Source organism: Erythrolamprus reginae, chromosome 7 (assembly GCF_031021105.1).
Source record: "Erythrolamprus reginae isolate rEryReg1 chromosome 7, rEryReg1.hap1, whole genome shotgun sequence".
Lineage (NCBI taxonomy): Eukaryota > Metazoa > Chordata > Lepidosauria > Squamata > Dipsadidae > Erythrolamprus > Erythrolamprus reginae.
The window spans coordinates 34,211,787-34,351,187 of NC_091956.1; the positions used below are offsets into that span (position 1 = coordinate 34,211,787).

Sequence of the window (139,401 nt, forward strand, 5' to 3'; positions counted from 1 at the left end):
ATGGCAAATAATGTACCAAGATGGCTCTAATAAATTGGGACTTTGAGGAATAATTTGACTCGGACTCAGATTTAATTTTGGATGCTATTTGGAAACTTCACACGCACACGCACACACACTATACATATACACACATGCTAAATACTAACACATTTTATTCATGACATTTATATATTTGTGTGTATTCATGACATTTATATATTTGTGTGTATATATATGTGTATATATGGTATGTATATATATTATGCATACACGCGCGCACACAAAATCATGTACATACATACTGCTATCTGAAATGACTCAAGCCAATGTACAATAGATTAAACGCATCTTTAAACAAAACAAACAACAATGTCAGCAAATACAACAATGTCAGCAATTGGAGGATACACAATATTTAAATACAAGTCATTCAAGCAGTTCATCAATTGCCTTGATCCAGGGCCGGCTGCAAAAGTCAAGCTTTTTATATTTTCCTGAAGGACAGCAGGGTCAGGGCTAAATGCATCTCAGGAGGAATGTTATTCTGTAGGGCAGGAGTGGTGATCCATAAGGTCCCTAAACATAAAGCCACACCAGTGTTCTGAGCACAAAAAAAGCCAGCTCCAGCACCATCAGTACATCTTGGGTCCTTGATGATCTAGGTTAAGCTCATGATGGCCATGAACCTTTGAGTCACTTTTGAGCCATTTCAGATTTCACATGGGGGATTGCCCAAGTCTAGTAAACTGCATTACTACAAGCTTTGCCACAGAAAGCAATTGCACACCTCAAGCAGGAGGGCTAGTACAGTAACAAAAAAATCCCAACTTGATTGCTAGAATGCAACTTCACAAAGTTTCACAATCAAAAATTAGGAAACAATTTGAATCTTCTGCATGACAGTAACAACTCCACTCTACCTTTCCCTTAACCTTATCATCATGATTTATTCATTTATACCTAGCACATTTAAATATCAAATTAATTTAAACTGATATATTATTCCCTACAATATATCTAAACTTCATTTATTAGTTTGACATATGATATATGGATAAATAATCAGTACTTCATAGAAATATAAATGCTGTTTACATGAGCATTGTTTCCATATGAACACATAATGAATCTGATTCACCCACATATAACTTTATTATTTTTAAGCAAAAATGAAGATAATTTGAAAGATTTCACTACTTATTCACATGTGAAATGTTTTACTTATAAACAGTAGAAAAGATTTTGTAGAACTGCATCATCTTTAATTTGCTTATTCCATCCAGATGCAACTTGAAACAAAATTATATTTTTTTCTGTTCTTGCCATAATAAGCTTGGAAAAATAAGAATACTGCAGTATATATGAAATGCTATGCTCTGAAGTTTTAGAAGCCTGTATCATGCAAACACAATAACTTTCTGTGCTCTGACACAAGTGAAATTCTCTCCTCAAGAAAACAAAACCAACCTCCCCCCCAGGACTTCTAGAAAGACTACATAAGAAAGGACCAATTTTTTCAAAATCCGAAAGTTTTCAAGTTAAAATTTTTTACAGATCAAAGCATACCGACAATCATATACTGTAATTTCCTTTAACATATATTTTTCCTTAGATGTTGTTAAAGCAACGTTTTAATGCAATTTGCTGCTTTCTGGTTTGTATAATGGCCCTTTTGTACATATTGAATGGATATGAGACATGCTTCCAAATCAGAGCAGGAATGAAAACATTTGCCTTAAGTATGATAAATTAGGGCATCTGTTTTTTTCTATGAAAGTCTTTCTATTCCTAATTTAAGCATTTGCAATATTTATGCACATAAATACATAAAACATCTGGTAATTTATTACCATATGCATAATAATATGATCATCTTAAGAGTAGAAAATGCTTTTTATTTCTATAAACCTTACATTAAACAACCTTAATTTCTCTTCCATATAGAAAATGCATATGTTGCCTCAAATAACACCAAATACATAGTAAAAGACTAACAATGTAGAAACTATCTAATAGAATTACTGCAATACATCGTAAAAGCAGATTGAAATAAACATTTATAAGTTCTCTGGGTTTGTGATTCTTGGTATCACAATTTCTCTTGTAGAAACAATATTGAGTACACAAGCATAAAGATAATGATGATTAGTCACTAAATATGGAGATGAAAAGGATGTGTGTGAAATATTTTATGATTAGCAAGCATTTGCATGGATTATTTATGTTCATAACAAGGGAAGGAAGTCAAAGTACTGTATATTGAAACACACATACAGCATAAATACTATAATATCAAATGTAAACTGAACAAAAGCAGGAAAAGCAGGAAACTTGATGTAGGCATTACTGCTTATTATGGAATTGGACATAAAATTGAACTCATATCTGATACTACCAGACTAGATAAATGGCAGGACAAGGTTCACTCTGTTCTTCTCCAGAATTTCACAGAATTTCTCAGTTAGCATCATGTGTTACTTCCTTGGAGGCATGCAAAAAAAGTTTAAAAAGTAAGGTACTGCAATCTAATAATAATATCTGGCATGTCAGAAATATACTTTAATTGGTGAACTACAGAAATTAAATAGTTTGTAATATTATCTCCTCCCTCAAAAAATTATTGATGTTTTTCTTCCACCTACTATATAATGTCTCAAAAGATAAAGTATTTTTTAGTGTTTTGGAGGGGTATAAAACGCACCGCCCAAAAAGTGGGTGGAAATACAGTGAATGTTGCCAAAGCCTCGCCCACCTGCCAGACCCCATCCTTTGACTTCTGCCTCCCAGCAATTTGCCTTCTTGTAGCAAACAGCAAACTGCCTAGTCAGCTTCAGCACAGCCTGATTTAGCATGAGCAGATGATTGGCAGTTGGATCTGCCTCCTGGAATACTGCCTATCAGCTGTTCCAGGTTGTGGGAATCACCCCCATTACCACCATCACTTGTTGCCTATCGCTGCCTCTGCATGCCTCCATGTCCCATTTTAGCCCCATTTTCAGACTCGACACATCCCGTTTTCAGCCCGCTCCAGGCAGTGGGAATCACCACCATTATCCCTGCTGCCTAGAACGGGCCAAAAATGGCATGCGCAGAGGCTGAAAATGGGGTACGCAGAGGCTGAAAATGTGATATGTGTGTAGGTTGAAAATGAGGCACACAGAGGAAGCAATAGGCAGCAGCAATGATAAGAGGAGACACTGGCAATGGGGAGTCCCCACAGCCCGGAACAGTTTATAGGTAGTATTCTGGGAGACAGATCCAAACACCAATCAGCTGCTCATGGTAAACCAGGTTGTGCTGAAGCTGATCAGGCTGTTTGCTACAAGGAGGAAAATTGCTGGAGGCAGATTTTTTTTCTTGTTTTCCTCCCCAAAAGTTAGTTACGTCTTACAGTTCGAAAAAATATATTAATACATGAGTTAATTCTTTCTCCTCAATAATACATCAAAGCATTATAGTCTATTTATTTTAATGAAGGGTAGGCTAATCTTGTTTATTCATCTCTTAGCTGGATATTTATTATTTACTACTTCCAAGAATGATGCTATTTTGCAGTCATTATATATGATAACAGTTTAATGTGGCAATGAAAATAGATTACTAAGGATTGAATCCTTAGCATCCTTGGCAGAAGTTGGAAGCCATTCATTGAATATATCTTTGTTTTCCTTTCTTTTCCTTTATATCTTTTTGCATTTCCATCCCTATTTTCTTCTTTCTCTTACTCTTTTTTCTTGATTGTTAGTTTATGTTAGTTTTTTAATATTTTTAAGCTTCACTTTAAAAAAGGGTGTCCTTTTTTATTTCCAACATATAGATTATTAAAAAAAGATGCCAGTTCAAATTTTCTATTTTATGTTCTGAATCTCACGTTGTTTATAGTATCTATGATTGGCTTTAAAAGGAAAAAAACCTCCAAGCCATGGAAACTTGAAGAACATCAGCAATTAAAATTAAGTAACTTTAAAAATCGAAGAAATTAAAATAAGCATAGAATCCATCCTTTCTGTCATTTGTTGCAATTATTAAGCAATAAAAAAGTATATAAAATATGTTCAGAAAAAAATGGTTTCTTTCCCCAAGGTGAAAGACATAAATTAACAGTTGCCTGCTTGGTAGTAAAGAGGTTTCAAAGGGAGATGGAGATATATGGAGAAGAAAAGAGAGAGATGTTACATCATCTTATAAACACGTGTATGGAATTTTAAACATATATATACTATAAAATATAAAATATGTATAGAATATATGGTACATACTGCATTAGAAAGAATCCAGCATTCTACAATTTCAGATTTCTTGTGTATCAGAATACAAAACACTTGAAATTTTCCAATCAAAAGATTTAACAGCAGTGGTTTTAGCTGAGCTGTGTAAATGAATCTACTATATCCTTAACTAATTAAATACATATTAAGATAAATACTATTTCTATAGGCAAAACTTTAAATGCTCTTAATAAAAAAATCTAGACAAGTAACATTTTAGATTATTTATAAATTCTATTACACCTTTATTTCACACACATTTTAATCTTTGAAAATAATGTAGTATTAACTGCTTTCTGCTCTGTGGCTGTGCCAAATATTGGGCCTCAATCTATGTGAAAATATATGATAAACTGTAAAAAGAGCTTTTGACTATTATGTGAAAAACAGTAAACTCTAATATCACTAGACTTTAAATAAATACAAATTCTAGTGCAGGAGGGGAAAATATTAATGTTTAATAATTTGGCATTTTCTCAAAGATTTCTTGAAATACAAGTACATAAAGTCTGGTAATATATAATAGATAGTAATTGGCTGTCACCATAACAAATATATTAACATAGCAATATTTCTAAATGGCTCATTTCTTCAAGAAGATATTCAGTTTTGCAATTAGAAAGCCTGATGTAAAATTCATATATAGTCCTTGCATCATTTTTTGGGGTTGTTTTCATTTGGATGAACATGTTTTGATTACTCATACAATATTTAGTCCTCACATCACTTTTGTTTTGTTTTTATTTTGATAAAATGTTTTGGTTAGTCATACCTCTGTGCCCTTCCTGGACAAGAACCAAACTTGCATTGGTTCTTTTTTACCCTTCATGGAAACAGGTCCTCTGTGTTCTAGATGGAACTGTGGATCTGAATTTTCTGGAGTCATCAGACATCTGAAATTAAACAGATTACAATTAAATAGGAGCATGAATGAAATATAAAATGTAGAACATTGAATTTTGGAAGATTTATTAACACTATTCAGGCTGGTTGTGATTCAATATAAAGAAATATGGAACAGTGCTGGATGTTTAATCCATAAGAAACAGCAATTCAGTCTCTTGGGCTGCTAAAATCTGGATGACCACAGAAGGGAGCAGAGAGTTGAAGAAAAGTTTTATTGTTGGCTGTCATCTGGATTAGTACAGCTTAGATCTGGTAACCTCAGCCATAGCCTTCTTTGGAGCAACCATTTGTCTGGTGGCTATAGGATTTCTAAATGAAAAGAACATGAGGGAACATAGATTTGACTCTGAAGGCACAGCCTTTCAGTTAATCGTTTCCTCCAAGAACATGACCACTCGCTATAAAATATTAAATCACATTCACATGTTCAGAAGCATAAACAGCAAAAGGGTGATTAAAAGTCACACACATAACCTTGATCAGCAGTTCCACTGCTTTTTCATAACTGCATCAAATGTACCAAATCAACAAGTTCAAATCATCAAGTTTTGCAGCAAAATATATCATGGACTGAATCAACAGAGCATAAATGCATAATCAAAATGAATACATACACCTAAACAAAGCAGACTGACAAATACAGCTTATTCTTGCATCTTTAGAAGTCTCTGTAAGCAAAAAGGCACAACAGAATGTCTAGAGTCCAATGATGAATGTAGGACATTCAAGTCAATTTTTTTTTAAAAAAATCAATCAAATCAAAACAAACTGCAAAGAACTTTTTTGGGGGGACACACAATAGCCAGCAATAACGTTGATGATGGCTTGAGATTTAAAGTATGCACTTGCACTTTGTTCTTTTGTCTGCTGATTGCAGACTATTTGAAGGACCTTTAAAGATAATAAACATATTGCAGCAGATATTCTGAATGTCCATGTCAGATCCAAACTGGGTCCTGCCATTCTGTTGAAAGGGGGAGGGGAGGAGGCTTGCTGACATTTTTCACATGCTTTTGCTGTAGCTGCTTGGGAATTAGGGAGGGGGATAGTCTTCAGAAATGGAGGAAACTCTCTCCCAGCCTGAAGGTAAACTGTTATCTGCCTAGTTAGTACCTTGGAGTTCCCATAACAACATTGTAGCATCACGTTGGTTGCCTGTGGACTGGTCACGAGGGGCTTGGACTTGGCAAAATAAAAGAATTGCTACTTTTCAGATTCCACCTAATGTAAGGACCTGCCACTTCAATTTCATGTTATTCTATCTCCTAAAACCTCTTGGCTGACGCTTGTTCCCAATCTTCCTCCTCTTGGGTTTGCTGGTAACAGCCCTGGCATGTGCCTCATGTGTTTGTGAGGCAAGCTATGTAGTTCATGAAGGCTTTCCAAACTGTGACGGCACGCGAGACAGATGCCAAGGCTGCTATTAGCAAGTCCCGGCAAATCCAAGAAGATGACTGAGTGTCAGCGCTAAACACCACAGTAGAGTTTCAGTACTCCAGCCACTGCCTCGATCACTGCAGGTGGGGCACATAGCGGAGCCGGCAGGGCTACTGCCCTGGTGGGAAGTGGCCAGGTGAGAACAAAGTGCAGAAAAATCCCACCCCTTGACATGAAATTTGATGGAGATCCCCAGCAGTTGGGATTCTTTCTGACCCACGTTCTAATATACATGCACAAATATGGGAAGGAGATCCCTACCGAAGATGCCAAAGTGAGAAGTGTCACCCTGGCATTGGAAGAGGCCACAGCCTGCTGGATGGTGATCTTTGACAATGCAAATGCATTGGAGTTGAGAAACTTCAATAATTTTATGATGATGATTTGTCGGTGATTCAAAGACCTCCTAGCTGACCGCAAAGAGCAGCAAAGTGCAAGACTGGTCACCAAAGCCAAGAATCCCTCCCTAGGCCTCCCAGAAATGCCTCACAGTCAATGAGGAAAATGGCATTGAATGGAATGAAGGTTGTCGAGTTCATCCCAACACCAAAGCAAGATTTAACTCTGACTCCACCAACCGATGACCAGGGGCTAACTGACACCAACACCAACAATGATTCCCTGGTAAGGTCACACCAGTGATTTTCTGCATAGAGATAATTTTCCAAGCCTCAGGGTTGAAGGCCACTTTATGGACCCAGCCAGCAATGTTCCCTCTAATTTTTTTCGGTATGGACAGAAAAGAATAGTGTTTAAGTGGCACATTTTCATGTCTGAGCACTCAATTTTTTTTCACAGATGTCACGCAAGACAACTTGTTGTGTAATTATTTGGGGCTTGGTGTGTATAAGGAATAAGGCTCCTTCCCACTATGTTATTCTGTTATTCTAGTTGCCTAATTATTGACATCACTAGCATAAAAAGATTCCAACTGAAATTAGCATGATCAATAATTTAAAGAACAAAAGACTACAAATAGGCAAACTTAGTTCAGCCAATGTGCAAGGCAAGAAACCATGTTAAACTTGTTTATATCTTATTTGTTAACCAAACTAATTTATGAGTGGAAATAATAGATTTAAAATATATATTTGCTCCCAACTAGTATATTATGTTCACAGAAGGCTTCATTTTAATGGAAAGCTACAATTGTTTGCATGTTTCTTTGGCTATAAATGCCAACTAGCAGTGGAATATACTAAATATCTTGTTTAATATTGGTCTGGTCACTATAGTATCATATATTTGCTGATTCCTCCAGTTCAAAGTTTGAAAATGTAAAATAGCATATCTTACTTAATGTTCAATTTTATAAGAGCTCTGTTTTAAGAGAACTGTCTGAGACAGCTTATCTACAATTTTGTTCAGGAAACTATCTTTACTGCCCAAAAGCAATATCAGTAAATCTGACTACGCCCAATATTTTTTGAGTTTATGGAGAAGGGCGGCATACAAATCTAATAAATAAATACATAAATAAATTTATTACAAAAGTCAGTATTTCAATATATTTTTTGTGATAGTTTCCATCATTTTCCAACCATAGTTGATAGGAAGAAAAAGTTTCCTACTGTTTTGAGCCTAGAAGTGAAATCTGTGGCATCTCACTATGATACTATGCAATATTCCAAGTGTAAGGCCACACTTGGAATACTGCATTCACTTTTGGTTGCCACGATGCAGAAAGGTTATTGAGATTCTAGAAAAAGTGCAGAGAACAGCGACAAAGATGATTAGGGATCTGGAGGCTAAAACATATGAAGAACTGTCGCAAGAACTGGGCATAGCTAGTTTAATGAAAAGAAGGACCAGGGGAGACATGATAGCAGTCTTCCAATATCTCAGGGGTTGCCATAAAGAAGAAGGTGTCAACCTATTCTCCAAAGCATCTGAGGGTGGAATAAGAAGCAATGGTTGGAAACTAAACAAGGAGAGAAGCAACTTAGAACTAAGGAGAAAATTCCTGACAGTTAGAACAATGAATCCGTGGAACAGCCTGCCACAAGAAGTTGTGAATGCTTCAACACTCCAACAGTATAAGGGCAACAATCCAACAGTATAAAGGCAGACTAGATGGACCATGAGGTCTTCTATGTTTCTAACACTGGAAGTTTATAAGCAGATGTTGGATTCCCATTTGTCTGTAGTAGTGTAGGGTTTCCTACCTAAGCAGGGGGTTGGACTAGAAGACCTCCAAGGTCCCTTCCAACTCTGTTGTTGTTGTTGTTGTTATTGTTGTTATGATGATGATGATGATGATGTAACTTTTCGTTCCAAAATGGTTTTTATTTCTTGCATCTTTCCATTTTTGGGCCTACTACTTCCTCCCCTTTCTAAATCTTTTCCTCAGTATCTTTGTTTTATCCCTTCTTTTATCATATCCAAAAACCTCTAAAAATATCTTTAGGAATGTAATCAAACCTGTTATCTTCATTTTCATTACATTACATTACAATTACAATCGTTATAATTTTCTTAATAATTGGGATTTCATATATTATTTCAAAATAATTACTTAAATCAAACTTCCATATGATAAATATTTAGAATTTCCATTTAAAATATATTTCATAAGTTAAAATCATTACTATCTCAATAGATCAATAAATAACAATTTGGGATTATTCAGTCATTAATTGTAAAATCTTTCTTCTACAAGATAATATTTATCTTGTATAAGGAGAAGCTACACTCTCAAAAGAAGTTAAATATATTCATATTAATTATGTAGAACAAATGATTAATGCCAAAATTCATACTATTATAATATTATCCTAACCTTTGTATTGTTTTAAACAAGTCAGCAGGACTCACATTAATAATCCTCTTGGGGGTGATGATAAGTATAGTTCGAAGAAAAAGTTTAATTACACAGGGTTAATTAAGTATGTTTCCATTGGAAGTAACATTTTATTACAAAATTACCTCTTCTGTTACTAGAAATGAATCAAATTTAAATGGGTAAGTTATTTTACTTGCAAAATATGTTGCTGGCTTGCTGGAAGGGACTTCTATGTCTGAGCAGGAGAGAAAGCCACAGTCACCTGAAGCAGCTCCCCCTGGAGAAAGATCGCGTTTTAATCCACTTTACCTTCCTTTCGAAAGTCCCTTCTATCCTCCCATCCCTTCTCTCAGTGCCTCCTTTCTGCATAGAGGAGGAGCCGTGATTGGTTCAGTCTGCTGCCGATCAGGTGGCTGAGGGGCGTTGCCACCTAGGCTCTAGCAAGAGCAGAAGTGGCCGTCCAAGTAAAAGCCTCTTGTTTCCAGAGCCTCGACGTTTCCTTCCTCCTCACCCTTCGCATCCCGACTGCACAGCTTTAGAAAATACTGTGTGGGAGTTTCCTGATGGGTGCACGGCCATGTGGCCGTGCATCTTAGATGGAACAGTGCCAGCCAGACTCAGACTGCACCAGGTGCCTAGTTAACCCAGCTCTGGTTGAAAAATTAGGAATCCGCTCGAGGCAGCTGAAAGTACCCACTACATTTTGCCAACTGGACAGATCCATAGCAGGGGGAACCCCAGTAACATTTGTCATCAATACCATAGAGATGTGGATGTGGCCCATATAGAGACTTTATAGCTTTATAGTGGAATTTATAATGGAATCAACTCTAGTTTGACTTAGCAAAAGAAATGAAATTCATATGTAAACTGGAAAAGGGAAACACTAAAACTCAGAATGAGTTGCCCTCCCTGAGAGCAAGTTGGAGTCCAGAAGGCAGCTTCTACATGGTGGGAAATTGGGGCAGAAACATGATAGAAGGACAGCCTTGCTATCCCCAAAGAATACCAGACTTAAGAGAGGTATTCTGCAAAAAGGGTTTGGACCAGTGGTAGGATTCAAATTTTTCTACTATTGGTTCTGTGGGTGTGGCTTGGTGGGGCAACAGTTTGCTATGAGTGACATAGAGTTGGCTGTGCCCACTCAGTTACATGACCTCCATCAAGCCCACACTCAGAACTGGCAGAAAAGGCCGTTCCTGTGGCCTGTCCCTTTATGGTCCTCCTCCCCTCTGCATCAAAGTATTTTAAAAGGACACTGCAGTCTGGCTGCAGCTCTGTTGCAATGACACCCCTTCAGTGCTGCAGGTCGTACTCCTAGTCGGCTCTGGCAATGGGGTGCAGTCGCACCGGCAGCCAAAGTAGTGTGCATGTGTAGACAGCAAGAAGGACAGGGTGGTGACGGAAGCGACAGAAATTCAGGTCTCTTTTTTGGCCTGTAATAAGCCTGCAGCCGCCACCTCTTTTTCAGCACAAGAAGCCTCTTTGCCAGCTGGAACTGAGCTGGCAGCGGTAGCTCCAGGGTTCTTGTGCTGAAAACTACAAGAAGCCTGGAGCTACTGTTGCCATCCAAAAAAGAAGTTTGGAGAAGTTCTGTCACTGCCGTCATCACCCTGTTCTTCACACCAGCTGCGCATGCACACCCCATTGCCTGCCAGTGCTGCTGATGGAAAGACCCAGCCAGGAGAATGGTCTGCTGCTTGGAACACAGCCAAAAACTACCGGAGGCTGGAGGCTCACTGGACGAGCCTCACTGGAAATGCCACTGAGGCACGGACGAAGGTGATTCGGGATGAGGGCAAGCAGGTGGCATGTGGGCAGAAACTCTGCGGCAAGGCCAGAGCCAGGAAATGGTGCATTCCCTGACCTCGCCAAGGCAAACGGCAAACAGGTAGAGGCTCCAGGGAAAGGCTGGAGTCAGTGAATGGTGTGTTCACTGACCCAGCCAAGGCAAGTGGATGGAGGCTCTGGGGCCTTGGGGAATGGCACATCCCTGGGCTCTAGGCAAAGGACGAATGGGTGGCATGCTTAGCTTTGGTGAGCAGAACGGGTGAGGTGTGGAGGTGAAACGATTAGCCAGACCACATAGTGAAGGAAACATATATAGGGTGACCAGGCAGGGTGGGATGAGAGGCAACCTGGCGACCAACTAGAGGTGGCATTTGCCACTTTGGCAAACCAGTCCAAATTTCTGCTGCCAGTTTACTTGAACTGGTCCAAACATCCGGTTTGGACAAACTCCCCCTTCTCTAGCTGATAAACTGTGCTATAAAATTACTTCCCAGGGCTAAACTACCTAAGCCAAAATGAGTGCTTCGCTGGCAACGGACGTCCAGCGGTGAGGTTTCCCACCGGTTTCCCAAAAACACCGAAGTCCTTGAAACCCCACCTCCGGACCTCTGTGTTTTTGTGATGCTGCAATTTCACTGAGGCTCCCCTCGTTGGGAAACCCCACCTCTGGACTTCCGTTGCCAGCGAAGCACCCATTTTTGCGCTGCTGGGATTCCCCTGCAGCATCACAAAAACATGGAAGTCCAGAGGTGGGGTTTCCCATGGAGGGGAGTCTCATGGGAATCCCAGCAGCGCAAAACTGGGCGCTTCGCTGACAACGGAAGTCCAGAGGCGGGGCATTCCAGCAGCGGCGGTGGGTTTGTAAGGTGAAAATAGTTTGTAAGAAGAGGCAAAAAAATCTTAAACCCGGGGTTTGTATCTCGAAAAGTTTGTATGACGAGGTGTTTGTAAGACGAGATATCACTGTATATTTATGATAGCTGTTGCATGTTCCAGGATCATGTGAACCACGCAGCTGGCTTCTGACAAACAAAGTTAACATGGAAAGGTTGATTCGCTTAATGACTATGTGATTCACTTAACAATTGTGGCCAAAAAGGTTGTAAAATAGGGTGCAACTCACAACAACTGTTTAACCAAGCAGCAGAAATTCTGGTCTCAATTATTGTCATAAGTTGTCATTATTTGTAACTTCCATACAATCTATCTATATTTTACCAAGAATTTATCTCAACTTAAAACTAAACTTTAATTAGTTAAATTGAAAGAAAATATACTTAGGGTAAATTTCATAAATTTTGTGGTTAAAATTTGTGGTTTGGAAATACAAAGATACAAGTAAATCTCACCTATAAGTATATTCGGAGACATTGATCTTTCCTTTTTCACCCGTTGTTTCTGTTCTACTTGTGAGATTTACAGTGTTCCCAAAAAGACAATAACGTGGCATCCTTTGTCCAATGACACCTGTGACCACTTCTCCTGTGTGAATGCCTATAGTTATCTATAAAAAATTAATAGAAAAGAAAATGTTATAAAGTTGATTTAATATTAGGTCAACAGTATTGTTAGTCAGTAATGGGAATGCACTACGAATATGAAATTAAATATTAGCTGTATATTTAACTGAATATATACACCAAAATATGTGACACAACACTACAAACCTAGAATGAATATAGTATAATCAGTCTACTTCAAGTTTTCACTTTTACAACTAAACTAGATTTAACATTAAATCATTCAACGTACTTCTGAAAACATCTACACTTTCTCTAAGAATGGCAAAATAAAATTATGTATTTAGAAATGTAACTAAATGCCTGGTAAGGAATTGCAAAGGAATGTTAGTCTATTGGTCCATCTGTTTCCAGATAAATTAGATTATATTATATAGGCAAGTTAAATACATAGGATTTCTTCTCTTTGTCCATAATTTTATACTAAGGAACCTTCAATTTTAAGAACTATTTTATCTATAGCTGTATAGTTGTGGTCCTTGACTTTCGCGGGTCTGACATTCACGGAAAGCCTATACCACGGGTTTTCAAAAAATAAAATTTTTGAGAATCCGTGATATACCCGTGGTATTTTTTTAAAAAAATTATTTAAAGAAGCCATCTTTAAATAAAAGCTCCACTTCCATCCCAGCCTCCCGATCCTTCCCCTTTAATTCTCGGAGTGTTGGTATGCTCCACTTGAAGCCGAGCCTTACTGCCACCCGCTGTCACTGCCAATGTTGTTGCTGATAATTTCGCCACCGCCAGACCATCTCAGCTGCTCGGCGGCCCACGCATTCTTGCTACTGCCGCCACTGTTGATTTTGCCACCGCTGAGGCCTTCAGCTGTGTGGCGGCCCACGCGACCCCAGCCGCTGCCTCCAGGCCATCTCAGCTGTTCAGCGGCCCACGCGTTCCTGGTACTGCTGCTGCTGCTGATTTTGCTACTGCCAAGGCCCTCAGCTATGTGGCGGCCCATACGACCCCAGCTGCCGCCACTGGGCCATCTCAGCTGCTCGGCGGCCCACACATTCCTGCTACTGCTACTGCTGTTGATTTCACTGCCGCCAAGACCCTCAGCTGTGTGGCGGCCCACGTGACCCCAGCTGCTGCTGCCACCACCGATTTTGCTGCCGCAGGGCCCCTCAACTCTTTGGCAGCTCACGGGACCCCTGCCACTGCTGCTGCTGCAGATCTTGCCGCCGCCAGGGCTCTCAGCTGTCTGGTGGCCCACATGTCTTCTGTTGGCTGCCGCTGCCCAGATTGCACCTCCTGCCACCGCCACGGCTGACATAAGACACCAGAAGAGGCCCAGCGGCAGCAAGATCTGTGGCAGCAGCAGGGGTCCCATGAACCGCCAAACAGCTGAAGGGCCCTGCGGTGGTGAGATTGGTGGTGGCGGTGGCTGGGGTCATGTAGGCCGTCACACAGCTAGGGGCTCCGGCAGCGGCAAAATTGATGGTGGCGGCAGTAGCAGGAATGCATGGGCCACCGAACAGCTTAGATGCGTGGCCTCCACTCCAGGCTCTTCTGTCACTACCGCGCCCTAGAGTGCAGTGAAGCCCCCAGCTTGCTGCCCCCGTTGCCCCTGCTGGTTCTGTGGGTAAGTAAACCAGGAATGGAGGAGGGGGGGGAGAAAGGAAGGAAGGAAGGGAGCGTCTCTACTTCATGGAAATTCGACTTTCGTGGGCGGTGTTGGAACATATCCCCCACGAAAGTCAAGGGACCACTGTACTATGTCTATATAGCAACAAGTTAAATAAGTAGCAGACAGATTTCTCATAATATGGGTCATCATCTTGCCTATTTTTATGAAGTTTAAAAACCTGAAAGTTGATTCTACATTATGTCAGGACTGAAATTCTACCACAATAAAATTCCTAAATCCCATAAGTTGCCAGTCACTGACCTGAACAGATTCTCCATCAACTTGAACTTGTCCAGCTATTTCCATCATATCCAGTGCTAAGTGGCAGATAGAACGTGCATGGTGAATGCACGGTTCTGGCAAGCCACTTACTGTCATATATTTGTCTCCAACTGTCTCAACCTAGCAAAATATAAATCTGAAAGTTATGATATTCCCTTTCTTTGCTTTCCTCAGTAAAATAATAACCTAATAATCTTTCTCATTTCTCACAAAAACCTAAGAAGCTAACATTTTCAGCACAAACACCTAGATCAATAATTATGGGAGATGTACTCTTAACAAATATAAATATGTTGCCAGGCTTGGGGCGATTAGAGCCTAACCTCCTGGCTGATGAATATTATGTATGATTGTTGTCTGAGTGGAAATGACTGGTTTTTTAATAATACTAGGTTTTATAGATTAGTACACTTAGTTTTAAATTAATTGGATCTAGACCATTATATTGTATTGTTCTTTTTATATGTTGTAAGCCCCCCCCCCCCGAGTATTCGGAGAGGGGCGGCATATAAATCCAATTAAACAAACAAACAAAAACAAATTAATAAATGAAATCAAGTTGTGTAAAATTGTATTAACTTCTCATCTCAATGTATTTTTGCTGCAAAATAACATAATTTCATTCTTAATATACCCGCTGGCTTTCATTTGCCAATATATATATATGTACACAAAAATATGTAACCCTTCCTGGTACAGAGCTGAAGTGATTAGATACTGTAGCCTAGAGGTTAATTCTCCGCCTTACAAGGCAAAGGTTGCAGGTTCAAGTCCTAGTTGAGGGTATGGCTAGCTGATCTATAAATCTATCCTAGTCTCCCTTAATTTTCAAATTCAGACAAAAGATGTGACAGACACACACACACACACACACACACTCACTCATACACACATATATATCCAGTGATGGACTGTCAATTTTTTTACTACCATGCTGTGGACATGACTTATTTTGTAGGTATGGCTTGATGGTCATGTGACTGGGTAGGAGTGGCTTGCCAGCCATGTGACCAGGTGGGAGTGGCTTAACAATCATGTGACAGGGTTGGCTTAAAGGTCGTTGTGACTGGGTGGGAGTGGTTTACCGACCAAGATGAGTTTTCAAATAGGTGCTTGAACTATTTTTCAGTTGATTAATTCTCAGTATTTGAATAGCCACAAAAAGCACAAATGATAGACAGCATTTATTTATTTATTTGTTTATTTGATTTTTATGCCGCCCTTCTCCTTAAACTCAGGGCGGCTTATAACATGTTAGCAATAGCACTTTTTAACAGAGCCAGCATATTGCCCCCCAATCCGGGTCCTCATTTTACCCACCTTAGAAGAATGGAAGGCTGAGTCAACCTTGAGCTGTGATTTGAACCGCTGACCTACAGATCTACAGTCAGCTTCAGTGGCCTGCAGTACAGCACTCTACCTGCTGCGCCACCCCGGCTCCTTCTCCTTATTATTTGTTGAGGAGCACAGTAACATTTTAAGATTATGTACTGAACCCACAAGGTTCAGTATGATAACAGATTAGGCTGTAGCTCAATTTTCTTTAATTGCTTAAAGTTCAGTTCTAGATAATGATTAAAATGATTGAAGTGTTTATGGGTAAAAACATACTATTTAATTATTTCCTAATTTTAAAGTAATTAGGGATCAACTAAGATACTAGAGAAGGAAGGACAATAAAAAAACTATTAAGTATTCAATAAATAGTGCATAAACTTACTACGCCCACTGCGCCCACCACTACCACCCCAGTAGGGGCAGCAGCCCATTACTGTATATATCCCAATAAGCCACAAAAAGAAGATTAAACCTATTGTTTATATTATTTTATAGCAGTAGTTAAAACAATTTTCCTGAATAGTATTTAGCCCACATTGACATATAATATTCAAAATTATCACTTTTGTATGGTTAAACATAATAAAATAGTATATCATTATTATGTTTATCTGTATACAAGACTCTAACAATCTGTTGAGCAAAACTGATTTCTTTTTATTTCACGATAAACCAATCAGGAATTTAACTTCAGATTGTAAATACTGTGCCTAGCATCAGTGTATAAGCCCATACTAGGAAAGTTGCCAAGAGATAGTTTAAGACTTCAATAAAATGTTTTGGAATCTGCAATCCACATACTAGCTTCTGTTGTTTGTAAATCATAAAGAAATGTGTTCAGCCATACATCTTACTCTATTTGTCATAAGTGGTCATTACAGTGTTACCCTCTTCACAGAACAGAAATGACATATCATATTTACCTTATAAACAAATGGGTTTTTTCGTGAATCAGTCAAAATGTCAAATCTTGTATAAACATCGTTTAAAAGATTAACAATTTTCATAGCTCCTTCTCCAGAGGCATGTTTACTGCAGAAGGCATTGAAACCAACAATGCCACTAAACAATATAGTCACATTATCATAACGTTTTGCTGGTATAGGACGCTTGTGTCTCAGTTCATTGGCCACAGATGGAGGAAGCACAGAATACAATAATCTATATAAGTTTGTGTAACAGTAGCAAAGGAAAAAATAGAAAAGAAATAAATTGATCATATTTCAATAAATTTATCATGTTCATGTCTAGTATTCACTAATTTAAAATCTTAGCATATTCTACAGCAGGAATAATTTTCATTATAATGTTTACTTCTAAACAAACCACACAAAAATATATATACAGTAAATTATTTTAGATATTTATTTATTTATATTATTTTATTATTATTAATTATTTATATAGGCATATACCATTTAAGCCCATTGTAGGCAAATTATATTCTATTCATATGCTTCTTCACAATAATTATATTATCAAGAGCTAACAATTTTTATAGTACTTCATTTGGATTTGTTACATGTTTCTGATTTTTTTTTAACTTATCTGAATTTAATGCAATAATTTCCAACCTTTCCAGCTCTGCAAACCAGCAGGGGCAAGAGGTGGAAGAGTGGTTGATTCTGCGTAATCAGTAGGCACATGCACTCATGAAGCTCCATTTGCACAAGCAGTGGGCACACAAACTGTCTGCCTGCAGAAAAGGACATTTGTGTGCTTGCTTGCATGGACTATGGACTGATAGTGAGTTGCAGACCGGGGTTTGGGAACCCTTGCTTTAATGCATATTGACTTTTGTAACAGAAAATACTGTTACAAGATAAAATTGGATGACAAACTCAGTAGTAGCTCATGATACATTAGGATTTCAGAAACAGATATCCTTGCGATACACTCTCATAAATAGAAATTAATTTGGCAATGGTGGTTGCATATTATGAGGAGTGAATTGCAACTCACTTAGATTGTGAAGGCTGAAGAATGCATTTAATACAAAGCTTCATAAACCTATCGTTTTTTTAAAAAAAATACCCTAAAATTAGTAATTTATATGATAAACTACATATGAACATTCCATTAGAAAGTTCAGACACTGTAGATTGTTTGGTTTAGTGGCATGACACTAAACTACCTTCACTGTATTCAAACATTTATATCTTCTTTATCCAGCCAGACTGATAAGAGAAATGGTGACCTAAATATAAAGGTCACATGTGTGCAAGAACTGTAAATAGGAAATATTCTTAGGCTTCAGCAAGAGACATGTTTATGTTTCTTTGTTCAACATTTTTATCTTACAGTAATGTCACTGACTTTAACTAGGCAATTAGAAACCAGAGTTGTTTATGAGCCTCCAAACAGAGGACAGCAGAGTGATTAAAACTTGATCATTTATACCATTTCATATTCAAAGTAAGAAATTAATTCTTACGTATCTGTCTTCTTCTTTTCATCTTCCAAAGCTCTTAAAGTGTGCTGGAGCCTATCCGTTAATATTTCCAGTTCTTGTGTCAGTTTGTATTCCTCTCGGAATTGCTCTCCCAAAAGGACCAAATCACGAGTAGCATCATGCAGGGGAATGTCACTTAAGTACAGTCCTCTTCTAGTTAAGTCATCCAAATTCATCACACTAATGCAATTAAAAGTGAAATGAGAAAACGATAGGGCAAGATTTTCCTGATACTTATGTAGAAGACATTAATTAATTTGTTTTTCAAGTATTCTTCAATTACCAAAAAGTAACAATATATCTATACAGTATTTCATCATTTAATATACTACACTACATTAATATTGCATTTTTCTATTCTTCTGTGTGGTATATTTCTATAAAAAAGAACTTAACCCTGCTGTTCTGTTCATAAAAAGTCACACTTGTACTGTTCGGGTTGTATATGACCTGGAGCAAAAAAGGTTTAATTTAGGTACTTAAATTTGGTCTTTTTGAAAACTTTGTTTGCTGGGATACTAATTTGAACTTTTCTGAACAAAATGAAAGTAAAATTTAGATGAAAAAATTAATGCTTATATTTTTATTTTGCTCGCAAAAGGCCACCCCTAGCGTTTTTGCAATTTTTTAAAAAAATTTATAGATAGTTTAGCCTGTAAACTGCATAAAATTTTGCTATATTTGGTGTTGGGTTATTAGTTTGAACATTTCTGAACATAATGAAATGAAAATTGAACTGAAACAAATAGATGCTTATTTGTTTATTTTGCTCAGAAAAGGTCCCCACCAGGCTGTGCTCATTTTTTTTAGTTTATATACAAATTATGCTGTGAATTCAAAAATACATACTAGTTTTTAGTAAAATAGATTTCTTTCATAAAATGAGTTGTCTGGCCATCATGTACTTGCTTTTCAAAAGGATATTCTATATATTTTTAGCCAAATCTATATAAAAACTGAAAATAATGGCACATAGCAACATTCATTTCATAATGAAATGAAAATTGAACTGAAACAAATAGATGCTTATTTGTTTATTTTGCTCAGAAAAGGTCCCCACCAGGCTGTGCTCATTTTTTTTAGTTTATATACAAATTATGCTGTGAATTCAAAAATACATACTAGTTTTTAGTAAAATAGATTTCTTTCATAAAATGAGTTGTCTGGCCATCATGTACTTGCTTTTCAAAAGGATATTCTATATATTTTTAGCCAAATCTATATAAAAACTGAAAATAATGGCACATAGCAAGGCCGAGGGCTGGTGCCCTTTTGTGAGCAAAATAAACCAATAAGCATCATTTTTTTCAGCTCATTTCTATTTTTCTTATGATCAGTAATGTTCAATTTAGTTTTTTAATAACAAAGGGGGAAACATTTTTTGAGATTTGGAGTCTAAAATCATATAAACTGAAAGAAATCATAGGGGGGGGGGTTTCTGAGCAAAATAAACAAATAAGCATCAATTTTTTCAGTTCAATTTTCATATCATTATGTTCAGAAATGTTCAAATTAGTAATTCATGCAAAAGGTTTTAATAATATTTTGATTTAGGAGCCTGAAATATATATAAATTGAAAAAATTGCACACAGCAGAGGGGGGGACTTTTATGAGCAAAATAAACAAATAAGCATCTATTTTTTCAGTTCAATTTTCATATCATTATGTTCAGAAAAATTCAAATTAGTATCCCAGTAAAAAAGGTTTCAAAAAAGATGGAACTGGCAGGATTTGGAGCCTAAAAAAGTAAAAATGATTGTACACAGCCAGTGGGGGGACTATTTCTGAGCAAAAAAACCCAATAAGCATAACATTTTTCAGTTCATTTCTATTTTTCTAATGATCAGGAATGTTCAAAATAGTGATCCAACACAAAAAGGTAAAAAAAAAGTTTGAACTGGCAGCCTGAGTTAGATAAAAATGAACAAAATTGCACAAAAACGCTAGGGGCAGCCTTTTGCGAGAAAAATAAAAATATAAGCATTAATTGTTTCATCTCAATTTTACTTTCATTTTGTTCAGAAAAGTTCAAATTAGTATCCCAGCAAACAAAGTTTTCAAAAAGACCAAATTTAAGTACCTAAATTAAACCTTTTTTGCTCTGGGTCGTATACAACCCGAACGGTACAAGTGTAACTTTTTTTTGCCCAGCAAAAACTAACACCCCCCCCCCAAATACTCATAGAAAGAAGCCCTCAAATGATATAAAGTCATGAAATTTCAAGTTCCAGATATGCAGGAAATTTTTTTTACTGGGTCTCAAACATGACTTCGGGTCACAACATTAGCATTATTCTGCTGCAATAATTGATTATTTCACAACATTGTTTGAAATCAAAGTCAAAATACAAGCAATTAAAATACTTTTATTGAGGGATTTTAACCATTACCACCTACCCTTCCAGTGCCTATTTTTTGCTTAATGTTATTATACTTTCCCCAGCAATGATACTGTCATCAGCTTCAGGAATGAACCTTACAGTAGGGATCTCTAACGCCCCGTCCGTGGACTAACACTAGGCCACAAAAGCAAGCTACTGCAGGATGAAGGCAGTATTCAAAACCACACCCCCTTCAGTCCACAGAAAAACCTCTCTCCATGGAACCATACCCACTGTGTAAAAGGTTGTGGGGGCGCTGTTATACAGGGATGCAGGATAAGCAGAAATGTTTAATCACCTCCTAATCGAGAATGAAAAGGAAGTTTTTAACGTAGCAATATAACATAAAACAAACACAGAACCATCTGCATCATAGCATTTTGTTTTCAAAGATTGCAATTCTAGTTGTTGCAACACTATGCACTACAAACGCAAATCTTATTTGCTTACCTTGGAGAACAAAGAAAAAGAATACTATCGGCTTCAGGTAAGTAGATCATTTGCCCTTTCAGGCGTAAACAGCTAATTTCTGTACCAGTCAATTCATCTTCACATTCCAATTTTTCTACATCCAAAAGTCCTTCCTTTTAAAGAACAAAAAGAAACTTCAATGAAAAATACCATTGTTATAAGCCTGTGCTCTCAGGTTCACCCACAGAAAAATTAAATGTTTTTCTTTCTGATTTTCTGATCTTTACCTAAACAAATATTATTAAAAAAAAACATTTCTATGTTTGTGTTAAAACTCAGTTCTCAACAACTCCAAGTGGCTCAAAACAATCAAAAGGAAAAATTTACAATAGAACATTAAAATAGGATAATTTTTTTTTCAAAAATAAATAAATAATAAGAATGATAAGACTATCCAGTATCCTAGCCACATGATCTTCATAGGACTTGAAAGTGTTTTTACTATTTCAAACCAACATGAGTTTTAAGTCTTCTCTTCTTCCTAGCAAATCAGATATCTATTGAAAAATTGCAAATTAGGTTTTAGATTACCTTACTCCTTAATACAAACACTGTGTTGATATGTGAAAGAATTCCATGGAAACTAATATCAATATGAGGCCGAACCAATGAAAATACTGATAATAGATTACAATATCCTGGCTGGAGCTGAAATAGAAAGAAAAAAACCATTTCAAAATTTTGAATTTTGGTTAGTGATTGCAGTCCATTTCTCTATGTTCTGTATGTGGTATTAATATAGTAATACAGTGATCCCCCGGGTATTGCGCTCCCGATGATTGCGAAATGGCTATATGGCGATTTTTGAACCCGGAAGTAAAACCACCATCTGCGCATGCGCGCCCTTTTTTTCTATGGGCACGCATGCGTAGATGGCGTCGGGCAGATCAGCTGCTGGGCGGCTTCCCTGGGTCTTCCCCCGTTCGCCGCTCGCCCGCCCTTCGCCCGGCCACCCGCCGTTCGCCCGCCGTTCGCCGCTCGCCCGCCCTTCGCCCGGCCACCCGCCGTTCGCTCGCTGCTCGCCCGGCCACCCGGGTTCGTTTGGCTTCGGGACATGCCGGCGGCGACGTTTTAAAACAGCCGCGCGGTTTACCAACTGAGTCCCGAAGTCAAAGGCGAACTTCGGGACTCAGTTGGGAAGCCGCGCGGCTGTTTTAAAACGTCGCCACCGGCATGTCCCGAAGCCAAACGAACCCGGGTGGCCGGGCGAGCAGCGAGCCCGTCCTTCGCCCGGCCACCCGCCGTTCGCTCGCTGCTCGCCCGGCCACCCGGGTTCGTTTGGCTTCGGGACATGCTGGCGGCGACGTTTTAAAACAGCCGCGCGATTTACCAACTGAGTCCCGAAGTCAAAGGCGAACGTGGGCATGGGCGGCGGGGAAACCCCAATCTTCGGCTCCTCGCTGCTGGGAAGTAAAAACACCATCTGCGCATGCGCAGATGGTGTTTTTACTTCCGCAGCGCTACTTCGCGAAAACCCGCTCGTTGCGGGGGGTCCTGGAACGGAACCCTCGCAATGATCGGGGGATCACTGTATTTAGTGAACTAGTGCTCACATTATATAATTAAATAATGGATCCTTTGCATAAAAAAATTAATTTAATAAGAGTTTTCCAAGCTCCAGGATGAAAGAATGAATCCTATTGCATTGAGCAAGGAAATATTTTAAAGCAGTATTTTTCAGCCTTGCTTGGTGGCAGTTGGAAGTTGAAGGCCAATATTGAACAACACTGTTATAAACAATCTCTATACCTAACTTTGTGTTCTACAATCCACAGCAGCAATTCAAGCAATACTTCTAGAAACTGATGACCACTTCTACTTTGATCTGTTTCATGTGGCCCTATTCACATATTTCACATTTACAGTGATTCAGACTAAAATACCATATTTTTCGGCGTATAAGACACACTTTTTTACCCCCAAAAGAGGGTCAAAAACTGGGTGCGTCCTTTACACCGAATGCTGCACCTTGGGAGTGGGAAGGGAGTTGGCAGGACAGCAGTAATAGCCACAATTGGTGGCAACAGACACTGATTGGCGGTATTCCAGGAGATTGATCCAACCGCCAATCAGAAAGGAAGAACGAAGGGGGAGATAGCAAAGTTAGCAATTGAAATGGCAGCTTCACTGGAGAAAATGCAAGTCTTAATTTCCAGTGCCTGGGGTGGAGGTTAGTGTGCTCCGATCAGCCTTTGAGGACAGCAACATGGAGGAGCAGTGGGGGGGAGCACCCCCAAGGTGGAGAAGGAAAGCAGGCAGCCTCAAAGGGCAAACACTCAGCTGTAATGAAAAGCTTTGGGGGAATGCTCCCCCCATGCCCCCGATCATCCAATCAGCAAAGACGTTTTCTGGAAAGGATGGGAGAAGCTGCTCTCCCTGTGCTTTCCCTGCATGATCCGAGTTCCAGACTCTGCCATGAATGTTTGTTTGTCTGTGTGTGTGTGAGAGAGAGAGGGGAGGGAGAGAGAGAGAGGAGAAAGAAAGAGGACAGAAGGGAGAAGGGTTCGTACCGTTATGCAAAATTGCTCAGTGCTTCTGAGCAGCCTCCTTCTACGGTAGCTAATGCAAATTTGCTTCATTTTTATCACTGACTAGCCTAGCCCCGCCCACATCTCTGACTGCCCAAAGCAGAATGAAAAGAGAGACACAACGCATGTCCACAGAAACTTCACCTCCCTTTCCAGTTATCACACTGAAGGAAACCTGAATTCAACACGGTTTCTTTCACCAACCTCTCTAGTATTAAAGCGATCTGGACTCCAGTCTCTCTTTCCCAGGGTGATATCAGACTAAAGCAACCCCCAGCCTTGCCCTGACTACAGAAGGAGATAGTTTTCACTTCGTTTCTGCAAGTGGGGTGTGTGTGTGTGAGATAAGCAGCTCCTCTTTCCCTCCCTCCCTCCCTCCTTCTCAAAAGACAGCAACTTTGTCCCTCACACTTCCTTTCCTGAATCCCCGGTGATAATCTTTATGGCTCTTTGTAAATAGAGCTGAAAAGTTTAAAGAACAAAGTAGCCACAGTTAGAGGAGGGCTAGCTCAGGAAGTTTGAATACCCTTAAAGTACACCCTAATCCCAAACTTCACAGCTTTAAGACTAATGAACTTTAACTCCCATTCCTGAACTAGCATGACTGGAGGATTCTGGGAATTGAAGTCCACAAGTCTTAAAGGTGCCAGGTTTGGAGACCTTTGCACCCTTAACGCTGCCAAATTTGAAGACCCGTAGGTTAGGGATTAAGGGTGCAAAGATCTCAAAAGCTGGCAACTTTAAGAATTGTGGACTTCTACTCCCATTCCTGAGCTAGTATGACTGGAGGAGGAATTCTGGGAGTTGGTCCACAAGTCTTAAAGCTGTCAAGTTTGAAGTTTGTTAAAATTGTCCATGGTTGTAAAAAGTATACATGTTTGTAAAAAGCATTCTGCTACACTGGTATTTTATTAAATAATATATTACTGCACCATTTGGTTCAGAATACTTTTTTCCTTATTTTGCACCTCTAAAATCTAGGTGTGTCTTATATTCCGGTGCGTCTTATATTCTGGAAATTATGGTAAATTCAAATGGACTTTTAATGAAAAAGTTTTAGGATGAAAAACTTGAGGCTTTTCATCAAGGACTATATTCCATTGTCATACTTTATGAAAATCAATCTGGGAGGAGGAAAGGTAGAGGCATGAAATAATATAAATCTTTTGAAATTCTGGATTACTTAATATTTGCCAATTAAAAAGGGAGGGGGAAGGTAACATAGGCATAGCTAATTATGAAATGAAAACTATTTAAAATGTGTAAATGCTAAACTACACCAAGACTTATGCTTGTTTTTGAGTCTTAATATATTTACATTAAAGTTTAAAAGATTGATTATTAAAACTTCATATGTGCATATTCAGAGGGAGGCATTTGAAATACCTTTCATAGTCCAATAGTGCATACAAAATATTGAACAATAGAACTGGGATTTTAAAAAGTGAATACTGTACTAGGATGATGGAAAGTCTTGAATTCAAAAGCTTTTCGGGAAAAACAATAATTCTTACCTGGGGAAGGACTCTATATATTGCATTTCCACACTGAGTGACAACTAGGTCTCTGTCAAATATAATGTGGAAAGGAAAAGCCTTGCAAAATGTGTATGGACTGATGCGAGACTCTTGAGTACCATTCTCTTCAAATCTGTCAAGATCTTCATAAAAATCTTCTTCTTTGGATTCTTTTTCTTCGATTAAGAACTGAATATGGTCACACTCTTCATTTCTTTGTTGAATAACCTGAACATCATATAAAGAAAAGGTAGTTAATACAATAATAGTCTATTTTTATTCTTCAGCAAAAAGTCTTGCTCATATTAAATTCCAATCTAGACACCTAAAGTGCATGAGTAAAAATAAACAGACTTAATTTAGAATCCCTGGCAGTGTTACAGCTATCCAAACAATGAACCAATAGTATAAATAAGGCATAATGACTTAAGAACAAGATAGCCTCCTTTTGAAGCTCAATTTGCTCTTTAGATCAAGTGATTTGCCAAAAGAAGAGGGTCATCAATTTACAGTCTAAAAAACTATAGGTTCCAAAAAGCCCCTTGCATAGTTAAGAATAACTTGACAATTTGAATCTCTGGTTTCTAGAATACCTATGGTCTCTATCTTGGAGACCTCAATCTACCTCACATTAATTGGACCCAAAACGAATGCAAGACTGCACCCACCCACACAACTGTATACAATGCTGTTACCAATCTTGGACTCAACCAACTAGTAATGAACAATATTAGACTCAACAACTGCCTTGACCTCATATTCTGCACTAACAAAAGCACAATTTATAGACTACAAATAAAAGAACCTTTTTCCAACAGAGGCAACAGCATTAAGACTTCAGCCTCAATCTAAGCCATTGCAAGAATCATCTTAATAATGGGACACCAAAGTACAACTTTTAAAAAGCCAACTATGAACTCATAGACACCAACCTCTCAACTCAACTCTTGACTGGCAAACTCTATTCTCTGGCTGCAATACTGCCGATGACCTCTATAACATCTTCAAAAGAATTATCAGACTACACCTACCACTAATAACCACCATAACCAAGAAAAACAAATTACCCATATCAATAATGAAGCTACAATAATTTTAAAAAATCCCTCTGGTGAAAAAACAAAACAGGCTATGTATCCAACTTCAAAAGCCACTACAAAAATATATGCCACCAAATAAAGATGGAATGTTTCAATTATCAGAGCAAACAAAAAGAAAACCTTCTGCACACCAAATCCAACTGTGCCTTCTATAACTTTGTAAATAACAAACTCAAGAACTTGAGCCCCATTCCATTACTAAAAGGACCCAACAACAAAGAATGCTATGATGAAACAGTCAAAGTTAAATTCTTCAATACATTCTTTTACTCTGTCTTTGTAAACAGCAACGGCTCATCCCCAAAATTCTCTAGTTGTACCATAAATACGCACAATGATTTAACACAAATGACTTCACTGAAGACAACGTTGAAAAAGCACTTCTCTATCAATCGGGCTTGATGGACTATGTGCACACTTCCTAAAAAAGCTCTCCATAGCCATAGCTGAACCACTAAGCATAATCTTTTTAAAAATCCTTCAGGACCAGTTCCTTATCAAACCTATGGTCACTAGCCACAGTCATCCCCATCTTCAAAAAAGGAGATCGCAGTATAGTAGAAAACTACAGACCAACCTCTCTATGCTGCGTCACATGCAAAGTCATGGAATCAATCATAAACCAATCCATTATCCTCCACCTAGAAACTAACAATTTACTCTCTAACAAACAATTTGGCTTCAGAAAAAAATTATCCTGTAACCTGCAACTCCTACACTGCAAAAACATATGGACTACACATCTCAATCAGGGCAAATCAATAGATTCAATTTACATAGGCTTCTGTAAAGCCTTAGACTCAGTGGTTCACAATAAACTACTTCTAAAACTGAAACCGTACAGCATCTCTGGACCCCTACATGAATAGATAACTGTTCTCCGGTCAAACAGACAAGTGGTCAAAATAGGGAGCACCCCATCTAATCCTGTTCCTGTTAACAGAATTGTACCCCAAGGCAGTGTATTAGGACCAACACTCTTCATATTCTATATAAATGACCTTTGCGACCACATTACAAGCAACTACATTCTCTTCGCCGATGATGTAAAACTCTTCAACACCACCGATAACACTGCTGCTCTCCAAAAGACCTTGACTTTTTGTCAGAATGGTCAAAAAATCTCAACCAAAAAATGCTCTCTCCTACACAATGGCAAAAAGAATCAGAATACCAAATAGAAGCTGAATAGATAAGACGTTGGAGATAACCCTCACTCTGTAAAAGACCTTGGAATACTCATTATAAATGACCTAAATGCCAAAGATCACTGCAACAGCATTACCAAAAAGGCTTTAAGAGTTGTTAACCTAATCTTAAACAGTTTCTTTTCCGGTAAACTCAAGCTACTAACCAGAGCATACAAAACTTTTGCTAGACCAATCTTTAAATATAGCTCATCTGTCTGGAACCCACATCACATTTTGGACATAAATACATTAGAAAGTGTCTAGAGAAACTAGCCGTCCACTCCTCTACTTGCAACAAAATATCTTACGCAACTAGATTCAAAATCCTAGGTTTGGAAAGCTTAGAACTATGTCGTCTTAAACACGACCCAAGTATAGCTCATAAAATAATCTGCTACAATGTCCTTCCTGTCAACAACTACTTCAGCTTCAACCACAACAATACACAAGCACACAACAGATACAAACTCAAAGTAATCCACTCCAAACCTGACTGTAGAAAATACAACTTCAGCAACTGAGTAGTTAATGCCTGGAGCTCACAACCTGACTCTGTAATTTCATCACCAAACCCCCAAAACTTTACCCTTAAGACTATCCACTCTTTACCTCACCTGATTCCTAAGAGGTCAGTAAGGGACATGCATAAGTGCACCAGCGTGCCTACCATCCCTGTCCTAATATTTCATTCTTATTAGAACCCATCTCATGTATATTAAAAGTGCTATATCTATGTATACTACCAATATGTACTTGACAAAATAAAATAAATAAATAAATAAATACTTTGAATACATTCTAGTGCTTCTCTAGTATATAAAACCAAGAAAGGAAAAATAGTGCCAGTGAACAAGATTTACTTTTGCTTTAAAATATAATGAAATTTAATAAATGTTTAAGTGAGAGCATTCAATCTAAATTGGACAATTTCACAATATAGTTTTGTGAAAAAGATGTCCAGCTATAATACAAACACATTTTCATGCATTTACTATTTTTTCACATACTCTGTAATCATAATTCATAAGTAAACTTTCAATACATCCTGATACAGATTCAATAACTCTGAATTAAAGGTTTAATAAGAGTAGCAATTTTTAAATTCTATTTTGATTATGTAAAGTTTTTGAAGGAGTAAATTATCCCCCATGTACAAGAGAGGTATTCTGTTGTGTACAAAACCAGTCTCTGACCCAAACCAGATTTATTTCCATTGTTCAAGCTAGCCACACTGTTGCAGAGGCAAGAAGATGAATCTCTTAGTAAGAAACAAGGGTTCCTTGGGGAAGGTTGTTGAGAAGGTGGTGTCGCTCCAGTTCCAGCGGTCCTTGGAAGAAGCTGATTATCTAGGCCCTCAGCAGTCAGAATTCAGACCCGGCTACAGCATAGAAACTGCTTTGGTCGCGCTGATAGATGATCTCTGGTGGGTCCAGGACACGGGTTTATCCTCTGTCCTGGTGCTTCTTGACCTCTCAGCAGTTTTCAATACCATCGATCATGGTATCCTTCTGCGCTGACTGGAGGGGTTGAGAGTGAGAGGCACCATTTTATGGTGCTTCTCCTACCTCTCCAGTTGGTCACAGTTGGTGTTAGCGGGGGGTCATAGGTTGACTCCTAGGTCCCTACCTTGTGGGGTTCCTCAGAGGTCGGTCCTCTCCCCTCTGCTGTTTAATATCTACATGAAACCGTTGGGTGAGATCATCCAAGGGCATGGGGTAAGTTACCATCAGTATGCTGATGACACTCAGCTGTACATCTCCACCCCATGTCCACTCAGCAAAGCAGTGGAAGTAATGTGCCAGTGTCTGGAGGCTGTCAGGGTCTGGATGGGTGCCAAGAGGCTCAGACTCAATCCAGACAAGATAGAGTGGCTGTGAGTACTACCTCCCAAGGACAGGTCCATCTGTCCGTCCATCAACCTGGGGGGGGAATTGAACCCCTCAGAGAGGGTTCGTAACTTGGGCATCCTCTTTGATCCACAGCTAACATTAGAATACCAACTTTCAGCTGTGGCAAGCGGGGTGTTTGTCCAGGTCTGCCTGGTGCACCAGTTGCGGCCCTATTTGGACAGGGAGTCTTTGCTCACGGTTACTCATGCCCTTTATATTTCGAGGTTCAACTACTGCAATGCTCTCTACATGGGGCTATCTTCGGAAACTTCAGCTCATCCAAAATGCAGCCGCGCGAGAAGTTTTGGGTCTTATAAGACATGCCCATATCTCGTCATCACTCTGCAGACTGCATTGGCTACCGACCTATTTCCGGACACAATTCAAAGTGTTGGTTATAACCTATAAAGCCCTACATGGTGTAGGACCAGACTATCTCTGAGACCGCCTTCTGCCGCATGAATCCCAGCGACCGGTGAGGTCCCACAGAGTTGGTCTCCTTAGGGTCCCGTCGACCAAACAATGCCAGCTGGCAGGACCTAGGGGAAGAGCCTTATCTGTGGGGGCTCCAGCCCTCTGTAATCGGCTTCCCCCAGAGATTCGTACTGCCCCCACCCTCCTCGCCTTCCGAAAGAGTTTAAAAACTCATCTTTGCCAGATCTTCTCCCCTGACCAATGAATGCTTTATTTTGATTGTTGAATGAATGATATTGATAGTTTTTTAATTAGAATTTTAAAGATTCTTTTTAATGTATTAATTGGATTGTTATTATTTTCCTTGTTTTTTCTGTACATGATCTGAGCCGCCCCGAGTCCACGGAAAGGGGTGGCAAACAAATCCAATTAAATCTAAATCTAAATCCAAAATCCTCCAAAATTAAAATAACTAGTTATATCTGTGGTTCACTATTATTTAAACTGACATACATTCATAACCTTCCACTGAATTTATATAAACTGCATTGCAGAAAGTAATTTATTTGGCATTAAACTATTCATTTAACATCACTGATAAACTAAAGACAATAAGGTAAAGGAGAAGATACTGTGTATATCTAGGGGGGAAATCTATTAAACTCAACATATCTTACTTCTCAATAGACATGGATTTCACTCTAACATGTCATTTTTAGCTATATCATACATATTAAAATTAGAATAGTACCTAGTTACCAAAACCTTCATTTGTTTTATTGGTTAAAATAGTAATGGTGGGTAAAATGAGGACCCGGATTGTGGGGGCAATAGCCTAGCTCTGTTAAAAATGTGCTATTGCTAATATGTTGTAAGCCGCCCTGAGTCTAAGGAGAAGGGCGGCATAAAAATCAAATAAATAAATAAATAAATGCAACATTGTGACTGGAGAAATAAGTCTTTAAAATCTTGTTGCTCACTTAGTCAGCCAGGTGTTTAGATTAGATCTGGCATTTTATCCACTTATCTTCTAAGGAATATGGGATAGCCAATGATGGCGAACCTTTTCAGCACTGAGTGCCGAAAAGGGAGTCCGCATCTGCTCATCTGGGGCACGACACAGAAAAGGAGCTGCCCAGTGGGCATGCGGGGACAAGAAAATTAACTTTTGGTTTTCAGTGTGCACATGTCTCCTGGCTAGCTAGTCTTAGTGGCATGCATGCGTGCATGACAATCAGTTGGCCAGGGTGCCTGTTCACATTGGAAAATGGAAGGACAGTTCTTCCAATTCCCGGAACTGCCACATTTATTTATTTGTTTGTTTGTTTGTTTGTTTGTTTATTTATTTATTTAGTCCAATACAGAATACACATTGAAGAGAATAGACATGTAGTACTTTATATATAAAGAAAAGGATAGAAGAAAAGATATAAAAATAGAGGAGAAGATATATGAAAGGAAGAAAAGATAAATGAGATAAGGAGACAATTGGACAGGGGACGGAAGGCACACTAGTGCACTTATGCATGCCCCCTACTGATCTCTTAGGAACCTGGAGAGGTCAATCGTGGATAGTCTAAGGGAAAAATGTTGGGGGTTAGGGGTTGTTACTACTGAGTCAGGTAATGAGTTCCACGCTTCGACAACTTGATTGCTGAAGTCATATTTTTTACAGTCAAGTTTGGAGCGGTTAATATTAAGTTTGAATCTGTTGCGTATTCTTGTGTTGTTGCGATTGAAGCTGAAGTAGTCATTGACAGGTAGAATGTTGCAGCATATGATATTGTGGGCAATACTTAGATCGTGTCTTAGGCGTCGTGGTTCTAAGCTTTCAAGACCCAGGATTGCTAGTCTACTTTCATAGGGTATTCTGTTTCGAGTGGAGGAGTGAAGGGTTCTTCTGGTGAAGTATCTTTGGACATTTTCAATAGTGTTGATGTCCGAGATGTGGTATGGGTTCCAAACAGATGAACTGTATTCAAGGATGGGTCTGGCAAAAGTTTTGTAGGCTCTGGTGAGTAGTGTGAGATTGCCGGAGCAGAAGCTGCATAGGAACAGGTTAACAATTCTAGAAGCCTTTTTGGCGATATTGTTGCAGTGGCAACAAGTTGTCAAAATTGGAACGCCATTTCCACCCCCATCCCTGTTAAAAGTGGTGTTCCCCAAGGCAGCGTACTAGGACCTACTCTATGCTTGTGATATGATCACAGAGGTCATTGATGTAGAGAATGAATAGAGTAGGTCCTAGTACACTGCCTTGGGGAACGCCACTTTTAACAGGGATGGGGCTGCACTTAGATCATTTGATATTAGTATTCCAAGGTCTTTTACTGAGTGGGGGTTGGCTGTGAGATTTTGTTTATTCAGTTTATATATGAGGTTTGGATTCTTTTTGCCGATGTGCAGGGTAGAGCATTTGCTAGTTGATATTTGAAGTTGCCAGGTTTTAGACCAATCTGAGACAAAGTCGATGTCTTTTTGAAGAGTAGATGTGTTGTCCATGGTGTTGAAAAGTTTTACATCATCCGCGAAAAGAACACAGTTGCTTGTGATATGATTGCAGAGGTCATTGATGTAGAGAATGAAGAGAGTAGGTCCTAGTACGGTGCCTTGGGGAATGCCACTTTTAACAGGGACGGCGGTGGAAATGGCGCTTCCAATTTTGAAAACTTGTTGCCTGTTTGACAGGAATGCAGTAATCCAGCTGTGGAGGAATCCTGAGATGCCATAGGATTTGAGTTTTAGGAATAGTTTGTCATGGACCACTGAATCGAAGGCTTTGGAAAAGTCAATATAAATTGCATCAATGGATTTTCCTTGATCTAGGTGGGTAGTCCATATGTTTTTGCAGTGAAGTAGTTGAAGGTTGCAGGATAATTTCTTTCTGAATCCAAATTCTTTGTTGGAGAGTAGGTTATTAGATTCTAAGTAAAGGGTGATTGATTGATTTATAATTGATTCCATGACTTTACATGAGACGCAGCATAGCGAAATTGGTCTGTAGTTGTCAATGAGAGAAGGGTCTCCTTTTTTGAAGATGGGGATGACTACTGCTTGGGGAGTGTGCTGGTCCTGAAGGAATTTTGAAAGATAATGTTTAGTGGTTCGGCTATAGCAGAAGAAAGTTTTTTTAGGAATTATGCGCAAAGACCATCTGGTCCGACTGACAGAGAAGGTTTGAGGTCTCGGATTACTTTTTTAACGTGGTCTATAGTGAAGTCTACTTGGGTTAGGTCATTGAGAGAGTTGGAGGTGCGATTTGTGAAGTTGGGGGATGAGCCATTACTGGCTATTAATTATCTAGTTTACTCCTCAGTCTGTAAACAGTCAATTTCCTAACAATGTTTGATTGGTGCCTGCCATTTATTCATTTTCTGTATGGTCTGAAAAGCAGGAAATGCTCTTAATACATAATAGACAGTGTCCCACTATTGCCACACCTCAGTTGAACCAGCACAAAAATAGCCATGTTATCTCAGGTGGAATACTATTCTACTACCAGGTAGATAGAGGCTCTTTGAGGAATACCTGGCTAGCCAACTACCATCAATAATAAGACCAGAACCAATTTGTTCTCGTGACAAAGCTCAAACTGAGTCAAGTAATTTGGTATAGATTATGGAAAATCTGCCTCCAATTTAAATGCAACAGGAAACAAGATTTTTTTATTTCCTCAAACATAGCATACCTTAAACAGAAAAGTTGTAATCAGATGTAACTATAGTACGGTTAAATGAAATAAATCATTCTGAAATCTTGTTTTATATGTACACCAATAAATCATAATTAAAATTAGATGTAATTTAAAGTATAAGCTAAGATAAACTAAAACAAAAGCAAAGTTTCCCATTTCCTTTTTGCAACTGGGTCACAGTAGTAGAAAAGTAAAAGAATATAATACAATAGTATTGTTTTATCGCTTGTTGTGAGCCGCCCCGAGTCTTCGGAGAGGGGCGGCATACAAATCTAATAAATTATTATTATTATTATTATTATTATTATTATTATTATTATTATTATTATTATTATTATATAAAGCTGATTCCATGTATGAATAAATCATCTTTATTGTTTCCACATGTAAACAATATTGGCAAGATAAATCTACTTATATTGGCTGTATTAAAATAAATTTGGCATTTATAGAAAAGCTTGACTGTGATGTTTAGACATACAGTGATACCTCGTCTTACGAACTTAATTGGTTCCGTGACCAGGTTCGTAAGATGAAAAGTTCGTAAGACGAAGTAATTTTCCACATAGGAATCAATGTAAAAGCGAATAAGGTGTGCAAGCCCAAAACTCAGAAACCTGGAAGCCGGGACCTCGCCACCGAAGGAGGCTTGACCCTCCCAGTCCTTCCTGACCCTCCCACACATCGCTCTTGGCTGGAAGGATCCCCCATAGCAGGCCGGCAGAACTGCCTCCTGAGCCGTCTTGCCCTGCAGGAGGCGAAGCACTGGGGTAGGGGGTATCAGGCCGGCCCTCCTGCCTCCCCCCCCAGCCAAAAACCCAAAGCCTTGCAGCCGCCGCAGGAGGCTTAAGCCTCCAGGTCCTCCCCGCCCCTTGCACATGGCCGGCAGAACGGCCTCCCAAGCCCTCTTGTCTGGCGGGAGGCGAAGCGTGGGGTGGGGTGTGCCAGGCTGGCCCTCCTGCCTCCCCCCCAGCCAAAAACCCAAAGCCACGCCACCGCCGCAGCCGCAGCAGGAGGCTTAAGCCTTCCGATCCTCCCCACACCTCACCCGTGGCTGGCAGAACTGCCTCCCAAGCCATCTTGCCCGGCAGGAGGCGAAGTGCTGGAGTGGGAGTGCCAGGCCAGCTCTCCTGCCTCCCCCCCAGCCCAAAACCCAAAGCCTTGCTGCCGCAGCAGGCTTAAGCCTCCCGGTCCTCCCCGTCCCACGCCCGTGGCTGGCAGAAGCTGCCTCCCAAGTCCTCTTGCCTAGTGGGAGGCAAAGTGCTGGGGTGGGGGTGCTGGGCCGGCACTCCTCCCTCCCCCACCAACCAAAAACCAAAGCCTCGCCACCGCTGCAGCCACCGAAGGAGGCTTAAGCCTCCCGGTCCTCCTCGCCCCGCACCTGTGGCCACCAGAAGCTGCCTCCCAAGCCCTCTTGCCTGGCGAAAGGAAAAGCGCTGGGGTGTGGGATGTCAGGCTGGCCCTCCTGCCTCCCCCCAACCAAAAACCAAAGCCTCGCCACCGCTGCAGCTGCCGAAGGAGGCTTAAGCCTCCCAGTCCTCCCCGCCCCTCACCCATGGCTGGCAGAAGCTGCCTCCCAAGCCCTCTTGCCCAGTGGGAGGTGAAGTGCTGGGGTGGGGGTGTCAGGCCGGCCCTCCTGCTGCTGCCCCCCAAGCTGGGGCGGGGAGGACTGAGAGGCTTAAGCCTCCTTTGGCGGCGGTGGCGAGGCTTTGCGTTTTTAGCTGGAGGGAGGCAGGAGGGCCGGCCTGACACCCCCCACCCTAGCACTTCGCCTCCCGCCGGGCAAGAGGGCTTGGGAGGCAGTTCTCCCGGCCACAGGCGAGGAGGACCAGGAGGCTTAAGCCTCCTTCGGTGGCTGTGGCGGCGGTGAGGCTTTGCGTTTTTGGCTGGGGGGCAGGAGGGCTGGGCTGACACCCCGCCTCCAGCGCTTCGCCTCCTGCCATGCAGATGGATGAGGAAGGGGGACATCTGGACCAGGCACTTTGGCTGGCAGTCGGAAGGCGGGGAATCCCAGCGGGCACAGAAAGGAATGGAAAATCCCATCTGGGGCAGTCACAAGGCAGGGGAATCCCTCCATCAGTAAGAGCGCATGCGCAGTAAGAGGACCCATGAACCCAGGCTCAGGTTCATAAGACAGAAAGGGTTTTTAAGATGAGGCAAAGAAATCTTAAACTCCGGGTTCGTATGTCAAAAAGTCCGTATGACAAAGGGTTCGTAAGACGAGGTATCACTATATTTAAAATTGGCACCAAAATTGTTTGCTTGGCTATTTAATTGTATTCATTTCCTACAATATTCATAATAAGCTCCACAAAAATTGTACAGTAAAAAATTCAAACAAATGTTCACTTGTCTCACAACTTCAACTGCCTATTCTACCTGAATTAAAAAGTCAAGCAATTATCGACAATCTTCATGCCAAGAAATACCTTTCAAGGTAATTTCATATTCACATGAAACAGCATGTGTAATGCTTTTACATAATTACCCACAATATGTATACAATCCAATCCTTAATAACACAAAATAATATATAGACATTCTCAATTTATGGAACAGGAATAAAATTTTAAAAAACCCAGAATCAGTCAGTCTCTTCAACAAGTCTATGCAGAGCCTATTATTTTCATATATTTTTAAAAAGAAAATAAGAGAGAATGAACTGATGTGTTTTGATCCGAACAGATAATGATACTCATTCACAACTTGGTACTTCTCAAACAGTATGGTCAATGAGTTGTGAATTATGGTCACTAAAATTTAAAGTATCTGAAGGATACCAACTGAAGACATCAAACTTACATTAAGAAGCTGAAGTATTCCCAAGTAACTATTTTATAAAGACTAGAACTGGAAACTCTGTAATAATATATGTAGCAGTATTTTTTGTCCATTCTTACAAATTCTCCTCCCATCCCGTGTCAGATAATAAAATATTGGGCAAATACCAATCTTGTATCAAAAGCACATTTAGTATTCTAGAATTGTTGGATCAACTAATATACAAATAGCCATAAATTAAACTAAATTTAAACAGGATTCTGTTTCTGATACTACTATTTGAAATTTCCTATAAATAAAAATTAACTCTTAAAATTTGTAATAGAATAATGAAGTTATGATGAGGTATCCAAGATGGTGCCAATGAAGGCTACCTCAGTGAAATGGCTTCAAATGGTTTCTTTATTTATCTATGGATTTCATACTCACGAGACCATCTGTTAGGAATTAAAGAATGTTTCTTTAAGGAGCAGCTCTCTGTTATCTCACCGGTCTTTACAAATGCAGAAGAGATTCTAACACAGGAGGAAGCTAATTTCCTGGAACTATAGATCACCAAAAACAAACACAGAGTGCAGGGATAAAGAGGGAAAAGGGCGGGAATTTTAAATAGACTACGGGAATTTTAAAAAACCTGCTCCCTTCAATCTTTCTTACAAATTTAGGCTCATTTGCTAACAAAGCTGGATGAAATACTCCTTTTAAAAAAGATACAATTCTGATTTTATTGAATCCCGGCTAAATGAGGAAATTGCTGACAATAACATGCATGTACCAGGGTTTCAGATACTTAGTGCAGACAGGATTGTAGAATTATGTGGGGGGAGGCTTATGTATATACATCAACAACAGCTGGTCTCAGGACATAATTATAATACAAAAATTCTGTTATGAAAACTTGGGAGTCCTTACTTATCAATTGCAACCACTTTTATTCTCTTCGAGAATTTACTTTATTTCTATTAACTGCAGTGTATATCCCACCACAGGTTAGTATAAACAAGACTGTATGAACTCTAGCTGATCAGTTTATGGAGGATGAAGACAAATACCTAGATTCACTGGCCATTATTCTAGGTGATTTTTAACAAAGGCAACTTAAGGAAAGAACTTCCAAAATATTTTCAGAATATAAATTGTCCCACCAGAGGCAAGAACACTTTAGACCACTGCTATACAACATTAAAAGATTCTTATTGGTCCTTACTATAAGCATCTGTGGGCTACTCTTATCATTAAATGATTCACCCTTTACCTGCTTACAGAAAAAGACTTAAAGCCACAAAACCAACAATTAAAGCAGTGAGGTCTTGGACTGAAGAGGCAAAGTTAAAGCTATAGGCTTGCTTTGACTGCACAGAATATTTTTGGAGATACCTCTGCAAACCTGGATGAACTCACACAAACTATAACATCATATGTCAGCACCTACTGACCAGGAACTTAAGAATATACAGTAACAATAAACCTTGGTTCACAGCTAAACATAGGCAGTTACAACATTCCAAAGAAGAAGCCTATAGAAAAAGTGATAGAATGCTGTACAATCAGACCAGAAATATATTATCAAGGGAGATCAGAGCCACAAAAAAAGCTATTCTGAAAAGCTAAAGAATCAGTTCTCAACAAATGAACCAGAAAACATGTGGAAAACTCTTAAAAGCATCAACAGTTATAGCAAAACTCCTTCCCAAGCTGAAGGAAACCAGCAAGTGGCAGATGACCTGAACATGTTCTACTGCAGGTTTGAAAGGAAACTACAGCAACCTATTTCCACAGCCGCCATCCCAGACAAACCAACAACAGCCAAATCTCCTACAACTGACCCCATCCCACTGGGTTCACAACCCCTGGTGATCATAGAAAAGGAAGTGCAAGATCTATTTCACAGAGAGTAGCCAGAAAAAGCACCAGGCCCAGACAAGATAACTCCTCCTTTACTTAAAAGTCTGTACTGACCAATTGGCCCCCATCTTCATCCAAATCTTCAACAAATCACTAGAGATATGCCATGTTCCTTCTTGCTTTAAATGGTCCACTATCATCCCAGTGCCAAAGAAGCTCTCCATCAAGGAACTGAATGACTACAGACCAATTGCTCATATGTAGTTATGAACACCTTTGAAAGCCTAGTGCTGTCCTACTTCAAAACCATCATGGATCCACTGCAATTTGCATACAGAGCAAATAGATCAACAAATGATGCTGTTAATATGGCTCTGCACTACATCCTACAACATCTTAGATCTCCAAAGACCTACTCAAAGGTCCTCTTTGTAGACTTTAGGTCAGCATTCAATACATCATGCCGGACATTATTCTAACTAAAGTAAGAGGTACCGGAACACACTTGTAAGTAGATCACAAGCTTCCTAACAGACAGGAAACAGCAGGTTAAGCTAGGCAAAATCACATCAAATACCTGTACAATTAGCACAGGGGGCCGCCAAGGTTGTGTGCTCACACCATTTCTCTTCTCTATATATACCAGACAGCATCTCAAATGATCCATCTGTTAAACTACTGAAGTTTGCAGAATACTGTATACGACAGTGATTTGTCTCATTTGAAACAACAATGAAACAGCATACAAACGAGAGGTTGAAAAACTAGCCAGAACAATCTGGAACTGAATACAGTGTTCCCTCGATTTCCACGGGGGATGCGTTCCGAGACCGCCCGCGAAAGTCGAATTTCTGCGAAGTAGAGATGCGGAAGTAAATACACCACTTTGGGCTATGGACAGTATCACAAGCCTTCCCTTAACACTTTAAACCCTTAAATTACCCTTTCCCATTCCCTTAACAACCATTTACTCACCATTATTACTGGTACTGACCATTGAATAAGACACTTAGTGATCCTGATATTTATAAACATAATTATTTATTAACAATAATTATTATTTTTATTATTTATTTGCAAAAATTATTAGTTTGGTGATGACATATGATGTCATCGGGTGGGAAAAACCATGGTATAGGAAAAAAATGATGAAGTATTTTTTTAATTAATATTTTTTGAAAAACCGTGGTATAGGCTATTCGTGAAGTTTGAACCCGCAAAAATCGAGGGAACACTGTACACTCAAAATCGTAGAAATGGTGGTAGACTTTAGGAGAAACCCTCCCATTCTACTATCTCTTACAATACTAGACAACACAGTATCAACAGTAGAGACCTTCAAATTTCTAGGTTCTATCATATCTAAAGACCTAAAATGGTCACCTAGTATGAAAAATGTCATCAAAAAAGCACAATAAAGAATGTTCTTTCTGTGTCAACTCAGGAAACTCAAACTGCTCAAGGAGCTGCTGATATAGTTCTACAGAGGAATTACTGAATCAGTCAACTTCATCTCTATAACTGCCTTGTTCGGTTCTGCAACCCAACAAGACACAGACTTCAGAGAATAATCAAAACTGCAGAAAAAGCAATTGCTGCGAACCTGCCTTTCACTGAGCACCTGTATACTGCACGTGTCAAAAACAGGGCCATGAAAATATTTACTGACCCCTCGCATTCTGGACATAAATTGTTTCAACTCCTACCCTCAAAACTATGCTATAGAGCACTGAACACTGTCAACTTTCTATGAAATTTATGTTTTAAGTAATCTTCTTCACTTCACTTAGCAGAGTATTATCATAGCAGAATTGTGCAACACAATGTTTACTGGGCACATAAATACACCGACTCCAATATAAGCTTATGTGTTTTATTTCTTTTTCTTGATGGAACTTGTTTTATGTTTTCACAATGTTTTCATAATGTTTGACAGCTGAACTATATTTCTCTTCTCAAGTAATAACATCCTTGTACAGTCCTTGTACTTCATTGTAGATCCTATCCTAATCCTAAATATTCTATCTATGAACATTATATATATATTCCCTCATGAACTCTAACATTAAGAGAATCCATCTGCTCTCTGTGATGCAGATTCACCAACAACCAACATACGGATGAAAAGAATTATCCCTTCTAACTACAAAACCCAACTATATACCAGTATGCAAATTAGCTCTCACGTACCATTCTACTCCCCGTTTTCCATGCTGTTTGCTAACACACCAAGACAACTAGACACAAGAACAATTTTTCCTCAAATGCCATCACTTTGCTAAACAAATAATTCCCTCAACTATTCAGTAGGGCTACATTACTATTAATCTTCTCATCCTTCCCGTCACCCATCTCCTCCCAATTATGACTGTATGACTGTAAACTTACAATTTATATTAATATTGATTGCTTCCTGATTGCTTATTTGACCCCTATGACAATCATTAAGTGTTGTACCTTTTCAACTTTTCTTTTATGTACACAGAGAGCATATGCACTTAAGACAAATTATTTGTGCATCCAATCACACTTGGCCAATAAACCTATTCTATTCTATTCTATTCTGTGTGTATAACAATGGGACATAATACTGTACCTTGAAAATAAGTTTACTTTTGAAAAACAAATAAAGAAATTGCTATAAAGTAATTCTACATATTTGTGGAATACCAACCATTGGAGAGACTTTATCTTGATATTTACCTTCATATCTATTTCTGTGCCATGAATTTGTTGAGCAACTGTTTTGATGATTCCAATGACAATATCTTGGAGTCCTTCCCTTTCTGAATAGTAATGCAGAATGAGGCCCTTGCCCTTTTCTGCATCTGTGCATCTAAAGGAAGGAGCACGCATACCTGGGTATATTGTAGCAAGATGGTCATGTAACGCATCAAGATTCTGGGGGGAGGGGGAAATAATTACAAGAAAATGTTATAAACTATTTTTTTAACATTCTCATAAAGAAGCTGTGCTCAAGCTGACTTAAACAGAGATTCAAAGTATGCCTGTTATGTATAAAATAAACCTCTAAAGATGTTGAAAAGTACATATTGCAAGAAAGGAAATCAAGAAAATAGTATTTGGATGGGAAATCTGTTACTCTGCAAGTATCCCCCTACTTTCATTAACTTATTTTTACTTACACTAATATAGTGAAAGGAAAACATTGACATAGTAACTCCAATCAGCATAATTTCCATCAGTTTTAAATTACTGTACAGTCTTTATTCTGCCCCTGAATTTTATGCATCTATATTTTGTTAATGTAACTATAAAGCATACAGTATATAGTGAGTAGTGTTGGGTGAACCCATCTTGCATTGTTCAGGTCCGTGCCGAACTTTGCGGGGTTTGGCATACCGAACCCGAACCTGGACTTTTCCAGAAGTCTGTGTTCAGGTTTGGCATTCGCTCGAACACAGCGATGGGCGGGAGGGGGAGGCGAGGAGGGCTCTGAGGCTCAAGCCACCGACTCGGCTTGTGGGGGCAGGACAGGCAACTCCAGACCCAGAGCCTGACACCTCCTCCTCAGCGCTTCACCTCACGCCAGGCCAGAGGGGTGGGGAGGCAGGTTCTGCCAGCTGGCTATTCAGGATCCCGGCTGGCAGCTTCAAGCAGGCATTGGGTGGGATGAGGAGGCGGGGAGGGGATGGAAGGAGTATTACGCTAATCCAGAGAGGAGAGGAGAGAGTGAGAGAGAGGATCCCGCCCCTCTTCCCTGCCGTACTAGGAACCGGAGCTTCTTGGAGAAAAGTTGAATGGCAAAGAAAGGTACAAAAGAGCGTTGAACTGGAACCAGCAGCTTGAGCGCCAGCGGAGAGCACGCTTCCCTTCCTTCCCTGGACAGAGCTCTCTTCGCCTGGGTCTCTCCCTCTCTTTTCCTTTGAGAAGATTGGACCCCACCTGTTCTCCGGGGAGAGTTGCCCCTCCAGCCTGAAAAGACCGAGATCCAACTAGCCTCAGACCGAACTCCTTCCAGCAGACCTTTGGGGAGACCTGGGCGATCGATTGCGGGGGGGCTCATGAATCTTGCGAAGGGCCTCTCCAGAGAAGTTGCCTTGGGTGTGTCGATCTCTTTGCTCTGCGCTGGGACCCTGGTTTGCCTGACCGAGGTAAAAGGGACGTACTACCGCCACCCTCCGCCTCTCTCTTCTTACGGCAACCGGTACAATCTCTGCACCTCGGGTTTCCACATGAAAAGGATGATGGGTGAGAAGAGAAGTCGATGTTTCTATTCCTTTTATACGGAGTTTCTTCTTGGAACTTCACTTCTCTCCACACACACACACATCCATCCCCGCTGCCTGCCCCCATATTGTTCCTCAATGCCTTCTTTCCAAGATCTGCTGAATTCCTATGGATTTTAGCAATCTGGAATTGCTTCGCGAAAGGGCTGGAAAAACAGGGTTGGTTTCACAGAGAAGCATGCGTTTCATTTGATTTTCGGTTGCTGCAAAGGCTATTCAGTAAAATGGGGGGGCGCTATTTCTGGACGGATTTAAGGCAAGGCAACCCAGAAGATGCAGCACTGTGAGGGAAGGGGGGGATTTCTCGCCTGCCCTGCCAAGTTTTGGGCTTGCAGACATCCAAAGATCCAATCCATAATGAGGGTTTCTTTCCCCACCTAAACGCTCAGAACAGTTCGGGATGAAGGAGGAAGGGAGATGTGGGTTATCTGTTCCCTGGGCCGGCCCTCTCCCACACCCGGGTACCTTCTTTCCAGTTCAGGGATGAGGAATTTTCCCTCTGAATTCCTCAAGCCGAACGTGCCTTCTCACTCGCTGGCTGACTCAGAGCCCACCCCGCCTTCCCCTCCTGCCCACTGCCCGCTTGAAGCTGCCGGCCAGGATCCTTAAGCACTGGAGGGGAGGTATCAGGCTCCATCAAGCAGGTGATGGCCGGGAGCCGCCAAAATGAGACAGAACTAGGGGCAGGGATTTTCGGTCAGGCAAACCAGGGTCCCAGCGCAGAGCAAACAGATCGACGCACCCAAGGGAACTTCTCTGGAGATGCCCTTCGCCAGATTCATGATCTCCCCCGCAATCGATCACACAGGTCTCCTCAAAGGTCTGCTGGAAGGAGTACGGTCTGAGGTTAGATGGATCTCAGTCTTTTCAGGCTGGAGGGGCAACTCTCCCCGGAGAACAGGTGGGTTGCGATCTTCTCAAAGGAAAAGAGAGGGAGAGACCCAGGCGAAGATTAGATTAGATTTATTGGATTTATATGCTGCCCCTCTCCGAAAACTCGGGGCGGCTCACAGCAAGACAAAAACAATACATAATGACAATCCAATACCCACCAATCCAATGACAATTTTAAGCTAAAATTCATAAAAAACAACCCCAGAGTATTAAAACAAATAAACAAAACACGCATACAATCAATCTAATACCAAAACAACATGGGCAAGGGGGAGATGTTTCAGTTCCCCCATGCCTGACGGCAGAGGTGGGTTTTAAGAAGTTTGTGAAAGGCAAGGAGGGTGGGGGCAATCCTAATCTCAGGGAGGAGCTGGTTCCAGAGGGTCGGAGCCGCCACAGAGAAGGCTCTTCCCCTGGGTCCCGCCAGATGACATTGTTTAGTCGACGGGACCCGGAGAAGGCCAACTCTGTGGGACCGAACCGGTCGCTGGGATTCGTGCGGCAGAAGGCGGTCCCGAAGGGAGCTCTGTCCAGGGAAGGAAGGGAAGCACTCTCTCCGCTGGCGCTCAAGCTGCTGGTTCCAGTTCAACGCTCTTTTGTACCTTTCCTTGCCATTCAACTTTTCTCCAAGAAGCTCCGGTCCCTAGTACGGCAGGGAAGAGGGGCGGGACCCTGTCTTTCACTCTCTCCTCTCTGGATTAGCATAATACTCCTTCCATTCCCTCCCCGCTTTCCGCTCCCACCCACCGCCCGCTTGAAGCTGCCGGCCGGGATCCTGAATAGCTGGCTGGCAGAACCTGCCTCCCCACCCCTCTGGCCTGGCGTGAGGCGAAGGGCTGGAGGGGAGGTGTCAGGCTCCATCAAGCAGGTGATGGCTGGGAGCCGCCGAAATGAGAGAGAACTAGGGGCAGGGATTTTTGGCCATCACCCATTTGATGGAGCCTGACACACACACCCTCCACTGGGTCAGAGGTGTTGGGGTTCAGGTTCAGCGAACCAACCCGAACTCCGACATCAAGTTCGTCCGAACCCACCAAAACGGAACTTGAACGGGTTCACCCAACACTAATAGTGAGGAATGAAGTTGTTTTATATGTAATGTGATATCAGATATCAGATCTATATTTAATTTACATAAATGTCCCAAACTTTGGAAATAATTATAAATGAAATGTGTTTGAATATAAGTAGCTTAGCTTGCTAGTTAAAAACCTGCCATGGTGCTGCAATATTTGTAATTTTGGGACTTGCTCATAAACACTAGGGGGCACTTATCTTGTAACTTTGAACAGGTGCCAAATGAACAATTATAATACTGGGGTTCTCTGTACTTGTTAAGTAAATTGTTTTTTAGTATAACTCTGGCTTTTATATAGTACATCACAGGAAGTGGAAAGAATACAATTCCATTTAATTCAAGTATCAGTGAAAAAAATGGACAGACATCTTTTCATCATATTATGTTTAATAATTATGCAGAAAACTCAATTTAAGCGGAAATATAAATTTAAAATATTTTTTTTATTCCTAGCCATTTTTAACCTAGCTTTCACAGTCAAAGCTCCTGATGTGTTGCCATGTTTTTGAATGTTATATTGTCAGAGAGTGCATAGCTGTATAAGTAACAGAATATGAGTAACCTAGTAGACTGCTCCCTAAAGTATTTTTTATTAACCACTACTCTATGTCTGATTGATTTTTCTTTTATGCTATTAATACAAAAATACCCCTGGGATGCTTCAAATTGCACTTACTGACTAGCCATTCTTCATTTACATGCTGCGTTAACATTGTCTTTAGCAATAATTTCTTCTCAAATTATGTAATAGAGATATTTTTAGGTCATAAAATTAAACTTGTATTTAAAACAATTGTTGCCTTTTGGAATGATATATGGATAACTGAATGCACAGAATCACATGTTCTCAAGTTTTTGAGATGTATTTGATGTATAAATCATATTGTCATTTATTGTCTTCAAAATTTTATATTTATATATATATATATATATATATATATATATATATATATATATATATATATATATATATATATATATATTACAAGATTAGAATATATGTTTTAGATGTTATTTTCAAAATTCCAAGTAACATACCCACAGCAAACAAAATTCTGAGGCAGGTAGATTCCTCAAAGAATAAGTTTACTGGATATGCCATATTGGCATGGGCTGGTGAAAACCAATTCTAAACATTCCAGCTGTTTTTATCTAATTAAAAGTTTTTCACTTTCTCAAAACAGTCACATGGTCCAATCAGGATAAAGTCCAGTTGCTAGGTAACCTCAATCCCCTCCTTCCAAGCAGCTGCTGGAATGCCCTTGATTCCCAAGAGAAAGCATTTTGTTTTGGTTACAAACTCCAGCTATCTCTATTCCCCCCTCCAAATCCTTTTGCTCTGGTTGTGGCAGACCTGAAACCTCAAAATGGCCTCAGATAGGTCATCTTCAGGGTTGACAGGTATGAAATGTCATAAGTAGGAGTAAACAATTCCATTTGTTCCCATATGAATAAATGCATATAGTATATTATAAAAATACATCACATTATTAAAATAATTCAAATTAGCTGAACATGTTCTTATTGTAATAGAAGTTATTCATTTCAATAGGTCAACGGTTCAACTATAATGTTATGTGGACACAACAAAAATGGAATAGAAATGGAATTTAGTAATCAAGGCTGTAGCTTTTTCATTGTTTTTGTTTTAGGTGATTGCTATTTAAATATGTTTTTCTTATAATTTCCACTATCCTAATTACATGAAAAACTGAAATTTGATGTATATTATTTTGGTTCTTAAATGGGAATTATCAAGATATTATTTTTATAAAGCATAGTGTCATAGCGAATAAAAAGTTACTGCCTTCAAAGTAGCCAGAGTGAAAGAATTTCAGATTCTGGATTTAGAAAAAATTATAAATTACATTGTTGTGTTTAGCAAATCAATTACATAACCAGTTAAATAAATGTGTATGGTACCATAGCAAACACACTGTTGAAATTCAATTGTCCTGTAACTGAGGCAATGGTGATTTGTCTCAGTTAACTTACTTGTAAAAACTCTCTAACATTTGATCCCAATACACGTAAGATGGTATCATAACCAGATTCTTGACAAAACACAAAAAACATCTTCCCAAACATTTGAAGGATTTCTCCAGCATTAAGGTCTGCAGAATAAACAAACAAATAAAATAATAAAATTATGTGTTTTGAAAGTGTCAAGGTCAATACTTTTTGCTAAGCAATACATAATATTACAGCACTGATTAAGTAAAATAATAAAATGAGTAATGTTAACTGATACTATAAGGAATTCAGCAAATTATAGTCTAGAAAGACACACTATGTCTATTACTTATTTTTCAAAACCAGTTTTAAAATCTTTATGAGAACTTAAAATAATTTTAAAGATTTCAGATTAGATAACCAGCACATTTAGAGGAGCTTCAAGAATTGTCTTAAAGTTCAATGGATTGGATTATGTGAAACAAATTCTTCAAAACATTCTGATTTACACATGCACATTTGTTGTTCTAAAACAATGATATGCAAAACACATTTGAGAAGCGCATATATGGTAAATATTTTGTATTCTATCTCACACAAGTCTAATTTCAACAAACTACAATTCATAAGTCTGTTTTAAAACAACAATTTGGAACAAACTATATATAATGTTAAATGTATTAGACAAGCTTGTGTTTATATGTGCACATATGCATATACCGTATTTTTTGGAATATAAGACCTTAGTTTATGGGGAGGAAAATAGGGAAAAGAATCTGCTTACCAGGTATTCATCTGGCTAGCGTCCTTAGCCAGCACATTATTTTATCACCTGGTTAGGGCTTTAAAAAAACCTTATTATGAAAGAGTAACAATGAAAGAGCTTGCAAGCCAGTAAGAGCTGGGAACATCATTAGCACCTGGAAAGAAACATTTGGAACAAGTAGAGCAGTGGAAAAAACCCTGCAAAGACTTAGGGGTGGGAAAACATTCTTCCCAGAGAGAAACAATGAAAGAGTCTGCAAGGTAAGAGCTGGGAAGATCGTTAGCAGCTAGTTAGGGCTGGAGGAAAAAAAGATATATTCAGAGTATAAGATGCACCCAAATTATTGGCTGCTTTTAGGGAGGAAAAGGGTGTGTCTTATTCTCCGAAAAATACGGTCTATATATGCACATCTAAGTGGCAGAAATCAGCCAGTGAAAGAGATAACAGTATCTACTGAGATTGTAATTTATAGGAATATGAACATAAACTTAGCCACTTCAGAGGAAAATTGATCCTCTGAAACAACTATCTACCTTGTAAAGAAAGTGTTCCTTAGCAGTCCTGAGGCCTGCTCTTAATTTGAAATAAACATTCTAAGAATGACTGCATAGTACTATTGTCAAGCCATTGAAATATAATACTCCAGACTGAATTATAAAACATAAAATTAGCTGAATTGCATCATATCCTTTAGAAGCAATGCTGAAAGAAAGTCAAATTTACTCACTGAGGACTTTACTTGCTGCAGCAACCAAATCATACGTTTTGGAATCATCATAAATAATTCTGACCAAAAACTGCCCTTCCTCATCCAACTGTGCCTCTCTCCTAGAACAAAGTACAACATGTTTTTAAAATATACACACACACACACACACACACACACACACAAACACACACATATGGGACATTTATAAAAGAGATCATAGTTGTTAATCTTAACACTGAAAATGTGTTAAGAGTGAAGATGTAATGTGGCCCAAGATTATAATCTTAACAGAAAGAAAGAAACAAGTATAAATATGTTATGTTTTGACTCCAATTCTAGAAGGCCCTCAAATATAACATAAGAAAAGGTAACACAACATAACATTACAACTTACTGTGTGGACCTTTGAAAAGTAAAGTTCACTCCTGTCCTGCATGGACAACCGGTATAGTAGAGTAGACATCTATTGGCTCAAGGTCATTTAGCTGACTTTGTATTAAGGCAGGTGTCTAAGGCAGGTCCCCTGGTTTTAAACCTGATGCCTTAGCCACTTCACTAAACTGGCTCATAATTAAATGTTAGTCTATTTTTTTAAAAAAAAACATCCAATTAATTGGATGACTAATGACTAATTTTCAAACGTTACACATTTTTAAATATTGATAGAATTTTTTATTTTTCTCATTGCAGAAAGTTGTGAGGTGCTCTTATACATACATACATACATATATACATACATACATACATGTAATATTAATATGTAGCATTATGAAAATAAAACTATTTAAACAATTAACAAGTTTCTGGGCAAGGACCTTGGAGTACTCATATATAATGACCTAAGTGCAGAGCCCACTATAACAATATTACCAAAAAGGTACTAAGAGTTATTAATCTAATCCTGCGTGGCTTCTTCTCTGGCAATATTAATCTATTAACCAGAGCATACAAATCATTTGCTAGACCAATTCATCTATCTGGAACCCGCACTGCATATCAGATATCGATACAATTGGCAGAGTCCAAAAATATTTCACAAGAAAAGTTCTCCAATCCTCTGTTTGCAACAGAATACTTTATTCTACCACTTGAAATTTTGGTCTTAGATAGCCAAGAACTTCACTGCCTTCGATCTGACCTAAATGTAGTTCACAAATACATTTACCACAATGTCCTACTTGTCAGTCAATTCAAATTTAATGTAAACCACTCCAAACTCGACTGCAGAAAATACAACTTCAGCAACAAAGTAATCAATGCTTGGAATACACTACCCAAGACTATGGTTTCTTCCCTAAGCCCCCAGAACTTTAATTTTAGATTATCTACTGTTGACCTCCCCCCCATTCCCATGCAAGCGCACAGACCTTATTGAAACCTGGGACGATGTAAAAATGGCCAAACAAGCAAACTGGAAGCTTTCTGAAGCCTCGGAGTGCAAAAAACAGCACAACTGGCAAACTGGAAGTCTGTTTTCTGAGCTTCTTGCTTTGCCCATTGGGCTGTTTTTCATACTCCAGAGCTTCAGGGAAGCTGTTAATCTGTTAAATATTCAAACTACATGTTCTTTGCTAAATGTCTATGGAGCTTCTCAGTCATTGAGGTCATGGCTGTCCCAAAGGTGCTTTTTCAAGAGGCAACTGGACTTACTAGTTTTTCTTTGAAGACATTTTGCTTCTCATCCAAAAAACTTCTTCAGCTATGGCTGGATGGTGGAGAATGAAAGGATTTATACTCCTTGCAGACACATGGTCATTTACATTCTTTTTACAGTCATTGAGGCTACCTGAAGGTTTATCTATGTCATCAGGGTCATCTGAATAGTGCAAATGGATGTGGAGTCTTGGAATTGTTGAAAGGATTGTGTTGTAGTCTAGAGTTAGCTGATATTGTATCTTTCCCCCTCTGTTGAGAGGATTGTTCCAATTTTAAAAGAAATGGCCTTTTTCACCCCTTTTTCAAACCAGCGGTCCTCTGTCCAAAATGTGGAGTTTGCTATCTTCAAAAGCGTGGCCTTTGTCTCCTAAATGCAGATGGAGTGTTGAATCTAGTCCTGATAGGTTTGTTTTCCTATGTTGTGCCATGTGTTTATAAAGTGGTTGTTTTGTTTACCCAATGCACAGATATTGCACATGGCTCACTGCATTGTACTGTACATACCACATCGCTCAGTTTGTCCTTTATTAGTTACAGACTGCACTCTATAATATCAACATGAAATCAAATTAATATTCAATTGAATACATTAATATTTAAAATACTGCATGAATTGTTCACAGAGGTACACTTCAAATATCACAAAGGTATTTGTGGCACAGAATGCTGGACTCGGTGGGCTTTGACCTGATTCAGCATGGCTCTTCTTATGTGGCTCTGATACTAAAAGCAAAAACATGGGAACGTATAAACTTGATACTCAAAGCACATTAAGCCAAAATGGTTTCTTTTCAATTCAACTGAAAATTATGTTTATCAACCCAAGAAGCATGTCTGTTGAAGAGAATAGGTTTACATTACCAGACCTGTCAATTAAAACTTAAACAGATTCTATTAGATGTGAATACAGACTTTGGGGGTGGGATGGTTTGTGTTTTGTTTTAAAACATTGCTGACATCATTTTCAAGAGCAGAGATGCTTTCTGTCCTAAAGTAGCATGAACACCAGTCAAAATTTTATTACTAAACCTAGTAAAATATTACAATATTTTTGCAAATCCTACGATCTAATCATTAAAATTTCGATAACTATATTATATATTTTTTAATATATTGGTTGAAACTATCCTAGGACAGCTATTTTTGGAATACTTCCATTTGCAATTTGGCTTTCTTCTCAAAATATTCTTAAAGCATAGTAGTATTAAGTTGAAATGTCTATATGAGATTTCCTTTGAAAATAACTGCTGAGTCAAACAAATACAGAATAATTACAATAAGTGATTGCTGTCATATTTTCCTCCTAATCTGGAAGATGCTTCATTCTAGCCAAACTGATTTGAAGAAAGAAAAAAAACCAGATATAGATGGAAAGGAAGTGACAGTAATGGAGGATACAAAGGAGCTTAATTCCAAATTATCTGTAATAATATAAAACTTGTTTGTTGATTCTATTATTGAAGTACCTTGATAAACTTTGCCATAAATAAAGTCATGCACTGAGACTCATGAATATCCAACATTCATTTCAAATTATTACAAGCAAAAACAATAATGTGCAACAATTAATAATTGCTTAATACTTCTTGTCATAGACAAAATTGTTTTTATATATCATTAGCAAAATAAGAAGCTAGGAAAAAAATTTCAAGCAAAAGCATAAATGGACTCTCAGAGGCACTTGGATTAGTTAAATCTAGTTAATTTACATATTAGAAATAAACAATGGCAGTGTTTCTTCTGTAAAATTCTAGTGTTTCTATTCCTGTCAACTCTAAAGTAAGAAAACTTGAGTTACTGCTACCAGATCTGGGCTACAAAAATCTGTTCATCTATTAGAGCCACTTTGTCAGGAAAATGGGTGGCATCAAAATTTAATAAATACATAATTTAATAATAAATAATCAGGTGGTAAAAAAGGATACAAAAAAAGTAGATTTCATATCTCAGATACAGATATGCACGGTAAGCTAAATACATTCATTGTAAAACTTTAAACTGACGTTTATCTTATCAAATCATATTTCAAATTTAGCACATATTAGGATTTAGAGGGGATGATACTGTAATGCACTGTTAATCAAATGTTTTGTAACCTACTTCACCCATAGTAGATGATGAGAGTATGTGTAAACACTAAAACAAATTAATCTAATTCTTGTTCTTTTTGTGTGTGTCATCAATCAACATTTATGTTTGACCTATTTTTATCACAATTTGGTTAATTCAAGGACAAGACAAAAAGAGCATAATAGTGTATTTATTAGCAGTGAATTTATTAGCACAGAAAGAAATGGAAGTCACTGTTTATGTTTTGAAATTAAGTTGGGTGAGCATATGTAAATAGTGATCAGATTATAGAGGATACTGAGCAGACTTGTCTGTCACATGTATAATTTACTCCATTGGATAAAGGGCAGTGACTGTCATTAAATTCAATAATCCAAATAACTGAGCACATTTAAGCTGCATTAAACTCAGTGACAGAGATTTATATAAACAAATAAGTCCTTATGTTTGCATTAAAACAACTTACTTTGGTGTATTATGCTTTCTATTATGTAGTCTTAATATTTCGATCTACCATATTATATAAGAGTATCTTCTAAAATTTCCTTTCCAAATTTTTCTTTGGTGGACAAATGATATAGATCAGTGATGGTGAACCTTTTTTTCATCAGGTGCCAAAACAGCGTGGGTACGTGCTATCGGTCATTCATGAGTGCCCATAATTCAATCCCTGGGGAAGGCGAAAACAGCTTCCCCCACCCTCCAGAGGCCTCCTGGAGGCCAGAAATGGCCTGTTTCCCAACTTCTAGTGGGCCCCATAGGCTCATGTTTCACCCTCCCCAGGCTCTAAAGGCTTCCCGGTGAGGGTAAAAATGTGCTCCCCCACCCCCCTGGAGGCCCTCTGGAAGCCTAAAACACCCTCCCAGAGCCTCTGTGTGAGCCAAAAACCAGCTGCCATCAGACACATGCACGTTGGAGCTGAGCTAGGGCAACAGCTCGCATGCCAACAGATATGGCCCTGCATGCCACCTGTGGCACCTGTGCCATAGTTTTGCCATCACTGATATAGATCAGATTAACTTTGACTTTCTAACAAATATATCAGGGAATGTTTTTTTTGCAAAATAGCATTCTTAATACAGTGGAACCCCGACATAAGAGCTGCTCTACTTACGAGCAACTCGAGATAAGAGCTGGGAGGGGAGAGATATTTTTGTTCTACTTACAAGCCCAAATTCGAGATACGAGCGCCAAGGAGCTGTCTCCTGAAGCCGAACGCTAACTTCCGCGTTCGGCTTCAGGAGACAGCTGCGAAGCGGCGCGCGTGTTTTAAAAGGTTGCAGCCGGCCTGGGGGGCTCGGGGGATGCTTGCAGCCGGCCTGGGGGGCTTGCCAGCACCCCCCCGAGCCCCCCAGGCCGGCTGCAACCTTTTAAAACACGCGCGCGGCTTCGCAGCTGTCTCCTGAAGCTGAACGCGGAAGTTAGCTCTTTTTCTTTCTCTCTTTTACCTTCCCTTCCTCTATTTCTTCTTTTCTTTCTCCTTCCCACCTTCTTCCCTCCCTCCCTCCCTTCACTCATTCCTCTCTTACTCTCCCCTTTCATAAGTTTCCTTGCTTCCTTCCTCTGTTCCTGTCCCTTCCCTCTTTCCTTCCTTCCTTCCCACCCTCCGTCCATTCATTCACCCATTCCTCTCTTGATCGCTTAAAGCCGGTCCCTGGTGCAAAAAGGGTTGGGGACCTCTGTCCTACAGGATTGGGTGGCAGAGAAGTTGAACATATGTAAATTTAAAAGTTTAAGAAAGTTTACAAGTTAAGTGAAAGAAACTTCATTATTCATTTATATGTACATGTACATTTCTTCATTAAAAACTTGTCTTTCTGCATAATTTAGACTAACTTTGTGAGTTTTTTGAGGGCTGGAACCAATTAAAATTATTTACATTAATTCCTATGGGGAAAAGTCGTTCGAGATAAGAGTTGCTCGACTTAAGAGCCCAGGTCCGGAACGAATTAAACTCGTATCTCGAGGTACCACTGTATTTCTATTTGTTCACTTTTTGCAACAACCTTCTACCTTAGAGTGGTAACTATAAGCAATAAGCAAAATGACAAAATGACATGGGTAGGTAAAGGAAGGACAGTGATCATGTTACCAGTTCAATGTTTTGCTCCATATTTTACAAAGAAATGCAGCATTCTATTGCTCTTCTGCTAACCAAACTGTATGCAAGCTGATTGCATAGCACTATTATTCCTTATCTCTGATTTATGGCTATGGTAGAAAACATGACATATAACCTTAATGCTCTGTTTAGATACTGCACTTCCTATTCACTATGAAATCCCTTGCAATAAAATTTTAATATAAAAAGGAGTAGCTCATCAGTAGAAATGCTCCCAAAAGAACAATGGCAAAATAGAATGGAGATCATCCCCCCCCCCCCAAAAAAAGAAAGCACTACATTTCTTTATAAAGGTTAATACAATTCAACTATATCTAGGACAAGTGACTTAAATATTTCCTGAAGTGATGTTTACCATTTTACATATTTCTCATTAAAGCCTATATTCAAGATCAATTGTGTGCACAGAGGCATTCTTTCTATTAGGTATCTTGCTATTCTAACCCATTTTTTGTGTAAGATAACAAGAATTCATTTCAGGGATATTTTTAAATTTGTTTTGTTCAGATTAATTTATTGTAGAATATATTCCAAAATAATCTGACACGAGTGTCTTGATAGCATATTTGATTTACACTATATACTGTATAAGAAAGCAATGTTTCACATGTGGTGCTGAATATGACATTATTAACTTTGGAAGAGATAAATCTAAAAAATAAATGTGGATCTTTGTAAATATTTTTGGGCTCACTTGTAAATACCAAAGGACCTCTTGATAAGCTCTGGAAATAACATTGTTTAGAAAAGTGGCAACACAATTTAGAAAAGTACTGTATTTTTCAGAGTATAAGATGCACCGGAGTATAAGATGCACCTTAGTTTTGGGGAAGGAAAATAGGGAAAAGAATCTGCTTACCAGATATTAATCTGGCTAGCATCCTTAGTCTGGTCAACTTCAGCACATTATTTTATCCCCTGGTTAGGGCTTTAAAAAAAACCTTATTTGGAGAGAGTAACAATGAAAGAGCTTGCAAGCCAATAAGAGCTGGGAACACTGTTAGAACCTGGTTAGAGCTGGAAATAAACATTTGGAGCAAGCAGAGCAATGAAAAAAAAACCCTGCAAAAACGTAGGGCGTGGAAAACATTCTTAGCAGAGAGTAACAATGTAAGAGCTTTCAAGGGGTAAGAGCGGAGAACATCATTAAACACTGGGTTCGTATCGCGAAGAGTTTGTTAGATGAGACATTCGTAGGACGAGGTACCACTGTATAAGATACACCTGAATTTTCAGCTTCTTTTAGGGAGGAAAAAGGTGTGTTTTATATTCTGAAAAATATGGTATATCTCAAAGATAACTTTTATCAGAATGCATCCAACATTTAAAAATTATTTCTGAATAAAGCTTACAAATTAATAGTGCTAATTATCCTGGCAGTAACAAATGACTTTTTAAGACTTTTCTACACTGAGATACAGACAGTTATGCAAAACCATTATTTTGGTGATTAGCAAATTAGGTGATCATTAGGTAAATCATTCGCTGTTTAACTGATGGTGAATATAAAAACTGTTCTGAAGTTAAATGTTTTTTTCAGAACTGGAGGACAAATTATTAGTTTCTCTCAGAATACTTGCTATAAATTGCTATACCTGCTCATTTATCACCAGATGTGGGCTGGGAAGCACAAAACTGCATCAAAACACAGGTGCACCTGCATGTCCGCATGCAATTTTTCTACCTGCCCAGGAGCAATAAAATAATTGCACTGGACTCCGCTAGCACTCAGAGCCACAGGGGCAAGCACACATCACCGTTCCACCTTAGCAGCCCACCTTATGTCTATCACAAAAGTCTACAAATAATGATTGGTGACCATTGCTAGGAGTATGTCCAAATGGTTGGTTTGTTAATATATAAACAAGCCATCAAACTGTTTGTATACATTTGAGTACTTTAACTTTAAATGTACTGCTGTAGGATGATTGGCTATGGTGTTTTAGGTTGGCCATAAGAGGGAGCCATAGATCATAGTTGGAGGCCGATGTGCTCCAGAATTCTGATTCATTCATGATTGACTGTGTGTCTAATAAGGAATTGTGTGTGAAACTCTGTTACTCTCTGAAAGTATTGAAGTGCTAATTAGCTGTAAATCTTTGATGTTTAAGACAAAGACAGGCTGTTAAGATTATAGTACTTCTTGATATTGACTGACTAAACATTAATGACCTTGACTGTTTAATTGAACTGTGCTATTTATCTAACTGTGCTATTTATCTAAAAGTAAACTATTTTATATACTTTAACTAATCTGTTTGTGACTGGGTCATTACTTATCATTTAATGGAAATCTACTGCAATCCCACATTCCTAAACGCAGGTCCCTAATAACTCAGTGGTAACTCTGATCACTCTTCCTTAACAACCATGGTAAGTTTTACTTAATATTTCATCTGTTTTTTGTTTTTTTATTGTTCTGCTTTAAAATCTTCCACTTCTTTGTAATGTTTTGACTGCTCTTTAACAGAAGTCTTTTCCAACTAATTTTATTTAAAACCAGATCTTTTTATTTCATTTTATTTCAATATCACCAAAAACAATCATGAAAGAAAAAATGGATTGATTCTCAACTTTGGGATTTACAAAGGATATAAAATCTGTTACTTAACAAAATTATTCCCAAACACAAAGGATAAAATGTCTATTTACAGAGGACTGCTACATACCCGTTATCACTTAAGAATGTAGCTATTCAAACATACTTTTATATATTGCTTATCAATTAGAATATCAGGAATTTGGTTAAGATGTCCTATAATATATCAGTGGGATTGATCATTTTGCCATTGCTAGTAAAGCAATGATAATGTGAAGGTCCACAACAAAATTACTTTATTCATCTTATTCAAAAAAGATTGCATTTTTATTTTAAACCAACTTATTTTTGCCTACTGAGAGAAACATGGAGCCCTACTCATTGGTGGGGTTCAAATAATTTAACAACTGGTTTTCTGCTGGGTAGGCATGGCTGTGTAGTCATGTGACTGAATGGGCATGGCCTCTCCCAGCCTCTTGTGACTATGCAGATGTTGCAATGGTTGTAAGTGTGCAAATGGTCATAAGTAGCTTTTTTCAGTGCCTTTGTAACTTTGAATGGTCACTAAAACTATTGTAAGTCAAGGATTACCTGTACAAAAATACAAAAAAAATTCTCTGCTTGCAAAAAGCTGCTCTAAATACCAATCATTAGATAAAAAATGGGGGAATACACATTGAAGTTCAATTATAGCTACAACCATCATGGAAACCTAAACCATTCTGTCTTCCTTTTGATCAGCAATACCTGCAATCCAGAGTTACAAATCAGGCAGGGTGCCAGAGCACTGTAAGGAATTAAAATGGTTAAAATGTAATGATAACTATCAGAGCCAACTCTTGCTCATAAAGTAAAACTCTTTAGCAGAGAGGTCATTTCAGCTCTCCAGAGAGTGGATGGACAGACCACATTTTTCAGAGTATAAGACACACCTTTTTCCTCCCTAAAAGAGGCTGATAATTTGGGTGTATCTTATACTCCGAGTACAACTCCGCCCCCCACCCCAGCCCTAACTATCTGCTAACGATCTTCCCAGCTCTTAACTTGCAGGTTCTTTCATTGTTTCTCTCAGTGAAGAATGTTTTCCAAGCCCTAACTCTTTGTAGGTTTTTTTTTCAGTTTCATTTTTTATTCTAACTTGCTCTGACCTAACCAGGTGCTAACGATGTTCCCAGCTCTTATCAGCTTGCAAGCTCTTTCATTGTTACTCTCTGCAAATAATGTTTTCCAAGCCCTAAGTCTTTGCAGGGTTTTTTTTTCATTTCTCTACTTGCTCCGAATGTTTCTTTCCAGGTGCTAATGATGTTCCCAGCTCTTACTGGCTTGCAAGCTCTTTCATTGTTACTCTCCTAATAAGGTTTTTTTAAAGCCCTAACCAGGGATAAAATAATGTGCTGAAGCTGACCAGACTAAGGGTGAATATCTGGCAAGCAGATTCTTTTCCCTATTTTCCTCCCCAAAAACTAAGGTGCATCTTATATTCTGGTGTGTCTTATACTCCAAAAATACAGTCCTAGGTCTACAAATGCCAAGCTAAAGAGGCAAGTATATAGGGGACCAGGTTCAAGTCTCTTCCCTCCCAAGCTTGTCAGGATCACAATAAAATTGTACATGCTACAGATATCTGTTCTGCCGGTGTGTCTCAACCGCCCGTAATTACAGGGTAATTAGTCCAGGAAGACACACACCACATGATAAAAGGAAAACCCAAAAGTTTTTATAAAACAGCTCCCTTTTTAAATGTCAAAGTGATTTTCTGGTACACACAAGGCACAGGTTAAATGCAGTCCAATTGCTCACCCAATAACTGGGAAATTGAGTCCAATTCTAAAGTCCAGAGAGTCCACACACACAATCCTGAAGAGCAAAAACCATGGTCTTGACGAAACAATGAATCAGATAAACTGCCATGAGGTTAAAACACCAGACTGCACTTTTATCTGTAGCACTAATTACAGCAGCCCCACCTCGTTTTCTCTTGTAATAATCCTTCAGTTGTTGTCTCCTATGCATCACTCTACGCATATGTGGATGTGTCATTAATTCTTGTTCAGAATCCAGGGATGATACAGATGACTGATCTCCTTCTGGGCTGTCTGCCAAACTCCCCTCTTCCTTGTCACTCATGCTTCGTCGGCAGATTCTACTGGGAGCAAAATAGGCCTGCGGCAGGAGGATGTCTCCCCCACATCCATCTCCACATTCCTTGGGGCAGGAGCTGGGCCAGAGCTAACCACAACAATATCTAAATAAATTTCAAGCCTGGTGCTATCTTACTAAGCCTTATTATCATGAGAGAAAACTAAAATGAATTGAAGGATCCATACCCCTATCTTTTTTTTAAAAAATCTTACTCTCAGTGAGCAATCATGTGCCTTGGCCACTCCAAAGCAATGAAAGAGATTCCTGTCCCAAATGTGCTTTTTCAAGAGGCAACTGGACTTTCTGGAAAGCAAGAAAGTTCAGTTGCTTCTTTTAAAAAAGGACATTTGTGACAATCTTGACCTGGATGACTGAAGAATCCCCATAGACAAGGGACTCCAGTGCTCAGTGAACTGACAAAGTACCCTTTCCCACCCAGGAGAAGCAATTCTTGTATCCATTTGCACCACCAGCTGGTCTCACTCACTTCACAAGATATCCTAAGGAAGTCATCCAGATTTAAGCAAAGATCACATGCTCCCAGAAAGGCAGTAAAAAAAACCCAGAGTGCCAAGCATGCATCCTGCCTCTTGGAAGTACACCCTAAAAGGACAATGCCAGAAACCACTAAAGCAGTGTAAAAAGCTTTTACACTTAATAAAAGTACCAACAAAGGGGGGGGGAGTTCCAGAGAAGCCGCTCAGGCTACAGGAAATCTGGGCGTACTGCCAAGAACCATTAACTGCTGTTACAATGTAAGAGGGCTTAATTCAGATAAAGATAAGCAGGATTAGGCTACAGATAACACAGAGGCACCTCAGAATGTCTTCTTTCTGCCTTCCTGACAGATGAATCCTGTAAAGTGGAGAAAAACAAAAGGCTGTTGGAAGGAGATTTCTTTTAACAACCGGTTCTCCAAACTGCTCAGAAAGTTAACAAACAGTTTTCCTGAACCAGTGTGAACTGGATGAATCCCACCACTGCATATAATGAATGAGAAGCTCTAACCTGAAATCTACTTTTACAATGCAGCTAACTGCTGGGTGATGCCTGTACAGACCTAAACAGAGTGTCGGAGGAGTGGGCTTACCCCTACGAACCTCCATTTTGGCTGGCAAAGTGCAGGACGAATGTTGAAGTCTCTCTACGGTTGTTCGTAAGAGTGAACAATTACCATGTTGCTGCAAGGTTCATAGTTTTGGGACTTGTTCACTAGGGGACACTCATAACCTGAGGATTATCTGTAGTTTACAATGGAAGCTCATATATACAAGCTGTCGATATAATATAATATGTCAAGCTTGTTGTCCAACTTCATGCTTATTTATTTTTATTTTCAGAATGGTTTAAAATGATAAATCCAACTCCTATATATATTCTTCTATGTCTTTTAATATTGAAATAGATGTCAGGACTTGCCTTTATATAGACAGAGTGCATATAAATAACTCCAATTAGTTAGGACAAGCTGGAACATTTGGCAGTTGTTGCTGTTGATTACTGTTACAGTCCAAGAGCAGGAAACCATATGAATCCAAATCCTCAGGAAGCAGTTGGAATATTTCTGAGATAAACCTGATGTTGCACTCTAATAAGATAAATGCTACTTTTAGCCTTCCCTTTTTGAGAGACAAAAAATAGCAAAAACTATTGTTTTATGGTTTAAAACATTTTTAAGACTGGCTTTCATTTTAGCCTAGCTGTCAACAATAGCTGAAAATTTCTTGTTCTCTTAGCTCCCATTTTTTTCTGCAGATAGACAAGGTAAACAGCACACATTAACACATTAATTCTACAATGTTAACTGGTTTTTATATAAAAGCAAAATAAATACTGTATGATAGATATGATAAATGTTCATATTTAAAAAGACTGCAATGCTTTCAGAATTTTTGTTTGATAGTCTAAAATTGATTTGTCTATTTTATTTGTTTCATAAAATAAACAATTCAAGAATAAAGGATTGCTTGAATAGCAAATGCTTCACAGGGAATATGACTTTTTGCTTAGCAAAAGACTACACAGTATAATGTGCAATCGTCATTTCCTATTTTTAGGGAGGGGGAAAATCCCCTTCATAGATTTCACCATGTATGGAAACCATGATCTACAACTCTGAACACATGCCAACCCACAGAACTGTCATGTTATTTAAAGCATTGTACTTTAATATAAATTCTGAACTTCAATAGAAAAACATTAAAAATATGTTTTCAGAAAGATTTTTCCTCCCAAATATTCTGATCTCAATAAACAGGAAATCATATGATATTTTGTTTTATTGAGATGATTTCTTTCTTTTTTTATAGAATTGATTTAGAAAACGTCAGTTCAAAGGCTGACTTCTTATTAGCATAGCTAATGAAACTATCCTCATAAATGGCAACCTATGCTTAGTTGCTATGTTCTTCTGGTACTCTATCCTGGTTGGTAGGTAAAAGCTATAAAATATTATATAGTACGATATTATAGTTATGGACTAGGGTAAATATTAAATGCATTCTCCATTAGGATGCAAATCACATAGAACAGTGGTTTTTTTCAGGAAGAAATGAAATTGAAATATGGATGTGGGCTACCTAGTCAATTTCTCAATTTCCCACTCTAGCCAAGATGATAAGAGTAGATTTTAATTCTAAGCATTCTTGAATTGAGATATTTTTAAACCTTTTGCTATCTGGATTCTGCATGGCTTGCTGGCTGATTGACAATCTGCATCATACGAAAGGCTCATTTTTCCATTTTCAGTGCAGTCAGTCATGATATTATATCAAGAAAATAGAATGTGGATTCAAAGGTTTATCATAACACCACTGCCTTCATTGACAAGGTTATTTCAAGTTTTCACAGAATTCAATAGAAGCAAATATCATAAGTTGAATAATGGACTACCACAATGGACTATCCTTGTTCCAGCAGCACCTGGAAAAAACAAGTTGCAAGATTGAAAAGTTGCAACAATTTTCTTGAATAGATAGGCTGGAACAACCTAGGTTGCTGATGCTAAGCTAGCAAACTTCCCCTTCCAGTTCTGCCACCACCACAAGCTGCTCAAGTTGACTCCCGGCCTGGCCTAGGCCACTGCTGCAAGCCGTTTGAATCAACTCCCAGCCCAGCCCTGCCGGTGCTGCCTCAGAAAGTCCCAGTCAAGTGCTGATTCCTGGGCCGGCCTAGGCCACTGAGCTGCTTCCCCCACAATGTCCATGGCCTTGCCTGGCAAGTTCCAGTACTGTGTCTGTATTGCATGTGGTGCCTGACCTAGCTAGCAATCTGCCCCAATGACCCTGGCCTTGCCTGGCTAGTTCTACTGCCACCGCTGCCACATCTCTATCACACATGGTACATGGCCTAGATAGCTATCTGCCCCCACCCACCACATCCCTGGCCTTGCCTGCCTGCCTTCCCTATTCACTTCGCTTTTGTAAGCGAAATAATATTTTAAAAATTGTCTCCAGCTTATCTGCTGCCTTGCTTCATGTGGCCCAACATTGTCGGTATGATCCACATGGGAGCCTCCCTGAACCTGCCTGCCATGGTGACCTCCCTGCCTTGGATAAGTTGCTCTTTTTTCTAATGAGCAAATTTTTAAAATAATTTTAAATAAATTTTTAAAATGTAAAAATTCACTATTTACATGGTGTACAGTTGTGTAGAGTTAATTTTATGTAATGATAATGATAATATTCATAACATTAATAATGATCACATACTAAAATTGTTTATCCTTTTTAGTGAACTTTCCTTAAATAATTTGTTCTGCCAGCATGTCCCAACCGCCCGTAATTACGAGGTAATTAGTCCAAAAAGACACACACCACACGATAGAAGGAAAACCAAAAGCCTTTATCAACAGAAAAGCAGAAAAAACTCCCTTTTTAAATGTCAAAGGGATTTTCTGGTACACACAAGGCACAGGTTAAATGCAATCCAATTTCTCACCCAGTAACTGGGAAATTCAGTCCAATTCCAAAGTCCAGAAAGTCCACACACAATCTTGAACAGGGAAACAGCAAAACCACGATCTTGATGAAACTATGAATCAGGTAAACTTCCACAAGGCTAAACCAGTACACTGCTCTTTTTATCTGTAGCACTAATTACAGCAGCCCCACCCAACCACAGGTGGCCTCACTTATCTCCTGTAATAATCCTTCAGTTGTTCTCTCCTATGCATCACTCTACGCATGCGTGGGTCCGTCATAAGTTCTTGTTCAGAATTCAGGGATGATAAGGATGATTGATCTCCTCCTGGGCTATCTGCCAAACTCCCCTCTTCCCTGCTACTCACCCTTCCTTCGTCAGAGGAGCCTTCGTCGGGAGATTCTATCAGGAGCAAAACAGGCCTGTGGCATGTGGATGTTTCCCCCACATCCACCTCCACATTCCTTGGGGAAGAAGCTGGGCCAGAGCCAACCGCAACATAATTGGTCTTTTCTTTTATACTTTTAGATTTCTAACTTCTGTTTGTTAGCCATTGATAAAATTTCTCATGTTAAGAAGTATTCAGTTTCTTCCTTCTCCTTAATTTTAAGGGTTCTAATATATCTATTCTAATATTTTTATTGTATTTTTATCTATAGGGATCTCTTCATTTTTTTCACTGTTGTGCAAACATAATTGCAGCCTCTGTTCATATATTCTTGTATTTTAAACTGAAGGATAAATTTCAGAAAAAGAATTCAGTATTGCTCTGAATTGCCTATTAATTTCATTCTTAATCTAACTTTTTAGATGATTTTGTACTATATCTTTTTCTTTTGCACTATATATATATCTGCGTAAAAAGCTTAAATACATTATTAAGATAAAAAGTCTAAAAACCATAGATGACTAAACATGGCTTCCCCTATCTTTCTCTCTGCTATAGAGTGAGCATTCCATTAGGGACTATTGGTGGTCCAGGTAAGACCTGAGTTAAGATAAAATATTCTTAGCTAGGAAATATTTCTTTTTGCCAATTTTGTGTTTGGTGTTATATATACCGGCCCAAAATAATAAACTCCCTTGGTTTGTTAATTATATTTCCATTTTAAGTATTTATTTTTCAATTAATTAATTGTAATTATGAAAATATCAGCCATTCCTTTATATATGAAGTGCAACATCTTTTGCATGTCATTCTTATAGGCTATCTTTTTCAAATCCACTTTCAGTTCAGTCTCAGTCTTGTTTGGTGAAACTTGTTCCTCTTCCAAAATTTCTTTTAAACACCAACTATAGTATTAGACACTCCTAAAAGTACTGAATATTACTGATCTCTGCTCCTGCTCGCCCGCTTTCTTTGCTTGCCAATCTTCACCGTGCACTTAATTTTTAGTAAACTGCTCTGCCCAGGGACTGCGTGATCCTCCCTCCTACCCATGCTCTGACAGTGAGAACAATAAACCCATGGAACAATAAATCCACCATTGGGCTGATATGCAGATTGTTAAACATTGTGCAAGATTGTCTGTGACATGTGTTCTCTGGTTCACTATAAGATTTGCATGAAACAACACCAGAGGTAATTGCCTGTATATCTGAATTGGACACCCAGTTATGAGGTCAGTGCCATATCCTCATATAAGTTATACTTACATGAACTTTCTCTCTCTTTCTCTCCCCCCCCCCTTTTGTGTATGTATGTGTATACATTCACACACACACACACACACATATATACACATATATACGTACTTTTTTCATGTTCTCATCATGTACTAAATAAATAAATAATAAACTGAAATTATTGATTTTATTTCTAATTCCTTCAACCCAACTTCAGACCATATTTATTTATTTATATTTATATAATTTATATATTTATTACTTTACATTTATATCTGGAAACAAGAAGGAAAGAAAAATGAGATCCCATGCCTACTTGGAAAAAGTATTAGTGAATTACAGTGCCATTGTTTCAGAAATACCGACCTGGAAGATATTTGTCGATATTACGATATAGGAAGATAGTGATGTTAGTCTATGGCAGCCAAAATTCAATATGGGTCTGGCAGCATCTTATCAAATTAATACATATTATGAAAAGAAAGGTTTCCATGAACTGTGTCACCCATCACAGTATCTCAATATGATTTCTTAGGCACTATATGTGTTTGTTGTAATACATTCACAATGAGTCAGTATAAATTAAGAATATTTGCATAGAATTTTATCTGAAGCTGAAGTGATATTTCAAATTAAGATAATCAAAAAACATTTTTGCAAGCAAATGGATAATTTGACAATACAAAAATAATACAATATTGTAATGATTACAATATTGTTGTCAAAGCAAGTAAGATATTTTCTTTTATTTGAAAGCTATTTTATACAATGATAGGTAATGAAGGAAAATAAGTATTGATATATCAGGAAAGGAAAAAATAAAGAAAGTTTTTAATTAGATCTTATTTACTTATTTACATCTTACATCTTCATGTAAATGACACAATTTCAATATTTGTTTCAGACAGCTTGGTGTTATATACACATGCCCTTTGCTCTTGTCACGTTAACATTATTATCAAAAAAGGTTTATAGATACTCTTTCCTTTTACAGGCTTGGAAAATTTCCAAGATCATAAATGTAAACCTCTTGCATTGACACTGATAGGGTCACCTTGTGAACACTGATAGACAGACTTCTCTGTCTTTACTTTAGAATATTCTACTTCATGTACTGTATTAATAAAGAACTTATTATCCTCTTTAGATCCTTCTTTTCATTCATTCATTCATTCATTCATTTAATTTGACTTCTATGCCGCCCGATCCTGAAAGACTCAGGGCGACTTACAGCAGTATAAAAATTACAATTAACAGCAATAATAAAAAGAAGTCAAGGGAAAAAAACCCTAATTTTTAAAATCATCATTAAAACTAAGACAATTTAATAGCATACATACTAATCATTCAAACCAATTCAAACACGTGAACAAGCTAGTGGTTGTTTTAGGGCCTCAAGGCCTGCAGGCACAGCCAGGTCTTCGTGGCCTTACGGAAAGCCAGCAGGTTGGGGGCCATATGGACCTCGGGGGGGGGGAGTTGGTTACATAAAGTCGGGGCAGCAACAGAGAAGGCCCTCCCCCACGGCCCCACCAACTTAGTACGCTCTAATTGGTCTAATTGGTCTCTGGGAGGTATGTGAATGAATTATTTTGTTTTGTTCCCCATCCTACTGAATTATTTTAATAATTATTTTAATATTTTATTCAATTTTAATTGTCTTTTAACACTTTTTTTATTATAAACTGCTGGTGTTGTGTTCAGATCTGTGAGACCCGAAATCAAAGTTCGAGACCCTGTAAAAACTTTTCCCTGCATATGTGAAACTTGAAATTTCATGACTTTGCATCATTTCAGGGGTTCTCTCTATGAGAATTTTTTTGGGGGTGTGGGGCAATGTTCCCTCTAATTTCTTTCCGGTGTGGGCAGAAAAGTATAGTGTCTGAGCGACAGTCCCTTTGGGACTGGGCGGCATAGAAGTATGTATGTATGTATGTATGTATGTATGTATGTATGTATGTATGTATGTATGTATGTATAAATAAATAAATAAATAAGAAAAAATTCCCTTCTTTTTTTAATTAAAAGAAATTAATAATAAAACAAAACCAAAATCTATTACTATTATTACTATCTTCTCCTCTTTTTCCATCCCTGTCTCCTCCCCCCTTGTGTGTGTGTGTGTGTGTGTGTGTGAACTCTTGAACCATTTTCAATAACAGGTGAGCTATTGGAAATGGTTCAAGAGTTCACACACACACACACACAGCTGGGGGGTTTTTTCTCTGTTATTATTTGGATGCTTTTTACCATATGCTTTAAATCAAGAGTCATTTCTCTCTCTTTCTCTCTCCCCCTCTTGCTCTCTCTCTCTCTTTTTCTCACTTTCTCTCTCCCTCTCTTTCTATCTCTCTCCCCCTCTTGCTCTCTCGCTCTCTCTCTCGTTTTCTTTCTCTCTTTCTATTGCTTTCTTTCTCTCACACTCTTTCTTTCTATCTCTCTTGCTTTCTTTCTCTTCTCTCTCTTGCTATCTCTCTCCCCCCTTTCTCTCTCTCCCTCTTTCTCACTTACTTTCTCTTTCCCTCTCTCTCTGTCATTGAGGGGGCTGGGAGAGCGCTTTCTCTGAGCGCTTCAGGAACGCCTGCCCTGCCTCTACTGCAGCCCCCTTGTTGAAAGTCTGGGACAAAAGCGCTCCCAGCAAAGGGGCTGCGAGAGGGGCGGGGCGGGCATCCCCGAAGCGCACGGAGAAAGCCCTCTCTCGCAGCCCCCTGGCAGGAGGCAGTGGAGGAGGAGAGGGGGCGGATCTGGCGGGCGGGGGGCAGGGCCAAGATGCCAGGGGCGCGAGGGGGCCGGAGGCACCGTGGGGAGGCCGCGGCTCCCTTTCCTCCTACTGCTGGCACTTCCCCGCCCCCGCACACACCCCCACAGGCTGGCAGGGGGATGGGGAGCGCGCGCCTGTGGAAAAGGGTGCACGGGGGGTATTTTGGGGTGCGTGCGCACGCGCGCAGCTTACGAGGAACGCTGGTGTGGGGGGCTTCTTTCTTGCTGAAAAAAATAGGACTAATAGTTCCCGGGTCACCCTGACCCGGCCCGCAAATTCTTCATTTGAGGTGCTTATGTTTGGTCAATTTGAAAACCTTTTTCACTTGGAAAGTAGTCTGAATATTTCTACACACAATGATATGAAAATTGAACTGAAAAAAATAATGCTTATTGGTTAATTTAATCATAAAAGGCAGTCCCCCTTTTTTGTGAACTTTTTTCAATTTATAGATAGTTTAGCCTGCAAAATGTGTTCAATTTTACTAAAGTTGGTGTGGGATTGGTAGTTTGAACATTTCTGAACATAAGAAAAATATAAATGAACTGAAAAAAATGATGCTCCCCCCCCCCAAAAAAAATGCTTGCAACCATTTTCACTTTAAATTTTTTTAGGCTCCAAATCAGAAATATTTTTAATATCTTAGGCATTGATTTACTAAATTTAACATTGCTGATCATCATAAAAATATTTTTGGGGGGTGGGGGCTAACTTTTTTCTGGGCAAAATTTTACCTACACTTGTACTGTTCCCGGGTCTATTTGACCCGAAACAAAAAAATTCTTTTAGGTACAGTGGTACCTCGAGATACGAGTTTAATTCGTTCCGGACCTGGGCTCTTAAGTCGAGCAGCTCTTATCTCAAACGACTTTTCCCCATAGGAATTAATGTAAATAATTTTAATTGGTTCCAGCCCTCAAAAAACTCACAAAGTTAGTCTAAATTATGCAGAAAGACATGTTTTTAATGAAGAAATGTACATGTACATATAAATGAATAATGAAGTTTCTTTCACTTAACTTGTAAACTTTCTTAAACTTTTAAATTTACATATGTTCAACTTCTCTGCCACCCAATCCTGTAGGACAGAGGTCCCCAACCCTTTTTGCACCAGGGACCGGCTTTAAGCGATCAAGAGAGGAATGGGTGAATGAATGGACGGAGGGTGGGAAGGAAGGAAGGAAAGAGGGAAGGGACAGGAACAGAGGAAGGAAGCAAGGAAACTTATGAAAGGGGAGAGTAAGAGAGGAATGAGTGAAGGGAGGGAGGGAGGGAAGAAGGTGGGAAGGAGAAAGAAAAGAAGAAATAGAGGAAGGGAAGGTAAAAGAGAGAAAGAAAAAGAGCAAGAAAGAAAGCTGCAAGCCCCCCCCCCGAGCCCCCCAGGCCGGCTGCAACCTTTTAAAACACGCGCGCCGCTTCGCAGCTGTCTCCTGAAGCCGAACGCGGAAGTTAGCGTTTGGCTTCAGGAGACAGCTCCTTGGCGCTTGTATCTCGAATTTGGGCTTGTAAGTAGAACAAAAATATCTCTCCCCTCCCAGCTCTTATCTCGAGTTGCTCTTAAGTAGAGCAGCTCTTATGTCGGGGTTCCACTGTACTTAAATTTGGTCTTTTCGAAAACATTTTTGCTGGGAAACTAGTTTGAACATTTCTGAACAAAATGATATGAAAATTGAACAGAAAAAATTGATGCTTATTGGTTTATTTTGATCAACCCCCCCCCCTAATTTTTGAGCATTTTGTGTCAGTTTATATTTTTTTTAGGCTACAAATCTCCAAGGGATTTTCCCCCAAAAGGTTTGATATACAAAATTGAACATTCCTGATCATAAAAATATATAAATGAACTGAAAAAATTGATACTTATCGGTTTATTTTTGCATATAAGATCATATGGTCTTATACTAGAGTATAAGCCTACTTGAGTATAAGCCTATTTGAGTATAAGCATGGAGGCCCATTTATGAGCAAAATAAACCAATAAGCATCAATTTTTTCAGTTCAATTTTCACATCATTATGTTCAGAAATATTCAAGCTACCAATCCCACACCAACTTTAGTAAAATAGAACGCATTTTGGAGGCAAAACTATCTATAAATTGAAAAGGATTTCACAAAAAAGGGGGGGGGTGTACTTTATGATCAAAATAAACCAATAAGCATTTCATTTCAATTTTCATTTCATTGTGTGCAGAAATTGTATGAACAATTTGCGGTCCGGGTCAAATAGACCCAGGAACAGAACTTTAGGATGTTGTTTATGTTTATGTTTATTTAGATTTGTATGCCGCCCCTCTCCGCAGACTCGGGGCGGCTCACAACAAAGTGAAAAAACAGTTTACAACAAATCTAAATTTCTATGTGTTTTTGAACAGAACAGCGGGGTTAAGATATGACTACTTTGGACAAAATTATGTTAAATATATTTTTAAAATTGGTATATGTAAATATATATTGTTTCTTCCTGAAATATTATTTCTCAGCAAATAGTTTATTTTGTTACTTTTAAAACTAAATAAAGTGGACCAAAAATACACTAAATAAGATACAGTATATGAATTACCTGTCTGATCTTCATGTGTGTATTTTGGGGATAAAAGTGGCTTAAATTCAGAGTTTATGATTCAGACTGATTCTAATTCAGGTAAAGATGTTATAATTTTTTTGTAAGTTTATTCATTTATTTACTTATTCAACCGATGTGCCACTCTGATTTAAAAATGTTAAAATACCAAAACAACCAATAGTAACATTAAATTTAAATTGGTTTAAAATTGAGAAAGCTAGGGGGAAGGGAGCAAGATGTACATGGAGGAAGGGGGTGTTGTGTGTCTAATCTTAGTCTTTCGCTATGTCTAGAATGGTATGCCCTACTTGGGGTTCCAGGCTAGTTGGCAGAGTCAGGTCTTCAGTCCCTTTAGGAAAGCTGAAAGGGTATTTGCACAATCTTCCAAAGGGTATGAGTCACAGCAGAAGCGGCTTTTCTGGACCCCACCAGCCAGAATTCATTTACCAACTGGGTTCACAGCACGTCCTTTCATCTGGCTTGGGTGGGACAAGCCAATCCCATTGGGTTAAAAAGGTTCCTCAGATAGCCCGATATTTAATCTTTTAAATTAGCAAAGTCCTACACCTAGGCAAGAAAAACCCAAGACACACATACAAACTGGGAGAAACCACACTTAACAGTAGTGACTGTGAGACAGATCTCGGAGTCTTGGTGGATAATCAAGTAAATATGAACCAGCAATGTGCAGCGGCGGCTTAAAAAGCCAACACAATCTTAAACTGCATCAACAGAGGGATACGCTCCAAAACTAGGGATGTGCTAATACCACTATATAATGTCCTAGTCAGACCATATCTGGAGTACTACATTCAATTCTGGTCACCTCACTACAAAATGGACATAGAAACTCTGGAAAAGATACAGAAGAGAGCAACTAGAATGATAAAGGGCCTGGAACCAAGACATACAAAGAGAGGTTGCTGGAACTGGGCATGGATAGTCTAGCAAAAAGGAGGGCCAGGGGGGACATGATAGCAGTATACAGATACTTGAGGGGTTGACACAGAGAGGAGGGAGTCACACTAGAAGTGTGCAAGAAGCATTATCAACAAGTTGTCTGAATTCCTCACCCTACTTGACACCAACTTATTTGACTTAATCTTTGTTTGTAAAACATGGCTGAATCCTTCCTATCCTGACTCCTTCATCACACAAAGTAACTACCTGGTCTTCCGGTCTGACCGTGAATCCCGCAGAAGGGGTGGTGTAGCCATATTCTACAAAAGCTCACTCAATCTAAAAAACATTCAAGTTGCACATGATCTTATCCTCCCTGAAAGCCTAGTTTGTGACATTTCCCTCAATACTACACTCCGTTTCCTACTGTGCTACAGAGCTCCAAACTACGACATTACCCATGCAACTAAACTAACCTCCCTCCTAACTTGGGCAACCTCCTGCCCCCATACCATTATCTTCCTTGGTGACCTCAACCTACCACACATCAACTGGTCACTAAATGAATGCTCCACTGAACCTATACATACCGCCATCTATAACGCCGTCACCAGCCTAGGACTGGAACAATTAGTATCAAACAACACCAGACTCAACAACTGTCTCGACCTCATATTCTGCAACAGCAAAAGTGCTATCTATGGACTGCACACAAAAGAACCCTTCTCCAACAGCGACCACAGTACGATCAACTTCAACCTCATCCTATATCATCTAAACACTTACCAGAATAACGTGGCTCCTAAGTACAATTTTAGGAAAGCCAACTATGATCTCATAGATGCCAATCTCTCAATCCTTAACTGGCAATCCTTGTTCTCTAACTGCATCACCACTGATGATCTCTACAATATGTTCTTACTCCAAATCAAAAGGCTTATAGAACTACATGTGCCACTCACTTCTTCCAGAGGTAAACGAAAAAATAACATACCTGTCTCGATAAAGAAACTACAAACCAAAAAAAGAAACAAAAAAAGCCCAGTAACCAACTTTAAAGTCTGCTACAAAAGCTTATGCCAACGAATAAAAGCAGAATGCCTCAACTATCACAGCAAACAAGAGGAAAGCCTCCTTCGCACCAAGTCTAACCGAGCATTCTATAACTTCGTCAACAGCAAACTCAATGACTCCAGACCTATTCAACCACTCGTAGGACCCAATAACAAAGAATACCATGATGACCCATCCAAAGCCAACCTTTTCAACTCTTTTTTTGGCTCTGTTTTTGTTAACAGTAATGTTAACATTTTCGCCCCATTTTCGCAAAACCCACTAAAAAACCTAACCCAAATCATCTTCACTATAGACCGCGTAGAAAAAGCAAACCTTCCCTATCTGCTGGACCAGATGATCTCTGTGCATACTTCCTAAGGAAACTTTCTTCTGCTCTTGCTGAACCCCTAAGCATTATCTTCCAAAAATCCTTCAAAACAAGCACGCTCCCCAAGCTGTGGTCCAAAGCAGTAGTCATCCCCATTTTCAAAAAAGGAGACCCTTCACTAGTGGACAACTACAGACCAATATCTCTCTGTTGCGTCCCTTGTAAAATCATGGAATCAATTATAAATCGATCAATCACCCTCTACTTAGAATATAATAACCTACTCTCAAACAAACAATTTGGATTCAGAAAGAAATTATCCTGCAACCTACAACTACTTCACTGCAAAAACATTTGGACTACCCACCTCGACCAAGGAAAATCCATTGATGCAATTTATATAGACTTTTGCAAAGCCTTTGACTCAGTGGTCCACGACAAGCTACTCCTAAAACTCAAATCCTATGGCATCTCAGGATTCCTCCACAACTGGATTACTGCATTCCTGTAAACAGGCAACAAATTTTCAAAATAGGCAGCGCCATCTCCACCCCCGCCCCTGTCATAAGTGGCGTTCCCCAGGGAAGCATACTAGGGCCTACTCTCTTCATTCTCTACATCAATGACCTCTGTGACCATATCGAAAGCAACTGTGTTCTTTTTGCCAACGATGTGAAACTTTTCAACACCACTGACAACACACTCACTCTCCAAAAAGACCTGGACTTTGTTTCAGACTGGTCTAACACCTGGCAACTTCAAATATCAACCAACAAATGCTCTACCCTCCACATCGGCAAAAAGAATCCAAACCGCACATACGAACTGAATAAACAATCTCTCACTGCCAACCTACACTCAGTAAAAGACCTTGGAATACTAATATCGAATGACCTAAGTGCTAAATCCCACTGCAACAATATTGCCAAAAAAGCTTCTAGAGTTGTTAACCTGATCCTACGCAGCTTCTGCTCAGGCAATCTCACACTACTCACAAGAGCCTACAAAACTTTTGCCAGACCCATCCTAGACTACTGCTCATCTGTCTGGAACCTATACCACATCTCAGACATCAACACTCTTGAAAATGTCCAAAGATATTTCACCAGAAGAGCCCTTCACTCCTCCACTCGAAACAGAATATCCTACGAAAATAGACTAACAATCCTGGGCCTAGAAAGCCTAAAACTACGGCGCCTTAAACACAATTTGAGTATTGCCCACAAGATCATATGCTGCAATGTCCTACCGGTCAATGATTACTTCAGCTTCAACCGCAACAACACAAGAGCACGCAACAGATTCAAACTTAATATGAACCGCTCCAAACGTGACTGTAAAAAATATGATTTCAACAATCGAGTTATCGAAGCGTGGAACTCATTGCTGGACTCAATTGTGTCAACCCCTAACCCCCAACATTTCTCCCTCAATTGTGTCAACCCCTAACCCCCAACATTCTCCAGACCAGAATACCTTCGGGACCGCCTTCTGCCGCACGAATCCCAGCAAACGGTTCGGTCCCACAGAGTTGGCCTTCTTCGGGTCCCGTCGACTAAACAATGTCGTCTGGCAGGACCCAGGGGAACAGCCTTCTCTGTGGCGGCTCCGACCCTCTGGAACCAGCTCCCCCCTGAGATTAGGATTGCCCCCACCCTCCTTGCCTTTCGCAAACTCCTTAAAACCCACCTCTGCCGTCAGGCATGGGGGAACTGAAACATCTCCCCCTTGCCCATGTTGTTTTGGTGTTTGATTGATTGTGTGCTTGTTTTTATATATTCTGGGGTTGTTTTTATGAATTTTTTAGCTTAAAATTGTAATTGGATTGGTGGTTATTGGATTTGTCATTATGTACTGTTTTGCCATTGTTGTGAGCCGCCACGAGTCTGTGGAGAGGGGCAGCATATAAATCCAATAAATCTAATCTAATCTAATCTAATCTCCACGATTGATCTCTCCAGGTTCCTAAGAGGCCAGTAAGGGGCGTACATAAGTGCACTGGTGTGCTTTTCGTCCCCTGTCCAATTGTCTTTCCTTTCTCTCGCTTATCATATATATTTTCTTTCTTTCATATATCCTCTCCTCTAAGTTCACTTTACCCTTATATATATTACTACATGTCTATTTTCTTCCTATGTATTTGTGTATTGGACAAATGAATAAATAAAAATAAATAAAACTATTTTTAGGGCACTATTTTTCAGTTGCACCAGGAGCAACAGATGGAAACTGACCAAAGAGAGATTCAACCTGGTAATAAGGAAGAACTTTCTGACGGTGAGGGAGATCAACCAATGGAACGGCCTGCCAGCTGAGTTTGTGAATGTCTCAACTCTTGACATAGTCAAAAAGAGATTGGACTGCCATCTGACTGGGGTGCTGTAGAGTCTCCTATTTGAGCAGGGGATTGGACTAGATGATCTGCAAGGTCCCTTTCAACTTGAATGAATGGATAGAAAGATGCAAAGCATCTGTTTAATTTTATGATAGACACATTAAAAACTCCCTTTTTATGACCTCGTAATTCCTTAATTTGGGGTACAGTCCGGGCAACTGGATGGAGCTGAGCATTTACTGGCCAGATGCCATTTCTAAGCCACACAGTTTATAGCAAATATTTTTTCTTTGTATCCTAGGAGAGAAACATCTACCATTACCTAGGATTGAACTCTCAACTTTCTGAGTGGGACATGAGCGTTTTACCACACTGCTCTTATGATAAATTTAAAAAATCATTTTTTAAAAAAAAATCAATTTTTTTTGCATTTATCTGTGATACATATATAACTGCACAAAATATGATTTGTATCTTTTATAGTCTGTAAGAAAATTGAATTCTTTAAGATCTAGTTTGAAAATAAATCAGAAGGTCAGGTTTGACTCACTTGGAAAGTTCAGACAAAAGAAAGTTGGTAATTTAAAACAGGATACAAAAAGTGATTAGTCCTGCTATACAGGTTTGCTAAGTATTTGTGTGTGTATTTTTAGGTGTATTGTTTTGTTTCTGTCTTAGAAATGATGAATCTCCTGTTTCAGTTTAAACAGTATTGTTCTGGTTAACTTTGTGTTAATGAAAGAGTTGCAAAACTCTGAAATTTCATGTGGGTTACAATCATATATTTATCTCTTAAGAGCTAAGTCCCATAAACTCAATTACCATACTTTAAGCAGATAATATATATTGCACTGTCAAATATTGTGTATATGACAAATCTAAGATTAGGCAAAGGTCCCATGGAAGGACTAGAAGAACTGCATGTTGAAATAGCTAAATGGACCTCTCTTTTTGTATCTTTAGTTAATTAATTTAATTAAATGAAGTGTAATTCAGTTTAATATTATGCCTGCCATAGCAGATTTAATTAAGAAAATGGAAATATATATTTGTCACAGGCAGAATTTAAAGTTGAGCATGCTACTTCATCACTATTACATTAGTCATGACGAAAACAACAGTATAAAAGAGAAGGGCCGTATATGAGAAACATATTTACTTTCTTAAAGAATAATGTGAATTTCTCATGTAATATAAACAGAACTCTCTATTAGCAGCACAAATCATTTATTATCCTTTTGTCAAAAATTTCATTTCTTCCTGTATACAATGGTGATTTTTTTTAACCTCTTCTTACTAATCACTTTCCTCTGGCTTAAGTTTTGGACCTCGGAAGATTGACATGATAAATGTGACAAAAAGTAACTGTACTTTAAGAAATATGTAAATTTTGAATGGAGGAAAGGCTGTATGCTAAAAATTATTTTGGGGGGAGGGGGGAAGGTTTTTTTATTTTTGTCCACTTTTAGACAGTGCCTGATATACAGTGCCTCATATACAGTGATACCTCTACTTACGAACTTAATTTGTTCTGTGACGAGGTTCGTAAGTAGAAAAGTTCATAAGAAGATGCAACTTTTCCCATAGCAATCAATGTAAAAGGAAATAATGCATGCAAACCCATCCCAAAACTCGCCGTTTGTTTCCCCACACTTGCCAGCACCACTGCGATGGTCCACCTCCAGACTTCCATTGCTGGCCAAAGCACCTGTCATTCTGCTGTAGGGATCCCCCCTTTGCTTGCCCCCGCTGGGAATCCCTGCATTTCTTGCTCACCGACCGTCCAAAGCGCATGTCATTCTACTGCAGGGATCCCCCTCAAGAAGCCTTCCCTGGACCCAGCCGTGCTTAATAACTACCGTCCAGTCTACCATCCAGTCGAAAAGGTGGTGTCGCTCCAGCTCCAGCGATCCTTGGAAGAAGCCGATTATCTAGGCCCTCAACAGTCAGGATTCAGGCCTGGCTACAACACAGAAGCTGATTTGGTCGTGCTGATGGATGATCTCTGGTGGGCCCAGGACAGGGGTTTATCATCTGTCCTGGTGCTTCTTGACCTCTCAGCAGTTTTCGATACCATTGACCATGGTATCCTTCTGCGCCGGCTGGAGGGGCTGGGAATGGGAGGCACTGTTCTTCAGTAGTTCTCCTCCTATCTCTCAGTTCGGTAGCAGTCGGTGTTAGTGGGGAGTCAGAGGTCAACCTCTAGGTGGGGTGCCTTAGGGGTCGGTCCTCTCCCCCCTGCTATTTAATATCTACATGAAACTGCTGGGTGAGATCATCCAAGGGGATGGGGTGAGGTATCATCAGTACGCTGATTATACCCAGTTGTACATCTCCACCCCATGTCCAGTCAGCGAAGCAGTGGAAGTGAAGTGCCGGTGCCTGAAGGCTGTTGGGGTCTGGATGGGTATCAACAAGCTCAAACTCAACCCTGACAAGACGGAGTGGCTCTGGGTTTTGCCTCCCAAGGACAATGCCATCTGTCCGTCCATTACCGTGGGAGGGGGAATTATTGACCCTATTTCTATTCTATTTATTAGATTTGTATGCCACCCCTCTCTGAAGACTCGGATCAGCTCACAACAATAAAACAGTACAAATCCAATTGATTAAAACAATTTAAAAACCCTTAATATAAAAAGCAATCATATATCTCATATAAACCATACATAACAGAAATGGCCCAGGGGAAACAATTTCCCCATGCCTGACGACAGAGGTGGGTTTTAAGTAGTTTACGAAATGTAAGGGGGGTGGAGGCAATCCTAATCTCTGGGGGAGTTGATTCCAGAGGGTCGGGGCCACCACAGAGATGGATCTTCCCCTGGGTCCTGCCAGACGACATTGTTTCGTCGACGGGACCCAGAGAAGGCCAGCTCTGTGGGACCTAACTAGTCACTGGGATTTGTGCGGGAGAAGGCGGCCCCGGAGATATTCTGGTCCGATGCCATGAAGGGCTTTATAGGTCATAACCAACACTTTGAATTGTGACTGGAAACTGATCAGCAACCAATGCAGACTGTGAGTGTTGGTGTAACATGGACATACCTAGGGAAGCCCATGATTGCTCTCGCAGCTGCATTCTGCACGATCTGAAGTTTCCAAACACTCTTCAGAGGTTGCCCCATGTAGAGAGCATTACAGTAGTCGAACCTCGAGGTGATGAAGGCATGAGTGACTGTGAGCAGTGACTCCTGGTCCAGGTAGGGCTGCAACTGGTGCACCAGGTGAACCTGGGCAAACGTCCCCCTCACCACAGCTGAAAGATGGTTCTCTATTGTGAGCTGTGGATCGAGGAGGACAAGTTGCAGACCTCTCTGAGGTCAATAATTCCCCCCCCCCTGGGTAATGGACCAACAGATGGAATTGTCCTTGGGAGGCAAGACCCACTCCATCTTATTAGGGTTGAGTTTGAGTCTGTTGACACCCATCCAGACCCTAACAGCCTCCAGGCACTGGCACATCACTCCCACTGCTTCATTGAAGCAAAGGGGAACCCCGAAAGCAGAATGACAGGCGCTTTGGCCAGCAACAGAAGTCTGGAGGCAGAGTATCCCAGTGGCGCCAGAAAGAGGGGGCAAGCAAAGGGAAATCCCTGCAGCTAAAAGACAGGCACTTCAGCCGGCAACAGAAGTCCGGAGATGGAGCATCCCAGCAGCGCCAGCTCAGGTTCGTAAGTGGAAAATGGTTCGTGAGAAGAGGTAAAAAAAATCTTAAACACCCGGTTCATATCTCAAAAAGTTTGTCAGTAGAGGCATTCATAAGTAGAGGTGCTGTTCTGCTTTCTGGTAGAACTTTAGCTATTACAAATAACTCTTACTAAATACAGTAGTTCATAAACAAAGAAACTCCATCTTTATTCTCTTCCCTTCCGTATTCAAAATACAGTTCATACTAGCACATTCCTCTTCCTCCCGTTATCTTTCTTAATTGCATTCCTCATGCATTCCTCCCAGCCTCCTCCATTTAACAAGATTTATGTACTCACAGCATGATTCAAAAACAGCAGAAATGACTGTAAAATAACACAGAATGCATTTGCTTGCTTGGGAGCTGAACGGAAACACCTTTCTTTTTATCCCTACAACATTGAAACTCCACCCTTCTTCCCCACTGACCCACTGATGTACCAAATACATCACTCCAGTATTTAACCCATTCCTCCCCTTAATATCTTCTTCCAAACACCTGTTCCTTATGTTTTTGGACCCTTCTGAATTTAGGATTGACCCAGCAAACGTCTGATTCTTCCTCGCTGATTCTGGACTGATAGCAACATCCTGTGGCTGGCCTCCCACCTGTTCTACTACCTGTAACCCCAGGCCCACCATTAATTCATAAACACTATCTGTATCCGAGTCCTCAAGTTCTTCATCATCCTCCAACTGACCAGGAGTATGTACAACAGGTACCACTGTATCTTCAATCTTCATTACAATACAATGAATTTACATTTACATTCAGTATTTATCATCCCACAAAATGCTGCCTCCACTACTTGGAAAACTTTCGTATAAACTTTTTCAATATCTTTATACAGACTAACAATATTATTTGCTATTAGTAACTCATCTATTTGCTTTCCCTTATCTATTAAATTTTATTACATTTAGGCCAAAGTGATTATTTTCAATTGTCATGCATCCTTATTTACTTCTTTAAAATTTCTTTACCCTTATCATATACTAATTGCCCTTCAAAAAGAAAAAAATACTCTTAAATGTTAATAATCCATACTTTGTCATCCAAATTTTACAATATATTATCATAACCATGTCATTCCCAAGGAAAGAAAGGAAAGCAAATTATATCAATTAAATCTACTTAAATTCTATCATTACATATCAACACAATCAATTTATTAGAACATTATTCAATTCTTAATAAAAATATAGTATAATCATCTTCCCTACTCTATTTATACTGTATTTTTTCACTGTAAACCCAGTATAATCATCTTCTTATATTTTTCACTGTAAACCCAGTATAATCATCTTCCCTAATCTATTTATATCTTTTCACTGTAAACCCAGTGTAATCATCTTTCCTAATCTATTTATATTTTCCAGTGTGTCCTTTCTTATACCATTTATTTCATAATTGCTATATTTCAATATTTCATCATCATCAATAAATTGATTATGGTCTGTTTCTAAATTAACTAAAAAACCTTTGTTTATTTTGATGATTTATTAAAGCTTTCTGAATTTTTATCTTTAATTATCACAATCCATATTCTATAATTCCCAAGAGTAGTATTTAATTCATTGTCCTTCTTCGTTCACCATCCTTTCTTCCCATTAATTCATGCAATATAATATAAGAATAAAGTATAGTAACAGTATAAATCAAGACAGCATCAAGCATAAATTCATCTCAAAAAACAATTATTCTGCTCAATTTATAGATTTTTAAATCTTAGTCCTATTCACTCTGTGTATTTCTTTTTCTTTTACCCTTCCTTCCATTGAATTTCCCAATTCCATAAGAACATATTATAAGAGCCATACAATTTCAAATAGATATTGATAATAAATTCATCCATTTATCAAATCAATTATTATTTTGTAATTTTCTCACTGTCCAAATCTTCTTTCTTCTATTCTTCTTCTTTCTTTACCACATCTGTCCATGGTATAATAGCATACATAGCATAATTAGATGTTCTCTCATCATATTCAGTATATTTGCTTTACTCAGACAGTTCCTAGATTTTTCCTATCGTCCAACAGTCACATCTGATATACTTTTTTTCTCACAGGTAAACAAATAAGGTTCTTTGCATCTTCACTACAGTAGATAAGTGTTCCCAAAACAAAGTCAGCATTTGTCAGAAAATAAATCGAAAATTTCTCTTGTAATGACTCCTCCAACCAGCAAATTCCATAGAGTTCCTTAAAATTATTTCCTTACTTGAAAGATTAAATTTATTGACAAATAAAAAGAAAATCAATCTTGTTAAAAAAAAATTAGGATATTACTGTAATTCAATTTATATATCTTTACTTGTTAAATCCACTTTTGGGTTCTCGTTGTTTCAGAAGCTTTCCCTATCACCTCACCGCAGATACAACTGCTTCCTTCCATTTCCGGCTAATATTTTCCACTTCCAAAATAAGCTTAAAAAACAATCTCAGACCTCTATTTAGCCATTTCACTCACCAGCACAGTTTTAAGTTCCTCCTTAACCTTTCCAGCATAGTTCTCTTCCCAGGTGTTCCCTTGCTGCTTCAATCCTTGCATTGCGGTGTTGGTACCACAACTTGAGTCAGACGATTGAGTCGGTGCCACAGCCTAGACGATTTCGCAGCCGCTTCGTCTGGAGGGAATGCCGACCCCAAACCAGACCCCTGGCAGTGACCCCATCTTCACCTCCCCTCTAGGGAGGATCTAGCCTGGTTCCATAGGAACCAGGACCCCCAGGCAGTGGGGATTCGGAGATCCCCCACAGACAAAAGGAAACTCCGCGTCTCTACGTCCATTGGGCCTGCCCCTCTCTCCTATATACTAAAAATTCAATCATCATAAAAAGTGAGCTCATATTTAGCAGATCCAGGGAAGAAATCAGACATAAACAGAGAAGCTAAAGTATGTGTGAAGAAGAACTCATGTTCTATCACAGCATTTCCAGGTAGAATTTTTAAAATCTCATGCCTGAGATCCCAGAAAGTAATGGGCAATTAACATAAAAGGATGTCCTAAATAAATTAGGGAATTGACTCATGAAGATGAGCCTCCTTCTGTAAGTGAAGGTCTAGGACAGTGATGGTGAACCTTTTTTTCCTTGGGTGCTGAAAGAACGTGTGTGCACACTATCGTACATGCACGAGTGCCCACACCCATAATTCAATGCCTGGAAAGGGCAAAAACAGCTTCCCCCTGTCCCCCCGGAGGCCCTTGGGAGGCCAGAAATGGCCTGTTTCCCAAATTCTGGTGGGCCCAGTAGGCTTGTGTTTTGCACTCCCCAGGCTCCAAATGCTTCCCTGGAGCTGGGGAAGGGTAAAACTGCCCTCTCCTATCCCCCAGAGGCTCTCTGGAAGCCAAAAATGCCCTCCCAGAGTCTCTATACGAGCCAAAAATCAGCTGGCTGGCACACACACGCACCTTAGAGCTGAGCTAGGAAACGGTTCACATGCCAGCAGATATGGTTCCGCATGCCACCTGTGGCACCCATGCCATAGGTTCACCATCACTGGTCTAGGAGCATCCAACAGTTCTACCCTCTTTTGAATGTGTAGTAGAAGAACAACTGCCCAATAAACTAAAATATCAAAACAAAAATGAAGTAATAGGGGGGGGGTTCCTATCACTAAATGTTACTACTCTTTTGCATCTTCTTGAATGAAGATAAATGGAAAAAGCTGAAATCCTTCTGAATTGTTCTTCCACCATTTTCCTATTATTTTTAATTAAATGAAAGTAAATCTAATTGAGAGTCTATTTGAAAGCAGTTTTTTGCTGTCTTTTTTCCTATCTGTGCATACTTATGTACATAGTACAGTGATCCCCCGCTCGTTGCGAGGGTTCCGTTCCAGGACCCCCCGCAACGAGCGGGTTTTCGCGAAGTAGCGCTGCGGAAGTAAAAACACCATCTGCGCATGTGCAGATGGTGTTTTTAACTTCCGCAGCGCTAGCGAGGAGCCGAAGATTGGGGGCGGCGCGGCTGTTTTAAAACGTCGCCGCCGGCATGGGGGGCTTCCTAGCAGCCCCCCAAACACGGGTTGGGGGTCCGGGGGGTGCTGGCAAGCCCCCCATGCCGGCGGCGACGTTTTAAAACAGCCGCGCCGCCCCCAATCTTCGGCTCCTCGCTAGCGGGCTTTCGAGATGAGTCCTGAAGCGAATTCGCTTCAGGACTCAGCTCGAAAGCGGCGAGAGCTAGCGCCCAGCCCCGTGACATTCGCTTTCCTGCCGCCGGCAGCTGAGTGATCCTGGGCTCCTTCGCAACCTCGGAGAGCTTCCTGGGCATGAAAGCTCACGAAAACCAGGAAGCTCTCTGAGGTTGCGAAGGAGCCCACGATCACTCGACTGCAAGCGGGAGGAAGGCGAATCCCACGGGGCTGGGCTCGGTTATCCCCCCGGCTCCCCTCCTACCAGCCCCGCCGCGGAAGGCTCCATTCTGTTCCCTGAATGGAGACCGCCGGCCGCTCAATCGGGCCGGCAGGGAACAGAATGGAGCGTTCCGCGGCGGGGCTGCTATGGGGGGGGGGAGACGAGCCCAGCCCCGTGACATTCGTTTTCCTGCCGCCGGCAGCCGAGTGATCCTGGGCTCCTTCGCAACCTCGGAGAGCTTCCTGGGCATGAAAGCTCACGAAAACCAGGAAGCTCTCTGAGGTTGCGAAGGAGCCCACGATCACTCGGCTGCAAGCGGGAGGAATGCGAATCCCACGGGGCTGGGCTCGGTTATCCCCCCGGCTCCCCTCCTACCAGCCCCGCCGCGGAAGGCTCCATTCTGTTCCCTGAATGGAGACCGCCGGCCGCTCAATCGGGCCGGCAGGGAACAGAATGGAGCGTTCCGCGGCGGGGCTGCTATGGGGGGGGAGACGAGCCCAGCCCCGTGACATTCGTTTTCCTGCCGCCGGCAGCCGAGTGATCCTGGGCTCCTTCGCAACCTCGGAGAGCTTCCTGGGCATGAAAGCTCACGAAAACCAGGAAGCTCTCTGAGGTTGCGAAGGAGCCCACGATCACTCGGCTGCCGGCGGCAGGAAAACGAATGTCACGGGGCTGGGCTCGTCTCCCCCCCCCCATAGCAGCCCCGCCGCGGAACGCTCCATTCTGTTCCCTGAATCACTTTGAATCCAGCAGCTTCTGCTGGATACGGGCGGTGGGTGGGACGAGCGGTGAGGAAGCCAGGGGCTGTGGCAGCTCGCCCCCCCATCGCCCGTATCCAACAGAAGCGGCGGGATTCAAAGTGCTGGGGTGGGGGGGGTGTCCCGACAGCCCCCCACCCCAGCACTTTGAATCCAGCAGCTTCTGCTGGATACGGGCGGTGGGTGGGACGAGCGGTGCGGAAGCCAGGGGTGTGGCAGCTCGCCCCCCATCGCCCGTATCCAGCAGAAGCGGCGGGATTCAAAGGGATTCAAGGCTAACTTCTGCGCTTGGCTTGAGGACTCAGCTGGGAAGCGGCACGGGTGTTTTAAAAGGTCTCCGCCGGCATGGGGGGCTTCCTACCCCCCCCGAACCCCCAACCCGGGTTTGGGGGGGTGCTAAGAAGCCCCCCATGCCGGCGGAGACCTTTTAAAACACCCGTGCCGCTTCCCAACTGAGTCCCGAAGCCAAACGAACCCGGGTGGCCGGGCGAGCAGCGAGCAAATGGCGGGTGGCCGGGCGAAGGGCGGGCGAACGGAGGGCGAGCGGGTGCTGGGGGGGCTTCTCGCCCTCCCGCCAGCAAGAGGGGAAAGACCCAGGGAAGCCGCCCAGCAGCTGATCTGCCCGGCGGGGAACACCATCTACGCATGTGTGGCCATAGGAAAAAAGGGCGCACATGCGCAGATGGTGTTTTTACTTCCGGGTTGAAAAATCGCGATGTAGCCCATTCGCAATGGTCGGGGACGCAATAACCGGGGGATCACTGTATATGCATTTGGATTTGTTATAGAGGTTCTGTTTTTGGCAATAACAGAAAAATATTTTCCAGTGTATTCTGAATTTTTTTCCCAGGTTTCTAATTTAGTTTATTAATGATATTTAATCCAAGTATAATCAGATACAACTATCCAAACACGTCCCCGTGGTCATGTGGCCAGCATGGTAAAACGCCAAAGGCGCATGGAGCGCTGTTACCTCCCCACTAAAGTTGTTCCTATTTACCTATTTGTATGTGCTTTCGAACTGCTAGGTTGGCAGAAGCTGGTATGAGTAATAGGAGCTCATTCAACTGCTGACCTTCTGAGTGTCTTAGCCATTACGTTCCTTTCATCTATCTATCCATCCATCCATCCATCCATCCATTTATCTATCTATTCATGCGTGCACACAATATATAATGCAGTCTCCCAGGTGAAACGATTTCTTTTAATGAGGAATTGTGCCAAATGACAAAATGATAAGTATATATACAGTATAGTCATTCAATAAAACAGTGTGCATATTCCTGTCGGTTAATAAGTGGCATTCAATTATGACCAAGGGAAAGAAAAAAGAAGCAACTTATTAAATGAAGTTACATTTACGGCAGCCTTTCTTAATCGATTTACCATGGAAGAACCTTTGAAATAATTTTCAGGCCCTACAGTCAAAATGTGAAAATTCCCACAGTTGCAACATTAACACATAAACATATTTTTTCAATACAATAGCTAAGGTTCCAAAGAAACCCAGATGGCTACCGGTACATGATGGACCATATTCAATTTGAGATTATGGATAAAAGGATGAATTCATTAATGAAACTGACTTGCAACAACTGATGGGACGATGGGACAAGGTATGATGATATATGGCGAGTAGAATCCGAGACCAAGCTACAAGGAATAAATTGGAATCACTCTATGTCGTCTGGTAGGACCCAGGGGAAGAGCCTTCTCTGTGGTGGCCCCAACCCTCTGGAATCAACTCCCCATGGAGATTAGGACTGCCCCCACCCTCCTTGCCTTTTGCAAACTCCTCAAAACCCACTTCTGTCGTCAGGCATGGGGAAATTGATTCCCCTGGGCCGTTTCCGTTTTATGTATGGTCTGTATGAGATGTATTATTGTTTTTTATATTAAGGGTTTTTAATTTGTTTTAATGATTCGATTTGTATTGTGTCCTGTTGTGAGCCGCTCCGAGTCTTCGGAGAGGGGCGGCATACAAATCTAATAAACAAATACATAAATAAATAAATAATATGTCAACAGATATTTTGCTCTTCAGTTAAAAGGGTATATACAAGAAACACCCCCGATTTGGTGGTGCGGTGTGAATGCTTGTCTGGTGGTGGGCACTACTCACAGAGCACCTGTTTTATGTTGTGTGTGTGTTCATATTTCAAAAAAAATCAATTAAAATAATATTTTTTTAAAAAAAGAACCGCAGATGGCCTAGAAATTAGAAAATCCCCTTTTCCTAAAGTCTTAGAAAAGACTCTTTAAACTTGTTATTACAGGGTGTCTGGGGAAAAGCATTTTGAAATTCCCTGATATTTTCCTGACATTGGCCTGTAACTCGTAATCTAGTTAAGGTGCAATTGTAGATGATGTTATATCAAAGGGCTAAGCCGTGGAGAAATATCGGTAGCTGAGGATGCAAGTTGTTGCCACAGTTATGCTAATTTTTTGCTTGACTCTGCCAGGCAGTGTGATCTAGGTTTGTTTCTTTTACATGATTTCCCTCTGACTTTTAAACATTTTAATAGTTTGGTTTTCCCCCCCGATTTATTCCGATTTTTTTCATGAATTCCCTGATAATCCCCGAACCACCAATTTCACTGATAATTCCCTGATTTCTCTGTTTTCCAGGTGTGATGGGCACCCTGTACTTAAAACCTATAGCCAATTGCCATATTTGCAACCAACATGTTAAAATAATGTATTTTTCTACTCATTTTCCATATATTTTTGGGTTGTGTTGACTTTGTGATATTGGGTACTTTACATACATTGATTTTAATATAGAAATTGGGCTATGCTAATAATTTTTGAAAATTAATATTTAACAAAAGCATGGCAATAAGTTTACATATATAACATACAGCATGTATGTCTAACACAATACTGCTATAAATCCATAGAAAATTATACCCAATCACTTACCCCACATAAGGCCTGTTAGACCAGAGGGCACCAGGGCTGACAGGAAAGGAGGCGAGATGAAGTTCTGTCAACAGTATTCCAAACTTCAGCACCATTGACAACAGCAGAAACAGGACAGCAACCAGACATCTGAAAGCTCCTTTTATAGTTGAGCTTTCAGACTGGCAACCAATAAGGGTGCTCCTTTTTCCCACTTGCCAGCTGCCTGCGTTTTAGCCAATCAGGCTGGACTTGCAGCCAGCTTGGTCTTTTTGGCGGCATTATAAATCCGAGGAGTTTATAATCCTCACCTCCCAGATGGTATATGTATAGTCAGCAAGGTACACTGGCCACATCATCTCTGCCCTGACCACCTCAGTTCAGAGCCAGCGGCTGAAGAATGAGGAACTGGTTGTGAATCTTTCGGAACTCCCTTTAACCTGGCCATGGATTCTCCCAGAGATGAAAGCACCCTGCAGGAACGCTAGGCGATGAACACCTCTTGGGGCTCAGCGATGGTGGGAGCTCGGGACAGGTAGCCAGGGCTCCAGAGCGGGTGGTAACTCCTGGGAAGGCTTGGGTTTGGTCTGCCGGTGCAGGTTCCACACAGGGGACCTCTTGTCTCAATCCAGGCACAATTCAAAGTGCTGGTTATGACCTACAAAGCCTTACATGGCTTAGGACCAAATTACCTACTGGACTGTCTTCTGCCTCATGCACCCCAGTGACCGGTTAGGTCCCACAGAGTCAGCCTTCTCCAGGTCCCATCAGCCAGACAATGTCCTCTGGCAGAGCCTAAGGAAAGAGCCTTCTCTGTGGTGGCCCCAACCCTCTGGAACGAACTCCTTCCGGAGATACGTACCATCCACTCCCTCCTGGTCTTTCGTAAAGCTCTGAAGACCTACCTCTGCCGGTGGACATGGGGACTGGGAGAGATGAGATTGTCTCTGGACTATGTTGTGAATGATTGAATTGAATGAATAGGAATGACTGCATATCGGGGGTTTTACGATTTAATTAATAATTCCTTTTTAAACATTAGATTTCTTCATACCTATTGTTTTCATTATTATTATTTATTGGATTTGTATGCCCCTCTCCGCAGATACTACTATGTTATATGCCACCCTGAGTCACTTCGAGAAGGGCGGCATAAAAGTCGAATAAGTAAGTAAGTAAGTAAGTAAATAAATAAATAGGTAGGTAGGTAGGTAGGGTAATATGCCGGGAGTGTCAGGGAGTAATGCAAACTCTGCAGAGGGGACCTTCGTCTCAATTGGTTAATGTGCCAATGCCATAGCTAGCCATCAAGGACCTGGACCCTGTAAGAGCAGGGTCCAGTTAATTGAGTCACATGCCCTGGCAGCCATTAATGACTGGCTCCTAAATTAAGGGCGAATATTGCATCCCCCACATTCTCTGGGCTGTCAGTCGGGAACTGATGACAATCCAGTGTCGAAGTTGGGGTGCAGTCTAATTGGGTCTAGAGACATCAGCCCATTAGTAACTCTGCAGGACTAATGCCGGTGGCCTGACATGAAGTGGTGTGTTGGGCTAAAAGGTATGTGCACATGCTGTCGTGCCAGCTGCTATGCCCCTTTAGCTACCCAATGTAGCTAATAGTAAGCATCCTTGTTGAATAGAGAGCTCGTGTTGTCTGGCTATGAATGGTTGCAATTCAGAAGCCACCCCCTGTGTTCCCAATCCAATACCTGAGACAAAACAGGGATGATCATGAGGGATACTATCTGTCTGACAGAAATAGGGCTCTTTAACTCCTCAATGAAGAAACTGAGGCTGCAGGGACCAAGTCCACTATAGGCAGGGGAGAGGGGCAGTGACTCAGAGCATCTGCGTGTCCTAACAACTTGCCCCGGCTATAATGCAACTGGCAGCTATAACCAGCCTAGAATTCTGTCCAGCGGGATAGATGAGCAGATATCATCTAGATATGGCGATCCCCAGCTAGTAAGCCCAAGACTTATGGTTGGTTACTAAATGAAAGGGCTCTACATATATATAATCATGGAATTTATGAAAGTCTGTCACGCAAGCAAGGGCCTCCCTATCTAGCTGGCTGTTCAGCCTGAGACATTGTCCTGGAATAACATGCTATGGGGGCCTCTGATCTGTTGGGTAAAATGTGGTTAAGCACAGACCCCACTCAATATGGTGAAGCATCACAAGCCAAGCGCAAGGGAAATTTTTTCGCTGTATTGGACAAGGACAGTTTACAAGGTCAACAGGTCCTTGACTGCCTGGAAAGCCTTGGCTGTGGGGGAACCCCACTGCCAAGTAGCATCTAGCAGCCTGTGTAATGGCTCAGCCACAGAAGCCTTATGAGGCAAAAAAATGGCTTAGAAACTGAGCAGGCCCAAGAAGGCCTACAGCTGAGCCCTAGACCCAGGAGTAGGAGCATTCGTAATTTGGATGGGGTTGGGTGGATGCTGGAGGCATCAATGAGGAACCTCAAAAATTTGACTCTGGGTACTCCAATCATACACTTGTGAAATTTAAGGCTGGCCTGTCTAAAGTGGAGAACAGCCCTCAGTTAAGAGAGGTTGGTCTGAGAGGTAGCAGAGATGAGTACATCATCAAGTAAGGCACTACCCCCTGCAACCCTGGAGGAGGCATTCCATGAGGCACTGGAAGATGCCGGGGACTATGCTAACTCCAAACTGGAGATGCTTGAACTTAGAAGCCCCCTGATAGGTGATGATGGTTTGAGCCATGGCAATGGCCTCATCTACTGGCAGCTGCTGATAAGCTTGGGTGAGATCCATTTTGGCAAATACAGACCCCTGGCCCAAGGAATGCAAGAGATGTTGCAGTCCACCTGGCACCAGGTAGGGGTTTGCCTGAAGGGCCTTATTGAGGATTGCCTTGTAATCTACACAGATCCTAATGGACCCGTCCTGCTTTAGGGGAATAACTATAGGGTTCTCCCATTTGAAATGGTTCATTACTTCTAATACCCCCTGGACAATCAGCTGATCTAGTTCTAAATCAACTTTGGGGTAAGGGCAAGGGGACCCACCTAGATTTTAAATGGATAGGGGATATCTGGGGGTCCAAATTAAAGGAAATGGGTATAGTGGCTCAGGCTGATGTCGAACACCTGTGCAAATTCTGATGTAATGTTGTCAAGTGCATCAGGGGTTGTCAAGTGGATGCCAGACACTGTGAGTCCCAGAGTGTAGAACCAATCGAGGCACAGAACGGATGGCAATTGTCCATTCACCACAGTGACAGGAGGCCTGAAAAGCCTTATGAGAAATCTGTAACAAGCCACAGCCAACAGTTGGAATCAATTTGCCCTAGTAGTCCTTGAGAGTGATGGGGCAAGACTGTAGTCACTGTTTGGTGAAATGGGGCAACAACTTGATTATTGTGGCCCACGAGATAAGGGACCTGGGAGAGCCAATGTCCACCTCTATCTTGCATGGACTGAAAGATACAATTTGGAAGAGGAGGTTGCTGGAGAGGCTTGGCTAATCTCCTCAGCTGAAGGATTGTTAACTGTTAACTTTGGCAACAGAGAAACAGTCTTCCTTGCAATTAGATGGCCTTTGATAGGGTGTCCTTTGGTTGGATGGTTCTGGTGGCCCTTCCACACTTATTGCCACAATTATGGCATGTAGCGGAGCAGAACCTACAATCAACCCTGTTGTGGTTCCCCCCCCCACAGCCAAGGCAGGAAGATTGAGGTGGTTTTGCAATAGGAGTTCTTTTGTTTTCAGCCTTGAGGCAGAAGACATCTTCCTTCTCCTCAGATAGGTGAGCAAAGTCTGTGTCCTCGTGGTGGACCGTTTGGCTTCTGCTGGGCAGTGAGCTAGAGGGAAGGTACCTCTGCAATTCAGTGGCTAAATGCTCAGATAGTTCTGAAGCTCTGGCTATCTTGGGAAGTCTGTAGGTTCAGCTCTGTGTGGGCTAAAAGTCAATGTTACAGCCTGAAGTTTCTAACCCCACTGGCCAGTCGATCCAGCAAGAGATCATTCAGGTCTGTAAACTGACAGTTCAGGGAGGCTGTGTGAAGGGCAGGCATGTATTCATTAATAAACCCTCCTTCTTTCTGGAATCTATGATGAAAGGCACCCTGTGTGAGATGGGGTAGGAGAGTACTGGTTAGGAAGTTTCTCTAAGACTGTCTCTCATGGCACCGTATAGACCAGTGTTTTTCAACCAGTGTGCCGCGGCACACTAGTGTGCCGTGAGACATGGTCAGGTGTGCCGCGAAGCTCAGAGAGAGAAAGAAAGCAAGAGAGAAAGAAAGCAAGAGAGAGAGAGAGAGAGAGAGAAAGAGAACAAGAGAGAGAGAAAGCAAGAGAAAGAGAGAGAACAAGAGAAAGAAAGCAAGAGAAAGAGGTAGGTAGGGAGGGAGAGAGAAAGAGCAAAAAAGAGGAAGGAAGAGAAAGAAAGGGATGGAGAGAGAAAGAAGGGAGAGAAAGAGGGAGGGAGAGAGAAATAGAGCAAAAGGGAGGAAGAGAGAGAGATAATTTTATTGTCCAAACTTTTTTTAGCCCCCACCCTCCTCCCGCTCAATGTGCCCTAGGGTTTCGTAAATGTAAAAAATGTGCCGCGGCTCAAAAAAGGTTGAAAATCACTGGTATAGACGGCCTGAGGGGCTGCTAAAGTCCGTGCTGTGGCAAACATTTCTCTGCCACAGGAACTGAGAAAATAGCCCAGCTTTCTGGTACTGGAGAGTTCCGTGAAGTCATTAGCACGGAGGACACAATTAAAGAACATGAGGTTATCGTCCCATGTCTCCAAAGGAGTGATAGCTGGTAGGGGGGCCATCGCAACAAAGGCGGATTCGGGTGGCAGGCACCTAGCAACCTCTCGTCACTCTGGCTAGTAACTAGCTCTGAAGTGATTCATCTCAGCATGACTCAGCTGTGAGGTGCTCCAGCTCAAAGAGTCTTAGCTTCCTGGGGGAAACACCAGCCGTTCAGTCAGAAGTTCCACTCCTCGTCACCAGTGTTAGATTGGAGGGCAACAGGGCTGACAGGAATGAAGGTGAGATGAAATTCTGTCAACAGTAACACTTTATTCCATACTTCAGCCCCACAGGCAACAGCAGAAACAGAACAGCAACCAGCCATCTGACAGCTCCTTTTATAGTCAAGCTGTCAGACTGGCAACCAATCATGACGCTGCTTTTCCCCGCTTGCTGGCTACCTGCATTTTAGCCAGTTAGGCTAGACTTGAAGCCGGCTTGGTCTTTTTGGCGGCAGCGTAAGTCTGAAGACTTTACAAGGATTTTTCGACACCAATTTTATTAAAGCTCATATAAGATTTCCCAGCAACAAAAATAATTTGTATGAACATGTATTGATTTTTGCAGACCCAAAGCAACCAATTCCTAAAAAAAATAATATTAGGAATAATTGGAATTAGGAATAATAATTTACCTGCTCGTTACATACTAATTTTATGCATAATGGAATAAGTCTTATATTAGATCTAATAAATATAACCTTAAAATAGCACATTGTGTGAAAGCTTTTGCATTCTGCATTCTTCTTACGATGATAGGATGGATAGATTTCTTTTGCTTGCCTGTTTGCATCCACATATAAGTACCCAAACTGTTTTGTATTTAGCATCTATAAAGACATATGGCAAACCTGCAAACTTGAATTTTTATAGTTGATCCTAATAAAATTATGGACATAACTACTGTTTAGTCTGCTGATGTGATTAAAGCACCAATCAAGAAGTTAGAAAGCATGAGTTCTAGTTCAATCATAGGCACAAAGCCAGTTGTGTGATCTTGGGCCAGTATCTTTCCCTCAACACTAGGAAGGAGGCAATGACAACCCACTTTTGAAACCTTGCCAAGAAAAGCGCAGAGGCTTGTCCAGACAGTGGTCAGGAGTCAAAACTAACTCAAAAGCACCAAAAAGCATATTTTGTGTCTTTTTTACACAAGTTTATACAGTATATTATTTTTTCAAACCTAATACATATTTACTTAAGAGGTTACATTAACAAAGCAAAACTAGGACACAATTCCAGGTAAGGGAGAACCAGAAAAAGGTGTGTGAAAAAGGTGCTTCTTCCTGCTTGAAAAATTCATGAAGCAGGACGTCCTCTTTCCTGAAAAATAGTTGCTTTAATAAGAAATACTACAAACTTAAAATGTTATTCATCCTCTTTCCCATGGAGATTCTCAACCCTAAAAGTTTTGGCTGCCTGTTTTGTTTTTCCCATCAACTTTGAGGTCAGAGTCAGCCATGAAAAAGAGTAACCTCTTCCCATGAGCAATTGAGTGCCAAACTGCTCTCACCTCCTCTTTCTCCCCTTAGGGAACTAAGAGTTTTCGGCCAACACTTACTCCCTTCTGCACCCTTCAGAGCGTGAGAACCAGGCAAATGGCCTAGAGAGAGTCCCAGCAGCGGAAGCAGGCTCGTTCCTCAGCTCCGCCAGGCATGAGACAAGGAGAAGGAAGAGCCTGCGGAAAACTTTCACCCTGCTTCCTGATAAGAAACAAGGAAGCAGAGCCATTTCCACTGGAGGGAAAGGACAGTGTTTTTCTATGCACACAACATTTGGGCCTGAAGTTTTTCAGGTGAAGCTGAAGCCCAGGTGGCTTCTACTTACTTGATGTCTTCCCAGACTTCTGGGCCATAATTCCGAATCACCAGCAGCTCCAAGGCGTGATTGACAAAACCATACTGTCAAAGATAAAAGCAGGAAAAAGTCTTTTGTGACTGCAAGGCTTTGGAGCACTCAAGAGTAGCAAAGCGCAAGAAGGGACAAAACCAGGTTGGGTTTCAAAGAAGCAAGAGAATAGGTGGAAAGCTGGCATCTGCCCCTTCACCTACTCCAGGTATTTAATGCTTAGTCAAGACAAATTTGAATGCCCCACTGAAGGCGGAGCTATTAAAAATTGCACAGAAGGGCGGGGGGGGGGGAGTGCAATGCGAGAGTAATCCGGACTAGGGCGAATAGGAAGGAGCAGGATGGGCCGCTGCATCCCTGCTTCCGCCTGTACCCCTTTCTCCTTCGGAGCTCTTCTCTTCCTAACTCCTCCCCCTTCGTCTCCCCCTTCAGCACCGCGCATCTTTTCCTTCCCCACCTTTACTGCTAAAGACGACTCAGCACCCTCCGATGGGCCCTTGGAAGCGTCGCCTTTACACTCACCATCGCGCCTGCGGTCTATCCCTCCCCAGCTTCGCGGGGATAACGTTCCAGCAGCGGCTTAGCGAGGCAAAGACTGAACAGAAAGCCAGCAGCAGCTCGGCGCACCAGCCGCCCCCGCGGGCACTCTCTGATTGTCACCGAGCCGTAGCCAATCGTAAGATCAGCCAGGAGGGTGACTTCCAATCAGAAGCAGAGGAGGAATTTGGGTGCTCTTCTGGCTCCGGGCGAGGGACGAGAGAAGCCAAATGAGGAAAATTGATTAGAGGGTATGAGAATGTGGGCCGACGTATACAAAACTCGCAAAGGCGTGAATCTCTCGGCTGTGGCAAGAGAGGAGAAATGTTTACATGCGATGCCCCCAAAGCTGTGAGAACAGGATCTTCCCTGTTGCGCACACTCATACTGCTTCCCCCAGTAATATTAGATGCTGCCCAGTCGCCTTAGTTACCTGCTTGCTTTTTTCTGATTGATATAGAGATGTACCTTTCTAGAAATTGCTGTGCTTGAATGGAGTCAATTCTACCTATGATTTCTAGTCCAGGAAGTACAGTATATACATTCTTGTAATGGAAATCTGCTACATTTATTTATTAAAGTTTATTTTATTTATTTATTAAATTTCTTTGCCGTCCATCTCACCTCAAGGATACTCTGGATTGCTTACAACATTAAAATTGAAGCTATAAATATATGAATAAATATATAACATCACTTTAAAATTAAAAATACAATTGATAACTAAAGATGAGGAGAAAGTGAGGAGACCATGGGAGAGAGGAAGGAACGGCTATTAGTTGAGCAACTACCAGTTTGAAATTTCCCCATTGGAGACCCAAGCCAATTGGCAGAGCCAAATCTTTAGGCTTTTGCGGAAGTTTCATTGATGCAACAAGCTCATGGAGGGTGACTGTTGATCCGTAGATATTCTGCCCTATCAAGAACTAGACATTACAGATTGTCCCTTTACAGTCTCTTTCAGTTCATTTCAGTTGCCAATTGACAACAGAGATGTGGATACTACTGTAGCTTAAATCTCGTTAATAATTGCATAGGAAAGAGCCAAGCTGACAGCACTCAACTGAAATTATAATTGCAGCTGAATGACCTGGATTAACAACACTAGCATGGACTCTTTGCAAAAATAAAGGGGGGGGGAATGCTGTGATTATATACCAAATTGCTTCATCATTAAAGTGAACATTAAAAACCGGGGCTAAAAACCATAACATTTACAAAAATTATATCTGTACATAGATAAGTAAAACAAGGAAAAGAAATATGAACCACTTCATTACTGAATTACAACTTTCCCAACTGTCATGCTGTGGGAAGCCACCACCACTGCGCCTCCTAGAGCAGTGTTTTTCAACCGGTGTGCAGCGGCACACTAGTGTGCCGCGAGACATGGTCAGGTGTGCCGCGAGGCGGTTCGCCCCCCCCCCGCTATTGCCCCCCCGCCGCCGCCGCTATTGGCACCCTCCCACGGGAGGCCGGCAAAGGTTGCTTTGAAAGTCGGCCCCCTCGCGCCCATGGCTTCTTGTCACTTCCCCAAAGCACCGTCGCTTCCCCGAAAGCGCACTCTTCATCTCCCTGCCAGCCCGCGGGGGGGGGGCGGGGAGGTGCCGGCAGCAGAAGGGAAGGGAGCCGCAGCTGCCCCTGCCTCCCCACGGTGCCTCCGGCCCCCTCGGCCTTTCGACGCTGCCCCCCGCCCGCCCCCTCTCCTCCGCTGTCTCCTGCCTTTCGGCGTGGCTCCTCCCGCACCCGGAACGCAGGAGACAAAAAATGGCCCAACTCTCGTTCTCTCTCCGTTCTCAGCGGAGGCCAGGGAAGGTAATATTCAATGTCAGGAGCGCGCGGGCAGTTTCGCGCGCTCCCTACCCCCCTGCTAGCCACTCGGAATATTCAAAATAAGAAAAACCTTCGCCGATGAAGGCTTTTCTTATTTTGAATATTCCGAGCGGCTAGCAGGGGGGTAGGGAGCACGCGCAACCGCCCGCGTGCTCCCGACATTGAATATCACCTTCGCTGGCCTCCGCTGAGAAGAACGGAGAGAGAACGAGAGTGAGTGACAGCAACAGACAGCAAGATAGAGAGAAAGTGAGAAAGAGAGAGAGAGAACGGGGGGAGAGAAAGAAATAGCAAGAGAGAGAACAAGAGAGAGAAAGAGTGTGAGAAAGAAAACAAGAGAGAGAAAGCAAGAGAGAGAGAAAACGAGAGAAAGTGAGAAAAAGAGAGAAAGAGGGAGGGAGAGAGAAAGAGAGAGAGAGAAAGAACAAGAGAGAGAGAAAGAAAATAAGAGAACAAGAGAGAGAGAGAGAAAATAAGAGAAAAAGAGATAGCAAGAGAGAGAGAAAGCAAGAGAGACAGATAGGGAGAGGAAAGGAGAGAGAGAAATGAGAACAAAAAGGGGAGAAAAAAGGAGAAATGATTGAGGCAGAGAATGAGAGGAGAGAGAAACAAAAGAGAGAGAGAGGGGTGATTCTTGAAGCATATGGTAAAAAGCACCCAAATAATAAGAAATGCCCCCCAGCCCACACCTCTTTTTAAAAAGAATAAAAGAGAAAAAAACCCAGCCCTCAACTGGTTTTGGAAATGGTATACACACACACACATAAGGGGGGGAGAGAGACAGGGATGGAAAAAGAGGAGAAGTGAGAGGGAAAAGGAATGAGGGAAAAAGGGAGGAAGAGAGAGAAATGACAAACATGAGAGAGAAAAGGGGGAAAGACAGGAGAAGTACCCAGAAATGAGATATAAATTTGAGTAGGGATGATTGATGATCGACTGTATTTATAAGGGGATGTTACATGGGATTGTATATACGAGGGGGTTATGTATGTATGTATGCATGTATGTATGTATGTATGTATGTATGTATGTATGTATGTATGCATTTATTTATTTATTTATTTATTTATTTATTTATTTATTTATTTATTTATTTATTTATTTAATTTGTGTCATTTTGGTTGGTGGTGTGCCCCAGGATTTTGTAAATGTAAAAAATGTGCCGCGGCTCAAAAAAGGTTGAAAATCACTGTCCTAGAGAATGAAGTATTTTGGAGAATATTAAAAGAGGCAGAATATTATATTTCTCCAAAGGAGAAATGGACAAAAATCTTAACAAAGACAGAAAGCAGCCCCAGTCTTCCTGGCATAGCCTGAAACAGAAGCCTCAAGTCTTTACAAATGAATGTTTCTGTGCCTTCAGCCCAGCTCCCCAAGAGTCGATTTGATTAAGAATTTAAATTTCTCCAAGGAAAGAGTATGACATTTAGAACATAATAAGATTTACTCACTATCATTAGAATAGCAAACAACACAAAACTCACTACATTTTACAACCCCTTGGAGCATCTCAAACACAAAACCTCAGAAACCTATAAAGATCCATGCACTCATTCAGCCATTTTGTCAGCTACCCCAGAAAAATTGCTGTTTTCACTGAAGTTTCTGGAAACCAAATAAACCTTTCTTTTCAGCCAGTCAGCCTCCATTTTATTTCCAGCACCTTTCTCCTGTCTTGGAACCAGACCACATTTTCCTTCCTACAATGGATTATGGTGAGGAATATTGGTAAATATAATAGAACAATATTTTGAAATCCAGAGTTTCTCCACCCACTGGAATGCCAAATGTTTCAAAAATATTTAAGGTCACATTTAAAATGTTTCCTTCTGCCACTCCAAGGCTTCTGAGATACATTTTAAAATTGCAACTATTACTGTACTGTCATCCAGGGGCATGGGGTGAGGTATCATCAGTATGCTGATGATACCCAGTTGTATATCTCCACCCCACGTCCAGTCAACGAAGCAGTGGAAGTGATGTGCCAGTGCCTGGAGGCTGTTAGTGTCTGGATGGGTGTCAACAGACTCAAATTCAACCCTGATAAGACCGAGTGGCTGTGGATTTTGCCTCCCAAGGATAATTCCATCTGTCCATCCATCACCCGGGGGGGGGGGACTTGGGCGTCCTCCTCAATCCACAGCTAACATTAGAGAACCATCTTTCAGCTCTGGTGAGGGGGGCGTTTGCCCAGGTTCGCCTGGTGCACCAGTTGCAGCCCTACCTGGACCGGGAGTCACTGCTCACAGACACTCATGCCCTCATCATCTCGAGGTTCAACTACTGTAATGCTCTCTACATGGGGCAACCTCTGAAGAGTCTTCGGAAACTTCAGATCGTGCAGAATGCAGCTGCGAGAGCAATCATGTGCTTCCCTAGGTATGCCCATGTTACACCAACATTCGCAGTCTGCATTGGTTGCTGATCAGTTTCTGGTCACAATTCAAAGTGTTGGTTATGACCTATAAAGCCCTTCATGGCATCGGACCAGAATATCTCCGGGACACCTTCTCCCGCACAAATCCCAGCGACCAGTTAGGTCCCACAGAGCTGGCCTTCTCTGGGTCCCGTCGACGAAACAATGTCATCTGGCGGGACCAGGGGAAGAGTCTTCTCTGTGGTGGCCCCGACCCTCTGGAATGAACTCCCCCCAGAGATTAGGATTGCCCCCACCCTCCTTACATTTCGTAAACTCCTTAAAACCCACCTCTGTCGTCAGGCATGGGGAAATTGATTCCCCTGGGCCGTTTCTGTTATGTATGGTTTATATGAGATGTATGATTGCTTTTTATATTAAGGGTTTTTAAATTGTTTTACTCAATTGGATTTGTACTGTTTTAATGTTGTGAGCTGCTCCGAGTCTTCGGAGAGGGGCAGCATACAAATCTAATAAATAGAATAGAAATAGGGTCAATAATTCCCCCCCCCCCCAGGGTAATGGACCGACAGATGGAATTGTCCTTGGGAGGCAAAACCCACAGCCACTGTCTTGTCAGGGTTGAGTTTGAGCTTGTTTATACCCATCCAGACCCCAACAGCCTTCAGGCACCGGCACATCACTTCCACTGCTTCGCTGATTGGACATGGGGTGCATGATGTATGATGTTTTTTATATTAGGGGTTTTAAATTGTTTTTTAATTATTGGATTTGTACTGTTTTGTTGTTGTGAGCTGCTCCGAGTCTTCGGAGAGGAGCGGCATACAAATCTAATTAATAGATAGATAGATAGATAGATAGATAGATAGATAGATAGATAGATAGATAGATAGATAGATAGATAGATAGATAGATAGTACTGTCTTGAAAAAGGTATCAGAAAAGTTTGATGATATACTAAAAAATTGTATGAAACAAGGCTAAATGTCTCTTGGCAGAAATAAATTGGTTGAGAAATGACATTGGTGTTTTCTACTTTTTTGAAAATAACTGGTAAAGATATGGAGTACAATGTTTGATCCAAAGCAATAATGTGGATTCAGAGGTATTGGGCGTTTAAGTATACCTTGGTTATTAACATCTGTGAAATAGAAAAGGAAAAACTGTAAACTATTAGCTGTGTTTTGATGATAATGAAAAATTAGCCCTTATCAGAATTATCCTAGTTTGTTATTATCTAAATTTATTGCATTTTATTGCAAATTATGGTTCAATTGAAGTCACTCCCTTCCATTTTGCAAGTTATTGGTAAATAAAATGAAATATGAACCCAAATTTTCACTGCACCCAGGTTGCAATTGACTGAATACAAGTGATTTGTTTAAAAATCTGCAAAACAGAGCCCAACTTTCCGTCTTCTATGAAAAAGTGACATAATCCATCAGAGACATCAAGTCAAAGAAAATTTTATTATGATCGGTTTGTTCTTGGAATATAAATTACATAATCAGATGATTTCGCCACGCTGATTCACAATTTACAGATTACCGCATTTGCTTTATATATTTATAATTTATACTTTTATGCTTCATGTGAACTTTTTTCATAATATCACTTAATTTACAAAATGTGATATGTGAACTTATGAATTTATTTCATGAATTTTTACATGTTTCTCACAGGCCTATATTTATAATCTTTTAAATGTTCATACAAAATTGCTGCACTGACAAGCCAACACATTTGCGTATGAGTCTGCCTCCATCTATCCATATAAATTGATACCTATTTGTACAGGAAATGTATTATTGAAAAAGAATATGGTGGGAAGAGTTCTTTTGTCATCAGTATTTTCATCCCTCAAAATGGCACTATTCCATTTTCTCTACACATCTTCAACTGACTAGACTAAATAGCCACTCCGAGTCTCTTGAGAGGGGCGGCATACAAATCTAATAAATTATTAATTATTATTATTAAATCAAACTGAAACAACAGACTAGACTAGACTTTTTTTACTGGCCAACTATGATTGGGCACACAAGTAATTTGTTTTTGGTACATATGCTGTCTGTGTACATAAAAGAAGATACATTTGTCAAGAATCATGAGGTACAACACCTAATGATTGTCATAGGGTACAAACAAGCATTTTCTGAACTTCCAGTTTGCCTGTTGGGCTGATTTTGCACTCTGGGGCTTCAGAAAGCTTCCCTGAAGGCTCTGGAGTGCAAAAAAATAGCACAATGGGCAAACCAGAAGTCCGGGGGTTTTTTTAACTTCCATTTTGCCCATTGGCCAGGGTTTTTTGCACTCTGGGGCTTCAGGGAAGTTTCCCTGAAGCATCCAGAAGCCAAAATGGCCTTCCCCAAAGCTAGAAATTAGCTGGCTAGTGCACGCATGCATGCTGTAGCTGATGTAGGGCAACACTCCACGTGCCCTCCGATATGGCTCCGTGTACCACATGTGGCACATGTGCCATAAGTTTGTCATCATGGAGTTAGAATATAGTACAGTACTGCTGGCTAACTCAATGCTCACTCTAGTTCGCTTCTGGAAATCAAGTCCATTTCAACCAATCTCTTTTGCAAACACATGAAGCTTTTGAATCTTCTCCATTTCTCCATCCAGATGAAAAGTGTTTGGCCACCTATGGGGTGCTTGGGTTGCCCCCATAGGCAACCAAACACTTTTTGCCCAGATGGAAAAATGAAGGAGACTCAAAAGCTTTGTGTATTTGCAAAGTGGCTGGTTTGAAACAGAGTGATTAACTCCATTTCAAAGTGTCTCCTTTTCAAACAGGTAAAGCTTCATCTTCCTCTGGATGAAATGTGTTTAGGCAACTATCACTTGCCCTACCCTCTCCATCCCACTGTCTGCTTGCCTTATTCGGGGCCAAGTTCTCAGCACATTCTGGCCTCCACTCACCCTGCCAGGAGAGTGAAGAGCCCCTGGGAGGCGTCACAACTGAGAAGTATCCCAGCAGCAGCTGGGTCAGCAGGCATGGTGGGTGAAGGCTAGGATGTCCCAAGAGCGTGGTCCATTGCAGACAATGGGATGGAGGACCGGGCCAGCAGTAGCTGCGCTCCCACTCCCATCGGCCTCCTTATTCGATGCCTACAGCACTTTTTAAAAAATAAGACTTTCCTAAAAATAAGCCTGAATGCTTATTTTCAAACCCAAAGAAAATAAGACCGGTTTTTATTTTCTTGGAAACACGATATCAAGACTATATAAAATATATGAAAGGGTTAATTGGATCATGTTCATGTATATAAGGATATGAGATCTGAGTTCTGAAACCTCTGAAGCCCAGGGGACATATATTGTTAGAGGAGTGTTTACTTTATTCCAAATTCCAGAAGAGTTTATTATTTCTTTGACTGTATTTCTAACCTCATGTTCCAACATAACTGCATATTTAACATTCAGATCTACCCTTTGTAGTTAGGAGAGAAACATCTTGAATTGTTGTATTGGGTACTATGGAGCATTCGTAGCAATGGGTTATATGTTCGTATATGCCTCAACAAGCATGTACGTGGAATTTCATAGCACTGAAAGACAGTGCAAAGAAAATGTTGAACATGACTGAAACAGTTTGCATATAGGAAAGTAGTTTTTTTCTTTTTCCGGTAATGGCGCAGATCATAATTTCTGATATTATTGTTGTTAGCCGCCCCGAGTCTACAGAGAGGGGCGGCATACAAATCCAATAAATAAATAAATAAATAAAAGCTAGACTTATAATAGTGAATAGCTAAGATTTATCAAACTACTGTATATAGAAATTGGCATCTTCTATGCTACCTAATACAGTAACCATAATTTTTTTTCTAATCATTATTACAATCCATAATAAAACATCCAAAGCAAATGTCTACTCCTGCTCCTACAAATCAAATGTCATTGATTTGTTCCAATTATAGCCTGAAACCATATTTTAAAGCATCCCAACATTTTTTATATTGTATCAGAAGAAGAAAAATAAGACTAAAATTATGTTGTTTTTAAAACTGAAATACTGGACCTACTGTTTATGAGGAAGAAGAGGAAAAGTAGTGATTCAAGATGTTTTGGTGATCTGAGTTCTGTCTTTTTTGTGTGTATGGTAGTTTCTCAATCTAACTGGGGTGCCTAACATAGAATCACTGAGAAAGGGACCTCAAACTTTTCTAATCCACCCCCCTGTTCAAGACAGGAGTCTTACACCATCCAAATCAAATGATTAGTCTATTTTTGTAAACCTCCAGTGATGGAGCATCCACACTCTGGGAGGCAAGCTATTCCACCAATTAATTGTTCTTGCTACCATAAAATTTCTTCTTGCTTCTAGGTTGGATCCTGTTTAATAAGGTTCCCCCCCCCCCATTACTTCTTGTCCTGTCCTCTGATGCTTTGGAGAATAAATCAATCCCCTCTTCACTGTTACAGCCCCTCAGATACTGGAATACATCTATCATATCACTCCTAATCCTTCTCATTGACATATCTAGCTGTCTCAACTATTCATCAAATGATTTAGCCTCCAGACCTCGTCTGCAGAATTTCCAGGTTTCATATATTTCATATATACTGTATCTATATAATTTGCACTGTACTAATCGCTATTCAATTTTTTCCAGAATTACCCAATTTTCTGACTTACAAGTCCTTTGATACAAATACAGGAAAGAGAAGAAATAAACAATACAAATATAATGGAATAAAAATGTAAAAATGCATGTTCCATTAGTCACAAATGTATGAAATGCATTATATAATATGATCTAAAATAATATCTAATTCTTTGCATCATTAAATATACCGAACTATTCTTTTATTACTATGTGCTATCATTGATTTTTTTCCTCATTTCTGTGCCTCTATACTTGAAGGACTAGAACATTGCAATGAAAAAGTTACGTGTGTAGTTTGTCCTCCCATAATAGGTATGCTGCACAGCATGAAGTCTGTGGTATCATCAGAAGCCCTCTGTGTGGCCTATATATACCTAGAAATATTGTTTCCAAACTTGATAGTACTACATTTCAATATAAATTATGTGAAATGAAATCAGTCTTCTATTTCTCTAACCATTATTTTTAGATTATGTTGCTAGCATAACTCTCAAAGGACAAATATGGTTCCTAGTCTGGTTATGCATCTCTGAGTTATGACATGGAACAACGAGCCCTAATTAATAAACATACTGGCACTAGTGATTTGGAGTAAGCACGTCTAGTTATTCAGAAATAATAGGAACTATAAGAGTAGTGTGTGTTTGTTAAAGAGAATTGTACAGATCTACTTAAAACTGAAAACCATAAGGACCAAATTAATTTAAATGGTGCCCTATAATAATAATAATTGTATTATTATTATTATTTTATTATTATTATTATTATTATTATTATTTATTTATTTATTGCAAATAAAGTATACCAAGGCAAAATAATTTTTTTGGTATCCAAGTTCTGTATACATCCTTTCTGTGTAATTCTTTTTATTGAGCTCAAACATTACCATAATGCATTCAAAGTCTATATATACATATATTTGATTCAGAAGTCCTCATGTTTTGCCACATCTGTGCCATATTAATACTGTTAAGCAAAGATTATACACATTTTAATCTAAACAGTTAAAATTACTTGAGAAAACATTTATTGCTATTACATAGAACAAGGTATAGCATATACAATATGTGCTTCCTATAAAATGTGTACCTCCCTTAAAATGCTGTTTTAAAATAGATTTTAAATTTGATTATTCAATATATTCAATATATTAATTTATAGACTGCGATAGCTGTAACTGCATCTTTTATACATCAAAGCTAAAAATTGCCAACACCATAGTTAGGGAAATAACAATCCTACATAGGTTTACTCATATGTCCTGCTGAATTCATTGGCATTTATCTAGATAGGTGTAAAAAAATTGTCATCTAAATGACATTGTTTACCTCTTAGATTCTCCATAATCTTTGGTATTATCACCTGACCACAGCATTCTTGTTAATGTTAGGGAACAAATACTGTAATAGTGAGTAATTTCAATGGCCTATATAAGATAATATTAATAGTTGTGCATTTAAAAAACTAGGCATAGAATGAACGAGAGGCAATTCTGAATTTAAGTCCAGGTGTAAATATTGTTTTAACTGACTGGAAACAGGGAGCACAGTGTCATCAAAGTTATTATACATAACTAGAAAATTGCCAAGGATAACCATAAAAAGGACGCTAGAAGAAAAAAACCCCAAGAAGTGGATTTCATCAGACAAGTACAAAATCCAGAAATTCTGGACTATAATTCCATAAATTATGGCTTTTGGAGCTGTGTTTATAAAATATTTAGTCTAAATAGCTTGTTGACATCCTTAGCAGCAAGTAAACCATAATGTATGGCTGCACTTTCCAATTCCTTACGAAATCATTTAACAAAATTCATTAAAACAGCTGTGATATTAATCTAGCTAGACATGTATATCACTTGTGTATTTAATAGTTACCGGTATTTAATTTTTTCCCACCTATTACTTTATAAATAACTGAAGGTGATGAATATACATAATACAGTACTCCTTCCTCCTATTTTTCCCATAACCATCCTGTGAGGCAAGTTAGGCTGAGACAGTGACTGGCCCAACACCACTCAGTTGGTTTTAATGCCTAAGGTGACTCAGCCTCCTATCTTCTAGATCACCATCTTAATCACTACACCAAACTGCTCTCTTTTTTAAAAAAAGGCTATGGTACATGCTCTGATGCTAATATAGCCTCAGATGGAGGTGTAGAATGCTGAGAAACTGTTGTGAAAGCCGATTCTAAAACTGGGAATTTGGGGAGGTACAAAGCATACGCTATCAAAAACCTGACTTCAAAGTTCATTGCTAGAGGGACGGATTTCTCTACAGGCAAATTGGCTCTGTCTTGCTACCGCTTCAACTATTATTTTTTATACACTGAATATCAATAAAAATTTCATGTGGTATGCAATATCCTTTTTTATCTAAAATTTAATACTGGATTTCAAGTGATTAATAAGCTAAAGTGCTATTATGTTTAACAAAAGGAAATCAAAATTCAGAACTTATAAACACACACACATATACACACAATATTTTGTCTCCAAAATACAATTTAATCCACTCCTGTTGATGTCCCCAAGAAATTTGTCTTGTCTTCTTCAGCATCTTTCTTCTGAAACCATGCTTTTGTACTTTTCCCTTGAAAAGTATCTTGAAGATAAGCATCAAGAAAGTAACAGATTCCAGGTATATCATCTGGAAAGTTGGGAGGAAGTTCTTGTCTCGAGCGAGGAGTAAACATGAAGCCAGGGTGATCCTTTATCAACCTGCAATGAGAATGAAAAGTATTATTATATATTTCAGACATTATCTTTAGATCTTAACAGCATAGTTAGGAGAATTGAAGGGCTATCATCAGTACATACAAGATAACAGGGTAAGAATTCAAAGGAATGCCAGGGGAGAGAAGGAAGGGTACTATTGTTACAATAGTAAAAAAATAAGCAGCAAAAGCAAGTATTTGATATGGTAAGCTACTATACCTGTAGGTAGTGGGGCTAACATTTATTTTCCTAGGGACACTGCAAGACTCAAACTTGTTGGCAAGTGTTACATTATTTCCAAATAGGCAGTAACGTGGCATTTTCACACCAACAACACCAGCAAAAACAGAGCCAGAATGTAGTCCTATACGCATCTTTTATAAAAGAGAAAGAAGAAAGAGATGTTAAAAATCATAATCACATTTAGCAAAAATGAAAACATTATTGAATTTTACCTATTTCTATATGTCATGATGAATTGTGAGCTCAGCCTTGAAGCTGTATTCAGTGGATTCTAATGAATATGAAATACTGAGATAATTCAAATCTGTAGTTAAATACAAAGATTCAACCACGACCTATAATGAAAAAACATAAAAATCCCTAGTCTCAAAATGTATGTTATAACTATTGCATGTGATAATATAATAATATACTAAGCATTATATACAAAATAGTCTAAGAGTAAGCACCATATCTAAAAAATCAATTTTGGGAAAAAAGTGTTCCTCTTCTCATAGCCCTCTTCTATTCAAATGTGCCCAATTTTACAAGTTTGGGAAATTTAAAAAAAGCAGGGCAACAATTATCTGATGTCTTTTATCTGTCCTGCTATTGAATTGTGAAAATCTCAAGTTAACATGAAACACAATTCACAACAAATAGATTAATGCATCATTAATATTAAACAGTGCCCGCATATTAAATTAAAATGTGTGTGAATAAAAGTACAGTGATCCCTCGATTATCGCGAGGGTTCCGTTCCAAGACCCCTCGCGATAATTGATTTTTCGCGATATAGTGGTGCGGAAGTAAAAACACCATCTGCGCATGCGCACCCTTTTTTTCCATGGCCGCGCATGCGCAGATGGTGTTTTTACTTCCGCACCTGGGAAGACCCAGGGAAGGTTCCTTCGGCCGCCCAGCAGCTGATCTGCTCGGCAGCGCCGCAGCAGCGAGGAGCCGAAGATCCGGGTTTCCCCGCCGCCCACGCAAAGGGGAAACCCGGATCTTCGGCTCCTCGCTGCTGCGGTGCTGCCGAGCAGATCAGCTGCTGGGCGGCCGAAGGAACCTTCCCTGGGTCTTCCCCGCCGCCCACACGCCGCTCAAGAGCAAGAGGGGGATAGAGAAAGAGAGAGAAGGAAAGAAAGAGATGAGAGAGGGAGGAAGAGAGTGTGAGAGAGGAAGAAGCAAGATAGAGAAAGAGAGAGAGAAAGAAAGATGAGAAAGGAAGAGAGTGACGTCATCGGGTGGGAAAATATTTTTAATTAATATTTTTTGAAAAATCGCAATATAGCGTTTTGTGAAGATCGAGATCGCGAAAATCGAGGGATCACTGTATACACAATAATATTTATTTATTTATTTATTGGATTTGTATGCCGCCCCTCTCCAGAGACTCGGGGCGGCTAACAGCGACAATAAAACAGTGTACAATAGTAATTTGGTATTAATGATTAAAAATCAATTAATATAAAAACCAAACATACCATGCATAGAATTGTAAAGGCCTAAGGGGAAAGAGGATCTCAATTCCCCCATGCCTGGCGGCAGAGGTGGGTTTTAAGTTGTTTACGAAAGGCTAGGAGGGTGGGGGCAGTTCTAATCTCTAGGGGGAGTTGGTTCCAGAGGGCTGGGGCCGCCACAGAGAAGGCTCTTCCCCTGGGTCCCGCCAGGCGACATTGCTTAGTTACATGAGAATAATAACAAGAGATTTCCCTAGAGCAAATGATCCATTGCAATAACATCAGCCATCTCTCCATTGAGTGGCTAAATGTCATAACATGAACACACAAGTGGAAAAAATGTGTAAGGTTTGAAGTTTTGATTTGTTATACATAAACTAGGATGCTAGTTTATTTGTATTACTGGCATTATTTTAGTATCAAATTCTTAACAAGAATTATGTTCAGGAAAACCAACTGTGAGTCTTCAATTGCATGTATCACTTGCGGAGAAGACTGATACTATACAGAAAATAATTGAAGTAATGTTCAAATAGCTTGCTAACCTTGATGGATTCTCCATGTGGTGACATCACTTCATTGGACAGATCCATCATTTTAAGTGCCATTAGCGCAATCTGAATTGCATGGGTCTCAATTTCTTTATGTAAGCCCCCAGCTACACAATATGCATCTCCAATGGTTTCTACCTGAACATTAAAGTGAACCATTTATAAGATGAGAAACTTAAAAAGAAAACCCAAAACAAAGTTTGAAATGCTTTTGTCAATCATGTTTTCCACCAAGTCACTAACTATTCCATTATTTTAGTCAAACTACATTGTTTTCTTTATGCAATCTCTCTACTGGTGAATATTTTTGCATAGCAAAGTCTGATTCATTTTTGGTAATTCTTGATTGTAATAAAAATATTGTGTCAAAATATCTACATTGAATTCTATTTCTTTGAGGCACTATCAGCAATCCCAAAGCACTTTTTCATAAATAGGGTCACATAGGTCAATATATTAATTTCAAGGTAAATGTAGTAAATATTGCAATTTAAAGCATATAATTTCCCATTTTACAGCTAAAACATAAATGTTTAAGTTACATTATGCTCCCTACTTGCTTACACCAATGGTTTAGCTGCAAATAAATGTGCTCCATTATAGATGTTTTAAACCTGTTATAATTTTGAATCAAAATAGTTCTTCATATCCCATTCTCTTCTTTTGCAATTATTTATCTTGGGAAAATCATTCTTTACCTTGTAAATATCCAATTCTCCACATTGGTAATCAAAGCGAGTATATAGCTCATTAAGCATGGTGATAACCTGCATGGGTGAACACTGAGAACAGATTGCTGTGAATCCTACAATGTCAGAAAAAAGCATTGTGACATTATTAAATTTCTTGGCCTGTACAACTTGTCCTTGCCATAGCTGCTGAGCAACTTCCTCAGGGAAAATGGAACACAAAAGATCAACTGTCTTTTTTTTCTCTTCTTCAAGAGCCTGGTGAGCTTGTTCAAGAGTTGCTTTAAGCTTCCCTAATCTTTTCTTCAATCCATCTTGAGCTTTAGCTTGTTCACCTATTAAAACAACATCCCTAAGTGCATTATGAATTGGAATATCTGAAAGATATAAGCCGCGTCCTGTGAAATCTTCCAATCTATCCACACAAGGAGATCCCAAGAACAAAATGGCATTAGATTCAATAATGTAAATCATTTGTCCTTTGAGATCCATAACCTAAGTCAAGACAGAGAAATGAGGCAATGAGAGAATTCTGAAGCCACTTAACATATAAAATGATAACAAAAATCAACTTATTTACTCTATGGTATCTATCACATGCCAGGAAAATTGGTCTAGATTACCATAAACAGTTCTATATTTAACAATAGATTAGTCTAGATTTTAGATTAGCAATAGTCTAGATTTTGATTTTATGATGCCTATATTCTACCTTCTTTATCTTCCGAAATCTAGTTTTATCTTCTGATAAAGTTAATTATCAATGTACAGGTTTTTCAAATTATCTCTAGACCCTTACAATCTTCATCAAGGTGAACATCATCTATTAATCTGAAAAACTAACAAACGTTTTTCACAAATGCATGCGAGAAAATCTCCCACTTTTGGAAAATCTATTGTACTGATTGAAAATGAATGTGCATAGAGAAAGATACAGATTCAAATATTTAACATATTTCTCTTCATCATAAATTCCCAGTGAAGAGAATTAAGTGAAAACTTTAAAAGGTGGGGTGGATCAATTACACAAATCAACTGATAAAATGGATTCATTCATAATGAAAAGTCATAATCTGACTTGTTTTATGGACCATGCCATTGTAAGCTATGAATCATATGAAATATGATTGGTGGCTTATTTACCAGAACAAAGATAAACAAACTTGTAGCTCACAATATATACAAGTTCAATCACAGTCTCATACTTTAAAGAAAAATAGATTTATTGAAGAAATTAAGATAAAGGATATATCCAATTCTTACCCCAGTTGACTTTTTAAGAACTTTGTCTCCTCGTCTCACTCTTATAGTAAACTGCATGTTCAGCATTGTCATGATCCCGCTAAATGTGCAATTTATTTTAGGAGCTAAAATTTCAAACCATTCATGAAACTGTGGCTTTGCTTGAAATTCTCTTTTGTTCAATAATCTCCTGATGCCATTGCCAACTTGCAAAATATCCATGGCCTTGTCAAACATGCAATGGAAAGGAAAGGTCTTACAGAACATAGAAGTAGGAATGACAAGAGAAGACTGGGGTTTACAAGGTGATAGTGATGGCTTTGTGCTTTTGATGTGCACAGAGTATAACAAATAAGGTTGATCAATAAACTCAGAACTGTCTTTGCAGAAGCTGGGTGGCATTACCATTATTTCCACCTCCATGTCATATAAAATGAGAGCTGCTGCCTTAATAATACCAGACAGGATGAGGGTAGTTGGTTTTTGGGGGGAAAAGTAGTATACATTTAAAAAATTGGGATCTTTTTCCAAGCACAAAATTGAAACTTCTTCAACTCTGCCCATTTTTCCAGCTTCGTGGCAATGAGAGCTTTGCTTCAGAAGAGTACTGAAACTATTCAAAAAGTCTTTCAGACTTCCCCCAACAACGCCAAGGATGTGTTCATCTTCTTCATAACATATTTTGAACAGCTCTTCGCCAAGAGATTCTCTTAGAATAGTGACTGGAATTCCTGCCAGCATAAAACATTTCAATTACCGATACTGTTCTAAATACAGTCCCCCAGTCAATATGCTTTTGATTTTCAAATGTATATTCTCCTTTCATATCCTTTATTTAACCCTTTTTTCTATTACTGAACAGTTCAGATAAATAACTATTTACATCACTCTCTGAAATCAATTTTTCTCTCCTGAGATCTTATATGGTTGAAGGAAAGTATTATTTTTCTTCTTCTTGCTCACTTTAAAAAAATAATAATAATCTGGTGACCATTTATTATTGGCTGTTGCAGAAGAAATGTAACCACCAGCACATGCAACAAACTTTGGAATGTAATTGCTCTACTAAAAATTACTATTGGTACAAGTGACAAATGTAAAATGGGTCATAGGTGGATCTTTAACTCTTTTAAAATTTAATCTGCTCATAGCCATTTGGCCTTCTGAAATAATAAGGATAAGAAAAAATAAACTCTCTGATTGCTGCTTTTCTCCTACTAATCAAGCGAACAGATTCTACAGATTTGGAGTTCTGTCTTTGCAAGCTTAACATTTAATTTGAATTTGAGATTATCTGAGATAACATTTAATTTGTTGTTTTCCACAGAGAGACACTATCAGAGGAGATCTGCATTCTAATCTTTTATTCAGAGAGATGTTTGTATGCACAAACATGTGAATAACAAAAAAAATCATAAAAAGTGGAATGTAAATGTCTTAAATACAAACATACATACATACATACATACATACATACATACATACATACATACATAGCTAGCATTGTTGACAATTTCATGCCATGCTATCAGAGTATAAGGGACATAAACGTAGTTATCAATATTGTTGATTATCTGTCAATGGTAGAACACAGGTTATTGGGGATACTAAATAAACTGATTGTGGTGTTAGTGCTTGCTATTCATAAATATATAATTACCAGCCAAATCTGCATTATCAATGAATAGCTTCTCAAAATCTTTTTCCTCACACTGTCTGTAAAGGAAGAAAAATAGAATTTTAATTGTTTAGTAAAGACAAAATAAAATGTAAATATATATAATTAATAAAACAATAAATAATGTATCAGAGTTTAAAGTATAATCCTCGTTTTTAGCTTGTTTTTCCATTTATCACAAATTAAATGATGACTACTGTAATCATATATCCATATTCACCTATCTAAATTTGAAAACTGATAGAACATGCAGCCAAATCAGTTTGCTTGCAACTGCAGTGCCACTAATACATCATAACACTTGTTCTGATTATATCAAATTGGCTAGATCAAGAAGCAGCCAAAATGTTAAGAAATGGTACAATCTAACTGAGGTCTGGCTCTTTGGCACCTTGACTAAACATATGTAAACTTTTAAGTCAGGGGTGTCAAACTCGATTTCATTGAGGGATGCATCAGAGTTGTGTTTTTCTCAGGGGGCCAGGGTAGGTGTGGCCAGCTCGATGTCACTAGTCTTGAGGGAGCTTGTGTTGGCCTGAGTGCACTGCCAGTGAAAATGGGTTCCTGGCAGAGGCTCCACAGGCCAGTTCTTTCATGTTTCCAGGGTGGCCTCATGAGCCAGATCTAAGCACCCCTTGGGCCGGATGCGCCCCTGGGCCTTGAGTTTGACACCTGTTTTAAATTGTCAGTTTTAGTGACTCAGGATTGCACAGCTTGAAAAGAAAGGCAAAGGGCACAAGCTATTTTTAAAGTGAAATATTTCAATAGTGTCAAAAGGAGATACAACTCAAAATTCAGTCCCTTAACCCTGTCTTGATGAAAAAGTCCAAATTTTGCTATTAAATTGTAGCTCAATTTTTTTGCTATTTAGTATAGAAGAGACTGTAGCACATATTGAGTTATACGGCCTCAGCTTCAAAAATCTAGATGATCACAAGATGGCAACAAAGATCACATTTTATATACATTTTTATCGCCATGTTGTACTCTTATCCATACTTGTATTTATTGGATAAATGGGATAGAAACCTTTGCTAATATACAGAATAATCACTCAAGAGATGTGTTAGTTCATTTTCAATTTTCTCTCCATTTTTGTAAAAGTATATAAATAATGCTAATAATAATGTTAAAGCATTTGTTTAATAATATAAACCACTCTACCAATGCAAAATACCAAGAGAAGAAACTATACTATAAAGCTGAAATTAACTTTACTTTGTAAGTATTAAAATGTAGTCATTATATAATAGAAAATTGAGTTTAATGAGGCAGCAATAACTGCTAGATAAATCTATCACTCTTTTTGAATTTAAATGGTGCAGCTATAAATAACTTACCCTATTTCTTTTATGTTATTATTGGCTAGGCTTCTTTGAAATGCAAGATACAACTTTTCATACTGAAATGAGAAAAGGTCATATTAAATCAGAATTCAATATATACTATTGGTGTCAGAGAGAACGCAAGAGAGGAAAACACACAAATGTCATTTAACTCAGGTATAAATCCATTTTATATATTTAATAGAAAGATATGCTTAAATAAGGTCTATTTTGAAGGATCTGCACATAATGTATGACCCTTTGTCAACCACAGTTTAGACCAAAAGTCATTTCTTTACTTTCCTCAATGCTAGGCACAGTGATATTTAAATAAGTCAGCAGCAGGACTAAATCCAGGAGCATCTCTCAGCTATATCTCATACAAAACAAAAATATATTGATTTTTGGATTGCCATTGAATTCTCAACTAACACGAGAAGTAGAAAATGGGTAACATAAGCTGATTTTCAGCTAACAGAAAGAAAGGCTAACTTTTAAATTATACCTGGATCTAAGAAACCCACCCAACTAGATGCAATTTAGTCCTATATATCAATTCACTAGCATACTGGAATATTTGTCAGCCAATTTATATATACTGCTCAGAAAAATAAAGGGAACACTCAAATAACACATCCTAGATCTCAATGAATGAAATATTCTCATTGAATACTTCGTTCTGTACAAAGTTGAATGTGCACAACAGCATGTGAAATTGATTGTCAATCAATGTTGCTTCCTAAGTGGACAGTTTGATTTCACAGAAACTTTATTTACTTGGAGTTATATTGTGTTGTTTAAATGTTCCCTTTATTTTTTTTTGAGAAGTTTATAAAGTTCTGCAGGTATAATAGAAATGTCAGAGTCAATATCCCACCATCCACATTACATAGTAGGTTCCCATTCTATTTTAACAAAGAATGTAGTACTAAAATATTGAAAGGGACCTTAGAAATGGCACACTATGCATTTTACATGCTTAAAGTCACATATCTCATGTTCACTAGATCAGACCTGGGCAAAGTAATATTATATATACAGTATTGGGTAGAACTGAGTTAATTATATTAATCCGGCCCTCTAAAACCATACCAATTTCTCATGCGGCCCCATGGCAAAATTAATTGCCCACCCCTGCTCTAGATGATCCCATACAATGTGATTCAAAAACACATCTGCTTTAAATATATATAATTGCTGACAAGAACAGGAAATTATACTTGATCCAGATGTTTTAGATAATAATTCCCATATCTTCTGCCACTGACTTTCCTGACTGAAATTTATGGCACTTCAAAAAAAAATGATCATGGGGCAACAGGTAAATTGATTAATCTACACTAAAGCAAAAACACTATCAGATTTATGGCATAATAAGAAAAAAAACTGCTTTTCTCTCTAAAAAGTACCCTGAGACATTTTTTTCCTTATCAATGTATATAATATTTAAATAATATGAATATTATTTACTATGCAGAAAGTTTTTTCAAAATATTGTTAAAAATAGATTTGAGAGGCAAATTTACTTGGAAAAAAGAAATAAAATGCATTTTACATTTTAAAAATGCAAAAATAATAATAAAATGTAATAAAAAAGCAAAAAACCCCACCTCATTAGCATATACTGATGCCTCCATCATCACTATGAAGGCAAAGTCAAAACTCTTAAGAACCAATTTCTATTGCTGCATAAATGAGTGGGCCCTGAAATGTATAAAAAATAGGTCCATTTAAGTTTTGCTAATTCTGTACCCTGACTTTTACTAGGTTGCTAGTCAGCAGGAAACTTGTTAAGTAACTGATAAATCAAAGTATAATATATGAGGTACCTGTATCAATATGTTTCCAATAGTCTAGAAACACTATTTTTTTTTAAACAAGATTTTCCAACTGATATTCCAAACAACTTACTTCTGGAGAGATGAGCTTATAAATGCTCTCAGCTAATGTATGCAGAAATACTCTGTTCCTGCTGATTTTCCTTTGTGGAAGGTTTCCATGAGGGACTTTCTCTTTGCAGATGGGCAAAGGAGCCTTAGAACTGTTGGGCACCTCAGCACATTCTTCCTCATTTTCATCTGGAATGCAACTTTGGTTGAGCAAGGAGAAAGGACATTCGCCAGTGATCTTCAACTCTTTCAGTTTTGTGCAGAACATACTGTACAGATCACTGTTATAAAATTGTGTGTATATGTCTATTTTTGTGCTTAACGTGCCACCTCCATCAACCAACAACAGAAGAAAGAGCTAACAGCAGGAATTCCTATTGCAAATTACTTATGACTGAAAAGTCAACTTCCAAAACAACTTAATCTTTATTAGCCTGAAAAGAAAGAAGGGGAAAAAGTGAAAGGAGACAAATAATATTGTTATTATACTTTGCACCATATTAAAGAACCAGCATAATTTCTCTGTTCTCAATTATTGGTATCTATTTTTTGAACAACTTATTAAATTATGCAGTAATTGATGACATAACCTGCAGGCACATGAATTCTTACATTCTTGTCTTTTGGTGGCAAAAGAAAATATGAAAACCTAGTTTTCACTGGGTTGCCAAGAAACAGAGATATTTCTGGAACAATAAAGCAAAATCAAACAAATTGAATCAATTTTGGTGACAATATGGGAAAAACAGCTCTGAAGAAAGTCAATTGTATAACACTTTGTCTTATACAGTATATCATATATCAAATGAATAAACTCTGCTTTTATTGCTTCCTAAGGCAAAATATTTTAACTGATTATGGCCTGGATGCAGGTTTGAAAAAAGTTTACACGAAAACATGATGGTCTATGGCCGTGATGGCAAACCTATGGCATGTGTGCCACAGATGACATGTGGAGCCATAGCTGCTGGCACGCAAGCCATTGCCTTAGCTCAGCTCCAGCACATGTGTGCATGCTGGCCAGCTGATTTTGGGCTCACATGGAGGCTCTGGGAGAGCATTTTCAGCCTTTGGAAGGGCCTCCAGGGGGGCTTCTGGAACCTAGGAAGAGCGAAAATACCGGGCCCAACAGAAGTTGGAAAATGGATAGCTTCCATCTTCCGGAGGGCCTCCAGGCCATTTTTGCCCCCCCTGGGCTCCAAGAAAGCCTTTGGAGTCTTGGGAGGGCAAAAAAATAGGCCTACTGGACCAACCAGAAGTCGGGAAACAGGAGTATGAGTGTCATGCATGCATGGTGGATCGGGGCAGCATGGGGGATCATGCACTCATGCACAGGAGGAGAGACATGGGGGGATTGAATTATGGGCATGGGGCAGCATGGGGGATCATGCACCTATGCACAGGGGGAGAGGGGAAGGGGGGATTGAATTATGGGCATGCGTGATAGTGCACGTGCGCTTTTGGTACCCGAGGGAAAAAAAGGTTTGTCATCACTGGTTTCTGGGAAACTATCTGCCTTGCCTACAACCATCTTCATATAGATTGCTGTAATATTTATTTATATGTTCTTGGTACTTTCCATTTAAGTTATAAAGATAGATTTCTTTAGCTGGTATCATCATATCCTGATTGTAAAAGGTAGCATTTGCCCCCACGTAATTAATCTGGGTTAGATAATTGGGGCAAAGTCCAAATGGACAATTTACACATATCATTAAAATATATCTAATCCATAAACATCTCACCTGGCACTAATTATGGTCAACTACAATATAATAGAAGCCATTTCTGAATTCAGGATGAAGGACAGGTATGCTGCTGACTGAATTAGATGGGAATTCTATGGTGACTTCCCAAGATCCATATATGAAGTTTTATTTTTCTTGTCTTCAAAAACAATCTGATTATTTGCTTCCAGCACTCTCTCAGAGGAAAAGGGACGATAAAGAAATAGAACTAAAATATATTGCTATGAGCTAGTGTGTTGCTATGGAAATAAATAACTACCCAGTCATACATACATACATACATACATACATACATACATACATACCCAACTTTTATCAATTGGGAATTAACCTCTGTCATAGTAATGAAATCAACTTGTACTTTGAGGGAGAAGAATAGGATGGCTAAGAAAATTGATGATAATGACTGAAGGTATGTGGAAGTTTCCTTACAAACCACTGAAGCATACTATACAGAAAATTATTTTTTCCCTGCTCTGCCTCCAGATTTCATTCCTGTGGTTCCACCAGCATTTAAAAATGATTAATTTGTATACATCTCTGCAGTTCTGTAACAGATTTGGAGTACTCCAGGGCAGTTGACTAGGCCACTACCCGTACAGCTACAATATGCTGCAATCTGTGGTTTTAAAAAGTAATGAACCAGACTTCAAAATAATGTGCAATAACAGAAAACATGAAAAATTAATTGTAACTTTGTTGGCATATATCTGAACAATTAAGTATTCTATTTACGTAGGTAGAAATGTCAACTTTAATTCAAATTTATATATAAACAAATTGCAGTTTGGGATATTAGACATTAAAGCCCAGAGATGTTGAAACTCAAGCCTTAGCTCCTCAGTGAGCAAGCAGTTACTAAGAAATTGAGGAGTATTAATTGCCTAAAAGAGGGATGTTCCTCAATTTTAGTGTAAAGCCCTGTTTAGAAGTCAGGACTTTAGACGTTAGGGCTTCATAAATGTCAGCATTATTACAGAAGATTTTGGCATTTGTCTCTTTCCAATTGGATCTTCTAGTAAACATAGTAGTTTATTTGATTCTTTCAATACTTTAACATTTTAAGTCCCATTTATTGGAATTAAATCCAAAGCAATTAGGAATGTATCAAACTGACTACAAAAGAATATTCTAAAGCCACACATTTTAATTAAAAGACAAAATGCAATATGATATTTAAGATTTTTTAAAAAGAGATATTAATATACTCTCATTTAATACCTAAATTTTATGATATAACACACTTAACATAGTACTGTTACTTCATTAACAATGGAAAACATATTTATTTTAATTTTAAAATGTGTGTTTTTATAGAAAGCAGGGTGCTTGAATGAATAATATTTTTAAAATAAACCCAGAGGGCAACTATAAACTGAGTTTTCATTATATCTTTCAGAACCTTCATTTTTAGTTCAAACCAGGGCTGAAATTCATTTTTTCCCCTACTGGTTCTGAGGGTGTGGCTTGGTGGGTGTGGTAGAGGAAATATACTGCAAAATCTCCATTCCCACCCTACTCTAAGGGGAGGATACTTCAAAATCCCCATTCCCTCCACACTCCTAGGGGAAGGATATTGCAAAATTCCCACCCAACTCTGGGGCCAGCCAAAAGAGGTACAGTATTTGCCAGTTCATCGAACTAATCAAAATTTCCACTACTGGTACTCCAGAACCTGCTGAATTTAACCCTGGTTCAAAACTTAAGAACAGTGACACAAGGAACGGAAATCATAATAAACCTCTGGATTACTAGAAGACAGATCATAAAATAACCTGGATAAATAATTAGCATTTCTGTTTTAGGAGCCATAGCTCAAATCTATTTATTAGCCATCACTATTTTTAATTAAAAATGAAAATGGGTCCTATCATAAATTAACCAAGTTAGGCATACTTTTACACGTAGTTAATTTAGGAGCAGTTTATTACATTAAATATTACATTTAGTCTCAAAATCAATAGCCAAACTTGAAATTTGTAACAGAAAAGCAAACAAAACATGGATACAAGGTGAAATTCCAAATCAAAGTAGTTGTTTTAATGCATTTTGGTGCCATTTTTCACACAAACTAGTACAGCTACAGCAAATAGAAACAAAACCTTGCAGGATGCCAAATTAACATATTTTTTGAGTATAAGATGCACTTTTCTCCCCTAAAAGAGGGTGAAAATTTGGGTGTGTCTTATACCCCGAATGTGTATTATACACTCTTTGGCCTCTGCCTGCCAGCAATTTACCTCCTTGCAGCAAACAGCTTCAGCTTCAGCATAGCCTGATTAGCATAAGCAGGTGATTGTCGGATTGACATAGCTGGCTTGAGAATTCTGGGAACTGATGTCCACAAGTCTTAAAGTTGCCAAGTTTGGGGACCCATGCCAGAGTTGGTAATTAAAATAGCAATGGTTGTTAAGTTGAATCTGGCTTGCCCATTGACTTTGCTTGTCAGAAGGTTACAAAAGGCAATCACATAGTCTGGGACATTGCAACTATCATTAATAGATGCCAGTTGCCAAGGGTCCAAACTATTATTACATGACTTGAAAATACTGCAACAGTTATAAGTGTGAAAAACAATTGTAAATCACTTTTTTCAGTGACACTATAACTTTGAACAGTCACTAAACAAAAGGTTATACAAAAAAAGAACAGTTGTAAGTTGAGGACTACCCGAATACATTTTTTTAACCATATGGATTTTTTATATTAATATGGCATAGAGGAGGAGTTATATATTTGCTATTAGGCATCTATTTGCAATGTATTCCTAAAGAATATATGCAAGGCCACATCTCATCCCACTTTCCATTATTTTCAAAGTGTATTAATGACAGGGAATTAGCCTTATGAAAAATTAATTTCACTATGACTGGCTTCGAAGCTAACTACCTTGGAATGTTGTGAGTTTTGACAGTTCTGTGATTTAAGGTAATGCCCTCCAAAGCACTCTGAATAATAAAAGTTAACTGCTTTGTTACTGTTTAAGGAGTAAGAATTCTGTAGTCTCCTGACTGACCCAACTGACAAAATGTAATGAAACACAATCTTATTTTATTTATTTATTATTTGGATTTGTATGCCGCCCCTCTCCGAAGACTCATAGCACCATAATCAAAGCACTGCAAAGAAATGACCACAAATTAATACAATGAAGAATTACAGTAGATGTCCACAATTTCAGAAATACTGTACTGATAAAACTCCAGAGTTAATTACTTTATTCATCCAGTGCTGCTGCATCTCTAAATAAGAATATCAAATTTGGACACTGTAAAATGAAGTTTCACTAATCTTTCAGCTCAGTGATACACTTACTAATAATATTATCAATTTTTGTTGATGTTACTTGTTAAAGTTTTATGAAAGGCTCCTTATCATCAACCTATAGTCTGACATATTGTTCTGGTGTTGCAAAGCAAGTCTATTTCATCAAGATGAAAAGTATTATTCTCTCCACTAGCCTTGCAGTGCCTGTCAAAAGGTAATTATAAATAACATGATGTAATAAATGACAAGGCAGCAAATCATAAGGAAGTATAATAAAGTTGCAAAGATTCTTATGGTATATTAAAATATTGGAAGCAATGTAATACATGCTTTTGTATTATCAATTTTTAAATGCATTTAGTAGAGGAAGCTCGTAGTTATGCCACATTAAATTTACCAACTCTTCAGTTATATCTAAATTCCAACCAAAAATTCCAAACCAATAAACAATTAAAGTAAAAATTGGCTAAAAATCAGAAACAAATACGTAATGCTTAACTTTCACTTTCCTTTCCCCCAAATAAATTGAATTAAAAATTCAAACAGTAAACAGCACTGAAATCCTTACTACACATAAATATCTAGGCATCAGTTGTAAACAAATGAAACCAAGCTACAGTAGACAACAAACTACTTTTTGTAAAATCTAACCATGTAATTATTCATTCCACTAATTAAAGCTTGAAATAAAAGAGTTTTTAAAGAAACCGGCAAATCAAAGATTAATTTTGTACATCAACAAAAATGATCTAATGGTTCTCAGTGACTAATAAAATGACAGACAAAATTTTAAAACAGAAAAGGTAAAAAAATGTTAAAATGTGAGAAAGCATAAAACAATGTTTAAAATATTTTAAAGTACCTAACCTATTTTCTTTACTTAGATACATCTTGTGCTGAAATATATTCGGAACTAAAATATTTAGAAAGAGGTGTCTCTATGGCTGCAAGCGATTATTTCCACTATTCATTAAAATGAATGTACACATCAATGATAGATCCACTAAAAATAGAGCAGCCTCAGTTGGTCTTTACTTGTAATAGTTGTTTGATGAACAAAATTTCAAAAGCAAAGCTTTTAACAAAGAAAAGATACTGATAGCCTTCAAAGCTTTGTAATTTCCTTTTGCTAAGAGACAGATTGCCTGATACAATACTGTACCTACATTTTCCTTAAAGAGAAAGACTTTTCTGGGAAACAGATTTCCTTTTCATTTCATAATACTATGTGATTGGTTTTATCTTTTTTCTTTTCCTCTTGTCTCATTAAATAGCATTCATATATTGCAGGCTTTCATTGTTAATATGCATTTATTTACCTATTCTATATCTTAAAAAGCAGTGTAGGGAAATAATGGATTAATTTGGAAGAAATCCATAAACCCAATTCTTACCCAACCATTCAGCTCAGCAGATAAATACCCTGCAGCCTAATCCACCAGTTTATTACAAGAATAAAAGGGGCAAAGCAAATCTTGTAAATCCTCCTAAATTCAGAAGCAGGCTAGGATAAAAAAAAGTAATCCGTCAATCAGTGAACCGAAACAATTAGTACCACACACGTCTTGCGGGAATCAGTCTTATGAGTTGGGCAACAAAGTCTTCATTACACTGGGAGGCCACTTTTAGAGGCACAGATACAGTTCAGGGCTCACTGAAAAACCTTCAACCTTCAAGGAACGCCAGAGAGGGTGGCGGGCTGCAGCCTCAGCGGTAACCTTCCCCACCAAGTCAGAAGGGGCTCTGACTCGCCTGTTCCCACAGACCTGCCCCCGCTGCCGGTTCCTGAGAGCCCTGACCTCGAGGCCTCGTTCCCGGCCGTTTCCCCTTCGGCTGCGCGATCCGTGGGAAAACCCAGAGGCGCGCTCGAAGGGGAGGCGGGGCGCTGGGGGATTTTGCGGCTGGGGCAGCAGCTTGGGATCCAGAGCGGCCCGCGGAACGGGCGACCGGATGCGGCGAAGGGAAATCGCGACGCGCTCCTTCCAAGAAAGGGGGCGGCGTGTGTGTGTGTGTGTGTCGAGGCTTTAGCTACGCTGCCACCTGTAACTGGGACTCGAAGAAGCCATTGCTGCTACTTCGTGGAACACTCCCGGTTGGGATGGAAGGGCAAAAGAAAAAAGGGAAAAAAAGATGTGGGGGGGGGGGAACCGCCACCGGGCTTTACAGAGGCAAATGAAGACCATCCCCACAACCTCCTTCCATTTTTTCCTCCCTTTTGCACACCACCTGCCTCGGGTGGCTGATGCCGGAGGAAGGTATTCCAGTGGAAGCCAATCCTTAAACTAGAACCGGGGAAGAAGGTGGGAGGCGACGTCAAGCAATGGAAACGAAAAAGGCGCCGCTGATCATCCAAGCGAGGCAGCAAAGAGCAAACAAAGATCGGACGTCAGTTTCCGCGCGAGCAGTTTTAGCCTCCCCTCCATGGCACCTCGCGTGCGGTCCAGAAACCCTTCCCAGCTACGCTTGCGCCCTTCTGCTCTAGAAACTATGCCGGCGAGCGCAGTCACCTGTAAATATCCCTCAGGAGCGCAGAGAGGCATTCCAGACAAAGGGGCAGTTTAGCAGTCGGTCTGGGCGCTTCCCGCCTCGTCCGTTCCCTGCCGTCGCCGCCGAGCCGTGATCTTCGAAGGGCTGCGAGTGGAAGAAGCAGCAGTCGCGCTCCCCAGTCGGTCAGTCCTTTCCCCAGCTAATTCATGTTCAAAACGTGCGTTTGGACGGCTGGGCTTCAGCCCCTCCCCAGCGGCTCTCTGCAAGCAGGAGGCGACGTGTGTGTGTATGTGTGTGTGTGTGTTTTCGTCCAATCAGCAAGTGCCTAAACTGGAACTCAAGCTGCGGAAGGGAGTGGGGTGGAGGGGGTTGCGGGAAAAGCCGCACAAAAGAGAGGAGGAGGTGGAGAAAGTCGCGGATTCGCCAGTACAGTATAAGTGAGTCCCTGCAGGATCCTCGTTAAACCCTTCGGGTGGTAGCCAGACGGAGTCAATGTCTTTATGATGAACGGCAATAAGCATCATCTGAACTATTGCACTCTCGAGCAAAACGCAGATGCATTTTGTCTCTTCCACCGCGCTCCCTGTGTATCATAATATCAGTAATATGGGAAACATAGCCTAATGCCTTTGGCCTTAGTTTGTTTCCTAGAACCTCTTTTCTTCAGGCCAGGCTTCGTTTAGCCACAATTGCTGAGGAACTAGCCAGGGAGAGCAGAAAAAGAATAATAATTTTTAAACAAACCAGGAGAGGCAAAAATAGGGTACAAATGAATAAAGGGGGAATTGATATGATTAATAGAAATTAAAACTTCAATGTTTCATTGATAGTAAATACACTAGTATGCTTTTTTAAAATAAGAATGCTTAGTATTTAGTCCTAAATAAAATGTCAGAAACACCAATATTTAAGAAACATCATCAAATTTAAATATTAAAACTTTACAACAAGTGTTTTTGTGTATAATTTTGATTGTGGTAAAAAGCTATATTTAAAATTGTAATATAGAAATAATTTTCAAATTGTCTTAATAGTAGCCAATGTTCTTTTGGTAGATCTATAAAATACAAAATGATTTTGGACATAAAAGCATGTCTCCCAGTTGAGTTAGTCTTTGTAAAGAGAACAAAAATTATTTCCAAAAAATACAGGAGGGTATTATTGCAGCAGTTAGAATGATCAAGTTCGGAATACTATATACTGTATTTTGTGGAACTGTATATGCTTTAGTAAAGCTGAATACAAGCACATTGGGGATTGAAATAAAATTCACAATTATTGTACAGTACTAAGAAAACCAAAATGAAATATACACTAAACTTAATATACACTAATCTCCCTATGAACCAAACCAAGGAGGAAGTGGGGAGACCTTTGGGTGGATTATTCTCTCAGCAAACCTTAAGGAGGGTGGGGGGGAGACTTGGCAACTTTAAGACTTCCTGGCTGGAGAATTCTGAGAGTTGAATTCCACAAGTCCTAAAGTTGCCAAGTTTGAAGACCTCTGCCTTAAGCTGTTATCGTTTAGGACTTACTTTAAAAAGTTTTCAACCTTAGATGTCTTCCTAAGCTTCAGCTTGCTGGAATTGTTTATTTTTATACTGGGTTTTCTTAATTGTACTTTTTGTCTTTCTTCTTTTATGTGTTGTTTATGTTATTAATAACACCAGACTATATTTATTCCATCAATCCACTGTTTATAAGAATATCAAAAATGAGACTTGCACTGGCAAATATAGATGCTGGGAAGTGATCCCTCTGTTGGCTACATTTGGACTTCAAGGGTTGTAGAATTTCCATATTTCAATTTTCCATTACTTGTTCTATATGGCTTGCTTTTATTCTGTGGTGAAATGCTGGTTATGCCTGTGAAATAAAAGATGGATGAAATACAAAACTTCCATTCTAACAATATGTGTGGCCTGCATCTCTATATGCATGTGTATGAGATTTACCTTTTTTTAGTTTTGGGGACTGCAATTAAAATAATTTTAAAAGAGAAATCTTTTTATTTTTGTTTTCTGATAAACATTAGTTTAGCAAGAAATACTCCTAATAAAAGAACCATGAACCAGGCAGATACATTGTCACATACAGTATTTGACTTTTTCTCAGCTTTAACCAAATTGATTTTAGTTGAGCTAAGAAACAAATTTTCACAGTTTCTAGCTCAATATCAATGTCTTTGAAGTTCAAAGACCTTTGGTGTTCAGAGTACTGTAATTTTTAATTAATTAATTAATTATTATTTAATTAAATATTGGGGGGTTTTCATTTTACGGTAGTACCAATAGAATGTACACAGAGTAAACATAACACTGTGTACCATTCAATAGGCCATTTAAAAAAAATTAAAACATTCCGAGTCCCATTCTAACCAGCTACTTAACCCATTTCCCTTGCATTTCTTTCTTCCTTAGCTAAATCGTGGAGCCAATCTCTTTATTTCTAAACAGAACACCACCCAAATGTCTTTCATTCTTCTCTGGATACCATTTAAATAGAGATAATGCTGAAAGAAGTATAAATGGCGATGGAGAGAGAGGGAGAGAGAATCAACAGATACAATATAAAGATTTAGTCTAAAATAGAGAAGTACCATATATTCTGCATGACCATATACAGTATTTTAGTTGTACAGTATGTTGCAAAACAGGTTCAACTGTATATAGATAACTGTACAATATCAGGTTCTACAAACTGATGGACTATATTCTCATCTATAAAATTCACTATTGCACCCACCTAAAAGATTGGAGAACTGTATTTTTACATCCAAGGGCCTGTAAAGCATAACAGGAATAATAAAAAGCAATTGCAAATGAACCATTGAACTATTTTTATTTGAGAAGCCCCCTGCAGAGCTCTTGGGAGAGAACTTACAAAGCTTTCTGAAGATGTATCTTTGGCGTAATCCAGGCATTTACTCATGTGGTGACTCTGGTTCCACTAGTGCAACACTTTCCAGCTACTTCAGAGTAATTAACTTTAGCAGGACAAGCCATGGCTAGGAGATCTGGAGTTCCATAACCTAAATTGCAATTTTTCCTTCAATTTTTAATGCTTCAAACAAACATTATCCCTTCTATTTGCATAGATTCTATGATGCTGTAATTCAAGGAGGCTGTTTGCGTATGTTATGCATGTGTAGGGCAACAAAAGGATGTAAAACATTTTCCCTTTATTGTTTCATCCATGCTCTAATTCTTCAGATCACCAGATGATTAACACGCAACAGTGAAACAATACTTTAAAATTGTATGTTATACTTCATTTTACTAATTCATCCCTCGATTCATCAGAGCAGTGATTTTCAACCTTTTTTGAGCCACGGCACATTTTTTACATTTACAAAATCCTGGGGCACACCACCAACCAAAATGTCACAAAATGACACTCTAAAACAGTACATATTATACATATAATCCCTCCCTTGTGTGTGTGTGTATATACACACTCTTGAACCATTTCCAAAAACAGGTGAGAGCTGGGGGGTTTTCTCTTTCTTATTCTTTAGATGCTTTTTATCATATGCTTTAAATCAAGAGTCACTTCTCTCTCTCTTTTGTTTCTCTCTCTTTCCTCTCATTCTCTGCCTCAATCATTTTCTCATTTCTCTTTTTTCTCCCCTTTTTGCTCACTTTGTTTCTTTCTCTCCCTTCCTCTCCTTTTATCTCTCTCTCTCTCTTTCTCTCTCTCTTTCTCTCTCTTGCTTTCTCTCTCTTGCTTTCTTTCTCTTTCTCTTTCTCTCTCACTTGCATTCTTTCTCATCCTCCGCTCTCTCTCTCTTTCTCTCTGTCTCTCTCTCTCACTCTCTCTTTCTCTCTCTTGCTTTCTTTCTCTCTCTTTCTCTCTCTGTCTCTATCTCTCTCTTGATCTCTGTCTCTCTCTCTCTCTTGCTCTCTCGTACACCACGCTGCCAACAGAGGCATCGGGCAATAGCCGTGGGGTGGTGGCAGGGCGGTCAGCTGCTAGCGGGAGCTCCAGGGCAGAGGCACCAACGGCAGCGGCTGGATGTGTTGCTGGACACCGTACATGCTGGTGCTGTACTGGGCATGGGTGTGGGACTGGCACCTCTGTCCTGGCCCAGACAGCAGGCCAGTGCCAGCCCCATGCCCAGCGCAACGCCAGCATGTATGGTGTCCAGCAACACATCTGGCTACCATCATTGGTCCCTCCGCCCTGGAGCTCCCACTCGCAGCTGCTGCCCCACGGCTACTGCCCGGTGCCACTGCTGCCGGCAGCCTCCCACTCTCGCTGCCAGCACCCTCAAGCCGGGCCCCAAAGCTCTCCTGCCGGGCGGGGCACTGTAGCTGCCGGAAAACTTGGAAGGCATAAAAGGAGCTCAGCTTCCTATCTCGCCACATTTTGCTCTTCACGCCCTCAGCAAAAAATTACGAGACCGGAAGCTGAGCTTCCTTCTTCGCGGCACACCTGACCAGGTTGAAAAACACTGGTTGAAAAACACTGCATCAGAGAATCCTTTCTGAAACTGATCAATCAGGGTAAAATCATTCTAATACACATCTCTGACACACACTGTAAATCAGCTATATGTTCATAAAGATGATGAGTTCTTTGTTTCATCTTGTAAATCACCCATTTTGCTATTCTTCTCTTAATTAAATCAGCAAAAGAAGGTATTTTCATGCAGTTGTAATACTTATCCAACAATGCAACATTGCTCTCAATGGGCATAGCCCAGTGATGGCGAACCTTTTTTGGCTTGGGTGCTAAAAGGGTGCATACACGCGCAATAGCATGCATGTGTGTGCACATACCCATAATGCAATGCCTTCTCTCCCGCACATGCTCACAACCCCCATGCTGCCCACCCGCACATGCGCACAAACCACCACATACTGCCCTCTCCATGCATGCACACAGGCCTCACTGAAGTCTCTGGACTTCCAGTAGGTCTGTTGGACCATTTTTTGACTTCCCCAGGGTTTAGGAAAGATTTCTAAAGCCTGGGGACAGCGAAAAACGGCTAAAAATAAGGGCAAAAATCACCTGGCCAGTGCGTGTATGAATGCCAGAGTTGACATAGGGCAATGCTTCACGTGCCAAAGGTTCGCCGTCACTGGCATAGTCTATCTGGTTTCTGTTTCTTTTAGCAGACTAAAAATAAAGGCAAACTTGGGATTTGTAGGAAATTTTACTGGCCACCATAGTTCCCTCTAAGCTGAGCAGTGAGCAATTGCTCACTTAAAAATCATCATCAACTCAGAGTTTTCCAAACCTGCCCAGAAGCCGAGAGGGAAAGAGTGAGAGGGAAGGAGAGAGAGAGGAAGAGAGGAAGAGAGAGAAACAGATAGAAAAAAGAGAGGAAGGAAAAGAAAAAGAAAAAGAATGGGAGTAAGGAAGAGAGAAAGAAAATCAAAATCTAGTTTGAAAGTAGCTCAACTATTTAAGTGGCATTTTGATATTGATAGAGTTGCCCTATTATGAGCTCACTGTTATAGACACACAGTACAGTATTTTATTTTGAAATTCTCTGAGGCAAAACAGGGTGGGTTTTTTATTTGTTTGTTTGTTTGTTTGTTTGTTTGTTTATTTATTTTTTCTGTGCCGCCCAGTCCCAAAGGGACTGCCGCTCAGACACTATACTTTTCCGCCCCCCCCCCCCCCAAAAATAGAGGGAACACTGCTGGCCACAAGAAATTGTCTCACTGGAGCAAAATCTGTTGGGCAGCAAGTTGTGGGACCACTACTGGGTGAGGTAAACCTTGCCTGAATAGCTACATCATGCTATTGCCATTGTGCAGGTTTGTTACTTGCATAGATGATGATGTAACAATATTTCAGCAACTTTTCTGAAGATAGCAAGGTGCCTCAAGGCATTTCGTCCTATTCAGGGACTAAAAGCAAGACTTGATGCCTCTGTAGTGAGAGAGTAATGACAGTCCAAGATTTATTCCATACCTTTCAAGGTAGCTAAGATTAAGAAACCAAGTATTCTAGCAATGCTTTATATAGCAGAATAACAAAATCTTAAAAGCCTTCTCTTAAATAGACCAAGATATTTTGAGTTTCAGTCTCCTTTTTCTCAGAACTGAGTAATCTTTCATAAAGTCCCTCTTCAGGGTTTGTTAATTCCTTCTCTCTTCTCAAGACCGATTGTTCATTCCTTCTAAATGACTTCTTTTCTTTGGCGAAATAAAAATTATGTCCATGTGAACCAACTAGAGGTGGGTTCTTCCCGGTTTGGACCAGTTCACCCAAAACGGTAGCAAGCCACTAGTGATGTCACGACAATGTCATGGGACCTGTTTGGTTAGTGTCAGTCTGTGGGCACTGTCGTATATTTTTTTGAACAACATTTTTTTATTTTTTTCAAGTTTTTTTTCCTTCTGTGCATGTGCAGAAGCAGAGTTTCTGGCACTGCACATGCGTCACCATCTTGCTTTTGGCTTGGGATGTTTTTGGATTTTTTTGCACAGTGTGCTCACCCACGAGGCGCAGCCACGCGGCACGGTAGGAAGCGAACCAGTAGCAAGGTAAGTTAGAACTCAGCCCTGGAACCAACCTGAAAATTCAAGATTCAAGGAAGCTATAAATAGTTTGAGATGAGTTTTGGTTATGACCTATAAAGCCCTACATGGCATCGGACCAGAATACCTCCGAGACCGCCTTCTGCCACACAAATCCCAGCGGCCGATTAGGTCCCACAGAGTTGGCCTTCTCGGGGTCCCATCGACTAAGCAATGTCGGAAGAGCCTTCTCTGGGGCGGCTCCAGCCCTCTGGAACCAACTCCCCCCAGAGATTAGGACTGCCCCACCCTCCTTGCCTTTTGTAAGTTATTAAAAACTCATCTTTGCCATCAGGCATTGGGAAATTAACACGCACCCCAATTCCCAAGGTTGGTGTATGGTTTGATTGGATTGTGTGATTATTTTATTATAAGGGTTTCAAATTGTATTTTTTTAAAAATTGGATTTGTACACTGTTTATGTTGTTGTGAGCCGCCCCGAGTCCTCGGAGAGGGGCGACATACAAATCTAATAAATTATTATTATTATTATTATTATTGTTGTTGTTGTTGTTGTCTGAGAGCAGATTAATTCAGTTTGACTACTTTGAGGTTTTTAAAAAAATTGTTCTAGGATCTCATACAGTAGCTTCAAAAGCACATGTAGCTGCTTCTTTGTTTGGCTGAATAGATGAAAACAAAATACCTTAACGGGTCATTAATCCTGAGATTTCAGCTGGATATTTTCAAGGTTTTCTGTAAGCTAACTGAGATAAATAGCTACAGAAGCTGGCCCCAGAGAAAGAAGCTGACACAAAATCTATGATATTTAAAACCTTGCCATTCATTATTAGAAACAGGAAACATTTAGGCAAGCTTCTGTCTTCACTGAGTATCAATATATTCTTTGCCAAAAAAGACTAATCAGAGGTGGGATTCACATAATTTACCTACCAGTCTGTCCAGCACCCAAACTTCCCAAACCGGTCCAAACCAACCGAATTCCACTTCTGGCCTTATTGAAACAGATCTTTTAAATAAATTTGGTTTAAAACTGCTCATCTTGTTGCTAATAATGCTACTACTATTATCTCAGGTTATGAATATTGAAATCACTCTTTAAAAGAAAAAATACTAAGAAACATTCTGAAGGGGAAACTCTTTAGAAATATAAAAGAAAGAGAAAAAAAGAAGAAAGGGGTTAAATATATTATTCAAGCACATGTTAAATATCATTTCTCTATATAGTGGCTAATCCTTTAAAAGCAGCCCTGTTTTAACATGTCTTTTGGCTTTCAGTATTAAAATATGGATATACTTCTTGTTATGCTGATGCTTGAATATATTTTTGCTCTGTTAATTTCTACATTGTATTTTATGTTGTATTCTTTTTTACTTTTACAACTTCCAGCTTCTTGGCCCAGATGAAAATGTAAACCAAAAGGATAATTACTTATGAAATGTCTCCTTTTTACAAGCATCTGGATCCATTCTTCACTTTATGAGAAAACTGTCTCTACACAGTTTATTTTCAAAAACCATTCAATGTAAAAAGATATACAAGTATTTCTTATTCAGAATGCTGAATCATTCATTGATTAACATTTGATGGTTGATATTTTGCAGTTATTCTCCTCTAAGATGAAAAAGAACTTCTTAACTGACTGCAAACCAAAACTATTTTCATATAATTATTAGAAAAATAGTAATATATCAAATTAATTCATCAATGTAAACAGCCACAAATTTTCTACAAATTCTAACGGAAGCAAACTATTCTCTAAGTAATTACTAATTTAACAGTTATGCTTTTGACTATCAATCTATGTTGATTATGTTCAGCAAAACTAATGCTAGTAATTTTAATGCTGTTTAAAAAGTTCTAACATGAAATATGCAATTGTCTAGTTAGTTTAAAATGAACTTATTTAGTTGGCTGCTACAGGGTGTTATAATAGTCTGCATTGCATTGTTGAATGCAATAGTTAGTACAATTATTACAATAGGTAGTAATAGTCTGTTACAGATGATTAATATCACATTGTATCACTGTAGTATACAAACTAAAACAGAAATCATCCACAATAGCGCCCCCCAACCTTTTGGGCATCGGGGGCCAGTTCCGTAGAGAGAGATTTTTCTGCAGACTGGAGGGGGCATAGTTTCATTTTCTGTTTGCATCCCATGGATGGGGTTTTGCTTGTTTGTGCAGGTTGTTTACTGGCATTCCATGGACCACTGCCAGTCCATGGACTGGGAGTTGGGGACCCTGTAAACACTATAAACAGCCACAATTTCAGGCCTGCTTCCATTAAAAAATTAAGAAAGGAAACTGCCAACTCCATTGATTAGAGAAGAGGTACTTTTACTAAGTTTGAAGTGATAACAGCAAAAACAATGCAAGGTCTGATTCAAATGTGCAAAAATTACAGATTGAAAGTCACCCAAATCTCTTCCCTCAAATTCCAGCACAAAGTCCAATCGATGCTAGTATGATGTTGTGGAAAATACCCCCTTCAGGTATTTCTCCCATCTGGAATCTCAGGAGGGTTGGCCTTGACAGAGTGTAAACACCTCCCTTCAGCAGTGCCATAATTCATAAGTTCAAACCTACCTTTCAGTTCTCATGGTACTACAACTGTGCACTTTCCCATCCCAAATACCCGAGGCCACCATCCCTGTAACTATGGCAGACAATGGCAAGCATACTGAAGAAACCGGTGCAGGAGATCTGGCTGACACACCATGTTGGAAAGACAGGTAAGCAGGCAGGATGACTAGCAGAAAAACAAATAAATATATTAAGAAGTGAAAGATGTGGGGAACATAACAAAAGTAAGAATGCCTCAACAGTATCTATACCAGTGATGGCGAACCTATCATGTTTCCCTGAAAATATGACATGTCCTGATAATAAGGCCAACAGGGCTTTTCAGAATATGTGTTGAAATGACACCCCCCCCCCAAAAAAAAATAACCCTTCCCACTAGTTTCCGGGAAAAGGAGGGGACATGCCAGGAGCTACTGTTTTTGTGATGGGCACTCTTGGCTGTGAGAGCAAGAGCAAGCAAGAGGGTATGTGCACATCCTACCGGACTTGCTTGGCTCCTCTAGGCTCTGCCTACAACAGTTTGAAATGTGGTCCTGCCTGTGAGGAAGAAGAGTTGAGCATCAATTCCTGCCTCACCACCTCCTTGCAGACAGGGGCACATTTAAAATCGCTGCCAGAAACAGCCCAGAGGAGCCTGGCTGTTCCTGCAGGGGATTCCCATGCACTGCCCTTGCCTGCATCCACCGTTGAAGAATGTGGGGAGGGGAGGTGGAACATAAGCAGCCCGAGCCAATGAGCAAGTGAGGGAAGTGGCAGGAGGCAGAGCCAAAGGGGTGGTGACAGGGACATCTGCTGCTCAAGCCCTGCGCTTGTGATCTCCTCCTCACAGGCAAGGACATTTTTCAAATTGCCATAGACAGAGCCCATACTCACCTCTCGTTTGCTCTCTCTCACTCCCGTCCAAAAGAGTGCCTATCAGAGAAAGAACGGCTCCCAGCCAGGAGAGAGAACAAACAGGAGGCGGGTGCATGCACACACACTGCCGGACTAGCCACTTTTCCTGAAAAAAACATTTCTGCTAATTATTGTATTTTTCAGAGTATAAGACACACCAGAATATAAGACGCACCTTAGTTTTTTGGGAGGAAAATAGGGAAAAGAATCTGCTTACCAGGTATTCATCTGGGTAGCGTAGTCTGGTCACTATAGCACATTATTTTATCCCTGGGTTAAGGGCTTAAAAAATTATTCTGAGATAGTAACAGTGAAAGAGCTTGCAAGCCACTAAGAGCTGGGAACATCATTTGCACCTAGAAAGAAACAGCCTTAGCAAGTAGAGCAAAGAGAAAAACCCTGCAGAGATTTAGGGCTTGGAAAACATTCTTCTTTGTAGAGCTTGCAAAGAGCTTGCAAGCACATAAGAGCTGGGAACATTGTTAGCACCTGGTTAGGGCTGGAAAGAAACTTACTCAGAGCAAGTTAGAGCAAGGAAACAAATCCTGCAAAAACTTAGGACTTGGAAAACATTCTTAACAGAGAGAAACAATGAAAGAGCCTGCAAGATAAGAGCTGGGAAGATCGTTAGCAGCTAGTTAGGGCTGGGGGGAAAAGGGCTAGATTCAGAGTATAAGACGCACCCTAATTATCAGCCTCTTTTAGGGAGGGAAAAGGTGTGTAAGTACGGTAAGTGTTTTCTTTTAGTATTATAGCAAACTTAATCTGCTGCTATTCTTCAGCTTTCCTAATCCGCTCCCTTCTATTTGGGGGGATATTTTTCTAAAAAACAGAACAGATTCTTTATCTTGAATTGCAAATAACCGACTTTTCCTCCTGCACGATCTTGTTGTTTCTAGCTCTCCTTCAGCTTGTGGTAGCCATATTTGCTGCCTCAGTTCCACACCATCAGCTAGGGGTTCACCAATTTGGGGTGGAGAGAAGAGGCTCCCCTCTACCCTCCTGGTGGTCCCCCTTCGCTTTCCCCCTTGTACGAGGGCACTTAGGTCCAACTTTGGACCCTCAGGCATGGAGTGTTCAGAACTGGCCATGGTATTCACAGTCCCAGCTTCCGATCATGCTGGAGAAAGAACCAGAAATTCTATGCTGTGCAGTATTATAAGCAAAATAATATATTCCATAATATTGCTGCACTGCATTTTATTAAAGACTCTCCGAGTCTTCGGAGAGGGGCGGCATACAAATCCAAGTAATAAATAAATAAATAAATAAATAAATAAATAAATAAATAAATAAATAAATAAATAAATAAATAAATAAATAAATAAATAAATAAATAAATAAATAAATAAATAAATAAATAAATAAATAAATAAATAAATAATTCACATTCACTGGCAAAACTGCAGTGATTTTATAAAAACTGAACATCACTTAGTCTAATAGAAGAAATGAACCAATAGAACAATTTGCCTCCTGAAAATTCATAGTAAATAGCAAAAATTGCCACAGTCTGCCCAAACATGAGAACTTATGACCATGTCTATGGAATCAGCGCTACCAGAATGAGACGGAAGTGCGGGAACGGAAACGCCCATGGCAAGCACGCCCCAGTGTAGGATTTGACTTCTGCGCATGAGCAGAACCTGAATCTCACACGTGGATGCGTGCAAGAGAGATTTCTGGCTTTTTTGTTTTGGAAACTGGCCGAAATAAGATAACAGTCGCCAGTTGCTATGTCGTGCCATCTGCAGAACTGCGCACAATTAGCTGTACTAACAGAAACCCACTACGTACTGCATAGAACCAGAGTGAACCGGGAGGAACCCATCTCTGATACAGATCCTTCACTCACTCAAAGATGTTGAAGCACCTTTGACAGAGTTACAGCATCGAGCCTTTTGGGTATGATGCAACAAGCTTTGAACCCTTGGATTGGAGATTTTCTGCCCTTCTGCCTTGCAAATCCTCTTAAGCTCAGTCAGGTTGGATGGCAACCATTGATGGACAGCCATTTTCAGATCTCTTAAGAGATGTTCAATAGGGTTCAAGTCAGGGCCCTGGCTAAGCCACTGTATGACAGTGTCCCTAAGCCAATGTCCTGTATTGTCTTGACTGCATGCTTAGGATAATCATCATGGGGATACCCTGTACTTTGCTCCATTCAGCTTTCCCTCAACTCTGACCAGTCTCCCAGTCCCTGCTGCTGAAAAACACCCTCACAGCATGATGTTGCCTCCACCATGTTTTACTGTTGAAATTATATTGGGCAGATGGTGAGCAGTGCATGGTTTCTTCCAGATATAACATTTAGAATTGACAACAGTTCCATCTTGGCTTCATTAGACCAGAGAACCTTATTCCTCACAGAGTGTCTTTCAAGTGCTTTTTTTTTTTTTTTTTTGCAGATTTCAAGCAGTCTTCCACATGTTTTTCACTGAGGGTATGTTTCCCCCAGCTACTCTGCCATAAAGACCAGATCGGTAGAGGGTCACAGTGATGATTATTCTGGAACTCTGTCCCATCTCCACAATGATCTCTGGAGCTCAGTAGAGTAACTAACAAGTTCTTAGTCCCCTCTCTTACCAAGGCCCTTCTCCCCCAATTGCTCAATTTGATCAGGAGACCAGCTCTTGGAAGAGTCCAAGTTATGCCAAACTTCTTCCACTTGAGAATTATGGCGGCCATTGTTCTCTTAGCAACCTTCAATGCAGCAGAAATTTTATTGTAGCCTTCCCCAGATCTGTGGCTTGCAATAGTCCTGTCTCTGATCTCTACAGACAGTTCCTTTGATCTCATGGCTTTTGCTCTGCTACAGTATGCATTGTCAGCTGCGAGGCTTTCTATAGAGGGATGTGTGCCTTCCCAAATCACTTCCAATCAATTTAATTTACCGCAGGTGGACTCCAATCAAGATGAAGAAATGTGTCAGCAACAATCAAGAAACATATCAGCAATGATCAAGACAAATGACAAACATCTGAGCTAAATTTCAAGTGATGTTGCAAAGGGCCTGAATATATCTTCTTTACTGATATATAAGTATAACGTATATAACTATCTAAGTTTAACTTTACTTTACTCTATGGTTACAACATGAGTCTTTTTTAAATAATCTGTACTGTCTAATCAACAAAATCATCAAAACTTCATTTTTTTTCTATAGGAACTTTCCAATCAGAAATAAACATACCGTATTTTTTGCAGTATAAGACACACCTTTTCCCACACTAAAAGAGGCTGAAAATTTGGGTGCACCTTCTACTCTGAATATAGCTTTTCCAAAACTTTTCCCCCCAGCCCTAACACACTAACAATCTTCCTGGTTTGCAGTCTTTTTCATTGCTACTCCCTCTGAAGTTTTTTCCCCAGCCATAAGTATTTGCAGGGTTTTTTGCATTGCTACTAGCTCCAAATAAGGCTTTTTAAAGCCCTAACCAGGCTTAAATAATAACCAGGGGACAAAATAATGTGCTGAAACCAGTGGTGGGCTACAAGCCAGAATGCTAAATTGCACTTGCCGCCGCGGCTCATACGTTCTTGAGAGGCCAGCGCGATTTTGCTGCTGCACCTGTGAAGGTACCAAAATTGCACATGGAGCCGCAGGTGTGCCCGTGTTTTGGCATGAGCAGAAGCAAAAAACCCCACCAAGACACAGGCGCACCTGCGGCTCTGTGCACGATTTTGGTACCTCCACAGGTGCAGCAGCAAAATCGTGCTGGCCCAACAAGAACTTACGAGCCGCCGCAGCGAGCACAATTTAGCATTCCGGCTCGTAGCCCACCGCTGGCTGAAACTGACCAGACTAAGGATGCTAGACAGGTGAATACTCGGTAAACATATTTTTCCCACATTTTCCTTGCCCAAAACTAAGGTGCATCTTATTCTTCGGTGCATCTTATACTACCAAAAATACGGTAGTTAATATTTTCTTTGCTCAAGGAAGTTGATTTAGCTATCTCAATAAGTTCCATCAACTTCAATAAAACTTTTTTTCTCCAATAAAAACTAGCAATAGTAATTGAAAATGAAGTACATTTTTCCAGTATGTAGCAATTTCTCCTGGCATTTAAGTAGAAATATAGATTCTGGACAATTTAGTTAAGAGAACAGACAGAACAACTCTTAAATTATCTTCATATTCAGAGTTCTGGAAAAAAAATGAAACTGATGTCTCACCATGGCAACACAGCAGCAAGCAAGAGGAAGCAAGATAAAGTTGGAGGAAGAAAGATAAGTTGAAGAGAGAGTTTCCTAAACATAAAAACATTTAGGGACTGGAACAAATTACACAGGAAGTTGTAAAGTCCTCATCACTAGAAGTGAACTTCTTTAAAAATAGATTATTATGTAAACATAAGTCAGACTGTTTCAATGCTGTTTTGTACAGTGCAATAAGTAGGATTATCTGTTATTTATTTATTTATTTATTGGATTTCTATGCCATTCCTCTCCAGGGACTTGGGGTGGCTCACAACATATAAAATATACAGTATACAACATCTTACATCCAATTAACATTCTCTCAACAAATTCATTGGGCAGGGGGCAAGGCTCTAATAGCCCCAGGTGTACTAGTCAGTACTCATCTAGGTGGATCAATGCTATGGCAATTTAAAAGATTCAATTTGGGGGGGTGGTATAATTTTTGCCAGATGTTGGCGGGGAGATAATGCCTTGCAGGAAGCCAATAAAGAAGACCTCTTGCTCACCCATGCCCTGCAACTTCTGCATTAAGCACTTGAGAGTCGGAGAGCTCATGGGGATGTCATAGAGAATTGTGCCCTCTCTGCAACCCCAACTGTGATTCCTGTACTTCAGCAGGGGACAACTCTGGCTGCAGACATCCCAGCAGCCATAGCTGCTGCAGCCCAGCTCCCCCGTTGAGGAGGCCATCACCCAGAGGCACTAAATTCCAGAGGTTCCTCAGCTGGCAGTAAAATACAGAGTGGATCCCAATGAATGTTTTTTAGTATGACCAATGACCAATGAATGTTTTTTAGCTCAAGTCTGGAATTACATGTATGAGGAGGAATTTGTTTCAGAGGCAGCCAAAGTGAGATGTGTCACCACGGCCCTGGAAGAGACCACAGCAGATTGGATGGTCACCCTTCACAATGATAAATGCCCCCCCACAGCTGAGGTATTACAATCAGTTATAGTGATGAGCTACGTACAGTTTGAAGACCTCATAGCTACACACAAGGACCAGGATAAAGGCCATAAACCAGGGACAGAGGTCAGTAGCACAATACATCCAGGACTTTCATGAGTTGGCCTGCCACATGCATGGCTGATCCCCAGAGGCCCTGATGGAGTGTGCTAAGGACGGGCTTATCAGAGTTGTATCTGTCAGGGAGCCCCCCTGAGACCGTCAGCACTGGTATGGTTTGGCAGCTGAAGTGGAAATCGATCTGGCCAAAGACCAGTATCGTGGAAGCTGCAGCTTGAGCAAGCTTTCCCCCTCTACCCCAAAAGAGGCTCTGAGAGCTGCCAGAAGTGGGCCAGCAGCCAAACCAGGATCCATGGTGGGCTTCAGGTGTGGGAAGGAGGGACACTGAGCTGCCTCACCCAACCAGACTCCAAGCCAACAACTGCTGGAGGCAGGAAGCTCAAGAAGCAGCCAGCAAAGCTCTGTGAAGTAGCACTGAAAGGGGTGGAGGTCACTGAATTTGCTCCTGGTCAGGAGGAGCTGGGAAATCCGACTGCCCCAAAGGTGAATGAGACTGATTCTGACGATGACCCCCTGGTAAGTCAGCACGTAGCCCCCATGACCATCCTAGTGGAGCTGCGGGCATCTTCTTCTGGCGCCCAGGGGAAAATGCTAGCCCTTTTGGACTTTAGGTGCACAAGATGAATGATTAGTGTTAGAGAAACTTGGAGTGAGAACACTGAGAGTGCCCATAGCATTTTGCCAGTATGGAAAAATGCCTTTTGGATCAGATTTTGCTTTTCTTTCACTGAGTCAGGTGCTTTCTTTCTTGCGTTTTGAATGGAGAAAGGCCTGACACCTGGTATATAGGTGCCACACAGGTCACTGTCACTGAAAAAAAGAAGACAAATTCTGACCCTAAAATAAATTTTGGGGGTTTCTAGATCTTCCCCCTGACCAATGAATGTTTTTTAGTATGATTGTCAAATGAATGTTTAATGAAAGTTTTTTAAAGTAGAGTTTTTAGGATTGTTTTTTAATGTATTATTAATTGGATTGTTTATTATTGTCCTCGGAGAGGGGCAGCATGCAAATCCAATTAAATAAATAAATAAATAAATAAATAAATAAATAAATGTCCTTCCTATTTTTATTTCTTTGTTTGTTAGAACAACAGTGTGACATACACAGCATTACCTTCTCTAATTTTCCCGTAACTGCAATCCTGTGAGACGAGTCAGTAGAAAGAAAATGACAAGCGCAACGATCATCACTTTCCATGTCTTAGGATGCATCTGATCATGGTTCTTCCAAGTCCAAATCTAACCTCTTAATCACTACACTACACACTACATTTTGACTACGGAGGTTCTCAATTATCCAGGTTATGCTATGTCCAAAAGGACACTGGATTTTCTTTCCCCCCCCCCCTTTGAAAACATCTTTCTTCTCATCCAAGAAGCTTCTTCATTTCTAATTGACTAGTTAGAAATGGAAGGATCTATATTCTTTGCAGTCATCTGATCCTTAGCATTTTGAGGGTCGGTCATTAGTTCTCTGAACTCAGAGTTATCTGAATCAACGTGTATACCCAGGGGTTGGCGGCAGGCAGGAAGGGGTGGAATGTAGTTCCACCGGCGGAAATGAAGATTCATGTTCCCACTCTAGCTGATCAGAGGTTGTCACTTCCTGGATTACTGGTCTTGGCTTGGCTCTCCTTTTTTTCCTGTTGCTGCATCTGCGCTCCTTGCTTTTTTCCTCTTTCCTCCTTCTTGGCCTTGGACAAGCTTCCCTCTCTCCTGCCCGGCTCCCCTCCAGCCTCACGTGGCCACCTCCCACCTGAGGTGCAAGCAGAAGGCGTGGGTGGAAGCAGCGCTGGCAGCATTTATGCTTCTGGTAGCACCCGTTCACCTAGCTACCCAGCCTGAGGTGGGGGGGGCGACCCAGGAAGGAGAGCACAGGAAATTTGAAGCAAATTGTCACCCCAGCGAGTGACACTGGTAAGGTTGTAAGTCAAGGACTTAACAGTTCAGTTGAAGTTCAAGTCATTCCCACCAGATCACATGGCCGGCAATCACTCCTACCCAGTCATATCACCATTAAGCCACACCCACAAAATAAGCCACACACTGAGTGTGGCAGTAAAAATTTTGGCTGCCCATTACTGTGTATACCTCCTTGGGACTGCTGAAAGGGCTGTATTGAAGACAGGAGATAGATGATGCCAGAAGGAGAAACAGAGGGAGGGGAGGAAGGAGGGGGAGGGGGAGAGGGAGAGTGGAAAGAGGAGGAGGAGGTGGAGAAGAAGCAAAAGCAGCTTTCTTTGAAGAAGCTTCTTGGATAAGAAGAGAAATGTTTTCAAAGGAAAAAAATAAAAAAAGTCCAGTTCCTTTTGGGAATATCACTTTTGATTCGTTAAGTACCCATTGTGATAATTTTTATGCCCTTAGATAGGGTTTAATTAGCCTTAAAGCTAATTCAACCCTATCTAGCACTAAGTGAGTGCCAAAGAAATCAAAGTATGACTGCAATTTCTCCCTTAGTAGATACTTTTTCTTTTTCTTTCTTTCAGTCTATGCTTGTATGATGTCTGTAGTTCAGGACAGTTTCAAGTATCTGAATAGTTTGCAAATATATTAATCTTATAAATACAGATGTATTTCCAACTATGTGATTAAAGGTTGATAGCATCTTTATGTGGGAAAAATGATTTTTCTTAATATGAGGAAAATTAAAATACTAGTTCAGATCTTATCTATTCTAGTCTACCATACAGACTTATTTATAGACTTTGAAAGTACATAACCAAATATGGTCAAAAGCTATTTCAAGGGAAACAGTTTTTCTGTTTACCTGCCTGCTTTCCTACTTTAAAGCAGTAGCTTTTGTTCAAGAAATGCTTCAATCTGAGATTAATTTCTTCTGTTTGCACACAGTATGCTACAAATATGGCCTACTTTTGTCAATATGGGGAGATTTGAATGGCATATTAATCTCATGTTTATACAATCTTATATTGTTCTATCCTCACTATATCTTAGTCTATGTGCAGATTGATGTGCAGCTAAACCCACCTGTCCTCCAATAAAACAGACCATGTGGGTAGATCTGGATGCTTTATTGAAAGAACAGGACATGGTATAACTGGGTAAAATAGGAATACATACAATGAGAACAAAATACAAGATATGTACTATTGAGTTACTGCTGAACATAACAATTAATAAATATAAGTAATCTAAATCATACCAGCAATGCTCTGTGTGTGGGATGTGGGTTTGTCCTTGGCTGAACTTGTGTCACAGATTAAGACGTGCACTTGTTTTGAGAGTGCAGGCTGATGGGTAAAGGGGTTAGGTCAGCTTCAAACAATATAATAATAATAATAATAATAATAATAATAATAATAATAATAATAATAATAATA

At 39.8% G+C, this 139,401-nt stretch overlaps 2 protein-coding genes across 5 annotated transcripts; both read right to left on the bottom strand.

Moving 5' to 3' along the window:
* Window positions 1-311: 311 nt before the first annotated feature.
* On the bottom strand, window positions 312-92,859 carry GUCY1B1 (guanylate cyclase 1 soluble subunit beta 1). The gene is made up of 14 exons (XM_070757307.1): window positions 92,721-92,859; window positions 92,178-92,251; window positions 47,865-47,965; window positions 46,414-46,532; window positions 40,900-41,097; window positions 25,281-25,511; window positions 21,770-21,886; window positions 21,218-21,351; window positions 18,368-18,565; window positions 16,857-17,094; window positions 14,575-14,715; window positions 12,516-12,670; window positions 5,023-5,143; window positions 312-2,463 (listed from the first exon to the last, which is right to left on the bottom strand). Exons 1-14 carry the CDS (start codon window positions 92,721-92,723, stop codon window positions 2,440-2,442), a joined length of 1,854 nt encoding a protein of 617 aa, XP_070613408.1. The 5' UTR covers window positions 92,724-92,859; the 3' UTR covers window positions 312-2,439.
* A 9,554-nt stretch (window positions 92,860-102,413) lies between these two features.
* Window positions 102,414-121,105, bottom strand: GUCY1A1 (guanylate cyclase 1 soluble subunit alpha 1). Of its 4 annotated transcripts, none has more exons than XM_070757308.1 (9): window positions 120,865-121,105; window positions 113,365-113,776; window positions 111,469-111,530; window positions 110,111-110,166; window positions 108,472-109,181; window positions 107,218-107,703; window positions 106,514-106,657; window positions 104,503-104,657; window positions 102,414-104,286 (listed from the first exon to the last, which is right to left on the bottom strand). In XM_070757308.1, exons 2-9 carry the CDS (start codon window positions 113,608-113,610, stop codon window positions 104,073-104,075), a joined length of 2,073 nt encoding a protein of 690 aa, XP_070613409.1. In that variant the 5' UTR covers window positions 113,611-113,776; window positions 120,865-121,105; the 3' UTR covers window positions 102,414-104,072. The 4 variants fall into 4 exon arrangements, with proteins under 4 accessions (XP_070613409.1, XP_070613411.1, XP_070613410.1 ...); XM_070757310.1 differs by lacking the exon at window positions 120,865-121,105 and adding an exon at window positions 119,752-120,161; XM_070757309.1 differs by lacking the exon at window positions 120,865-121,105 and adding an exon at window positions 115,088-115,288.
* Between the last annotated feature and the right edge of the window lie 18,296 nt (window positions 121,106-139,401).

Coding starts and splice junctions, on each gene's coding strand:
- GUCY1B1 (XM_070757307.1), bottom strand. Junction 46,533..47,864: donor TGCAGCAAGTAAAGTCCTCA/GTGAGTAAATTT, acceptor TTTATTCTGCAG/ACCTTAATGCTGGAGAAATC. Junction 17,095..18,367: donor GAAAAGAAGAAGACAGATAC/GTAAGAATTAAT, acceptor AAACTTATATAG/ATTATTGTATTCTGTGCTTC.
- GUCY1A1 (XM_070757308.1), bottom strand. CDS start 113,610: ATGTTCTGCACAAAACTGAAAGAGTTGAAGATCACTGGCGAATGTCCT. Junction 111,531..113,364: donor ATAAGCTCATCTCTCCAGAA/GTAAGTTGTTTG, acceptor TTCTCATTTCAG/TATGAAAAGTTGTATCTTGC. Junction 110,167..111,468: donor AATAACATAAAAGAAATAGG/GTAAGTTATTTA, acceptor CTTCCTTTACAG/ACAGTGTGAGGAAAAAGATT.